Genomic DNA, 144,179 nt, shown 5'->3' on the forward strand with positions numbered 1-144,179 from the left:
GGGAAAACCTGTGGGATCCTCTCGGAAGGTGAATTTTACAGTTGCAGCCCTGGTTGCTGGTTGTCTTGTAATTGCTGGGCTGTTTCAGCCTTCTGGCGGTCCACTTCGGATTGAAGACAGCGCTGATGGCTTAGTTCAATTCTCACAGGTAGAAGAATAGTTTTTACAAAGGCACTCTCTTGTCTCTACTGTAGCTGGTTCCAACTTGTCTTAGCAGAGTTCAACTGTGTTGGCTGGAACTGATCTCTCTCTCTCTCAGCCTTGCTGGAATTCAACATAGCTTTAGATGGTTACCGTGTGGCTGAGGAGAGACCAGCCTAATCTCGATGTCTGAGGTTCTGTACTGGCAAGACCCCCTTTATTCCTCAGAACGATTAACTCTTAAGGTGAACTTACAAGTGTTAGTTCTGCCCATGTGACTTTAGGTTTCAGTTCTTGCTAGGCTGCACAATGGCCTTTTGATGGCCCTATTTTGAGGATATAAGGGCAGTTCACACTGCAATGTAGTGTTACGACCAGGTGAGAAAGAGGTCTAGGGTTCCCTTTCAACCTTCACCTGGTCTTACTGTAACAGGGTTTTATTTTTAAACACACTGTTTTTAGCTCCCCCTTGGTGAATCCTTGTTCACCACTTCCCAATTATAAGGTAAAGAAACGAGCACAAACGGGCTTTCTTAGGTTTAAGAAAGGTGAAATTTTATTAAACTTAAACTCTAATTCAGTTGATGCCTACAGATACACGACGCGCCCACGCTAGCATGCTTTATGCGATACGCATATGCAAATAGAGACAGAAAAGAGAAGATAGTGGAAAGGTTTGAGGCAATATCTGAAGTTTGTTATGGTTCTTCAAGCTCACTGTCGAGTCCCTTTGTAGGTTGATCTTGCTTTTCGTTGGGGCCCAGTATTCTACTTAAACCTTATTCACTGTAGGAGACTTTTGTCTCTTGGCGTTCATGTGTCTTCAGTAGATTTCAGTACCGTGAGAAAGAGATGGGAGCAGACAGGCAGACAGGAGGTCATCTTCAGTCCAGGAGCATTCTGCTTTCTGCCAGTTCAAACAGTCTCTCCAATTTAAAACTCACAGTTCAAACTCTGCCACAGCCAGTTAGCCACGTGACTAACTGGTCTGACCACGTTTGTTGTGGATTGAACTGGAGCAGGGAGTGGCTCCTTTGCCAACAAGCCTGTCTGTTAACATGCAAAAAATGTCTTTCTAGCCAGGGGCCTGGCAATCCCTCGTATCAGACCTTCTCTTCTTGCCAGCAACAATTTGAATTGTAATGTCCATGTGGCGAAATTAATATGCCTCATTCTCGGCAGGTGGGGGCCTGCATGACAATCGTGAAAGTTAGTTGGAGACAAAACTTTGTTTTAGTCTGTTTGAGTGTAGTTCATATCCATGTGTGATTATCTGTCTTATTTCCATGCAGACGGGGCTCATTGGTTTTCCGTCTTAGTAGACAATAGATGTGGATTACAGTGCAGAAGGTGGTATGAGTCATGTGACTTGTCCTCCATTTTGTTGACAATGTACCAATCTTTAAAAACTGTTCTAATTTTTATATCTTTTCAGTTAGTTTCTGTATTTTCATCACTATACTTCTCGTTAGCGTGACATCTGCTACAGGGTACCTTCTTTTCCATGCTGGTCCCTGCTTGCAGTCTGCTCTGCTGCCTTCTGCTGCTTCCTATCCTGAGGTTGCACCTGCAGGAGGACCTGAAATTGCCATTGCCTGGATCTGTGTGCCCGCAGCTCCCTCCATCTCAGGTTCTCCGCTATGCTGGAGAACCCGCTTCTTGAGTAGACGATGCCCATGGTACTTGGGCACTGCCAGTCTGAAGGGCCGCTCTGCCAATTCCTTCCTCAACACACACCACCCATCCCCCTCTCAATGGACCCATATGCCAGCAGCTAATGGCATGATGGAGGCTCAACCCCAAATCCTTAGCATGCCAACTCCCCCTCCTCGATGCAAATCGCTCTGGTCGCACTGCAACAGCCTTCCTGTACATATTAACAGACAGCCTTACCCCACAGCTGACGAAAGCAGTAATGACCTCAATTGCCACCCTGTTGCTGCCCTTAAATACCTGCCCCATGGCCACCATGCATTCTCTGTCTGTGGAGGTCCGTGCTAATGCCACCCCACACAACTATACTCTTCCAAGGCCATTCTCTACCGGGCCAGAAAATCCCAGTCAATTTTAGTGATTGTGTAGCAGTGCGATTGGGTAATATGCCTGCCATAGCTGAATGGCTGGAGGTATGTGGAGGCAGTGAGAGAAGGAGGGAAGGCTGATAGTATTGGTAGGTGTATGAGGGGAAGATGGAGTATCTCTGGATGTTAGTCATGAGTTCTGAGTGCTCGGGACTGGTACTGGGTGAGTGATGGGAATGTGGTACATTGAGCAGCATGAAAGGTTGGTACAGCAGTAGGTAGAAGATGTCATTTGAGGATGCATTCACTAACTGTGACCATTGTGTTGCCATTAAACTTCTTGTGTCATTGCTGCAGGTCCTTGGGCCCAGATGCTGGGAATTGTCTTCCCTGACCTCCTACTGCCAAATCCCTTTTCAGGGTGGTCTTGCAGAGCCTCCTGTCCCCCTGCAAAACCATGGCATCTCTCCTCCTATCCACCTCCACCACTAAGGTCTCAACAAGCACTGTATCCGTGACCCTGCAGCCCTCTCTCTGCCCTGCTGTTCTATTTTACTTGTTTCAAATTGCAGCAATAATATTCAGCAGCAGCCTGCTGTAATTCAGTGCAGCTTCACTTTAAAAACAGAAGGAAGGCTGTCCAAATGCTATCAGCACAATGCTGCTCGCTCCCTGCTGTGCGCAGAGGTAGCCAGTAGTGTGGGAGTCACTCGGCCTAATGCTACTATTAAGTAAATGAGATGGCAACACCAAATTTACATGCTGCCTATCTCAACTAGAACAGTCACAAGCAGGTTGCAATCGCATTCCCCGTGCCCGAAAAACAGGATAAACCAATTTTTAGCCCATTGTTTTACAGCAAGAGGAGTGCTATGCATAGAACACACAATACAGTAGATTTTCAACTTGCCACCTGAGTGTAAAACCAGTATTGTGGTTTGACACCCAGTATAGAAACTGAATGATTTTTATTTCCACTGATTTCGAGATGAATCTTATTAGTGCGCCGCACATCATGGTGGCGTGCTTTGAGGTTGGCGGCCTTCAGAAATGGAAGCGCCGCTGCTGAGCTCGTGATAATTCGAGTGGGGGCTCATTTAAATGGAGGGGGCGGAGCGGCCGCCTCCGATAGCATAGAGGGGCAGCTGCTCCGTCCCTGTCAATGGCATCTGGCGCCACCGCACAGGGTCTGGCACCATTTTTAAAGGGCGTCGAGCCCTTAGCAAAAATTTTAATTTTTAAAGAGATACCATTGTTCATTAAAAAAAAAATAAAAAGCTGGAGGCCCTTTCCCAACCCCCGCAATGGTTTTTTTTATTGGCCAATATGACAAACGTTAACTTTACTTCCCCCCCAAATTTCCCCCCCCAACCTCATCACATTTGCCCTTCAACCCCTTCCCACCATCCCCACAGCCAATAAAAAATGTTCCCGCTTCCCCCCCCACCCCCCGCGCTGATAATTTCGCTCTTCCCCCCCTCCCCACCAGTGTCTCGCCTTGGAACTCCGAACGGAGTTCTGGAGGCGCAATTGTTGCGGCAGGTGGCTGTAATATTGGCGTGGGAGGACCGCCTGGTCTAGGTGAGTTATTTACCATGCACTCATTATAATACCCAAATGAAGGCCCTGCCGCCGTCAGGCCTGGGGTGGGGGTGGGGGGGGGAGCCCGCATCGAGGCCTTGCCACCACTGGTAAAATGCGGCGCGGCCTTCCCAGCATCGGGGGTCGTGGCGGGCTGCTCTCACAAGTATTTTATGGGCCCACCCACCATGACCCCCAATGTCAAGGGGCTGGTAAAATTCAGCCCTTCATGTCTGAATGGCAAGTTGACATTCTACCTCAATGTATTGTTGTGAAGTCTACAGGTTAACTGAATGTCAACTTCCATTTTTATTACATGGAATTCTGAGTGTTTTAGCAGTGCTCAGGGATTAAATTCCATCCTTCTGCTCTCTGAAAAGCATAAATCAATGCCCTATTTTCTAGGATCAGGGTGATTTTTATGGTGGCCACTGGTTTGTCAGTGGTTTGCTACAGTGCGACATGGACAGTAGCTTCAAGATTAGCTCTTAAGTGCTGCTTTTTTTTTTGTTTAAAACATGCTGCAGCCTATAGAAGTGGTCACCTTGCAACAGATTTCATGGGCTACATGGTCCTTTAATTTTAAATATTACAGTTCCACCACCCCCCCAACCCCCAAATAGGAATGCTATATGACAAATGCACACCAATGTTCTTCCTGCACAGCATTGCCAAGGAACAAATAATAGGAAATAGGCGGTAGGGAATATGGGATTACTGCAGGGTTAGTATAAATGGGTGGTTGTTGGTCGGCACAGACTCGGTGGGCCGAAGGGCCTGTTTCAGTGCTGTATCTCTAAATAAATAAATGTATTCTTGTCATTTGTGGCCTGTTAGTATATGCATACCTGTATTTGGATAGATATATTACATGCATGACTTTCCCTCTAGCAGAAAATGGAGTAACAAGGGATCCAAAAGAACTGTTATGCAAGTTCCCAATACACTCTTTTAGAGTTACGCCAGGGAGCTGGTATAATGAGCAGGGAAATATAGGCTTTTACATAGGGAGCGATTTTCAAGTGACCTCATTCATTGGGCAAGGCAATGGGCAGAGTGAACACTGCCCGTTTTATGAATTTCATCAGAGTCCCAAACCCGTTTCATGGTCAGACCTCATTTGAATAATAATTATGAGGTGCCCATGCATTTGGAGTACTGACAGGCTGCTCATTGATCGGGGGGGGGGGGGGGGGGTGGGGTGAAATCCACAGACTCCTACTTGGTGCCAAGGGGAGGATCGGGGAATTGGTGGGTGGAGGGTTCACAGAGGTCTGGCAGCAGGTTGGAATATTTATGTGAAGTGCATTTATGCTCCAAAAATATTATTCAAAAAACTTAGCTGAGTGTTTTCAGAGTGGCCTTCAGTGGGCCCTTTCAGTCCCAATCAGAGGGGCTTGTGTAACATGCATGCCGCATGTTGTATTATGAATAACGCATGGATAGGACGGCTGGTGCTAATTTACCAGTCGACTACAAAATAATGATGGGTTGGATGGCAATAGGAACAGGATAGGAAATGCTGCCTTCTAATTTGGTCTTGCTACCATCCCACTCATACAAAAAGCAGTACTGAGACCAAAATCAGCCCCATTGATGCACTTTTATAAAAATGTATGATTTTACATCCATTATTTAATTGACCTGCGCAAGATACAATGTGCTTCAATCTAATCTCATTATATTTTCCTGCAGACTGTATGAAACAAAGACAATTAGGCTATAATTTGTCAATATTAGGATATAAAACATTTGATTTGCATTTTTTTTTAAACAGGCTGTGAATAAACTCAATAGAAATTTATATGCACACTATTAAGTTAAGTCAGATTTGATCAAGCATATTTCTACATTACAGATCAGTTTTAGTTCTATGTAGACTAATACTAATACTCCTAAACATTACTGGAATTACATCTCCTTTTGAGTAGCTAATAAGATGACGAGAACTTTAACAATGCCAGTATGACTGGGAATTTTAATCTGGCTACATAAAATTGTTTTAGCCCGACACTAGGATACAAGGTGGTTACTCATGAGGAATTAAAGATTTAGAACAATCACTTCATTTTACAGGAACCAAAACACAAAGAGCCATTTATAGTTTCAGTAAAGGCTACCATTGGTGCAGTAAGCAAAATGAGCCACCAACAGGCAAGCACTCAACTCCTTACATTGTGTATTAATTAAACTGTAAAATGGAACTTTTTCTTCATTGTGTAATCTGATGAATATAATTAGGCATGTGATTGATGATTGGATGACTATATTCCCAATAAGCAGAGAGCCATTCACTAGATGGTCTTTTATCTATCAGTTTCTGGTTGCAGCTGACAGGATACACAGCATTTAAATAGCTTTTTATAGTTTGCAGTCACTTTCTTTTTCTTAAGTTTGAATTTGACTAAAGCAGCCAGAAGAAGCAAGGTGACATTTGTTTTCCAAAGATTTAAAATCTACTTGGACAGCATTACTGAGTGGGGAGCAGAGAATGGCTGAAGAAAACCCGACTGTAGCTAATTCAGTTGAAGGTGATGGAACTATAACTAGTGCATATCAACCAGAAGTGGTTGACTTTATAGGAGGAGGAGATACTGTTCAATCAACAGAAGAAAAATTCCCAACTGGTGAGCTAAACAAATTTCTTTTACCTGAAACTATTACATCTACTGAGGGAGCTAAATCCACTACAGAGAAAACCAGTTTACCTGCAGAAGAGACCGTTAGAAGCACTGAGGAAGCTGGTTCACGTACGGAAGAGACTGTCCCATGTACTGAGGAAACAAGTTCACATAGGGAAGAGAAGATTTTAGCTGCAGAGACCATTCCATATATTCAGGAAACCAGCTCCCCTACAGAGAAAGTCACTGCATCTGCTCAGGAAACTAGTTCACCTGCACAGGAAACCATTCCCTGTCCTGAGGAAACCAGTTCACCTAGGGAAGAGAACATTCCAGCTGCAGAGACCATTCCATGTATTAAGGAAAACAGCCCCCCTACAGAGAATGCCACTGCATCTGCTCAGGAAACCGGTTCACCCGCACAGGGTGCCGTTCCATGTCTTGAGGAAACCTGTTCACCTACGGAAGAGAACATTCCAGCTGCAGAGACCATTCCATGTATTAACGAAACCAGCCCCCCTACAGAGAAAGTTACTGCAAATGCTCAGGAAACCAGTCCACTTGCACAGGAGACCATTCCATGTACTGACAAAACCAGTTCATCAACAGAACAGGTTATTTTAACTGCTCAGAAAACCAACTGCCCTACAGAAGAGATTATTCCATGTACTGAGGAAGCCTGTTTACCTCCAGAGGTGCCTACTCAATCTGCTCAGAAAACTTCTGCTGATAAGACTGTGCCATTTGGAATGCAAACCAGTTTGTCCAATGAACAGACTATCACACCTGCAGAGAAGATAAATGTATTAGCTGAGAAAATGAATCAAGCTACAGATGAAATGGACTCACCTACAGAAGAGGCCATTCTGTCCAGAGGAGGAACTGTTATCCCTAAAGTAATGACGATTCAGGATGTAAATCCAGAATTTGAAGTAGTAACTTCATATCCTTTAATAGAACAAGAAATAATGCTAGAAAACAATCCATTGGAAAACTCTGCTGATGGTGACAGAAATGAAGCAGGTAAAATAGATTATATATCTTCTTTTGGAACAATGTTTAATTGCTCATGTCTTTGTCTTACCACATATATCTTTTAATAGAAACAGTTGCATGTTAATCTGTATGAATAAGTAGTAGTGTGATGTCATCAGACAATATAATACTATTTCCTGTTTATGTCACAAAGATCAACCAAGTGCCTGCACAAAAATAACTAACCAATATTTAAAACAAATCCAAGGGTACAATAAAACAGAAACTGTTGTCCCAACTAGTTAATATAATTTATATAGCAATGAGTGATCTGCATGAAATTTGCAACAGAAAGCACCTTTTGACTTTGAACAAAAGTACAAAATTTAGTTGTGACAATTATGTGACAAATATGCTTTTTGAACAGTATGTATGCATTGCTGTATTTTATATGCAAAACAATGCCAGTTATTACACTACAGTGGAAATTTTAAAGAATGACTTACAAATTCCATACATTTTAAAAACTGTGTTTGTTTTGATCAACTGACCAACCTGTATATTTTTTATATGTTCAACTGAAACACAGAACAACCTGTGTACATTTTTTAAAAAAGAGACTTATGATACTCAATGTAATGAAAGTAACAATCATACCAGGAACATCCATATTTGTGTAACTCTGTCCAGTCAGTCTTCAGTTTCTCTCTCCAGTATTGTACCGTTTCAAGGATTGTCATTGCCCTTAACTTCCTACCTACATAAATGAAGTCCAGAGCGCATTAAGAAAACAGCTATTAAAATTTCTTTTGTTTTGTTCCTAGCAAATGGAACTATGAAGCAAATAGCTTCTCATTTTCAGTCTTAACTTTTTAAAGGATAGAAATATTGTGTTAGGTGATACAGTTCATTACTGAGAATGAGAAAAAGACTTGAGGAATGGAGGGTTCTTTCACAATGAACATACTGGGTAAAAGTTCATCATGGGTGTTAGCGCAGAATGAGCAGTATCACATCAGCTGCCTGTTATATAACCCTCCCAATATTCAATTCCATTGACTTCAAAGGAACTGAACAAGGGGTGGGGTATATAATAGACAGTCGATGCAATATGACCTGTTTTATGCTACTATCCAAGATAAATTATATCCCTACTCTGGTATGTTTCTGTAACGCAGATAACTGGCTTGCAACATATAAGAGTGATATCTGACAGTATTATGATTTACAACTATTCAACACTGATAAGAATCATTGGCAGAATCAAAATATCAGGCACAGGAATTGTCTTCTACTGAAACACATTATTTAAATTTTAGCCCCTGCAGTGAAGGAGGTGATCCCTTTACTAACAGAAGTCGTCTATAAGGAGAATGGAGAAGCAGATGGAAATGTAAAAGATCATGATGCTGATGATAATGGTGATGATACTGGTGCTGATGAGGAAATATATTCAGAGGAATTCCAACAGGGAAATGACTCATCGGAGTCTCCTTCAACTAGTTCCATTCTCAGTTCTCAACCAGAGTCACCAACTAATACTGATTCTGCTGAGGAGCGGCCAGGGGCTTCAAGGAGGCCTGACATCACCAAGCACAGCTATTCCAGGTACAATACTGTCTCTTATCGTAAAATCAGAAAAGGAAACACTAAGCAGCGTATTGATGAATTTGAGTCAATGCTACATATAAATTAAATACCGTAAACAAACTTGCAAAGATAACTAAATTTCTGTTTTTTGTCACTTCAATTAGTTAAGGTAATTAATTGTTTTCACTTCTGTAGCTAGAATACTAAATAATTCAATATACCATTTAAATGCAAAAACAATATTGCTCCTTGAATTCCAACTTGCAAAGTCCATGAAGTACATTCATTAGAGCAGTTATTTAATAAATGAGAAATGTAGCTTGCTTAGTAGCTTCATCAAACACTACTTTGGACACCAGATATTCAGGGTGCAATGTTTTGCTCAGTAACTGAACCTCGGCAGAAACCTGCTATTAGCGAAGGGTTATGCCACATGCTCCTTGCTTCAAATTTAACTTGTACTTTTGTAGGTTATCACCTTGTTATTGTATATTAAAAGTTTGTCTATCAAGCAGCTCAACAACAGCATGCTAAGATAAAAAAGCTTAATTATTCTCAGCTGAATAAATCAGAACTTCATTTATTTACTGCAATTTAAGTAGCGAATGGCACTTTAAGGGTCAATAAGATTTGCAAGATTACTACACTGAAATGCAGCACAATTGTTCCTTGTACAAGTGGATAATCTGAATTAAAGCTTATTCATTTCATGTGACCATAGTTAATTAGGTCAAATGGATATTTTAGGTATGATTCTTGCTGCTTTAAAGTATTTTTCAAACATCAAGTCGTCTTTTTACAATCATGTATAATTTTTCTGAGAACAGAATGTTGAATTGGCTATTAGAAATTGACAAGGATGTATGGTTACAAATGTGACTTGAAATATTTAGTATTATTCCCTGCAATATTTACAAGAACTTGTTCTTTTGTTTTATTTTTGTTTCTGCTTATTCTATGCTTAGAAATAATAAACACATACACCAAGGATATTGAACAATTTTCATTATTGTCTTTCACTTGTTTGTGATTTTCTTCATAACATTCTGCTCTCAATAGAACAGTTGATATTGTGTACAAAAACAAGAAATGCTGGAAATACTCAGCAGGTTTGACAGCATCTGTGGAGACAGAAACAGAGTTAATGTTTCAGATCAGTGACCCTTCATTAGAACATGCCTTTACAGCAGATCTATTATGGAGCAAACAATCTTCCTGTTGTATGGGCATTCAGTTACTGAACATCTTACTCTTTTCTATCAAAATTTGGTTCTAGCTAATGCCCATATTATATTGCAATTGTCAATTTAACATTAGTACCTGTTTCAGAATGGTGTGAGCCAGCAGTATGGAGTGATACTGCTGGCTCTGCACCACTTGCTGGTCAGGCAACTTTAGCTCTGTAAATGTGTGCTACATTCCTGCTCAGAATGCTGCTCACTAATGTTGAATGGCTGGTTAAATTTTAATATGAAACAAGAACTGATAGGATAATATTAAAAGTTTAAAGGCATTTAGACAATCCAACCAAACACCAATCTTTTTATTTATGAAAAGTTCACCCTGTACAGGCATAGCATTACTTGTTTATTATTTTCAAACTTTTCACCAGAACTCAAGGCATTACCACTTATACTGCAGTATCTGTGTCAATGCAACATGAAAACTGAGTCACACATGTTACGACCGACTACTCTAGTCAAAGCCCCCAATCAAAATATACAATTCTGATTATGGTGGGACCAACGCACTGTTAATTCAATCCCGTCGTTCCACAGATTGGCTAACATATATCATTTAAAACTTTCCAAATTAAAGAAAGACCCAGTCAAATTGTACCATCTATTAACCCCCGAATGAGGCTAACCAAACCAGATGTCTTTAAATCAATAAATTAATTCTTTAATTAGAAAAACTAAATTCATAAACACTATAAAGATATAAACAACAGTTAAAATAGAAAAGAGTCCTTGTGAATTTCTAGTCCAATGTTGATTGAAGTCCTCGCAGAATGTTGTTCAAAGTCTTCCACTGTAGAACAGTCCATAGTCTAACTTCAGCAGTAGTTGATGCTTTCCTTCTCCTGCGAATGTTGCTTGAAGTCCAGCGAATTTCAACAATTAATGACTTGCAAACACTTTCAACTGAATCAATCTGACTTTACAGTTTTTGAAGGATAAAAGATTGTCACAGTCCAACTTCCCATTCTTCAATTTAAATTACCGTAGATCTCTGTCTTGGCTTGATGTTTTAGAATTTTGAGAGATAATAATTAAACAGACTAAAATCCTCTTCCTTCAGTTTAAATGGTTGAGAGCTCTTTTTCAGATGTGCTCATCACAGCTGTGTCCTGTGTGTGTCTCTGTGTTTTGTTAACACAAACTGTCTTCCTAACAGCCAGTTCAAAACTGAACTGTAACAAATGTATTGCATCAGGCTCATTCCCAGTGGCTATATCTATGGTAATGAGAATGCACTCTTTGAATCACTGTCTCCAAATGGCTGTTTCTAAAGCAACAAAAATGCACCTTCCTATAACTCCTAAGGCTTGCCGGCTCTTAAAGCAATACTGATCCCTTGCAAGCCTTAAAGGCAAACCACATATTCCAAAAAGAAACTACAGGACCGTGACACATGGAAATCATGCGGTGTAACAAGGTCTCTTTGTCCCACTATGTTAAACTAATGAGTTAATACAATTTTAAACAATATACATTCAATGCTGTTAGTGGTAAATCATTAATTCTTTCATTTATTATACTTCCATTTCTACAATGTCTATGGGCCCTTATTATCATCTATTTATTAGACTACTTCTCAACAACATCAGTAAGTTCATGCTGCTTTCATTACACTGCTCCAGTATGAAAATGTCAATTAAAAAACTAAAAAGTATAAAACACAACAACCTTTACAGAGTAAAGGTAAATATCTGGAAATATTGAATAGTAATGAAAATTATTTCAAATATTCACACCACAACAAAATTACCTACCGTTATTAATCAGAATCACTACACAAAATACAGGATAACTCCAAAATGCTGTGCATCAATATATAGTTAAGCCCTTCATTTCTTTAATTTCCTTTGTTTGTAATAAGTACAATGTCACACATTTCAAACAACTAAATGAGTTAGTCACTGCATGAACAAATTAGTACATAGGTTCTGTGTAATTACATCATATAACACACTAACAATTTAAAAGCTCATTAAATAGTCATTTCTACAAGCTGTTTAAATGCCAGGTAACACTGTAACTCATGCAAATTCCTCTAATTCTCACATTATTCTCAATATGCTCAGCAGTTTGTTATTTCTCTGGTTACAGCACAGTGTGCACACTTTTTTGGGCAATTAAGTTGCTGCAAGATACATTTTTCTACTAGGAGCGAACGAGAATAATAACAAGCAGTTTCTGTGGAATTTTTGTCCTCATGTAAACTGATGTCATGTGTAGAGTGGGAATGCAATACTGTAATGATCTCGAATACCCAGTATAAAAAAAAGGAACAATGGATTGGAAGAACTGATCTGCCAATAACTTTTGTCCCTTTAAAACATATTCTAGCAGATCTATAATGGCTGTTTGCCTCTTTAAAGCTGGCACTCGGCAGTTGAAATGAAACTGTATTTTTATCACATCATCCCAATTAAGCCACTTTCAGTATTGAGTATTAAAGAATTAAAGCATTTCAAAAACAATTTGATGGAATATTATATGCTGTTGATGTGTATAGTGCTTGTTTTGGATTGTGGCTTTACTTCGATGAAACCAGCACTGTCAATTATAGAAGAAGAAGGAACTTGGATTAAATTGTACGAAAGCAAAATACTGCGGCTGCTGGAAATCTGTAATAAAAACAGAAACTGCTGGAAATACTCAGCGGGTCTGGCAACATCTGTGGAGAAAGAAACTGAGTTAACATTTCAGGCCTGTGACCTTTTATCAAAACTCTTAATAAAATTTATCAAACACTATTTCCCTTTTGTAAAGCCATGTTGACTTTGTCTGAGAATTCTCGTGATTTTCTAAGTGCATCATTAAGACTTCATTGATACTAGATTCCAGCATTTTCCAGACATCTGATGTCCGGCTAACTGGCCTTTAGTTCCCGGTTTTCTCTCTCCCTCTTCTTGAATAACGGTGTTACATGCGCTAATTTCTAATCCACTGAGACCATTCTAGAATCTAGGGAATTTCGGAAAATCACAAGAAGTGCACCCACCATCTCTGCAGCTACCTCTTTTAAAACCCAAAGATGAAGGCTGTCAGATCCTGGGGATTTGTCAGATTTTAGTCTCTTCTCTAATATTTTAGCTCTTCTGATATTAATTATCTTAAGTTCCTCACTCTTATTAGCCCCTTGGTTACCCTTTATTTCTGGTATGTAATTTGTGTCTTCTACTGTGAAGAGAGACACAAAATATTTGTTCAACATCTCTGCCATTTCCTCATTTCCCATGAGAATTTCTCCTGTCTTTGACTCTAAGGGACCAACATTTTGTTTGCTACTCTCCTTTTTATATACTAATAAAAGCTCTTACAATCTTTTTTTTAATTCTGTCATGGAATGTGGGCGTCATTGGTTAGAGGAACATTTATTGCCCATCCCTAATTGCCCTCGAGAAGGTGGTGTTGAGTTGCCTTCTTGGAACCGCTGCAGTCCATGTGGTGTAGGTACACCCACAGCGCTATTAGGAAGGGAATTCCAGGATTTTGACCCAGCAACCGTGAAGGAACAGCGATATAGTTCCCAGTCAGGCTGGTGTATGGCTTGGAGAGGAACTTGCAGGTGGTGGTGGTCCCATGCATCTGCTGCCCTTGTCCTTCAAGGTGGAAGAGTTCATGGGTTTGGAAGATGCTGTCGAAGGAGCCTTGATAAGTTTTTGCAGTGCATCTTGTAGATGGTACACACTGCTGCCACTGTCCAAAGGTGGTGGATGGGATGTCAATCAAGCGGGCTGCTTTGTCCTGGATGGTGTTGAGCTTCTTGAGTGTTGTTGGAACACAATAACACAAGAAATAGGAGCAGAAGTGGACCATATGGCCCATCGACCCTGCTCCCCCATTCAAAACGTACATGGCTGATCTTAGGATTCAACTCCACTTTCCCACCCGCTCACCATACCCCTCGATTCCCAGAAAGACCACTCATCCAGACAAGTGGAGAGAATTTCATCACACTCCTGATTTGTGCCTTGTAGATGGTGGACAGGCTTTGGGGAGTCAGGTGAATTACTCACTGCAGAGTTCCCAGTCTCTGCTCTTGTAGTGACAGTACTTATATGGCTACTCCAGTTCAGTTTCTGGTCAATGGTAACCCCCAGGATGTTGATAGTGAGGGATTCAGTGATGATAAGGCCATTGAATGTCAAGGGGAGATAGTTGGAGACGGTCATTGCCTGGCACGTGTGTGGCATAAATGTAACTTGCCACTTATCAGCCAAATCCTGAATGTTGTCCAGGTTTTGCTGCATATGTAGATGGACTACTTCAGTATCTGAGGATGCTGCATATTGTGCAATCAACTAACATCCCTACTTCTGACCTATGATGGAGGAAGGTCATTGGTTGGGCCTAGGACACTACCCTGAGGAACTCCTGCAGTGATGTCCTGGAGCTGAGATAATTGACCTCCAACAACCACAACCATCTTACTTTGTGCTAGGTATGACTCCAACCAATGGAGCGTTTTTCCCTGATTCCCATTGACTCCAGTTTTGCTAGGGCTCCTCGATGCCACACTCGATCAAATGCTGCTTTGATGTCAAGGGCAGACACTCTCACCTCACTTCTTGATCTCAGCTCTTTTGGCCATATTTGGACCAAGGCCATAATGAGGTCAGGAGCTGAGTGGGCCTGGCTGAACCCAAACTGAACATTAGTGGGCAGGTTATTGCTGAGTAAGTGCCGCTTAATAGCACTGTCAATGACACCTTCCATCACTTTGCTGGTGATCGAGAGTAGACTGATGGGGCGGTAATTGGCTGGGTTGAATTTGTCCTGCTTTTTGTGTACAGACATAACTGGGCAATTTTCCATATTGTCGGATATATGCCAGTGTAGTAGCAGTACTGAACAGCTTGGCTAGGGTCGTGGTCAGTTCTGAAGCATAAGTCTTCAGTACTATTGCCAGAATGTTGTCGGGGCCCATAGCCTTTGCTGTATCCAATGCCTTTAGCCGTTTCTTGATAACACGTGGAGTGAATCGAATTGGCTGAAGACTGACATCTGTGATGCTGGGAACCTCAGGAGGCTGCCGAGATGGATCATCCACTCTGCACTTCTGGCTGAAGATGATTGCAAATGCTTCAGCCTTGTCTTTTGCACTGATGTGCTGGGCTTCCCTATCATTGAGGATGGGGATATTTATGGAGCCTCCTCCTCCTGTTAGTTGTTTAATTGTCCACCACCATTCACAACTGGATGTAGCAGGGCTGCACAGCTTAGATCTGATCTGTTGGTTGTGGGATCGTTTATCCCTGCCTATTGTATACTGCTTCTGCTGTTGGCATGCATGTGTTGTAGCTTCACCAGGTTGACACCTCATTTTTAGACATGCCCTCCTGCACTCTTCATTGAACCAGGGTCAATCCTCTGGCTTGATGGTAATGGTAGAGTAGGGGATAGGCCAGGTCAAATTCCTGGCTAGTTTACTCTCATATTCTATTGGTCACCCTTCACTGATTTCTAAAACACTCCCAATCCTCAGGCTTACTATTATTCTTTGCAACATAATAAGCCTCTTCTTTTAATCTAATACTATCCTTAACTTCCCTTGTAAGCCAGGGATGGATCTGCCTTGCTGAGTTTGTGTTTTTAAATGGAATGTGTTTTTGTTGAACATTTTGAACTGTTTCTTTCAATGTTTCCCACTATTTATTTATCACCATACCTTTTACCCAATCAACCTTAGCCAGCTCTCCCCTCATACCTATGTAATTGGCTTTGTTTAAGATTCTTGTTTCGGACTGGAGTATGTCGCTTTCAAACTTAACATGGAATTTAACTGTATTAAGATCACTTTTTTCCAGCAGATCTTTTACTATGAGATTACTAATTAAACCTGCCTCATTGCACAATACTAGATCTAAAATAGCTTTATCCCTATTCACTATTTTGCAATCTACAGGGAAGATTAAGCCAAATTAATATGCATATATGTCATACAATTCCACTAACAAACATAAGAAAAAATCTTAATTTTATTTAGCAGTTCTCAAACATACTCCTAACTGTTATGTAAAAGTATTGACTGGCAGTCAGAGGTAAAAAAGGTCAAAATTAATGACTTTGCAATATTGGGTTAGAAAATGGCACTTGAACATTCCCTGTTAACTTGCATCAGCTTTTCAGATCAAATGACTAAAAAACAAGAAATACAATATGGCAGTGAGATAACTTACAGTGATTCAAAAACTAAGATAATAGAGCGTCAGCCTGTCGCCAGCACAAAATATTTCCTGACTGAAATGTTAGGGAAGTAATCACCATGACCAAGACATTGCAATAACTTGTCATTAAATTATTTACTAATTAAATAGTATTAAATAGCATTTTTATCTATTTTCTCCATAAGAAAGTAATATACTGGCTAGTTCTGATGAAACGTTAATTCTGTTTCTCTCACCACAGATGCTGCCAGACCTGCTATGTATTTCCAGCACTTTGCTTTTATTTCAGATTTCCAGCATCCACACTACTTTGCTTTTATTTTATTATACTGCCCCTTTTTAATGTCTGAAACATTTTTATATCCACTATAGTGTTGACATTGTGAAAAGAATGTTTGTTTAGGACCAAAACTGGAAAAGATGAGTCCCATTCCCATATCTACACATTTTGGCCTTCTTCCATTAACAAAATGGTGAAACAATACTCATACAGAATAAACACATGAATCATTGTGCTAGTCTGGGAGCTGTTTACAATTTACACAAACAGATTATCTAAAAAGTCTTTTATTTCACAGTGTTGCAAATATTTCTTACTGCTGGATATTGCATGGTTTGTAGACCCTGTGCAGCTGCATTTGCAAGTGAAATGGTGACCCCCTCTGGCACATAAGGCACATAACCACACATTGTGCTACAAATAAAAAGCAGCAAAATTCCTTAAGGTTATTTTTTAAAAATCTATGATCTGTACCTGAACTATCAATTGAAAATGTTTCTGATAAAGCTATCTGCTATTGGTCAAGAAGAAACACTATTTTAGAATTTCCTGAGCACTTGCAAAAGTGATCACTAGATACATATTGCTTTTACTGATGATATACTAAACTTTCTTATAAGTACTGTACTCTGTTATTGGCTTTCTGCAACCTAAGTAAATCGAGCCTATTCTTTCAGCTCTGCTGATCCTTATGTAGGCCTGTTCTTGCACAACAAATGCAGTGTCTCACAATTTATATTACTTTTATTTCACTTTCCATCTCTGTTATTAGTCAGCTGCAAACTGTTACTGGCTGTGATTAACTGAATTACAAGTTTGAATTACAAGTTGTACAAGGCGTATAGAACTGCAATTGATCAGCAAAACTTTCTGGTAAAAACCCACCATAAAAAAATACTGTCCAAAGCACTTGAACTCTAATTTTGAAAGAAAGCTTTTTGAAGATAAAGAAATCAATTTATCACAGAAAATTAAACACAAAATGTCCTTTTCTTAGTTTCGAATGAGTAGGAATATAGGAGCAGGAGTAGGCCATTCAGCCCATCGAGCCTGCTCCGCCATTCAATACGATCATGGCTGATCATCCACTTCACTGCCTTTTTCCCCACACTGTCCCCATATCCCTTTATGTCATTGGTATTTAGAAATTTGTCAATCTCTACTTTAAACATACACAAATGACTGAGCTTCAAAAGCCCTCTGGGATAGAGAATTCCAAAGATTCACACCCTCTGAGTAAAGAAATTTTTCCTCATCTCTGTCCTAAGTGGCTTCCCCCTTATTTTGAAATTGTGTCCCCTAGTTCTAGACTCTCTAACCCAGAAGAAACATCTTACCTGCATCTAACCTGTCTATCCCTTTAAGTATTTTATAGGTTTCAATTAGATCACATCTCACTCTTCGAAACTCTAGAGAATACAGGCTCGGTTTCCCTAACCTCTTATCAGAGGACAGTCCTGCCATCCCGGGAACAAGTCTGATGATCCTTTGTTGCACTCCCTCTATGGCAATAATATAAGGTAAGGGGACCAAAACTGCACACAGTACTGCATGTGCGATCTAACCAAGGTTCTATACAATTGAAGCAAGACTTCACAACTCCTGTACTCAAATCCTCTTGCGATAAAGTCTAACATACCATTAGCCTCCCTAATTGCTTTCTGCACCTGTATGCTAGCTTTCAGTGACTTATTGATGAGGATACCCAAGTCCCTTTGTACATCTAAACTTTCTAATCTCTTACCATTTAAGAAATACTCTGCACATCTAATCTTCCTACCAAAATGGATAATCTCACATTTTTCCACATTATACTCCATCTGCCACGTTCTTGCCCACTCACTAAGTCTGTCCAAATCCCCTTGAAGCCGCTTTTCATCTTCCTCATAACACCCATTCCCACCTAGTTTTGTGTCATCTGCACACTTGGAAATATTAAATTTGATCCCCACATCCAAATCATTGATATGTTTTGTGAACAGCTGGGGCCCAAGTACTGATCCTTGCGGTACCCCACTAGTCACAGCATGTCAACGCGAGAATGACCCGTTAATTTCTACTCTCTGTTTTCTGCCTGTTAATCAATCCTTAATCCATGCCAGTATATTACCTCCTATGCCATGTGCTTTAATTTTGCTAACCAACCTCCTGTGGGGGACTTTATCAAAAGCCTTCTGAAAATCTAAGTATACTACATCCACCGACTCCTCTTTATCAATTCTGTTAGTAGAAGTGTTATAATAAGTGAAATAAAAACAATAACGTGAAAGCCTAAAAGTAAAATTACTTTTTAATTAATTTCTCATCATCTTACCCAATCTTGTCATTTAGACTTGAACAGTTAAAGCTTCCTTTCCTTTTACAGATATGAAAGAATAGTTTTAAAAGCACTCAACATCAAAGTGAAAATGTCCACATTATATTAATTCACAGAGGATTTGCATTTGTTATTTCAATATTTGTTATTACAATAAATTACTCTCCACAGTTTTCCAAAAATAAAATAGGTAGAAAATTACACTATGTTAGCAGATGAAACAAAATAAGGTTTGACTTTTCTGTAAGAGAAGGAAAATATTTGTTCATGCTTGAGGCCAAGTATTGCTTAACTCCCTGTGTTCCAGTTCATTTAGGTTCCCACCTGGAAACATTTGTTTTTAAAACTTATTTGCATGTTATTTAGAATGGCTCATTGTTCTTTGTTTAATGTTCATTGATCTTGGCACCCAACCAGCCAAATATTGTTTCAAACAATCACAACCCTTTAAAAACGCTTGTGACACCAGAAGCTACCATCACCATTGTTACTTCCATCAATCCTCATAATAGTTGGTAAATTTCCATTTTTGATGAGTGTTGACTGGATCACAGGTGTTTATTGTCAAGATTTTTCCAAACAGATTGCCTTCTAAACACAAAGGAGACTGAGAAATCTCCCAAAGAATATGATCCATCTACAAAATGAAAACATGTAATATTTAGCATGCCTTTAACAACTTAAAAGAATCATTCTGTACCATATTATAATCATACAACTTTTGAACCTTTAAAAATCATAGGTATGTATTGCTTTCTTTTTACAATGTTTTACAACCCTCTTCTCCTCTTTCCTGAAGTTGGTATTTCTTCATTGTAGGGGAAGAAAGGAATAAAGCCAAGATAGCAAAGGAATAAAAGGTTATTTTGTATTGATATAAGCAATTCTTAAACTTTGAAAACTATTATGTAGGACAATTAAAGGAGTTGGAAGGTAGTGCTCCAATCTGTTTCAGACTTTTGCAAAGGATCATCCAGAATCCATGAAAAAGATGGAAAAAGGTGGCCTGTCTGTACCTACTAAGCTAGAAAAATGCAGCTCCGGAAAAACTGATATCTCATATCGCCATACAATGGTGAGGGGTTTCACTGAAAATCAGCAAGTAACAACTTAAGTTTTGGCTATAACCCACATTTAATCATTTTTATTGTAAGGACAAAATCCAAAAGTACATAAAAGCACTTTGCAGATGTGATGAATTTAGAAGTTACTGAAGGACACATGTTCTGAAGAATGAAATTAATGTTTAGGATCTGGGAATGTGTCCCCCCCCCCCCACTCCTCATCTCGCCTCCAACCGCCAACCCCCCCCCACCACTACCACCACACCCTATATCCCACTCCACCCCACACAGTGAATACTCTGGCAAAAATAATTTCTTCTGGTAGGGCTGCAGATACTTTGAGAATGAAGATTAAACTCGTTTTATGGATGTCAATACAGATTGCTGTGTTAAGCTAAAATACATGGGTTATAAGTAGAGGTGTCAATTTTGAAGTGACCCACTCCATTAGGTAGAAGGCAGGCAGAATGTGTCCATTTAGTTAAAAAAAAGACTTTCAAAATAATCTAAACAAAAATTACTGGGAATGTTTACAGTTGAAGGTGAAGGGGTATGTGTGTGGGGGGGGGCAGGGGGTGGAAATGTGGTGAAATAATTATAATCTGCATATCCCTGAAGTTCTCTTTGCTGTGACCAAAGAGCATCCATTTTCCATCGTGAATAGCTCACAAGATAAACATGATCATATTATTTCACTGCTGTCAGGGATGAGAGGGTGATATTCAAATTTTACATGGAGGACATGGAAAGACCCAGCTTCAAAGTTATGTCAGTACTTACCAATGTTGATTCAGCAATAAAGGACTGATGTAGCCATCTTAGATTATTGTTTCTTTTATCACAGGGTTTCATTCCCAACCCCTGTTTCATGTCCAATAAAGCTATGCACATGTCCATCTGTTTAATTAGCCTTAACCACGAATGGCTAAAATGTTGGTTCTGTGAAGAAAATAAGTATTTATTTTTTTCTGGCAAGTGGTACTTCAGCCAATCTTTCTGAATAATAAGAAGAATGATTCATCCTGGAGGCGACAAGACACTGTAAGTGGGGATGTTTTAATAAAGCGAAAAATTGGTTCAGCTTTGAATTATTTCTCATATGTCCTATTTAGGAATAATTTGCACCAAGGTTGCTACTTTGTGGCAGCAGGAGTTAAGTTGGATGCAATGAAATAGCACCACCAATAAATGGCAACTAGGTCAACACCCATCGCTAACCACAAAAAAGAGGCCTACTCTTTCTTTTCCCAAACAATAGAAAAATATCATGCAATTCCAACACCAAACATGATGCAAGGAGTGGCAGATTAATTTTAATGCAAGTCAAAATAAAGTAACCCCAATTGGAATAGGAAACAGCAACTTTGTAAATACTGAAGAGTTGTCTAATAGGAGAGCTAGAAAAAGTATTGTGTAGAATTATCAACAGTTCAAGGAAGGCACATAGTTAATGTGAAGTTATTTGGAACAAATTTAATCAAATACTGGAATATGGCTTTTAGAATGTTGATGAGCATAGATCATAAGAGCCCAATTATCAGTGGCCCCATTTCACTAGCATAAACGCAGTGGAGTGGGCACTACACAAAGCATAGAATGGTATCTCTGCTGCTAGGAGTTGAGGTGGGACAAGGTAAATAGGTCTGTGGAAGGCAGCTGGCCAGGTTTGCACAGTGTATCTGTGGAGATGGACAGATATTATGGAGGTACAGATGTGCAGAGTATTTCTTAAATGGTCAGAGGTTAGAAAGTATAGATGTACAAAGGGACCTAGGTGTCCTTGTCAATAAGTCACTGAAAACTAACATGAGGGTGCAGCAAGCAATTATGACTAATAGTATGTACGCCTTTATCACAACAGGATTTGAGTACAGGAGTCATGAAGTCTTGCTTCAATTGTAAAGAACCTTGGCTAGACCACACCTGGAGTACTCTGTGCAGTTTTGGTTCCCTTACCTTAGGAAGGGTATTATTGCCATAGAGAGAGTGCAACAAAGGTTCACCAGACTTGTTCCCGGGATGGCGGGACTGTCCTATGAAGAGATATTGGGGAAACTGGGCCTGTATTCTCTAGAGTTTTGAAGAATGAAGAATCATTGACACCTACCAAAAACTTAAGGGGATAGACAGGGTAGATGCAGCTAAGATGTTTGCCCTGGTTGGGGAGTCTAGAACCAGGGAACACAATTTCAAAATAAGGGGGAAGCCACTTAGGATAGAGATGAGGAGAAATTTCTTTACTCAGACGGTTGTGAATCTTTGGAATTCTCTCCCCCAGAGGGCTGTGGAAGCTCAGTCATTGAGTATGTTTAAAGCAGAGATTGACAGATTTCTAAATACCAATGACATAAAAGGATATGGGGTTAGTGTGGGGAAAAAGGCATTGAAGTGGATAATCAGCCATGATTGTATTGAATGGCAGAGCAGGCTCAATGAGCTGAATGGCCTACTCCTGGCTCCTTTGTTTCTAAAAAAGCTTTTGACATTAGGGAATAATCATTCACACTGTTCCCCCAGAGAGCTAAAAGGTATTGCAGAGATTATAAAGGGGCAGATGTATACAGATGGTTTGAGGAACTGACTTGATTGGCCAAATGGCCATTTCCCATTCCAAATTTTGTGTTCTTAAGGCTGTTCTTAACTTTTGGCAATGGTTGAAGTCAATGTAAAAGAAATTGGGTGCTGATCTGCGACCATCCGTTTTTGTCACTGCCAATGCCTGCTTGCATTCTATTATAATATGAAACAAAGAAGCACCATCGAAAAAGTTGCACTTTCAACAATACTGGTGCCTGCCCTCAGAACTGAATGCTCTCCGAGTATGAGTGGTTCTCATACTCGGAGTCCGCAGAGATCTTTCAGGGGGTCAACGACACAGGGTCAACGCACAGGTGGGCGACGTGGGCAACCGCCCAGGGTACCATGGGCAAGAATAAGCCAGTGAGCAGTGATCGGATGCATGCTCTGTTCCCACCAAGCTCCTGCTCTCTCTTGGCTTTTGCTTTCTCCTGACTCCTGCTCTCCCCTGCTCCCCCAGTGCTTTCTCTGGGCTCCTACTACCCCCATTTCTCCTGCTCTCTCTGGGTTCCTGCCTTCTCAGTGCTCTGCCCTCCACATGATAGTGCTCTCACCGTGGTGGGTTTCCCCACTGCTCCTGCTTTCCCCCTGTTCCTCTAGTACTTTCTCTGTGTACTGCTCTCTCCATGCTACTGCCAAGGATAGACAAAGACAGCAGTGGGAATCAGGTTCACTGTAAGTAAATACCTGTTCTCTTAAAAGGATTATTAGAGCATTCCTTACATGCAGCCTTTCATATTGTGGGTAAGATACAGTATTATAATTTAGATGGGGGTTCGTGATTACTAATCCATTTGAAAATGTATCCTTCAACCATAAAAGTTTGAGAATCATTGCCCTAATTGTTATCTGTGGAGGACATCACTGAAATGGGCTGTTCCTTTTGAACTCGTGTCTGAATTTTCACTTGCAGTTTAAATAAAATAGAATACTTATATCTGTATCACATATACTCATCAAAATTTTACAATTATATCCTAGTGTTTGACTAGTCCACTGTTACTTTGAGAAATATTAATAAACAATTCCATAAGTAATATATTATTCACTTGTATCCCTGCAGAACACCTATGGAAGATGAAAATGTGATGAGATTTCCCTCTTGTGTGCCCTCCCTATATTGCAGAATCTCCAACAAACCTTTATCTGGTTGAGAAAAGGATTTGCTTTTACTTTATCCACATTCAAGTTTCTGAAGCTTGGTAGGCATTTGTTAGTAAAACTAACACTGACAGCAAGCCGACTGGAAAATCCATTTTAGAATGACTGACCTGATTCAAAGTGCTATGTTTTGCTGTGTTGAATCGTCTTCAAACTAATTAAGTTACGGAATTCAAACTAAACAGGCCAAACAGCTGTTTGCTGTCTCACTGAGAATATTTTAACTGGTACCAGTCTCAACAAACTAAATCATGAACTACTTCAACCTTAATAACCTTAAGCGATCCCATAACCAATGGACCAGATCAAAGCTCTGCAGTCCTGCCACATCCAGCCGTGAATGGTGGTGGACAATTAAACAACTAGCTGGAGGAGGTGGCTCCACAAATATCCCCATCCTCAATGATGGGGGAGCCCAGCACATCAGTGCGAAAGATAAGGCTGAAGCATTTGCAACAATCTTCAGCCAGAAATGCCGAGTCGATGATCCATCTCGGCCTCCTCCTGAAGTCCCCAGCATCACTGATGCCAGACTTCAGCCAATTCGATTCACTCCGCGTGATATCAAGAAACGACTGAAGGCACTGGATACTGCAAAAGCTATGGCCCTGACAATATTCCGGCAATAGTACTGAAGACCTGTACTCCAGAACTTGCCGCGTCCCTAGCCAAGCTGTTCCAGTACAGCTTACAACATTGGCATCTACCCTGCAATGTGGAAAATTGCCCAGTGTGTCCTGTACACAAAACGCAGGACAAGTCCAACCCGGCCAATTGCCGTCCCATCAGTCTACTCTCAATCATCAGTAAAGTGATGGAAGGTGTCATCAACAGTGCCATCAAGCAGCACTTGCTTAGCAATAACCTGCTCAGTGACGCTCAGTTTGGGTTCTGCCAGGGCCACTCAGCTCCTGACCTCATTAGAGCCTTGGTTCAAACATGGACAAAAGAGCTGAACTCAAGAGGTGAGGTGAGAGTGACTGCCCTTGACATCAAGGCAGCATTTAACCGAGTATGGCATCAAGGAGCCCTAGCAAAACTGATGTCAATGGGAATCAGGGGGAAAACCCTCCGCTGGCTGGAGTCATACCTAGCGCAAAGGAAGATGGTTGTGGTTGTTGGAGGTCAATCATCTGAGCTCCAGGACATCACTGCAGGAGTTCGTCAGGGTAGCGTCCTGGGCCCAACCATCTTCAGCTGCTTCATCAATGACCTTCCTTCAATCATAAGGTCAGAAGTGGGGATGTTTGCTGATGATTGCACAATGTTCAGCACCATTCGTGACTCCTCTGATACTGAAGCAGTCCGTGTAGAAATGCAGCAAGACCTGGACAATATCCAGGCTGGGCTGATAAGTGGCAAGTAACATTCACGCCACACAAGTGCCAGGCAAAGACCATCTCCAACAAGAGAGAATCTAACCATCTCCCCTTGATATTCAACAGCATTACCATCGCTGAATCCCCCACTATCAATATCCTAGGGGCTACCATTGACCAGAAACTGAACTGGAATAGCCATATAAATACCATGGCTACAAGAGCACGTCAGAGGCTAGGAATCCTGAGGCGAGTAACTCACCTCCTGACTCCCCAAAGCCTGTCCACAAGGTACAAGTCAGGAGTGTGATGGAATACTCTCCACTTGCCTGGATGGATGCAACTCAAGAAGCTCGACACCATCCAGGACAAAGCAGCCCGCTTGACTGGCACCCCATCTACAAACATTCACTCCCTCCACCGCTGACGCACAGTGCCATCTAAAAGATACTCTGCATCAATGCACCAAAGCTCCTCAGACAGCATCTTCCAAACCCGCGACCTCTACCAACTAGAAGGACAAGGGCAGCAAATACATGGGAACACCACCACCTGCAAGTTCCCCTCCAAGTCACACACCATCCTGACTTGGAACGATATCGCCGTTCCTTCACTGTTGCTGGGTCAAATTCCTGGAACTCCATTCCTAACAGCACGGTGGGTATACGTACCCCAAATGGACTGCAGAGGTTCAAGAAGTCAGCTCACCACCACCTTCTCAAGGGCAGTTAGGGATGGGCAATAAATGCTGGCCTGGCCAGCGTCACCCACATCCCATGAATGAATAAAAAAATAAATAAACTAAAGGTTCCCATGGTGGACGGTATTACTTCTGGTTTCTCATCACCAATAAACAAGTACAGAATTTGCATGTGCAGCAGGAAAGGAAACAACTTAAGCAAACAGCTTTATGCTCTCCTGAGCCAGAATGGGACATAAAGGACAAGATGCAATAAATTCTTGTACTTTCCTGGTTGTTTAGTGGAGCATTACCTAACCAAAGAATAATTTTAATTTCACCCATCATAAACTTCACATAAAACATACATTGTCGGTGAAACTTAAGAAACTATCCATCTGGCAAACATTTCTGCAAATCTGGCCCCAATTCAAAACATGAAGGTAAAGGAGTTCATATAAAAGACTGTTCTAGCACAAAGCAGATACATAACTACTATTACTAGGGTTACCTTGTCATTTTCCACCATCATGTAACCATGTTGGCCAATAAAAAGAAAATTTAAATCTTGACTGTGCTAAATAAACTAACTATATCACTGCGTTCCATCGAAAGGTACAAAGGCAGTCTTTTTACAGTTGTGACAAGCATGGAAAATAATGAAACAGGATATAGATTACACAAACAAACTACACAATGGACTATCAAGGAAACATTTCATGTGCAACATGACTTCTTTTCCTTGCTCTGGATTTTGAAATACAAGCCTTAGATCAGAAGTTCAGCTTCAACATGCTTTGATCAAAACACAACGGTAGGCATTTTTATGAGTTAAAATTTAATAGTTCAGAACAAAGTCTAAAATATTGCTATGGTACCTAGTTCTAGATCAACTGATAAGTACTTAATTTTTTTTGAAAAAGCAAAATTGTTTTTTTTAAAAACTTATTTAAACTGCAGGGAGTTTTGACTACCTACCAGAAAAAGCCTTATGGACACTAATATTTTACTAAATTAATATATTACAAGGTTACATATTAAGCACAATATCCATATTTTAGGGCTGATTTTAACTTTTGGTAGTTGATCAGTTGTCTGTTATATACCTCACCCAATTCTCCTTTCTGTTAACTTATACACCGGGTATAAAAGGAGACTAATCTGCTTCTGCTTGATTTCTGCCACCGCCAAATGTCCTAATGTCATAGAGTCATACAGCACAGAAACAGGCCCTTCGGCCCATCGTGTCTGTGCTGGCCATCAAGCACCTAACTATTCTAGTCCCATTTTCCAGCACTTGGCCCGTAGCCTTGTATGCTATGGCATTTCAAGTGCTCATCTAAATACTTCTTAAATATTGTGAGGGTTCCTGCCTCTACCACATCTTCAGGCAGTGTATTCCAGATTCCGACCACCCTCTGGGTGAAAAAGATTTTCCTCAAATCCCCTCTAAACCTCCTGCCCCTTACCTTAAATCTATGCCCCCTAGTTATTGACTTCTCCGCTAAGGGAAAAAGTCTTTTCCTATCTATCCTATCAATGCCCCTCATAATTTTGTATACATCAATCATGTCCCCTCTCATCCTTCTCTGTTCTAAGGAAAACAACACTAGCCTTTTCAGTCTCTCTTGATAGCTGAAATGCTCCAGCCCAGGCAACATCCTGGTGAATCTCCTCGGCACCCTCTCCAGTGCAATCACATCCTTCCTATAGTGTGGTGACCAGAACTGTACACAGTACTCCAGCTGTGGCCTAACTAGTGTTTTATACAGCTCCATCATAAACTCCCTGCTCTTATATTCTGTGCCTCGGCTAATAAAGGCAAGTATCCCATATGCCTTCCTAACCACCTTATCTACCTGTGCTGCTGCCTTCAGTGCTCGATGGACAAGTACACCAAGGTCCCTCTGTACTTCCTAGGGTCCTACCATCCATTGTATATTCCCTTGCCTTGTTAGTCCTCCCAAAATGCATCACCTCACACTTTTCAGGATTAAATTCCATTTGCCACTGCTCCGCCCATCTTACCAGCCCATCTATATTGTCCTGTAATCTAAGGCTTTCCTCCTCACTATTTACGACACCACCAATTTTCGTGTCATCTGCGAGCTTATTTATCATACCTCCTATATTCATGTCTAAATCATTAATGTACACTACAAACAGCAAGGGTCCCAGCACCGATCCCACTGGTCGCAGGCTTCCACTCACAAATACAAACCGCGACCATTACCCTCTGTTTCCTGCCACTATGCCAATTTTGGATCCAATTTGCCAAATTGCCCTGGATCCCATGGGCTCTTACCTTCTTAAGCAATCTCCCATGTGGGACCTTATCAAAAGACTTACTGAAGTCCATGTAGACTACATCAACTGCTTTACCCTCATGTACACATCTAGTCACCTCCTCGAAAAATTCAATCAAGCTAGTTAGACACGATCTCCCCCTGACAAAGCCGTGCTGACTATCCCTGATTATTCCCTGCCTCTCCAAGTGGAGATTAATCCTGTGCCTCAGAATTTTTTCCAATAGTTTCCCAACCACTGATGTAAGTCTCACCGGCCTGTAATTACCTGGTCTATCCTTGCTACCCTTCTTGAATAATGGTACCACATTCGCTGTCCTCCAGTCCTGTGCACCTCTCTCGTGGCCAGAGAGGATCTGAAAATTTGTGTCAGTGCCCCTGCTATCACCTCCTTTGCCTCACACAACAACCTGCGCCTGGGGATTTATCCACTTTTAAGCTCGCTAAAGCATCTAATACTTCCTTCCTTTCAATGTTAATATGTTCAAGTATATCGCAATCCCCTTCCCTGATCTCTACACCTACATCGTCGTTCTCCACAGTGAAAACAGATGAAAAGTAATCATTTAAAACCTCACCTTTGTCCTCTGGCTCCACACACAGATTGCCACTTTGGTCCCTAATGGGCCCTACTCTTTCCCTGGTTATCCTCTTGCCCTTAATATACTTATAAAACGCCTTAGGATTTTCCTTTATATTGACCGTCAATGTTTTTCCATGTCCTCGCTTCGCTCTCCTAATTACTTTTTTAAGTACCCCCCTGCACTTTTCTATACTCCTCTAATGCCTCCGCTGTTTTCAGCGCTCCGAATCTGCCATAAGCCTCCTTTCTTTTGTGTTGCACACATTTTAAATCATTTTATAACCCTTAATGCTATAAATTTATAAAAACATCATTGGTGAAAGGTGAAGTTTTCAGTATCATAATTCGGATAATACAATAAGTGACAACCAATGGGATTTTGATGTAGAGGATAGATTGAGCAGGCAATGTGCAGAACAATCACGATACCTGTCAGTTGTCACCAGCGAGAGACTAAAACCATTTTGCTGATCAGGCATCATTTAAATTTAACAGGGTGAGCTGCCCGTGCTTTTCCAGCACTGATCAACAGTTTGCCAGCAGGAAGGGTAGGAAAATCGGCAGCCCATCTAAAGAATCGAACCAGAGAAAAGCTAGGCTGATTAGGGTGGGGGCAGTGGAAAGTGCGGCACTATTATGCTCACCCCAGGCCCAAAAAATGCATGCAATTTTCACATTTTAAGCAGTTTACAGTGACCTCTTTACGAGATGCTGGGTTGGCCATGTTCCAATGTGTTGTTGCAGTGGGAGGCTGCACAGCCGGGCACTGTAGGCTTATTCATCAAAATTGTATTGGGATTCTACATACATCATAGGACCCCAAATTGCATAAAGTAATGAGGCTCTTGTCTGTTTCCGGGAGCCTTGGTAGTTTATTTCAAGGCCTGGACCAAAATGGGAGTGGGTGCAAAAACAGCAATAGTTCTCCATTGCAATTTTGTTCTTGCTGAAAACTAGGGTGATAGAGAGACCAAAATTAGCATCAATATAACAGTCTTTGTCTTACCTTTTTATTCGTATCACAAAGTTCAAAGGAAAGCGTGCCATTTTCAACAGCAAGACATTTTCTTGTTCCAACATTAAAAAGCTAGAAATTGATAACAATCATTGATTAAGTCAGAAAAGGTTGCACATGTTTAATATTTTATACAGTTTAACAATATTTAAAAATCAACATCCACCTATCTATATATTTCAAACATATTAACTGCACTGTGAGCTATTCTGAAATTGTCAACCTAAGGCTAAGGAGTGACCTGTTATATTGCCAGAAGGTTCAAGTTTAAGGCCTTTGTACACAGTTGAGATCACGAATGAAACCCAGAGACTGGTAGTTTCTGTTGCAGCCAAAGGTAGTCTCTTTTTTTCTTAAACAATGGTTGAAAATGTGATAATAGCATGCAAATGGTGTAAATTCCTTTGTTAAATAGCAACCAGTGGAACTTTACACAAATGTAAATATGCTTCATACCAATATCACATAGTAGGATTTCATACGGATAGAGTTTCAAATGTTTGAAATATACAATAGAGAATAAGGATCAATACTAACAGAATTAAAAAGACAGATTCTGTATTTCCTGAGCAGAAACTCATGATGTGGTGAATAGAGTCATAGAGTTGTACAGCATAGAAACAGGCCCTTCGGCCCACTGCGTCCATGCAACCATAATGGCTATCTATACTAATCCCACCTGCCTGCATTAATTCCATATCCCTCTACGCCTTGTTCATTCAAGTACCTGTCCAGATGCCTCTTAAATGTTGCTACTGTTCCTGCCTCCACCACCTCCTCTGGCAGCTCATTCCAGATACCCACTATTCTTTGTGTGAAACATTTACCCCTTTGATCCCCTTTAAACCTCCTCCCTCTCACCTTAAATCTATGCCCTCTAGTTTTAATCACCCCTACATGGGAAACAGACTCCGGCTATCTACCCTATCTATGCCTCATAATGTATGTACCTCTAACATGTCCCCTTTCAGCCTCCTTCGCTCCAGGGAAAACAGACCCAGCCTATCCAATCTCTCGTTATAACTCAAGCCCTCCAAACCAGGCAACATTCTTGTGAATCTTTTCTGCACCTTCTCTAGCTGAATCACATCTTTCCCGTAGTGCGGCGACCAGAACTGCACACAGTACTCCAAATGCGGCCAAACCAACGTTATGTACAAGTGTAACATGACGTCCCAACTCTTGTACTCAATGCCTCAGCTGATGAAGGCAAGCATGCCATATGCCTTCTTCATCACCCTGTCTACCTGTGTTGCCACTTTCAGGGAACTATGTACTTGCACCCCAAGGTCTCTCTGCTCAACAACACTCCCCAGGGCCCTGCCATTCACTGTTTATGTCCTGCCCTAGTTTAACTTCCCAAAATGCATCACTTCGCACTTACCTGCATTAAATTCCATTTGCCAATCCCTTGCCCACTTTCCTAGTTTATCTATATACTGTTGTAACCTTAGACAACCTTCTTCACTGTCCACTATATCACCAATTTTGATGTCATCTGCAAACTTACTAATCATGCCCCCTACATTCACATCCAAGTCATTAATATATATGACAAACAACAGAGGGCCCAGCACCAATCCCTGCGGAACACCACTGGTCACCGGCCTCCAATCTGAAAAACAACCCTCCACTACCACCCTCTGCCTCCTATCACCAAGCCAATTTTGTATCCAATTGGCTAGCTCACCCTGGATCCCATGTGTTCGAACCTTCTGGACCAGCCTACCATGCGGGACCTTTGTCAAAGGTCTTGCTAAAGTCCATGTAGACAACGTCCACTGCCCTGCCCTCGTCAATCCTCTTGGTGACCTCCTCAAAAAACTCAATCGAATTCGTGAGACATGATTTCCCAAGTACAAAGCCATGCTGACTATCCCTAATCAGACTTTGCCTTTCCAAATGCATATAAATCCTGTCTCAGAATCCCTTCCAATAACTTTCCCACCACTGATGTAAGGTTCACCAGCCTGTAGTTCCCTGGCTTATCCATGCTGCCCTTCTTAAATAATGGCACAACATTAGCTATCCTCCAGTCTTCCGGTACCTCATCTGTGGCTAACTATGAAACAAAAATCTCTGCCAGGGTCCCAGCAATCTCCTCCCTTGCTCCCCATAGCATCCTCGGATACACCTGGTCAGGCCCTGGGGATTTATCCACCTTAATGCACTTCAAAACCTCCAACACCTCCTCCTTTGTAATGTTGATATGCTCCAGGATATCACTGTTCCCTCCCTTGAACTCACTAGCTCCCATGACCTTCTCCACGGTAAATACAGACGAGAAGTATTCATTTAAGACCTCGCCCATTTCCCGTGGCTCCACACATAGATAACCACACTGATCCTTAAGGGGACCTACTCTCTTCCTAGCTATCCTTTTACTCTTAATATACTTATAAAATCTTTTAGGATTCTCCATTATCTTATCTGCCAGGGAAATCTCATGGCCCCTTTTTGTCCTCCTAATTTCCTTCTTAAGTGTACTCCTAACATCCCTTATACTCCTCAAGGGACTCGCTTGATCCCAGCTGCCTATACCTGACATATGCCTCCTTCTTTGTCCTGACCAGACCCTCAATATCCCTCATCAACCAAGGTTCCCTAAACTTGCCAGCCTTGCCCTTCAATCTAACAGGAACATGCCGGCCCTGAACTCTTCCTATTTCACTTTTAAAAGCCTTCCACTTGCCAGAAGCCCCTTTACCTGTAAACAACCTCTCCCATTCAACTTTTGAGAGTTCCTGTCTGATGTCATCGAAATTAACCTTCCCCCAATTTAGGACTTCAACTTGAGGACCAGTCCTATCCTTTTCCATAACTATCTTGAAGCTAATAAGAGTTATGGTCACTGGTCCCAAAGTGCTCCCCCACTGACACATCAGCCACCTGCCCAGCCTCATTTCCTAAGAGGAGGTCGAGTGTAGCCCCTTCTCTAATAGGGCCATCCACATACTGCTTCAGAAAACTATCCTGGACACACTTAACAAATTCTTCCTCATCTGATCCCTTAGCACTAAGGCAGTCCCAGTCAATATTAGGGAAGTTAAAATCACCTACTATTACAACCCTATAATTCCTACACCTATCTGTGATTTCCCTACATATATGCTCCTCCAATTCCCTCTGACTATTGGGGGGTCTATAGTATAATCCCATCAAAGTGATCACCCCTTTCTTATTTCTAAGTTCTACCCATATGGCCTCGCTGGACGTTCTCCCCGGGATATTCTCTCTAAGTATTGCCTTGATGTCCTCCCTAATCAATAGTGCAACTCCCCCTCCTCTCTTACCTCCACCTCTGTCACGCCAGAAGCATCGGTACCCCGGAACATTGAGCTGCCAGTCCTGCCCATCCCTCAACCACGTTTCTGTAATAGCTATATCACAATCCATGCTCCGAGTTCATCTGCCTTACTGTAAGGCTTCTTGCATTAAAGCAAATGCAGTTTAGCCTACCAGACCTTCCACTCTCCCTGTCCTGCCCCTGCCCGGCCTGCCTACTGGACTTGCTTGCTTTAACCTCTACATTTGCCTCAACTATCACATCGGAGAGACTACTACTTTGGGACCCACCCCCCTGCCAGACTAGTTTAAACCCTCCTGAGTAGTACTAGCAAACCTCCCCGCAAGGATATTGGTCCCCTTCCAGTTCAGATGCAACCCGTCCCTCTTGTACAGGTCACCTCTGCACCAGAAGAGATCCCAATGATGTGCTTCAAAGCTACAGTAAATTTTATATCAAACTTTATGTTAAATGGTAGTGTGCACAACTAAGTACCTTTGAAACTATTTTCTTCTATTTGATGCAGCTTTTGCTTGTGACATTACAAGGCAATAGTGTATAGAATTGCCCATTGTTCTTTGTCTATGTCAATTAATGTATTTTCTATAGCAACTATGATAATTTTCACATTTTCTAAGATTACTTTTTTTTTAAAAAATTCACTTCAAAGTTGCCATTAAATCCCCAGGTTCCTCCAGATTTTTCCTGAAACAACATTGCTCCATCATAACAACTTACCAAGCCATCAGATCTCACTAAACGTGTCTGCAAATCAGGGTAGACGTTGTCTAAATACCACTTGAAGCTCTTACACTGGAGTTTTTTCCGGAGTTCCTTCTGCTTTCCTAAGTCTCCAATGTTAAATTCTATGTTATTCGTGTTTAGAAGGTGGTGGTAACCATGACCATAGAAAACATCAACATATTCATCCAGCCAAACCTCCGCCACACGGGCCAGATTCCGCTCCACTGTCTTAATTCTGTTCTTTGGAAATGTGTAAGGATTGCCATCACGGAAAATATGGCCCACTCTTGAACATGGGATAATCTCAATTTCTCCTCCACACATCCAAACCTGTTCCATAAACATGAAGAAAATATTTAAGGAGGTAAGAAATAGGAGCACGAGTAGACAATATCGCCCCTTGAGGTTACTCTTCCATTCAATACGATTGTGGCTGATCTTCTGCCTCAAGTTCACTTTCCCACCCTCTCCCCATATCCCTTGATTCCGAGACACCAAAAATCTCTTTCTCAGCCTTACATATACTCAACGATGGAGCATCCACAACCCTCTGGGGTAGACAATTCTAAAGATTCACAATCCTTTCAGTGAAGAAATTTCTCCTCATCTCAGTCCTAAAAGATCAACCCCTTATCCTGAAGCTGTGCCTCAGTGTTCTCGATTCCCCAGCCAGGGGAAATCACCTCTCAGTGTCTACCCTGTCAAGCCCCTTCAGAATCTTGAACATTTAAATGAGATCACCTCTCATTTTTCTAAATTCCAGACAGTATAGGCCCAATTTACTCAGCCTCTCATCACAGAACAAACCCTCTCATCCCAGGAACAAATCAACTGAACCTTTGCTAAACCTCCTCCAATGCAAGTATACCCTTCCTTAAATATGGAGACCAAAACTGCGCACAGTACGTCAGGTGTGGTCTCAACAAAACCCTGTGCAATTATAGCAAGGCTTCCTTATTCTTGTACTCCAATACCCTTGCAATAAAGGCCAACATACTATTTGCCATTCTAATTGCTTGTTGTATCTGCATGCTAATTTTCTGTGTTCCTTGTACGACTACACCCAAGTCCTTCTGAACATCAACATTTAGAAGTTTTATGCCTTTTAAGAAACATTCTGCTTTTTAATAATCTCACACTTCCCCACATTAAGATCCATCTACCACCTTGTTGCCCACTCACTTAACCTGTCTCAATCCCTTTGCAGCCTCTTTGTGTCTTCACAGCTTATATTCCCACCTAGCTTTGTATCGTCAGCAAACTTAGATACATTACTCAGTCTCTTCCTCTAAGTCATTTAGACTTAAATAGCTGAGACCCCACCACCGATCCTTGCTGCACTCCACTAGTTACAGCGTACTGACTTGAAAATGCCATTTATCCCTACTCTTTGCTTCCTGTCTGTTAATCAATCCTCTATCCATGCCAATATATGACCCCCAACTTCATGATCTCTTACCTTGCGTATTGAGCTTCTGTGTTGCACATTATGAATGCCTTTTGGAAATCCAAGTATACTACATCCCTTTTACCTACCCTACTAGTTACATCCTCAAAAACTCGAATAAATGGCAAACACTATTTTCTTTTCATAAAACCATATTGACTTTGTCTGATCATACTATGATTTTCTAAGTGCATTGATAAGACTTCCGTAATAAAATATTCCAGCATGTGCCGATGATTGATGTCAGACTAACTGGCCGTTTTCTCTCTCCCTCTTTTCTTGAATAGCGGTGTTACATTTGCTAACTTCCAATCGGGACCGTTCTAGAATCTAGGGAATTTTGGAAAATCATGGCCAGTGCATCCACTATATCTGCAGCTACCTCTTTTAGAACCCGAGGATGTGGTCATCAGGTCCTGGGGACTTGTCAGCTTTTAGTCCCTTAAGTTTCACCAATAATTTTTCTCTATTGAAGTTAATTACTTTTCATTCCTTACTCTTATTAGTCCCTTGGTTACCCTACCTCTGGCATGTAACTTGTGTCTTCGACTGTGATGACAGACACAAAATAGTTGATCAATATCTCTTGCCATTTTCTCATTCTATGATAATTTCTCCTGTCTCTGCCTCTAAGGGACCAACATTCAATTTAACTACTCTCCTCCTTTTATGTACTTGTATAAACTCTTACAATCTGTTTAAATATTCTTGGCTAGGTTACTCTAATTCTATTTTTTCCCCTTTTTCTCAATTTTTTGGTTGGCCTTTGCTGATTTCTAAAAGACTCCCAATCTTAAGGCTTACTACTATTCTTTGCAACATTACAAGCGTCTTCTTTGAATCTAATACTATTCATAACTTGCCTACTAAGCCACCGATGGATCTTTCTTGTCGAGTTTTTGTTTTTTTAAATAGAATGTATTTTTGTTGAACATTTTGAATTATTTCTTTACATGTTTCCCATGGTTTATTTACTGCTAAACCCTTTAGTCTATTTACCCAATCAACCTTAGCCAGCTCTCCCCTCGTGCCTATGTAATTGTTTAAGTTTAAGATTCTTGTTTGGGACCAGAGTATGTTGCTTTCAAATTGCATATGGAATTCAATTGTATTAAGATCACTTTTCCCCCAGAGGATTTTTACTATATTATAGGCGACTCTATCCACTGTAACTTTAGGCGATCCAAACTATGGCGATTCCTCAGAGGTAGATTGGGGTTCCTTAGAGGAGGAAGCCTCTATGTACCGCTTGGGTGGAGACCCGTGGTGTCCAGGACCTCCTCCCCCTGATCCTCCTGTTAATGCTGTGGTGGAAACGCATAGTTTGGATCAAGCGGGACAGCAGACAGGAACTAATTCCCAATCCTAGCCCCTTAGCCCCAATGATTTGCAAGCCTGTATCCACGAGTTAGGTACTATTAAAATAGGGGCTCAGTGCCCATTGAAAATTTCAGAACTTGAAGGTAGACCTTTCATCAGAACTGGCAAAGGTTAGAAAAGCATTAGGTTGTAAGCAAGTGAAGGTTGGGGGTGGGTGCGGTGGGGGGTGGGGAAAAGAACAAAAGGGAAGGTGTGTGATAGGGCAGAGGGCAGGAGAGATTAAATAACAAAGATGTCATGGGACAAAGGCAAAGAGTGTTAATGGTTGTGGTGAAAGACAAAGCATTAGTCCAGAGAGAGTGTTAATGGCAGAATAATGAGCAGCTCTGTCCAAAAGCACAACATGAAAAACAGGCACATGGTTAAAAAATAAAATAACATTTATAAATTTTTTTAAAAAAAAGACCAGTCATGCTCTGAAATTGTTGAACTCAATGTTGAGTCCGCAAGGCTGTAGAGTGCCTAATCGAAAGACAATAGCTTCTGACCTTCCCATCTCCGACGCTGAATGATCTGTACTGAAGACCTGTGCTTAAGAACTTGCCGTGCCCCTAGTCAAGCTATTCCAGTACAGCTACAACACTGGCATCTACCCAGCAACGTGGAAAATTGTCCAGGTATGTCCTGTACACAAAAAGCAGAAACAATCCAACCTAGCCAATTACCGCCCCATCAGTCTACTCTCGATCATCAGTAAAAGTGATGGAAGGTGTCGTCAACAGTGCCATCAAGCAACACTTGCTTAGCAATAATCTGCTCAGTGATGCTCAGTTTGGTTTCGACCAGGGTCACACAGTTGCTGACCTCATTACAGCCTTGGTTCAAACATGGACAAAAGAGCTGAACTCAAGAGGTGAGATGAGAGTGACTGCCACTGACATCAAGGCAGCATTGGACAGAGTATGGCATCAAGGAGCCCTAGCAAAACTGGAGTCAACAGGAATCAGGGGGAAAGCTCTCTGCTGGTTGGAGTCACACCTAGCGCAAATGAAGAAAGTTCTGGTTGTTGGAAGTCAATCATCTCAGCTCCAGGACATCACTGCAGGAGATCCTCAGGGTAGTGTCCTAGGTACAACCATCTTCAGCTACTTCATCAATGACCTTCCTTCAATCATAAGGTCAGAAATGAGGATGTTCGCAGATGATTGCGCAATGTTCACTCCTCAGATACTGAAGCAGTCCATGTAGAAATGCAGCAAGACCTGGACAATATCCAGACTTGGGCTGACAAGTGGCAAGTTACATTCGCGCCATACAAGTGCCAGGCAATGACCATCTCCAACAAGAGAGAATCTAACCATCTCCCCTTGCCATTCAATGCCATTACCATCGCTGAATCCCCCACTATCAACATCTTAGGGGCTACCATTGACCAGAAACTGAACTGGAGTAGCCATAAGATACCATGGCTACAAAAGCAAGTCAGAGGGTAGGAATCCTGCAGTGAGTAACTCACCTCCCGACTCCCCAAATAATGTCCACCATCTACAAGGCACAGGTCAGGAGTGTGACGGAACACTCTCCACTTGTCTGGATGGGTGCAGCTCCAACAACACTCAAGAAGCTTGACACCATCCAGAACAAAGCAGCCTGCTTGATTGGCACCCCATCCACAAACATTCACTCCCTCCTCCATCAATGCACAATGGCAACAGTGTGTACCATCTACAAGATGCACTGCAGCAAAGCACCAAGGCTGCTTAGACAGCACCTTCCAAAACCATGACCTCTACCACTTAGAAGGACAAGGACATCAGATGCATGGGAATATATTCGTATATAAAGATCAAAAGGGTAACCAGGGAAAGGGTTAGCCCACTCAAGGACAGAGAAGGGAATCTATGTGTGGAGCCAGAAGAAATGGGCGAGGTACTAAATGAGTACTTTGCATCATTATTCACCAAGGAGAAGGACTTGGTGGATGATGAGCCTAGAGAAGGGAGTGCAGATAATCTCAGTCATCTCATTATCAAAAAGGAGGTGGTGTTGGGTGTCTTGCAAAGCATTAAGGTAGATAAGTCCCCAGGGCCTGATGGGATCTACCCTAGAATACTGAGGGAGGCAAGGGAAGAAATTGCTGGGGCCTTGACAGAAATCTTTGCATCATCATCGGCTGCAGGTGAGGTCCCAGAGGACTGGAGAATAGCCAATGTTGTTCCTTTGTTTAAGAAGGGTGGCAAGGATAATCCAGGAAATTATAGGCCGGTGAGTCTTACGTCAATGGTAGGGAAATTATTAGAGAGGATTCTTCGGGACAGGATTTACTCCCATTTGGAAACAAACAAACTTATTAGCGAGAGACAGCATGGTTTTGTGAAGGGGAGGTCGTGTATTACTAATTTGATTGATTTTTTTGAGGAAGTGACGAAGATGATTGATGAGGGAAGGGCGGTGGATGTTGTCTATATGGACTTTAGTAAAGCCTTTGACAAGGTCCCTCATGGCAGACTGATACAAAAGGTGAAGTCACATGGGATCAGAGGGGAGCTGGCAAGATGGATACAGAACTGGCTCGGTCATAGAAGACAGAGGGTAGCAGTGGAAGGGTGCTTTTCTGAATGGAGGGATGTGACTAGTGGTGTTCCACAGGGATCAGTGCTGGGACCTTTGCTCTTTGTAGTATATATATATATATATATAAAAATGATTTGGAGGAAAATGTAGCTGGTCTGATTAGTAAGTTTGCGGACGACACAAAGGTTGGTGGAGTTGCGGACAGTGATGAGAATTGTCAGAGGATACAGCAGGATATATATATCAGTTGGAGACTTGGGCGGAGAAATGGCAGATGGAGTTTAATCTGGATAAATGTGAGGTAATGCATTTTGGAAGGTCTAATGCAGGTGGGAAGTATACAGTAAATGGCAGAACTCTTAGGAGTATTGACAGGCAGAGAGATCTGGGCGTACAGGTCCACAGGTCACTGAAAGTAGCAACGCAGGTGGATAAGGTATTCAAGAAGGCATACGGCATGCTTGCCTTCATCGGTCGGGGCGCAGAGTATAAAAATTGGCAAGTCATGCTGCAGCTGTACAGAACCTTAGTTAGGCCACACTGAGAATATTGCGTGCAATTCTGGTCGCACACTACCAGAAGAACGTGAAGGCTTTGGAGAGGGTACAGAAGAGGTTTAGCAGGATGTTGCCTGGTCTGGAAGGTATTAGCTATGAGGAGAGGTTGGATAAACTTGTATTGTTTTCACTGGAATGATGGAGGTGGAGGGGCGACATGATAGAGGTTTACAAAGTTATAAGCGACATGGACAGAGTGGATAGTTAGAAGCCTTTTCCCAGGGTGGAAGAGTCAGTTACTGGGGAACATAGGTTTAAGGTGAGAGGGGCAAAGTTTAGAGGGGATGTGCGAGGCAAGTTGTTTTTTACACAGAGGGTGGTGAGTGCCTGGAACTTGTTGCCGGGGGAGGTGGTGGAAGGAAGTACCATAGAGACGTTTAAGAGGCATCTTGACAAATACATGAATAGGATGGGAATAGAGGGATACGGCCCCGGAAGTGCAGAAGGTTTTAGTTTAGGCAGGCATCAAGATTGGAGGGCCGAATGGCCTGTTCCTGTGCTGTACTGTTCTTTGTTCTTATCACCACCTGTAAGTTCCCCTCCAAGCCACATATCATCCTGACTTGGAACTATATCGCTGTTCCTTCACTATTGCTGGGTCAAAATCCTGGAACTCCCTTCCTGTGTACCTACCCCACATGGACTGCAGCGATTCAAGAAGACAGCTCGCCACCACCTTCGCAAGGGCAATTCGTGACGGGCAATAAATGCTGCACTAGCCAGTGACGCCTACATCCCATGAACGAATAACAAACTTAACAAAGGACTCAGTTTCGTCCCCTTATGCCCCAACCTGAAAGAATCTCGCATTCGGCATGACGTTGAGCTCTTCCCCTGTCGTCTTTGTCTCCAGGCTCACTTCTTTGACTAGGAGTCCTCCCCGCAACCAGAGGACCCTTTCACCCACCTCCAATATTCTCCCTCCACTTGGACCCCTCCCTCTGGCCTGCTACCCACTCGTGATCTTTTTATTGAGAACTGTTGGCGTGACATCGGCTGTCTCAATTTCTCCGCACCCCTCGCTTACTCTAACCTGTCTCCCTCTGAACTTGCTGCACTCCGTTCTCTGAGGTCTAACCCCAGCATGGTGATCAAACTTGCTGACAAGGGTGGTGCTGCTGCTGTCTGGTGTACTGACCTCTACTTTGCAGAAGCTAAGCACCAACTCTTAGGCATTTTTTCCAGCCTCCCCCTGGACCATGACCCCACCACTGAACATCAAGCCACTGTCCCCCTGGACCATGATCCCACCACTGAACATCAAGCCACTGTCCACAGGACTGTCACTGACCTCATCTCCTCTGGAGATCTTTCATCTACATCTTCCAACCTCATTGTCCCGCAACCCCAGACAGCCCACTTCTACCTCCTTCCCAAAATCCACAAACAAGACTGTCCTGGTAGACCCATCGTTTCGACCTGTTCCTGCCCCACTGAACTTATTTCTTTTCTTCCTCTCTTCACTCTTATCTTTTCTCCCCTGGTCCAGTCTCTTCCCACCTACATCCGTGACTCTTCTGACGCCCTACGTTATTTCGACAACTTCCAGTTTCCTGGACCTAACCACCTCCTCTTCACTATGGATGTCCAATCTCTCTATACCTCCATCCCCCACCAGGACGGTCTGAGGGCTCTACACTTCTTCCTCGAACAGAGGCCCAACCAGTCCCCATCCACCACTACCCTCCTCCACTGTCTGAACTTGTTCTTACATTGAACAACTTCTTCTTCAACTCCACACACTTCCTTCAAATAAAATCTGTTGCTATGGGCACGCGCATGGGTCCCGGTTATGCCAGTCTTTGAGGTTTGTTGAACATTCCGTGTTCCAGTCCTACTCAGGCCCTCTCCCTCACCTCTTTTTCCAGTACATTGATGCCTTTCTGCTCTCACCCTGAACTGGAAAACTTCATCAACTTCGCTTCCAATTTCCACCCTACTCTCACCTTTACATGGTCCATCACTGACACTTCCCTTCCCTTCCTTGACTTCTCTGTCTCCATCTTTGGGATTGGGCTGCCCACTAATATTCATTATAAGCCCACCGACTCCCCCAGCTACCTTGACTACACTTCCTCACATCCTGTCTACTGTAAGGACTCCATCCCATTCTCCCAGTTTCTCCATCTCTGACGCACCTGTTCTGACAATGCAACCTTCCACAACAGCGCTTCTGACACGTCTTCCTTTTTCTTCAACCGAGGATTCCCCCCCACTGTGGTTGACAGGGCCCTCAACCGTGTCTGACCCATTTCCCGCATTTCTGCCCTCACCCCTTCCCCTCCCTCCCAGAACCACGACAGGGTTCCCCTTGTCATCACTTTCCACCCCACCAGCCTCCACATCCAAAGGATCATCCTCCGCTATTTCCACCACCTCCAGCGTGATGCCACCACCAAACACATCTTCCCTTCCCTTCCCCTCCCCCGTCAGCATTCTGCAGGAATCGTTCCCTCTGCGATACCCTGATCTACTTCCCCATCGTCCCCAACACTTCATCCCCTTCCCAAAGCAATCACAGGAAGTGTAATACCTGCCCTTTTACCTCCTCTCTCCTCACCATCCAAGGCTCCAAACACTCCTTCCAAGTTAAGCAGCAATTTACTTGTACTTCCTTCAATTTAGTATACTATATTTCTTGCTCCCAATGCGGTCTCCTCTACATTGGGGAGACCAAATGCAGACTGGTGACTGCCGAACACCTCCGCTCAGTCGGAAAGCATAATCCCGAGTTTCCGGTTGCTTGTCATTTCAACACGCCACCCTGCTCACATGCCCACATTTCTGCCCTTGGCCTGCTGCAGTGTTCCAGTGAACATCAACGTAAGCTCGAGGAACAGTACCTGATCTTTTGATTAGGCACTCTACAGCCTTGCGGACGCAACATCGAGGTCAACAATTTCAGAGCATAACTAACTTTTTTAAAAATGTTTTTGTTATTTTTTCAATTATTTTATTTTTTAACTATGTGCCTGATTTTCATGTTGTGCTTTTGGACAGAGCTGCTTATTATTCTGCTATTAACATTCTGGACTAATGCTTTGTCTTTCACCACAACCATTAACACTCTCTTTGCCTTTGTCCCATGACATCTTTATTATTTAATCTCTCCTGCCCTCTGCCCTATTGCACACCTTCCCTTTTGTTCTCTTCCCCCCCACCTTCACTTGCTTAAAACCTAATTCTTTCCTAACCTTTGTTAGTTCTGATGCAAGGCCACAGAACTGAAACGTTAACTCTGCTTCTCTCTCCAGATACTGCCTGACCTGCTGTTTATTTCCAGCACTTTCTGTTTTTATTTCAGATTTCCAGCATCTGCAGTATTTTGCTTTTATTAAAGAGTAACTCCTGTCTGTCTGTGCCACTGCAGGAGATCCTCAGGGTAGTGTCCGAGGCCCAACCATCTTCAGCTGCTTCATCAATGACCTTCCTTCAATCATAAGGTCAGAAGTGGGGATGTTCGCTGATGATTGCACAATGTTCAGCACCATTCGCGACTCCTCAAATACTGAAGCAGTCCAGGTAGAAATGCAGCAAGACCTGGACAATATCCAGGTTTGGGCTGATAAGTGGCAAGTAACATTTGCGCCACACAAGTGGCAGGCAATGACCATCTCCAACAAGAGACCATCTCCTCTTGACATTTGATGGCATTACCATTGCTGAATCCCCCACTATCAATATCCTAGGGGCTACCATTGACCAGAAACTGAAATGGAGTAGCCATATAAATATCGTGGCTACAAGAGCAGGTCAGAGGCTAGGAATCCTGCGGTGAGTAACTTACCTCCTGACTCCCCAAAGCCTGTCCACCATCTACAAGGCACAAGTCAGGAGTGTGCTGGAATACTCTCCACTTGCCTGGATGGGTGCAGCTCCAACAACACTCAAGAAGCTCAACACCATCCAGGACAAAGCAGCCCGCTTGTTTGGCACACCATCCACAAACATTCACTCCATCCACCACCGACGCACAGTGGCAGCAGTGTGTACCATCTACAAGATGCACTGCAGCAACGCAGACAGCATCTTCCAAACCCGCGACCTCTACCACCTCGAAGGATCAGAGCAGCAGATGCATGGGAACATCACCACCTGCAAGTTCCCATCCAAGTCACACACCATCCTGACTTGGATCTAGATCGCCGTTCCTTCACTGTCACTGGGTCAAAATCCTGGAACTCCCTGTTAAGAATCTCCCTGTGACTGGAAGCCCTAAGAATGTTGGAGATTTCCTTTTGTTGTTTGTGGAATTAACTTTTTCTTTAGTTTTCAATTACAGGCCTTTGAAATCTGGCAATAGAAGATTTGGCACTTTGAGTTAAAGATGAGAATTGTAAGCACGGTCTGAAGGGATGTGGAATTAATAAAGTAAACCTGTTAAGTTGTGAAAAGTAGAACTTCATTGTTGGCCGTTGTGACATTCTAGTTATTATGGTAAAACATGTGGGAATTTTAATCTGGATACAAATTCACACATGTAAGAGTGGGGCAGTTTTTAAGTTTTGATAGTGTAAATTGGAATTTGGGGTGTTTGAGGTGATTGTTAAATCACCTGGGTTGGAATCAGTCTTGGATCTGAAACTCTTTCCAAAAGCTAAAGAGTTTTGGGAATAATTGGGAGTTTAATTTAAAATGTTGTAACTTAGTTTGCTTCAGGGTGCTTTTGTTCATAAATAACCAGCTTGAACTGGTGTGTGCACATGGCTTGAAGGAATGTATCTGCTGTACCTTTTTTTTTTAATAAAAAGGGTGGTAATGCAATCTGAGAACTTTTGCCCTTCCCCTTTTCAAACTAGCAGAGACAATTAACCCTTTCAGCCAGCAGTTTAGCTCAGCACACAACTTTTAGCTCATTGAAGACTTATATACAGTATATTGGGCATTATGAAATTTTAAGTTTCTGAATTAATATGAGTGGGCATACTAACCACTGGGCTCCTAACCAGAGCCAAATGGACCCTTTGTTTTTTTTTAAAAACAGGTGATTATAGTATAGCAAGAACAGCAAGAAATCCAGCACTTTTGAAAATCATTCAGGACAGAGTGCTTGAGAACAAGAGAAGCACCTCTGTCTGATGTAAAAGCACCATTTAAAACCACCAAGCCTGGGAATAATTGTTTCCAAAATGGGAATTGATAAAACAAATTGATAGGAGTTGCCAGAGATAAACAAAATTTTAATTTTCAAAAAAATGGTAATGCCTGGGCAGCTACATGTATGCCTGCCGGTAAAATGTTGCTGAGCGAGGTGTTTGTTGTGTTGGTGGGGACTACTGCTACAGCAAGATAATGATTAAAGGTCTGTTTGATTTCTGTTTTAAAGATATTATAGATAATTGACTGTAAAGTTTCTCCAGGGCTCAAAAATAGAATTGTAATTAATGGGAATTGGAAATAAAATCTTACTGATGCAAGAGCTAATAAAGGAATTTTAGGAACAGACATTGGCAGAATCAAAGTTCAAACTGTTAAATTAATGTGCATAATTTCCAAGAAGTCCAGAACTTTCTAGCAAGAGTTAGGAGAGTGTTGTTAAGAATTGTAATTTGATAGCTTTCTTTTGGAGATTTGTGTCCTTGCCTATGGTTTTTTTTTTAAAAAAGAGAACTGAATTTGATATTCTGGCCACTACCCAAGGCATTGGAAACATGCAGAGGGGGATGAGCAAGGCTCTCGAGACAGACAGCACCCCTCCCTTCCAATCTTTTAATAAGATAACCAGAGAGTCAAAAATGTGTGACATGATATTGGGACACGGTGTAAGTGTGCAAATGTGATGTGTTACATGTGATGTAACTAACATGTAGAAATATGGCAATTTGGCACTGAAGAACAGATTTCAGACATGCTCAGCTACTTGACAACAGCATGACAGGAAATGGTTAATGTGGCCAGAAGAGTGAAACAATATTTTTAAATTATCAAGGCATTGACACATATTCCAGAAAGAAACTGGCATTAAAACAATTCAGATAGAATTAAACACACAACTGAGATGGAGCAAAATCAAGGTTCAGAGAGACAGTTGAAGGTCTAGGAATTATCCACAAGATGGATATAGTAAAGGGAGAGCTGGAGAATCTTTTAAGTCCATGCGTGATCTGTTACTTGAACCAAAGGTACTTACAGAAGGCTAATAACTTAGAATTAACAGTGCATCGGCAAAAGTATAAAGAATTGGTCTTGGGAATCTGGAATTGCAGCAACAGTTGTTAAGGAACAGATTATAATGAGGAATCACATTGATTAGTACCAAAATCCACCTAAGTGCATCTCCCTCGTCAATGGAACCACCTGGATTAACCCAGACATGACTGAGTATCTCCAGTCAGAGGATGCCTTTGTTTGTCCTTATAACATAGCAGAAAACTCTGCTCCAGCATGTGGATTCACCAGGAACAAAGATCCCCTCAACTGTACAAAGGAAATATTGAGCGGCGAGGAGTTCCCCGTTCACTCTGCCTTCCAAGGTGAGGGAAGATATTGTGATATTACTACCCACAGAGTATACATATGGCAATTTAGTTTGTGAATTAGATAAGGGAGAATTTTGCTTTAGGCCTTCTTTAATGGCTCGGATAGGAAACAAGGTTCTATTCAGTATATGGAATCATAAACAAATAAATATCATTGCTAAAGATGACCTCAAGGAGCAGTTACATCAATATGTTAGTAGATTTGATTATGCCATTCCCCCTTTACCCGAACGTCTGACTGAGCTATTGTAAAGAATCAATACATCCAACAAACACTTTTATATCCTGCAACAACAAAATGGAGAAATTAAGAATGAAATCCCTGATACAGGGGATGACGGCCACTGGTGGGACATAGGGTTAAACATCGAAATACCCCTTTGGATCATGATTATTTCCCATGTCTTAGTGACTGCTCAATTGGTGATAATTCTGATTTTAATATGCGCCTTAAGACAAATCAGGAGAATAATAAAGGAAATGACAATTAGACAGGAGACCATGAAAGATTATCAGGCCCTCCTTAGAAAGTAATGTATGAGAGATCAATGCCATCTGGCATTTCACTCTCAAGGTGGGGACTGTCGGAACTAAGGGGTTAATAAACTGCTATGTTAATCTGTTATTACTGCTATGCTTGAATGAAAATGTGCAAGTTCTGGTCTGCTGCAGTTTATATGAGGTGCTATGTTTTAAAGCGGAATGCTTTTAGGAAATGATAAAGGTTACGCTAGGGAATAGTTATACTTTATATGTGTAACAATGCATTATATTAGGATTAAGCTGTGTACCTTATGTCTGGAATCATGCTTGTCATATGAAATGTATATCCGTAAGCTATATTGGAAAGATGGTGAAAGACAAGTGTGTCTGCTTAGGACAAAGGCAGAAGTAGTTTTGAGATAAGGCAGGATGTCTGATGACTGCCACTCTCCATTTCAATTCAGAGAGACTCAGTGTAACAATAACTGATAAACTTGCAGGCCTCATGGGGATGGAAACATAAATAAAGATATTTGGAGACCATTCATAACTGGAATTTTGATGGGGATATTACTTAGGTCATCAAACCATTTGTAGAGACAATGTATGGAAGGCGAGGTCAAACCTGACCAATCAAAAGGGTTATGTTGGAATATAACCTAATATGGCATGAAGAAACCCTTGGAGAGGCATAAAAGAAAGGTGCTGAGAGACATCGGCGTGCACAGATTTGAAGAAGGAACCAGACTACGGTCAACAAAACACTTGGAGAGAAGACTGCATCACAGTGGCTTGGGAAGCAAGAACCGAGGACACTGCACTCTGCTGTATAACTACTGCCGTTGTTGAGTATTGCATTGTAACTCCTTGCTGTGCTTAACAAACTCCCTATCTTGATTAAGAATACCAAAGTATGTACCTTGTAGGTCCAAGATCAGTTAACACCTCCTCCAAACAAAAAAAAACTTACATGGGTGATCTCCAGAACTAATTTGCAGGGTGATAGTTTTGACAGAAACTACCTGAGCAGTTTGAAGTAATATCTCTTCCTATTCATGTATATATTGGGCTGGTTCCATTTTCATCTAGAAATCGCTAGACTCTGGGGAGGCCTACAGGGCAGAACACATTCTGTGCCCTCTCCAGTTGCTATCTTCTACCTACATAGAAAATTATAAAGGTGTTCCCATGCCAAACATGGCATCGGTCATCTGCTTTATACAGAAATACACTGTGTACTGGCTTATTTCATAGAAGTTCCCTACAATGGCCTGATAGGATCCTGTGGCATAGAAATTTTACACTTTTGTGACTTTGATATCTGTCGGAAAGGTCATCCTAGTCATTGAGGTTGTATGGCACAGCACATTTTCATTGTCTCTGGAGTAAAGCGAAGGCAGCAAAGACAGGAGAGGCATGGTCTGTAAACATGGGTATTGATGAGAGTGAACAGACTGTCTGAGATATTGTTGATATCCCTCTCACAAATTGGTCCTCTGTATCCAATTTATGCAGAATTATGCAAACCCCAAAGAAGTTGCATCCTCCCAACTTTATTAGCTACAACTTGCTTATCAAACAAAAAGTGCTTAACTTGGTCTTTCTCAGATCCAAACTTTACCACACTGAATGCCATCGACCACAGTTTTTTTCTACTTACTTAGTGTGTCTACATCCCTGTGTAACTTGCTCCTATCAACAAATTTCTGTACCTCTTAATAGTGGCATCTGCAAACTTTGATACACAACCCTCTAAAGTCATTATATGCTGAAATGTTGAGGCCCCAATACGGATCCCTGGAGAACACCATTTGTCGTATCCCGCCAATCAGAGAACGAACCCCACTATCCCTATTCTTGTGTCCTTTCTTCCAACAAATTACCAATCATGTCATAAGGTTACCTGCAATGCTATGTGGTCTTATTTTTGCCAATATGCTATAATTACACCATTCCATCAGTGCAGCAATTCAGTTTTGTGTTTTCCAGCTCCTCAGACTGCAGTATGGAGAAAATCTGATGATTCAACCAATTCTGCTTCTCTGCTTCCCAAATTTCTGTACATTTTGCTATTTCACTGCACAAAATAGTATAAATCAAATGATTATATAAAAATATATCTCATCCGAAAGACAGCACCTCCGATTACAGCATTTCCTCTGTATTACACAGGAGGAGGAGCCTAGGTTATGTGCTCAAGTCTCTGGACTGGGACTTGAACCCACAACCTTCTGACTCAGACAAGAGTGCTTCCACTGAAGCACAATGAACAAAAGTGAAAGTGTATATTTTCACTTTGAAGGTTCAGTGGACATGTATAAGGACAATTTAGGATAGATTATTGTGCTTATCTATTGCCCCAGCCTTTTTTTGGTGTTACTTTAAATAATAATAATAGTTGGCTAAGCAGAAAAAGTTGGATCTGTGTGGCATTCCACTGCACCGAGTTGTTTGAAAATATAGAATGAGTCTATGTAAACTTGAGTATGCAGATCACTGCAATTGGGATATTTGTCAGAACACAATCACATCTGTGTGCATAGACAGAATCCATAAAGGCACAGCTTCTGGATTGTGAGGTGAGATGCACTCATGGGAAAATTTGTAAAACCATTAAAAAGGTCTCTTAAAAAGCATAAAAGGTAACAATGTCTGATATGAACATCGTCAATGGATTTTTAACAATGTAAATATATAACAGCCATTGCATTTTCCTGATTTACTATGGCTGTAATATGCTTGAAAAGCACTATTAATCTGCTTAAAGCATAATCCTGAATTCACACGGGCTGCCTGTTATCAGCTATGCTTTTTCAGGCACTTCTTCATTAGTTAAACAGACTCGTTGGGCCTTTTAACTATTTTTATATAATGAAGATAACATTGCAATTATCTATTATTTTTGCACAGTACTAAATCAATTTAGTGTAAGGACAATAATCATTACCATCCTGCCCTTAAGCTATTATTTTGGAAATTGTTTAAAATATTGCAGCTGTGTAGGAGAAACCACTGAGGATGACCAATGATTTTCTCAATCTAAAAATACTTGTATTTATTCAAAATGTATCCAAAGCGTGGAAATTACTGTTTACTTCAGCTTCCTGTTGAGTAAATGGTTCAGTTCTCCTAAAACATTAGAAAAATTCTTTGAACTGTAAATGAAAGTTTTAATGTTCAATAATATATGCATATTTCTGACTCCTGATGAAAGGCCTGCAATGGTACCTTAAAGGATAGCTCCATGTTTTCTCCACCCCAGACTTCCAAGCCAGCATCGTAAGTACCCAGTTCATAAAAATACTTCTTGTCAATTGAAAATAATCCTCCTGCCATTATTGGACACCTACAAGAAAATTAGTTATATAGAGTTGAAGCAATGTTACATATTTCATCGGCTTTTTATTTTTGGATAATACAAAAATTAGAAAATGCAGCATTCACAAAGCTGCCATAACTTCACTTGGAGAATATATAAATGCAGCATGAAATCAGTACTAGAGAATGGTTCCAATATTACTCGCTCTCCAGACCTTTCCAGTCATTACAAACTTTTGGTTGAAATTTGACAGAAAAACACTGAACTGATAAGAAACTGATCAGTGGAGTAGAGAACAGATACAACAGGCTTGCTGGAAGAACAAAGCAAGAAACAAAAGAAGACTGTCATAGGAGGGATAAACACAAAGATGTTCTGCCAAGCTGTGAATTACATCGCAGCTAAGCAAAGCTGGACAATAACACATATTGGATAGTTAGGAAGTAGGATTTATAGGTTTGATCATGTTATAATGGTTGATAATCATGAAAGTATATTTTCATAATTTTTTTGCTCTGGCTTTAACAAATAGCTCAAATAAGGAGTTGAGACAGGATGATTTCATACATGCTTTATGGGGCATTGCAAAACTAGATTTAATAACAATTATTATCTTTAGTAAGCTAAGTTACCTTATTGGGTCCATTTCTTTCAGATTGTATTCTTTAATCATTTCATCAGGTATTGTCTTCCACTCAAAATTCATGGGCCAGGTAAATACTCCACGTAGAAAACCACTCACTCCTACATAACTACATTAGAAACAAAAATTTTGGACATTAGCAAGCATTTCTGATACACCGTCTGAAGAAGAAATTTTGAGAAACAAGAAGCACAGACTATTCCATTAAAAGTAAAATAAGGAAAATAAAAAAATAGCATAAGTGCAGAAAAACTGTTTTAGAAAAACAAAACATAGACTTTCATGCATATCAAATTCTGAATCTACTACAATGATTCTACGGAGAGCACAACAGCAGGAGCAGAACGTTACTTCCACGTGTGTGGCTCATAGCAAAAATTGTGGCCTAACATGCTTATAACAGGTGCTTGGAATCATTCTATTCTACTGAGAAGGTTAGCACTTTTATAATGATGTGGTATGTTAAAGCATTGTTCACGTGCAAAAAACTAATTCCATTGATTAATGGCTGAACTTAGTGGCCGTAAAATTCTACACAGTGAGTTGTACTGAATTTGTGACGAGTTGAATTTTATTTCTAGGCTGCAGGTCCCAACATCAGGACTGGAAGTGGGTATGGCATCCGTTGGGGCAATCAGCGGCCAGCCAAACGCAATTGAGCAGTGGCCAGCCAATTAAGGATTGGGAGCCGGGGGGCCGTCCACTGAGAGGACGGAGACGGCAGCGGAGGTGCCATAATTAACCAGCTGACAGCCCCTGCCCAACTGCTCGTTTCATCCACTGAGCCCCTGCCTAACTGCTCGTTTCATCCACTGAGCCCCTGCCCAACTGCTCGTTTCATCCACTGAGCCCCTGCCTAACTGCTCGTTTCATCCACTGAGCCCCTGCCTAACTGCTCGTTTCAACCAGTGAGCCCCTGCCCAACTGCTCGTTTCATCCACTGAGCCCCTGCCCAACAGCTCTTTTCATCCACGGAACCCCTGCCCGACTGCTCGTTTCAACCAGTGAGCCCCTGCATTCAGGAGCGCCAGGCATCGTTTTGCAATCCTGCAGGCAGCATGGCAGAAAGACCACCTCGGATGGCCCCGCTGTTCAATGATGCCTCCCTCCAGACTCTGCTCCGGACTGCAAGGGAAAGGCGGGAGGTCCTCTTCCCCAATATTGGGAGCAGACCAACCTGCCTGACCAAGCAAGCCTGGATGGTGACAGCAGAGGAGGTCAGCAGCTGCGGGGTCACCCCAAGGACCTGGATCCAGTGATGGAAAAGGGTCAATGACCTCATCCGATCTTCCAAGGTGAATGTTCCATTCAATTACACCCCTTTCCACCCAGCTTGTGTCAGAGTGAGAGAATTCGTTTGGTAGACAGGGAGGGACCACCCAGCCATGGCAATGGGGTTCTAGAGTTGCCAATGGGGTCTGAGGCATGGCCACACCTCAGTTAGAGGTGCCCGTCTTTCGATGCATTCCCCTGCATAGAACCTCAAGAATGGTCGATGCAAGAGACATTTTTCTTTTATTCTTTCGTGGGATGTGGGCGTTGCTGGCAAGCTACCCATCCCGAATTGTTCTTGAACTAAGTGGTTTGCTAGGCCATTTCAGAGAGGGCAGTTAAGAGTCAACCACATTGCTGTGGGTCTAGAGTCACATGTAGGCCAGATCAGGTAAGGATGGGAGATTTCCTTCCTAAAGGACATTAGTGAACCAGATGGGTTTTTACGACAATCAATGAAAGTTTCATGGCAGTACTGCTTTCGATTCCAGATTTTTATTAATTAACTGAAATTAATTAACCGAATTTAAATTTCACTAGCTGTCATGGTGGGATTTGAATCTGTGACCCAGGGCATTAGCCTGGGCCTTTGGTTTACTAGTCCTGTGACATTACCACTATGACACCATCTCCATCGTGTGAGTCCCCATCATGGCTCGATAGACTTTCATCATCAGAGGTCTGGGGCTTTTACCCGCTTGCAAACTAACCTTGTCCCTCACTGTACCTGCAGGAGAAGACAGCCCACAACAGGAAGGAGCGTGCCAAGACTGGCAGCGGAGATCCTTATGCACATCTCCTTACATCAATGGAGGAGGCCACAGAGTTGAAGGGCAACCAGGCGGTTGTGCCACAGCTGATGGGGAGATACGAGTGCCCACCTAAGAGCGTGAGTGAGCATCTCCTGGGGCATAAGGGTGTCTTTGATGCCAAAGAGGCATATAGCACATGTAATCCTCTTGGCAGCAATGGAGAGGTACATTTGGGGTGATATGATTGAGAGGATGGGCAGACACTAATCCTTTTATTTTTCAATCATTTCTCATGCAAATCAAGGTGACTGAGTGGAGGGAGGAGCTGAAGAGGCTGGGGGACAGTTGGCCACCCGAGAAGAAGGGGGCAGCCTCAGAGGGTCCACTGTCACATCATTCCCTCGCACCCTCCACCAGCACAGATACTCTCACTTTGGTGGGTAACTGCGCGCATTTAGATATGGGCACACAACCTGGTGAGCACAGACTTGCCAGGGCAGCTAAAGGAGGCTGTGACAGCCGAGGCCATTGGTAGTCTGAGATCAGGCCCATGCTGAGGCTCAGGCGGATGACGTGCCCCTGATGTCATCGGCAACACGGAAATGTTACAGCTGCAGCGAGAGGTCAGGCAGCATCAGGCAGAGATGCCAAAAGCTTTGAGTACCCAAGCACCGACGATGGAGGAGTCTCTGCTGATTGCATGTCTGGCTTCCTCAATTGAGAGGCTGGCAACTGTCATGGAGAGCCAGATCCAGCAGACCAATCAGTGGCTGCCAGAAATGCACACTGACCTGCACACCATCCAATTGTCCATGAGCTTGATGCAGCAGTGGCAGGGCAAGAGGGGAATGAGGCACCTGGCGTCTCCACCAGGTCCACATCCCTCTCAGGTCAGCAGGGAGGTACAAGAGCGTCTTATAAGGGGGGAGGAGCAGCTGCCTGCCACATCTGGGGGTTCCTCTCAGCATGTTCCTGGTGAGGACAGTGGCTCCAAAGCCCTTCTGCCAGTGAAGCCAGCGGCCCCATCAGCCCAGCCGACTGATGTTTCCCTCAGCATTCCTGGACCTGCTAGGCCTCATGCAGCCAGAGGAGAACCGTCAAGGTCATCCCAAGCCAGGGGGCAGCTAGGTCAGCAGCCCATCTCCGCCTCAGCTGACAGCGCTTGGGCTCTCAGGAACACCCACAAACGAGTTCAGAAAAGCAGAGATACACTTAAGAGGATCACGGATAATAATGTAGAAAAGGGACCTGCTGCAACGGTCGACACATGTAATTAAACTATGTTGTTCACTCACCATGTCTCCTCTCGGTTGTGGATTCCTTTTGGGAGTTACTAGCAAATCTTCCTCCTGAGGTGTTGATAACGAGGGAGTTAGACCTGCGCACACAAAGCTTCGGCGTTGTCACTTTGCAACCTGCACCTCGGTGCTGCAGTATAGAGGATGGAGGTGACAACAGGGCTGTTTAATGATAAGGCTGTTACAGTTCCAGAAGGTGGTAAATTTCAAAAGAAACGTGAATGTATGAAGGCGTATCTCATGATGCCTTTCATGCTGTGTTTGGGGTCCATCATCTGGCACTGCTTGGGCAGTATCTTCAGCATCATGGGAGGCATCTCGCTCAACGATATCCTCACTGCTAACTCTTCGCCTCTCTGTAGTGCCAGGTTGTGTACTGCACAGCAGACCACCACAATTTGCGAGACCCTCGCCGGGCATACCAAAAAGGATCCACCGGATCGATCTAGGCACCTAAATCTCAGTTTGAGCAGACCAATGGCCACTAGTTTTGACCCATGGCAAGTGTTATACCTCTCCTCTGCATCCGTGCGTGTGTTTCTCACAGGATTCAGTAGCCATGTCCTCAGTGGGTAGCCCTGGTCTCCAAGGATCCATCCCTGAATGCGCATGGGGACTGCCTTAGTATGTATGCGTCATGGCTGCTTCCCGAGAATTGTGCACACGTCTATAAGATCCGCTTGCAGTGGCCGCAGATCATTTGTACACTGAAGGAGCAGAAGCCCTTCCAAGTTGGTGAAGGCAGCAGGCTAGTCCGTGGGAGCTTGGATGGCCACATGCATGCAATCAATCACCCCTTGCACCTGGGGGAATCCGATAGACCTCTCAGCTTGACTGTTTGCAATGGCGCAGAAGCGCACATAGTCGCCAGTCTTCCTGCACATGGCATTGGTGACCTCCTTGATGCAGCGATGCGCTGCAGACTGGAAGATTCCGCACATACCTCCAGTGGACCCCTGGAATGATACAATGCCGTAGAAGTTTAATGCCAGCGTGACTTTCAGCACTACAGGTATTGGGTGCCCACCAAGTCCCATGAGCCTCAGCTCATCCTACATCATGGCCCATAGATGACTGACAGCCTCCCTGGAGAGGGTGAGTCTTCGGAGACAATGCAGCTCAGACATCTGCAGGTAGTTAAGATGCGGTCGGTAAACCCTCTCTGGAGGGTAGCTTCTTCTGCGCACCAGAGATTGTTGCTGTGCCCCTCTACAACCTTCTCCAGCCTCCTGTGCTCAGAGCTAGCCCTTATGTAGCCCCCCAGTTAGTGCTCCCTCCCTCTCTGCTCTCCTCCTCCACAGGGCCCTCGAAGCCAGGGTGAATGAGGCCGATGACAGGTTGCCTTTCTCTAAGCACACGGCCTCTGGGACAAACAGACCTTCCACCACCGCCCACCCACTACTAGTGCCTTTCAATGAGGTGGCACTGCCCTGATGCCACGCTGGTGTGGGTGCCCTGCAGTGCTGGCACTTTGGCTCCAACTTCTGACAGTCTTTCACAATGCTTCCCCTCCTCCACAATTCCTGCCAAGCAATGCTGCCTCTTGATGGCTTCCCAGTGAAGTCAACACTGAGCTGACGTCTCCTTGCACCTAGCGAGAACCTGAAGCACTGTGATTCCCATGCGCCAGCAGGAAAATTCAAAACAATGAATAAAATTGCTGTCAATTGGGTTCTTAAATACCTTAATTGGCTTCCCGCCTCGTGAATGTGCGAAGACCGCCCTCCATGTTGGCCACCAACTGGAAAATCCGTAAAAGGCTTCATGACATCGGACTTCCTGTCCAACATCTTCCATCTCTATTTTGTAGCCCATCCTGCCTTCGTTGCTGCCTCAAAACGACCCCATAAAATCCAGCCCAATGCATCTGGAGTTGCTAATCCTGTGGCCAGTCCAGATTCCTCCCTATAGGTGTGCATTCCAAAGCAACATGTATGTGGTATCTAGCAAAAGTTCCAGTTCAGAACACATCCTATGACATTTTATGCACTTCTCTATACCAGAAAATTTCTTCATTTGATCCCAGTTCCTTCAGACCTAACACACTTTTTTATTCTCTTGGCAACTCCTATCCAAGCTGCCGAAGCATTTGTTTGAAGTAAGGTGACACTTCTACCCTTGTTGCATCTCCAGTAGGCCCTCCAAGATAACGCCAGCAAAAATGGGAGTTTTCCCCATATTCCTCCTTGCTGCTAAAGGCCTGTTCAGGTCTGCAAATGAGACCCAACCCGAGCCCGACAGAACCCCATCCGAGCCCGAGCCCGACCCGGCTCGAGTCCTTCCAATTTTTCCTGCACCCGACCCGACCATCATTTAACCGACCTTAGGTTTTTCACTTTGTTCCTTACCTGCACAAGCTTAAAATAACTGTAGCAAAACCACCTTTAAAGTCCAAAAAGTAAATTAACATTAAAGTCACTTACCTGAGGTGGTGATAGAGCGTGTCCAATCTGGTCCGACCCGACCCGAGCCCGAATGCCGAACCCAGAAATCCGACCCGACTCAACCTATGTCATCGGGTCCCGTCGGGTTCGGGTCAGGTAGCAGGCCTTTACTTGCTGGCAACATTGTTACCAAAACAGTGCTTGTTCTTGCAGCAAAAATGCAACATTTTAATGCCAAGCAGCCTCTTTTTATGAGCCACCATCTCACTCGATCTGCCAAATTTCACTGCCACTCCCCACTTATCATCCACAAAGATCCTATTAAAATTAGAAAAAGGAGCTAGTCTTGCAAGATTTGATGAAGCAAATTGTCCTCACCATTATGCAGGATTTACCATGCCAGGACAGATGCAGTCCTAATTTCTTGATAATGCATTATCAGTGCTCTTAAGTCAAATGTGTTTGTTCAGAGTCCCTTCCACTTCCCTGTGGAAAAAGCTTTCTTTTAATCTTACAGTATTGACATTTTGGAAGTTTTTGAAGAGTTCATAAAGAAAGAGGTTCAAGGGTCCACCCTGCATTGTAATTTGTAGTGAAGAAAAAGAAACTAGGGGAAATCTTTGCATTCCGGAGTAGTGAGTGGTTTTGGCAGATGAGAGCAAGGTCCAATGGAGCTTGATGTGGTCCAGCCAGATCTAGCGATGGACTGCTAAATCCGTTGTGTGCTAAATATATTTAAGTCTGTGCCCTTTAAGAAGTGGGATTCCCTTTTAAGTAGCAGCTGCAGCTTTTAGAACGCTGCAGGTGTGTTTTATTGTGTGCCCCTACTGGCAAGCACCAGCACGCCCAATCTAGGTGGCGAGCTTGAAATTCATGATTAATGAGGCTGACCTCGTAAAATCTGGAGAGATCAGTTCAGAATGACTTTGTTGAATGCAAAGCTCACTGTATTTCGATTCCTTAGCAAAAGGTTGGAAAATCAGCCCCCCTGTTGATCTGGTCACAAAGCCTGGAATGCAACTTTTAAATAACAGGAGATTTGTCTCCCCTTGCCTGTGCTGAATTTGAATTCCTCTCAGGGACTGATTTAACAGTCCCATTTTCCTGCCTCCTCCTCATATTCTTTTCTAAGGAATTATCAAATACCTTTTTCAATCTGCATACCTTACAACATCAATGTAACTTGTTAAGTCTTCCTGCAAATCATTTATGACTACTGCAAAAGCGAGTTTCTTTATTCACTGCCAATGACTAAAGCTTGTTTATTTATTACCACCTCTGCTCCTGTTGCCCACCACATCTCCAAGATTAGGGCTGTTATAGAAAATTAAATCACTGGTGGGTACATTTCTTCCGATTCATTCTGATGCTCTGCCTCACCACCATCACAGCTCTCGACCCATCCACTGTCTCTAAGTTGTCAGACTGCTTGTCTGACAACAGTACTGGATGAGTAGAGATTTCCTCCAACTAAATATTGAGAGGATCGAAGCCATTGTCTTCGATCCCCACCACAAACTCCATTCCCTAGCCAATGACTCCAACCCATTCCCGGGTCACTGTCTGAGCGTGAGCCAGGCCATTCGCAAGCTTGCCGCTCTTTTGACTCCGAGATGAGCTTCCAATCGCATTTCTAATCCATCACCAAGACCACCTACTTTCACCTCCATAACATTGCCTGACTTCACTGCTGCGTTAGCTCATCTGCTGCTAAGACCCTCATCTGTTCCTTTCTTACCTCTAGCTTGATTATTCCAATGCTGTCCTGATCAATCTCTCATCTTCCATCCATTATAAAACTGAACTCATCCAAAACTCTGCTGTCCGTTTCTTAACTCACACCAAACCCGCAACCTCTACCAACTAGAAGGACAAGGGCAGCAAATACATGGGAACACGACCACCTGCAAGTTCCCCTCCAAGTCACACACCATCCTGACTTGGAACTATATTGCCGTTCCTTCTCTGTCGCTGGGTCAAAATTCTGGAACTCCCTTCTTAACAGCACTGTGGGTATACCTACCCCAAATGGACTGCAGCGGTTCAAGAAGGCAGCTCACCACCACCTTCTCAAGGGCAATTAAGGATGGGCAATAAATGCTGGCCTGGCCAGCGTCGCCCACATCCCATGAATGAATTAAAAAAAAATCCTGTTCACCCATCACCCCTGTGCACACTGACCTACACTGGCTCTAGGTCCAGTAACACCGTGATTTTAAATTTGCATCCTTGTTTACAAATTTCTCCATGGCCCTGCCCTTCCTTATCTTTGTAATCTCCTCCAGCCTTACAATCCTCCAAGGTAAGAACGTAAGAAGCAGGAGCAGGAATAGGCCTATTAGTCCTTCGACCATCCTCTGCCATTCAATGCAACCACGGCTGATCTACTACCTCAGCTCCACCTTTCCGTACTATCGCTTTCCCAACGCCTTCCAAATTAGTCTGGGAGAAGGCTGAGGATGGCCTTCCCGCTCCAGACCAATTGAGGTCCTTAAGTGGCCAATTAATGGCCACTTACGGGCATCTTCCCGTCTCCACCTCAATTTATTAGAAGGTGGAGGGGCCCGCCAGATAAAACCTGGTGGCCTCGAGCAGGATTGGAGGGGGTCCCTCCTTTGGATACATTACATCAGCTTCCTCATCTAAGTACAGATTGTAAATATCTGAGATCCAAGCACTGATCCTTGCAGTAACCCACTGCCAAACCGAAAATGACTTGTTCATTCCTACTCTCCTGTTATCTGTCCGTTAAGCAATCCTCAATCCATGCTAATATATTACCTCCAATACCATGATCCTTAATTTTGTGCAATAACTGCTTCTGTGGCACCTTATCGAATGATTTAAAAAAATCTAAATATACTTAGGGCGGCACAGTGGCGCAGTGGTTAGCACCGCAGCCTCACAGCTCCAGCGACCCGGGTTCAATCCTGGGTACTGCCTGTGTGGAGTTTGCAAGTTCTCCTTGTGTCTGCGTGGGTTTCATCCAGGTGCTCCGGTTTCCTCCCACATGCCAAAGACTTGCTGGTTGATAGGTTAAATTGGCCATTATAAATTGCCCCTAGTGTAGTTAAGTGGTAGGGAAATATAGGGACAGGTGGGGACGTGGTAAGAATATGGAAGTAGTGTAGGATTAGTATAAATGGGTGGTTGATGGTCGGCACAGACTCGGTGGGCCGAAGGGCCTGTTTCAGTGCTGTATCGCTAAACTAAACTAAACTAATACACTATATCCACTGGTTCCCCCTTATCTACCCCGCTAGTTACAACCTTAAAAAAACTCAACACATTTGTCAAATATGATTTCCATTTTATAAATCCATGTTGACTCTGTCTAATCATATTATGATTCTCTAAGTGCTCTGTTACCACACCCCTAATAGATTCTAGCATTTTCCCTACTATTAAAGTCAGCCTATGGTTCCCTGTTTTCTCTCTTCCTCCTTTCTTGAATAGTGGTGTTATGTTTGCTACTTTCCAATCCATGGGGACTGTTCTGGAATCTAGGGAATTTTTTGCGATCAAAAACCAATCTCGGTAGCTACCTCTGCGCTCCTCCAAATCCGGTCATTTGCACATCTCCAATTTTAATCGCTGTACTATTGACAGTAATGTCTTCAGCTATCTGGGCCCTAAGTTCTGGAATTCCCTCACTCACCTTCTCCACTTCTCTCTCCTCCTTGCATATGCTCCTTAAAACCTCTTCCCATGTCGTATCTCCTTCTGTGGCTCAATGTCAAATTTTGTTTGATAATTCACCGGTGAAGCACCTTGGGATGCTTTACTACATTAAAGGCAATATATAAACGCACGTTTTTGTTGAAGCTATTGTTTCTTATGTTATAATGTACACTAGTATTTGTTTGCTTTGAAAACAAATACTAATAAAATGTATATGGCCCTGAGCCTGAACCAAAAAGCTCCAACAAAATGAAGAGTGTCATTAAATGTGTGAACATACACCCATTTCTACCAGTTTGATAATATTTTAAATGCCATCTAGCATCCAGTCACGACTAGACCATTCCCACTAGGATCAAATTAAGGTTGAATAAAAGTTAGGGATAAGGCTCTGTCACACAAGTACTTTTTACAGAAATTGAACGCAGGAGGTTTACTTGCGGACATTCCAATCAGTAGACATAACTTCGGATGCCCCATTTATGCATCTATCGAGGGTCTCAGCAGATATTCTGCCAAAGTAGCAGTGGTCAACTGGGGGAACATTTGAGGAAATTCCTAGTGGAATACTCTACTGTTAATTCTGTTAATGTTAGGCCTCCAAACCAAGCCAAAGTGACTGTGTGATGATCCAGACTTTTGCTAAACAGGATTATATAATTGTACCTCATATCCTCATCACTTATAACTTCAATCACAGGACAAGCTACTTTTGTTCGCTTTAAATGGATCCTTTCCAAGAGTGGCTCCAGCCAGCCAACATTGCATTCAACATGGGAATCCAAAAATGTCAGCACATCACCTAGAAATGAAAAGGGAAGCGTTAGCTCCACACTTGATTAAATCACTGCAGCCCTCACAATGTTTCCAAGTCTTGCTAATAGTCAAATGATTCCGGAACAATCAGCTCAAAAGCATTTTGTTTTAAACATACTCAGTGCATCGGTCAGTGAGTATGAGCAATCTGAAACTGGTGCTGTAAAAAGCATCAACCTTCAAACAGACTACAGCTAGGAAATTCTTCATAGTTGCCCTTGCTCTGCATTACTTCACCACAAGTGTAGCAGAAACCTTATCTTACGGACGTAAATGAGGTTTGTACCACATTCCTGGTGAAATAACAGCAGCGGAGTAGGCATAGCTCCGAGGTATTTCCTGGCCTGTATCATTTCACATAAAGAAACAGAAACTGCTGAAAATACATAGAAGATCTATCAACAGCTCAAAAAACAACTGATGGTGTAATATTCAAAAAGCTTTACCCACAATGTTACTACATCTATTGACTTTACAGAAACCATCAGACATGCTGTATATTTCTAGCATTTTCTGTTTCTATCAGTGCATATTTTGTTACAATATTAGAAAAAAAAATTATATTTTTGACCATTTCTTCCTTTTATATTCTCCCATTTCACAGGTATTTGCCTGGCTGATAAGAGTAAGCAGGTAACCTACTCCTAAAATTGCCTGCACCAGTCTCAGTGGTTCCACCTCATGATCAGATTTAGTTACCAAGTTTGGAGTGAATAAAGTAAGTTGTAAAGTTAGAGGTATTTTGCATTTTTATTCAACTTATGCCGGGGCACAAAGAAGAAACTTTGTATAACTTTCTTCAGGAGATTAATGAATTGGATAGAATTCACAAAAGGATAAATAGTATTTTTCCAATGAAGGAAAATTGGATTGATGGCCAAATAGCCTTGTACTAGTAGAACAGAATTCACCTCTTTATTTTCAAGATACAAAGGACAAATCATAAAAATGAAACAAATGAGAGACAAGTTATCACACCATACCTGTAGCAATAGCTGCACCTACAAGTCTGGCTCGGATTAAACCATGACGCTCCTGTAGGTGAATAACTTGAACTTTTGGGAAGTGCGACATATAGTTGTCTAAATTCTCTTTCAGGTATTCTACATAACAATAAGGAGAAAAGTAGAATTTGTTGGTTAAATTGATTTCTTCCAAGAAATAATTTGGTAATCTTTTCATACTTGGAAACTTCAGAGTGAAACTCTGGATTTAAAACAATCCAATTTGATATACTTTCTTTCATACTTCAGAAGCAGGCAAAACTTAGTTACAGCTGCACACTCTCAAGATATAAACCAGTAAATTAAGGAAGAAGAGAAATTAAACTGCTACACCTCCTACTCATCAGCTGTCAATGCAAGTGATTCAAGCCTTTCTCTTCTATTATTAATAACAGCAATATTCCAAGTAACTATCATTGCATTCTCCGGAATAAATTTTATAATTTCACTATTTCTAATTAGCTCAAATTATTGTTAAATTTTACAATTATATTTGTATACAGTTTGACCAGCTCATTGAGGTCCTTGCATCCAGTTTTGCTTTATTAGGCAATACATTTATATCCCCTTCACGAAACACGTTTGTGCTGCATCCTCCTCCATGATGCTACCCAAAATAGGCTGAGATAGTGGTGGAGAATAGGGCAAAACTGGCAGTGATGCCTAATGCTGCATCTCCAGCCCCAACTGAGATTTTCCTTTCCCAGCCATTGGCTTCCCCACTTGTCCCACCGCATGCAAATTATGGTGAGGTGAAGGAACTCCAGTTCCTGCTAGATCTTCCTGATGTCCACCCCAGTTACTGTTGCTTTCAGGGGCTGCCATGTATAAACCTTGAGCAATGGTGGTAACTCCCTTTATATCCGGCAATGGAAGTAGCTGCCTCGGCTCACTCTGATCTAGATCCCACTTCCCTTCCTGGTCTCTGCTGAGGCCTACAAGAACTTTATTATTTGATCTCACCCCTCCCCCCCCCCCCCCCCTTAAATGGCAAGCAGCCTCTGTTACAGCACCAAAAGACTAAGTTTTGTAGTTAGGTGCTGGTGAGTTCCCTCTTGGTGGCAGGATTCCTGCTGAGTCCGATGTGCACATCAGATGGCCCCGACCGACAAAATGCCTTGGAGTTGGAGCAGAGTTGGAGGTGTGGATAGAAATCCTGTTTTGCCAGAACTCTGCCCTGAGGAGAACAATCTAGCCCCTTATCACCGATAGTAAACACTTTGAGCTAAATTTTCATCACGTAGGTGGGAAACAGGAAGCAGGTCTGTTTTTGGGTCAGAAACCTGTCTCTGGATTAAAGTTCAGATTTTCACGGGGATGAGCCCTTGATTGATATGGCGACGGGTTCCTTGTCCACTTAAGAGCCAGTGGGAGCGGAAATGGAGGTGGGTCAGGTAAAGGGTGGAACCCATTTAGACACCCCATGGCAACCATCACTAAGGCTGCTGATTATCCGGAGGAAGAGATCTATGGTTTGTGCCAAAGCCTTCAACTGCACCAGAGGGAAGCAAGATATCACAGGGAAGCCAGAGGCCTGGCACCTAGGGCAGGGAAAACCAATTCGTTGATGCTGACATGGATCTAATGCTGGAGATTGTGAGGGAAAGGAGGGATGTCCTCTTCCCGGAGGGTGGCAGAAGGCTATCTCATCGTGCAGCAGGAGCACCTCTCTGTTTGGCATTATCTCCCTCTGACTCCTCTCTTACCTCCTGCTCCTCTCCCAGGGCCTCACCGTCCTTAAAGACCACACCTCTCTGGAGGGCTACATTACTGGAGAGTGCAGCAGAGCACCACACTGAGCGAGACCCTTGCAGGAGGGTACTGGAGGGCACCACCTGACCGGTTCAGGCACCAGAATTGCATATTCAGAAGTCCAATGATCTGCTGAATGGTTATCCTGCTGAGCAGACGACGTTGCTCATATTGCCTCTGTCTGGAACTCCCGTAGAAGGGTCAGTAGCCATCTTTTCAAGGTGAATTCAGCCACACACTTTGGGGCTGGAGTGAAGATCTGAGGCAGCCTGGACTAGCAGAGGATGAAGCCAGGAAAGTGAGCACACACAGGAAAGAAATTCTTGTTGTGGTCCCGGACCAGTTGCACTTTGAGGCAGTGGATGTTATTGGATCTCACTGGCTGGTCACCGGGTGCCTTGAAGGCCACATGGGTACAATCGATGATGCCCTGCACCTGGGGGAATCCAGCGATGGAGGTGATACCCAATGTCCACCGTCCCAGCGAGGTCATATGTCATTAAATGAATGTGCTGCCCAGCTCTGGCAAAAAGGGGATCAGTGACCAGTGAGATGCAATGGCATTACAGCCATTTTTGAGATGCCACTAAGGTCCGCAGCCGATTCCTGGAAGGAGCCAGAAGTAAAGAAGTTCAAGGCCACGGTGACTTTGACGGCTACTGGCAGGGCATGGCAACTGGTGCTGCGAGGTTCGAGTTTTTTGGCGATGAGGATACAGGATTCTGTGACAATCTGCCTGGAGAGTCACAATCTCCTGCGGCACTGGTTCTCGCTCATCTCTAGGTAGCTCCATCTGCAGCAGTTGATCCTGTGTGGAGGGTTTAGCTTCTGCTGCTTTCCTGCCCATCTCTTCTCTCCTGTGCCCTCCTGATGCTTGGAGATCTGCCCTTCCTGTGAAGGGTGTTGCCCCTCAACGTCACTGGGCCCAAAATACGACAGTCGTGTTCCCATTGCCAACTGTAGCCTTCCTCTTGGGCAGGTGGTTGACCACTTACCATTCGCAGCCTTGCCCTCTGCTCTTCTGCCCCCATGATGTCAGGAGGGTGCTGACCCCATTCAAACCCCAGGCACTTGAGTGCCCACTTTCACTGCCACCAGTGAAGTGCCAAGGACACCCCCTTACCAACTGCTCAGTCCACCTTTGCCTCGTCGACCCTCTTATGGGGCCGGGGCAATGCCCTGGGCAGCCACAACTGGATCGCCACTCTTCACCCGTCTGCCTTCTGCTGGTCAGTTTCTGAAGGCACGGATAAGCTGTCCGTCTCTTAAAAAATTTGAACTTCAGCCCCAGACAAGCTCTAAATGAGTTTTTTAACAAGTTTAGTTGGATTCAAATGGGAGGATAGCAGGATTCCTGTCCCGCCCTCCCCCCACCCTGGTGAGTACGGCCAACGCGGGATCGTGTCTTGAAATGGACATGGCGCCCAGCACTGTTATTTTCGTGCTCCCTGCCTCCGTTCTCAACTTCCGGGGGCCCCAGAAATTCCAAAATATCAATCGAGGTTGCAACTTGATTGGAATCACCTGACGAGGAGTGGAATTTGTTCAACTGGGATTCCACCTTATTTAGAAAGAGCAGAAAAATTCCGATGGGAAGGAGGGTGACTCTTCAAAGAAGCATTTCTGAGTGAGTTCCTGGGGTACCCTAGGAATTCTGCATCAGTGGAACTTTTGCTGACAGCTAGCAAGAGTTCCTCGGAGCCCTAGGAAAAATTCTCAACCTTACACAGGCAACTGATCGATTAGCTTTATAATGAAGGCAGATGGCTGCCTTAGGAGCAGAAGATGTTTTTAAATTTTCTTCTCTTCAGCCTGAGAAAGGCCTTAGAATCTTCTTGGGCAGAGTGGCCAGTGATTGAGATAGGTACACTGATGCCCCCTAACAGGCACGAGGCACCCAAAACCACGATGTAAATGACCATGTTTCTGCAATTTGAATGGGGTCTGATTATTTAATATCAAGACATAAGCCTACTTCACTGCACTTCTACCAGTGGAGTTGAGCCATTGGATTTTTGGATCCATTATCTGCTATGGAAAGTATTTTACATAAAATAGATGAAAAGAACAGGAAGCTGAAGGTTGAAGCGTCTGCTTGAGCCTCACCAATATCAGCTAACTCAGCAAGAAAAGAGCTCTGATATAGGGCACAGTTAACATACAGCCCGAAAAGCAATGCTCATGCAGTCAATGGCGGTGGGGAGGGGAGGCAGTGGCGTAGTGGTATTATCACTGGACTAGTAACCCAAAGACCCAGGGTATTGATCTGCAGACATTGGTTCGAATCCCACCACAGCAGAATGTGGAATTTGAATTTAATTAATAAATCTGGAATTAAAAAGCTAGTCTAATGATGGCTACGAAACCATTGTCGATTGTTGTAAAAACCCATCTGGTTCACTAATGTCCTTTAGGGAAGGAAATCTGCTGTCCTTACCTGGTCTGGCCTACATGTCACTCCAGACCCACAGCAATGTGGTTAACTCTTACATGCCCTCTAAAATGGCCTAGCAAGCCACTCAGTTGTACCTAATTGCTACGAAGTTAATGAAAAGGAATGAAACCGGGCAGACCACCCGGCATCGACCTAGGCACCGGAAACGACAATGGCAAACACAGCCCTGTCGACCCTGCAAAGTCCTCCTTACTAACATCTAGGAGCTTGTGCCAAAGTTGGGACAGCTGTCCCACAGACTAGTCAAGCAATCAAGCAACAGCCTGACATAGTCATACTCACGGAATCATACTTAACGACAATGTCCCAGACACTGCAATCACTATCCCTGGGTATGTCCTGTCCCACTGGCAGGACAGACCCAGTAGAGGTGGCAGGACAGTGGTCTACAGTAGGGAGGGAGTTGCCCTGGGAGTCCTCAACATTGACTCCGGACCCCATGAAGTCTCATGGCATCAGGTCAAACATGGGCAAGGTAACCTCCTACTGATTACCACCTACCGCTCTCCCTCAGCTGATGATTCAGGACTCCTCCATGTTGAACACCACTTGGAGGAAGCACTGAGGGTGGCAAGGGCACAAAATGTACTGGGTGGGGGGAGGGACTTCAATGTCCATCACCAAGAGTGGCTCGGTTGCACCAATACTGACCGAGCTGGCCGAGTACTAAAGGACATAGCTGCTAGACTGGGTCTGCGGCAGGTGGTGGGGGAACCAACACGAGGGAAAAACAAACTTGACCTTGTCCTCACCAATCTGTCTGCCGCTTTTGTCCATGACTGTACTGGTAGGAGTGACCACCGCACAGTCCTTGTGGAGACGAAGTCCCGGCTTCACATTGAGGATATCGTCCGTTGTGTTGTGTGGCACTATCACCGTGCTAAATGGGATAGATTTCGAACAGATCTAGCAATGCAAAACTGGGCATCCATGAGGCGCTGTGAGCCATCAGCAGCAGCAGAATTGTACTCAACCACAATCTGTAACCTCATGGCCTGGCATATCCCCCACTCTACCACTACCATCAAGCCAGGAGACCAACCCTGGTTCAATGAAGAGTGCAGGAGGGCATGCCAGGAGCAGCACCAGGCATACCTCAAAATGAGGTGTCAACCTGGTGAAGCTACAACCCAGGACTACTTGCATGCCAAACTGCATAAGCAGCATGCAATAGACAGAGCTAAGCGATCCCATAACCAACGGATCAGATCGAAAATAAAAGCAAAATACTGCGGATGCTGGAAATCTGAAATAAAAACAAGAAATGCTGGAACCACTCAGCAGGTCTGGCAGCATCTGTGGAAAGAGAAGCAGAGTTAACGTTCCGGGTCAGTGACCCTTCTTTGGAACTGACCCGAAACGTTAACTCTGCTTCTCTTTCCACAGATGCTGCCAGACCTGCTGAGTGGTTCCAGCATTTCTTGTTTTTATATTGGATCAGATCTAAGCTCTGCTGTCCTGCCACATCCAGCCGTGAATGGTGGTGGACAATTAAACAACTAACTGGAGGAGGTGGCTCCATAAATATCCCCATCCTCAATGATGGGGGAAGCCCAGCACATCAGTGCAAAAGATAAGGCAGAAGCATTTGCAACAATTTTCAGCCAGAAGTGCCGAATTGATGATCCATCACGGCCTCCTCCTGTAGTCCCCAGCATCACAGATGTCAGACTTCAGCCAATTCGATTCACTCCGCGTGATATCAAGAAACGACTGAAGGCACTGGATACTGCAAAAGCTATGGGCCCTGACAATATTCCAGCAATAGTACTGAAGACCTGTGCTCCAGAACTTGCCGCACCCCTAGCCAAGCTGTTCCAGTACAGCTACAACACTAGCATCTATCATGTAATGTGGAAAATTGCCCAGGTATGTCCTGTACACAAAAAGCAGGACAAGTCCAACCCGGCCAATTACCGCCCCATCAGTCTACTCTCAATCATCAGTAAAGTGATGGAAGGCGTCATCAACAGTGCCATCAAGCAGTACTTGCTTAGCAATCACCTGCTCAGTGATGCTCAGTTTGGGTTCCGCCAGGGCCACTCAGCTCCTGACCTCATTACAGCCTTGGTTCAAACATGGACAAAAGAGCTGAACTCAAGAGGTGAGGTGAGAGTGACTGCCCTTGACATCAAGGCAGCATTTGACCGAGTATGGCATTAAGGAGCCCTAGCAAAACTGGAGTCAATGGGAATCAGGGGGAAAACTCTCTGCTGGTTGGAGTCATACCTAGTGCAAAGGAAGATGGTCGTGGTTGTTGGAGGTCGAACATCAGAGCTCCAGGACATCACTGCAGGAGTTCCTCAGGGTAGTGTCCTAGGCCCAACCATCTTCAGCTGCTTCATCAATGACCTTCCTTCTATCAGAAGTGGGGATGTTCGCTGACGATTGCACAATGTTCAGCACCATTCGCGACTCCTCAAATACTGAAGCAGTCCATGTAGAAATGTAGCAAGACCTGGACAATATCCAGGCTTGGGCTGATAAGTGGCAAGTAACATTCATGCCACACAAGTGCCAGGCAATGACCATCTCCAACAAGAGATAATCTAACCATCTCCCCTTGACATTCAATGCCATTACCATCACTAAATCCCCACTATCAACATCTTAGGGGCTACCAATGACCAGAAACTGAACTGGAGTAGCCATATAAATACCATGGCTACAAGAGCAGGTCAGAGGCTAGGAATCCTACGGCGAGTAACTCACCTCCTGACTCCCCAAAGCCTGTCCACCATCTACAAGGCACAAGTCAGGAGTGTGATGGAATACTCTTCACTTGCCTGCATGGGTGCAGCTCCAACAACACTCAAGAAGCTCGACACCATCCAGAACAAGGCAGCCCGCTTGATTGGCACACCATGCACAAACATTCACTCCCTTCACCACTGACGCACAGTGGCAGCAGTGTGTACCATCTACAAGATGCACTGCAGCAATGCACCAAGGCTCCTTAGACTGCACCTTCCAAACCCGTGACCTCTACCACTCGAAGGACATGAGCAGCAGATGCATCGGAACACCACCACCTGCAAGTTCCCGTCCAAGTCACACACTATCCTGACTTGGAACTATATCGCCATTCCTTCACTGTCGCTGGGTCAAAATCCTGGAACTCTCTTCCTAACAGCACGGTGGGTGTACCTACCTCACATGGACTGCAGCAGTTGAAGAAGGCAGCTCACCACCACCTTCTCAAGGGCAATTTGGGATGGGCAATAAATGCTATCAGAGCCAGTGACGCCCACATCCCATGAAAGAATTAAAAAAAAGGCACTCTGCCTTTGCAGGGGAAGCCTGCAATCCTAGAGAAGCCAAGTTCTCGCTCCGCCTGTCCATCTCCAACAAAACAGAATTGAAATGTAGCTAGCTCTCTATGAATAGAGAACCACAGTGACCTCCGTTAAACAACATACTTTGCAAATAACTCCAACTCCAGCCTGTAAGAAGCCAGACACATAAAAGGTCATTGCCACGATCACCTTCACAGCCAATGCAGACCTTGCCCTCCTCGGAGGTTGAAGCAGTAGCTGGTGGCAGATTTCAATGAGGACATCTGTACCGAAGCGCAGACATTGCACACAGTGTTTCTTGCTGAGATTCAGGTAGGAGGAATACTCCCTGAGCACCTTAGGCAGATATGGCCTCCTATTGAGAGCCCTTCTCCTTCTTCCAGCTATCTGTCCTGCTCTGAGTGGCCTCTGTTCATTCTTCAAGACCTGCTGCATTTCAAGGGGAATGGCTACTAAAGCACTGATGTCTGGGGAGCAACGGATTTGTGCAAAAGCCTTGAAGTCAGCAAATACTCCTTCAGCACCTGCTACTACACCACTCCCTGTAGACATTTGCAACTTTGAACAGCTATAGAAAGCTCCAAACATTTGTAGAATCATAGCAACAGCCAGAAGGCATCAACCAGCAACCAGTCGATGCTCACTTTAAACAGCACTGGTGGGAGTCCTTCCTGCTGCTTAAATGTGTATTCAGCTGTGTGAGGTCAAGAGGGCATTAGCTGGCGTGTTGAGTGCATGCTGATTGATGTCATGATTGGCCTGCTCTGAATACTTCTGATGGCTGTTCACTGCGCACGTGCAACAACACCATCACGAATAAGGCGTCCAACATGATTCGTCCCAAACGTGACGTTTAAGAGACATCTTGACAAATATATGAATAGGAAGGGAATAGAGGGATATGGGCCCCGGAAGTGCAGAAGGTGTTAGTTTCGGCAGGCATCAAGATCGGCGCAGGCTTGGAGGGCCGAATGGCCTGTTCCTGTGCTGCTCTTTGTTCTTTGTATGTGCATGCGCTGCAGATGCCACTTAGGAGGTTCAAGGGCACGCATAGTGCCCAAATAAGGGCACAAAAGATCCCACTTTGGGTGCAAATTGTGTTCAAAGTTGTGTCATTTTGCTGCATTGCATTGTTTGCTCAAGCTTCCACACAAACTCATATGCATAATGGCTGAACACAAAATCTTAAATGCTGTCCAGTTGCAGCAGTACATTGTGGACCATAATTTTAAAAAAAAGTTTGCATATATTTAAAGGTGCGTTTTCATTAGTACAACTCAAAATCAGTTTATCACAAAAATAAGCAATTTTTAATGAGTGTTTAGTCCACCTGATATTTAATAACTGAAAATCACTTTACAAAATTATACAGAACCATTTACTAATTTCATTGGTGTACAGTACGCAGTTTCTCAGCAAGTTAAAAAAGTTAAGCAAATTCATGTTCTTGCACCTAATAAACAGCTTCATTTTAAGACACTCTTTGAAGACCCGTAAAGAGGCACAAATTGTTGAAACTCACCATGGAAATTAATTGCATCTGGGGGTGAGTTTTGTGGGTGAGGCCAGCTTCCAGCACAATGTTTTTTAAACATTGCAAAAATACGCTTTGCGCTGGGTGTAATTTGCTCTTGAAATACCTTGATCTTTTATGCTGTCTTGGCCAATTTTAGGTGAATTGTTCTACTCCAAACAGTTTATATATTATAAAATTAAGAGTTAAAAAGTGGTGTGTGGTAGAAAGGATGATATCCATGTTATTCAATGCTACTTTGACCACTGATTTGCTCCCATGCACCATTAGGTCTCTTCAGTTGACCTATCAATTCAGCAAATTAACTCAACCTAATGTAGATGCTTAGCTCCTCAGTTTCATGTCATCCGTCATCTGTGGCAAAAATAGAAATGTTCTGTTAAAATTGTGGATCTGTGTATGACTTTTAATATGGTAACGCAGATACAGGACAGAATTTTGTCAGCCCAGCGCGGGTCCTGACAGAGGCACAGGAAGGAGATGCCATCGCCAGACATGACGCATTGGGCCAGCTGACGGCAATCACACGGTGGCTGGCCAATTTGAATTCACGAGGCGCGGGGCCTGTCCTATTGGACAATGGGGGTGGGCAACGAGACGCTGATGGCCATATGGCAGGATTGCAGGTGCTGACGCCATATTGAAAGCACCCAGCCCTGCTTGTACTGCTGCTTCACGTAGTGAGCTGGCTACTATTTTGCCTTTCTACTGTAGTGCTAGTGTGCTGCTGACCCCCCCCCATGACTCAACTCCCTCTGGAGACTGTGCTCCTCCTATCCAGACCAAAGTCACATAATGCTAAGAGCTGACTGGGAGCCAACAGGGACCACATCCGAGTAAAGACACCAGGTGGTCACACAGTTTAGCAATGCCTCCATGCGGATTCCCCTCCAGGCTGTAAGGGAAAGGCAGGAGGTCCTCTTTCTAAGGGACGGCAGGAAGAAACCCTCCCACCAGACCAAGCAGGACTTGGATGAAGGGACAGAGTGTATTGCAGCCAAACTTGTTGATGATATAAAGATAGGTGGGAAAGCAAGTTGTGAGGAGGACACAAAGAGTTTGCAAAGAGATATAGATCGGTAGAGTGAGTGGGCAAAGATTTGGCAGATCGAGTATAATGTGGGAAAAGTGAGGTTATTCATGTTGGTAGGAGAAATAGAAAAGCAAATTGTTATTAAAATGCAGAGTGAGTACAGAATGCTGCGGTACAAAGGCACCTGGGTGACCATGTACATGTATCACAAAAGGTTAGCATGCAAGTACAGCAAGTAATTAGAATGACAAATGGAATCTTGGCCTTTACTGTAAGGGGGATTGGGTATAAAAGTAGGGAAGTTTGCTACAACTGTACAGGGCGTTTTGAGATGACACCTAGAATACTATGTACAGTTTTGGTCTCTATTTAAGGAGGTTTATTCTTGCATTGGAGGCAGTTCAGTTCAGAGAAGGTTCACTGGGTTGATTCCTGAGATGAAGGGGTAGTCTTATGAGGAAAGGTTGAGCAGGTTGGGCCAAAACGCATTGGAGGGGGCTTGACTGTTTAGATGAGAGGATGTTTCCCCGAGTGAGGCAAGCCAGAACTACAAGGTGCAGTTTCAGAATAAGGGGTCTCCCTCTCCTCTCAGAGAGTCACTAATCTTTGGAATTCTCTACCCAGAGAATAGTGGAGGCTGGGTCATGGAATATGTTCAAGGCTGAGGTAGACAGATTTTTGATCGACAAGGGAGTCAAGGGTTATGGGGAGAAGGCAAGAAAGTGAAGTTGAGGCCACGATAAGAAAAGTCAAGATCTTACTGAATGGTGGAGCAGGCTCGAGGGGCTGAATGGCTTACTCCTATTTCTTATGTTTATGGTCTTATGTTCTTATGACTTGCCAAAGGCAATGTGCAACCTTGAGTACATGATGGAGGAGTCCCTCCATGCCATGAGTCCTTCTATGTCTCAGGTTTGCGAGCGCATGGCTTCCACCATAGAAAGGTTGGCAACCGTCTGGAGAGCCAGATCCTGAAAATGTGTGCAAACCTGCATACCCTCACTTTGTCCATGAGTTGAATGCAGCAGTGGCAAGGCGAGAGGGGGGTCAAAGTTCCTTAAGTCTTAACCTGGTCCTCATCCTTCTCTGGCTGACAGCGAGGTTCAAGTGAACCTTACAAGGGAGGAGGGGAGGCTGCCCTCCATATCTGGTGGCTCCCCTCAAGGCACTCCGAGTGTGGACAGCGGCTCCTCAGTCCCTCTGCGAGTGACCCTAGCTGCAGTCGCTTTGATGATTAAGGAGGCTCCTGCACCTGTGCAGGAACCCCTCAACCAGCCGGGGCCTTCAGGCCTCAGGCATCCAGAGAATGGCCGCCAAGGGCATCCAAAGCCATGGGGTAGCGTGTCCAGCAGCCAGCCTCCACCTCAGCTGCCAGTGCAGGGGGAGCACGTCGTAGAAGCACGTGAAGAGCACCTAGACGTACTTGGGGTTTCACAGGTGTATAGAACTTGGTGTTGTTATTGTGTGTTGCAAAAGTTTAAATAAATGGAGGTTAATTTCAATGTTGAAAATCTCTCATGTTTTCCTTGCTGCCTTGTCAGATACCACCTTCACCCTTGCTCTCTCAATGGGCTGCCAGTGTAAGACCTGGCCATATTTGGTTCACCTTCTCAGCTCTGTGAATGCGCATTGTAAGCCTGGGCTCTAGGCGTTGAAGTGCGAGTGGAAGGAGGCGACTGGTGGAATACTTTAAGATGAGTCTTTATTGAGTTCACTTGGAATGAGCATCATGGTGGCAGGAACCGTCTATGTGCAAGATTGTCCCAAGCCTCCTGTGCACATTCCTCAATGCCCCTTCACCTCTAGTCCAAGGGTTTCATCATCGAGTGCTGCCTGCTCAGCAGCCTTCTCCACATCATCCTCGTTGGAAGAGGAGTGGCGATCAAGTATGCCCTCTTGATGCAAGGCCTCCCACTCTGCAGTGCAAGATTGTGTACAGCACAGCAGACCACCACAATACACAAGACGCTTGCTGAGGCGATGGCCTGCTCAATGGTCGCTTAGATGGGCCCATGGCAGATGTTGTATCTCTCCTCTGCTGCGGTGCAAGGGTTCCTCACAGGTATGAGTATCCATGCCTTCAGCGGGTAGCCCTTGTCCTCCCAAATCCATCCCTGAAGCTAAGCGGGAGGCCGGAAAAGCAGTGGCACCTGGGACTGCCGAAATATGTAGGCGTCGTGCCTGCTTCCCAGGAAATGGGCACACACCTGCAGTACACGCTTTTGGTGGTCGCAGACCAGTCGGATGTTGATGAAATAAAAGCCCTTTCTGCTGATGACACTTGCTGGCTGCTCCGCGGGAGCGTCAATGAGCTCATGCATGCAGTTGACGACAACTTGCACCTGGGGGAATCCAGCGATGGCAACAAAACTGATGGCGCTCTCTACCTGACTGTCAGGGTTGGTTCAATAGTGCACATAGTCACCAGCCCTCTTGAACAAGGCATTGGTCACCTCCTTGATGTGGCGGTGGGCTGCTGCCTGGGAGACCCCACACATGTTCCCAGTGGATCGCTAGAATGAGCCAGATATGTAAAAGTTGAGTACCATGGGCATTGGGTGTCCACCGAAGCCCATGGGTCGCAGCTTATCCTGCAGCATGGCGCTTAAGTCAGTGACGGCTTCCCTGGAGAGCCGAAGTGTTCGCTGACACTGCTGCTCAGACATTTACATAGAAACATAGAAAAATAGGAGCCGGAATAGGCCATTCGGCCCTTCGGGCCTGCTCTGCCATTCAAAAAAAAAAACCATGGCTGATCATCTAATTCAGTACCCTTATCCCGCTTTCTCCCCATATCCCTTGATCCCTTTGGCATTAAGAAATATATCTATCTCCTTCTTGAATATGTTTAATGATTTGGCCTCCAATGTCTTCTGCAGTAGGGAATTCCACAGGCTCACCACCCTCTGAGTGAAAAAATTTCTCCTCATCTCGGATCTAAATGGCATACCCCATATACTGAGACTGTGACCCCTGGTTCCGGACTCCCCAGCTATCGGGAACATCCTCCCTGCATCTAGCCTGTCTAGTCCTGTTAGAATTTTATAGGTTTCTATGAGATCCCCTCTCATTCTTCTAAACTCTAGTGAATATAGGCCTAGTCTACCCAATCTTTCCTCATACGTCAATTCTGCCATCCCAGGAATTAGCCTAGTAAATCTTTTTTGCACTCCCTCTAAGGCAAGAACATCCTTCCTAAGATAAGGAGACCAAAACTGCACACAATGCTCCAGATATGGTCTCACCAATGCCCTGCATAACTGCAGTAAGATATCCTTGCTCCTGTACTCAAATCCTCTTGCAATGAAGGCCAACATACCATTCGGCATCCTAATTGCTTGTTGCACCTGAATGCTTGCTTTCAGCAACTGGTGTACAAGGACACCCAGGTCTCATTGCACCTCCCCCTTTCCCAATCTATCACTTAGATAACCTTTCGGTTTTTACAACCAAAGTGGATAACATCACATTTATCCACGTTATACTGAGCCATGCATTTGCCCACTCACCCAACTTGTCCAAATCACATTGGAGCCTCTTTGCATCTTCCTCACAGCTCACATTTCCCCCCAGCTTTGTGCTGTCTGCAAACTTGGAAATGTTACATTTAGATCCCTCACCCAAGTCATGAATATATATTGTGAATAGCTGGGGCCTAAGCACTGATCCCTGCGGTACCCCACTAGTCACTGCCTGCTACCCGGAAAAAGATCCGTTTATTCCTACTCTGTTTCCTGTCTGTCAACCAATTCTCAATCCATGCCAGTATATTACCCCCAATCCCATGTGCTTTAATTTTGCACATAGAACATAACAGCGCAGTACAGGCCCTTCAGCCCTCGATGTTGCGCCGACCTGTGAAACCATCTGACCTACACTATTCCATTTTCATCCATATGTCTATCCAATGACCACTTAAATGCCCTTAAAGTTGGCGAGTCTACTACTGTTGCAGGCAGGGCGTTCCACGCCCCTACTACTCTCTGTGTAAAGAAACTACCTCTGACATCTGTCCTATATCTATCACCCCTCAACTTAAAGCTATGTCCCCTCGTGTTTGCCATCACCATCCGAGGAAAAAGGCTCTCACTATCCACCCTGTCCAACCCTCTGATTATCTTATATGTCTCTATTAAGTCACCTCTTCTCCTCCTTCTCTCTAACGAAAACAACCTCAAGTCCCTCAGCCTTTCCTCGTAAGACCTTCCCTCCATACCAGGCAACATCCTAGTAAATCTCCTCTGCACCTTTTCCAAAGCTTCCACATCCTTCCTGTAATGCGGTGACCAGAACTGCACGCAATACTCCAGGTGCGGCCGCACAAGAGTTCTGTACAGCTGCAGCATGACCTCGTGGCTCCTAAACTCGACCCCCCTACTAATAAAAGCTAACACACCATATGCCTTCTTAACAGCTCTATTAACCTGGGTGGCACACTAACCTCTTATGTGGGACCTTATCAAAAGCCTTGTGAAAATCCAAATACACCACATCCATTGGTTCTCCCTCTACTCTACTAGTTACATCCTCAAAAAATTCCAGTAGATTTGTTAAGCATGACTTCCCTTTGGTAAACCCATGCTCGCTTTGCCCAATCCCATTTATGCTTTCTAGGTGTTCTGCTATCACATCCCTTATAATAGACTAGCATTTTCCCCACTACTGATGTAAAGCTAACTGGTCTGTAGTTCCCTGTTTTTTCTCTCCCCTCTTTTTAAAATAGTGGGGTTACATTTGCACTCTCCAATCTGTAGGAACTGCTCCGGAGTCTATAGAATTTTGGAAGATGAGCTCCAATGCATCCACTATTTCCAGGGTCACTTGCTTTAGTACTCTGGAATGTAGATTATCAGGCCCTGGGGATTTGTCAGCCTTTAACCCCATTAATTTCCCTCACACTATTTTTTTTTTTAACGAATACTGATTTCCTTCAGTTCTTCCCTCTCATTAGACCTTTGGTTTGCTAACATTTCTGTTAGGTTATTTGTGTCCTCCTTTGCGAAGACAGAACCAAAGTATGTGCTCAATTGTTCTGCCTTTTCTTTGTTCCCCATTATAATTTCCCCCATTTCTGACATTTGTCTTCACTCATCTTTTTCTCTTCACATATTTATTGAAGCTTTTACAGTCAGTTCTAATGCTCCCCACAAGTTTACTCTCATACTCTATTTTCCCCTGCTTAATGAACCTCTTTGTCTTCCTTTGCTGAATTCTAAACTGCTCCCAATCCTCAGACTTGTTGCTTTCTCTAGCAATTTTATATGCCTTCTCTTTGGATCTAATAATATAGGGGAGGCGGTGGCGTCGTGGTATTGTCACTGGACTAGTAACCCAGAGACCCAGGGTATTGCTCTGGGGACATGGGTTCAAATCCCACCACAGCAGAAGGTGGAATTTGAATTCAATTAATAAATCTGGAATTAAAAAGCTAGTCTAATGATGGCCATGAAACCATTGTCGATTGTTGTAAAAACCCATCTGGTTCACTAATGTCCTTTAGGGAAGGAAATCTGCTGTCCTCACCTGGTCTGGCCTACATGTGACTCCAGACCCACAGCAATGTGGTTGACTCTTACATGCCCTCTGAAATGGCCTAGCAAGCCACTCAGTTGTATCTAACTGCTACGAAGTCAATAAAAACAGCACTGTGGGTGTACCTACCCCGCATGGACTGCAGCGGTTCAAGAAGGCAGCTCACCACCACCTTCTCAAGGGCAATTAGGAATGGGCAATAAATGCTGGCCTGGCCAGCGATGCCCACATCCCATGAATGAATAATAAAAAAAATTCCCTAATTTCTTTTGTAAGCCATGGTTGAGCCACCTTTCTGGTTTTACTTTTGCACCAGACAGGAATGAATAATTGTTGTAATTCATGCACAAATTCTTTAAACATTATCCATTTCTTATCCACGGTGAACCCTTTTAGTAAAGTTCCCCAATCTATCATAGCAACCCGTGCCGTATACCTTCATAGTTTCCTTTATTTAGATTCAGGACCCTAGTTTCGGATTCAACTATTTCACTCTCCATCTTAATGAAGAATTCTATCATGTTATGGTCGCACCTCTCCAAGGCACCCCGCACAACAAGATTGTTAATTAATCCTTTCTCATTGTACAGTATCCAGTCTAGGATAGCCTGTTCTCTAGTTGGTTCCTCAACATATTGGTCGAAAAAAAATCACGTACACACTCCAGGAAATCCTCCTCCACAGTATTATTGCTAATTTGGTTTGACCAATCTATATGTAGATTAAGGTCACCCATAATTACAGTTGTACCCTTACTGCATACATCTCTAATTTCCTGTTTAATGGCCATGCCTTACATCTCCACTACTGTTTGAGGGCCTATTGACAACCCCCACCAATGTTTTCTGCCCCTTAGTGTTTCTTAGCTCCACCCATACAGATTTCACATCATGATTTTCCGAGCCAATATCCTTCCTCACTATTGAATTGATTTCCTCCTTTAATAACGCTACCCCTCCTCCTTTCCCTTTTTGCCTGTCCTTGCTAAATATTGAATACCCCCTGGATGTTCAGTTCCCATCCTTAGTCACCTTGCAGCCATGTCTCCACAATCGCTACTATATCATAACCTGTTAATTCATCTACCTTATTGCGAATGCTCCGCGCATTAAGACTCATCTTTTTAACATTGTTAGTCATCTTAGCTTTATTTTGCACTACGGCCCCATTTGTTTCTCGCCCATGTTTTCTCTGCCTTCCACTTTTACATCTTACCTTTCTGACTTTCATTTCTATTCTTGTTTCCCTCTCTTCTGTCTCCCTGCTCAGATTCCCATCCCCCTGCCATTCGAGTTTAAACCCTCCCCGACAGCACCAGCAACCCCCCCCCCCCCCCCCCACTGAGGAAATTGGTCCCAGTCCAGCCCAGATACAACCCATCCAGCTTGTACTGGTCCCATTTTCCCCAGAACCGGTCCCAATGTCCCAAGAATCTGAATCCCTTCCCCCTGCACTATTTCTCCAGCCAAGTATTCGTCTGATATATCTTGCTATTTCTGCTCTCGTTAGCACGTTGCACTGGTAGTAATCCTGCGATTACTACCTTTGAGGTCCTACTTTTTAATTTTCGTCCTAACTCCCCAGGACCTCATCCTTTTTTTTAAACCTCTGCCATTGATACCGATATGTACACGACAACCGGCTGCTCGCCCTCCCCCTTCAGAATGCCCTGCAGCCGCTCAGAGACCCTAGCGCCAGGTAGGCAACATACCATCCTGGAGTCTCTTTTGCGGACGCAGAAACGTCTGTCTGTTCCCCTTATGATTGAATCCCCTATCACTATAGCCCTGCCACTCTTCTTCCTTCCCTCCTGTGCAGCAGAGCCACCCATGGTGCCATGAACTTGGCTCTTGCTGCTTTCCCCTGAGCCGTCTCCCCCAACGATATCCAAGCGGTATATCCGTTAGAGAGGGGGCTGGCCACAGAGGATTCCTACACTACCTGCCTTCCTCTACTCTGCCTGGTGGTCACCGATTCTCTTTCTGCCTTTGCTGCGTTTGCCTGCAGTGAGACACCTCACTAAACATGCTATCCACGATGATCTCAGCATCGCGAATGCTCCACAGTGAATGCACCCTCAGCTCCAGCTCTGTAATGCAGGTAGCCAATAGCTGCAGATGGATACACTTCCTTTTGACAGGCTGAATGGCCTCCTTCTGTGCTGTAACCATTCTATGACTGCACTCTCCTAAGTTCTTCCTTCTGAATGACAACAATCTGCCCTGAACAAAGTTAGATTTCAACTACTCCTCATATGCAGAAAGGTGTCCTCTTACATGGAAGAATAGTGGGTGCAGAGTAGCAGGGTAGCCTCAGCTTTATCCCCCTAACCTCTCACCTCAATGAATTCCAAACTTGACATGAAGGTGAGCTTTTTTTAAAAAAACTTCCTTCTTTGTACAAGATGCATATCTCAATTTTGAATCCTTCTCCTGTCTCCTACCTTCCTGATCCCTTTGGACCCTAGAAATGCCCACAGTTTTGGACATCTAAGCTTCCCTAGTTCCTTTATTCAGTCCAATCTACCTCCTTCTGAACCTGTTGTGTTCCATTAGCTTAAATACAACACCTGACATTATCAACAAGCCTGTTAACAGTCAATAATATTGTTCTGTACCCTCTAGGATCTTTACCTGGCTGCGACCAAACAGCAGCCTGTTAAATCCTCTTCCTATCTCCCTTGGGACAATGAACACACTGCCAAACACCAAACCATTTTTTCCTGACCACCACTAATGTTGCCTCTTCTGAAGAATCTCTTCTAACTGCTTCAAATCTCACTGTTACCCAACCCAGAATTACCCATTTCTACCTCCTCCTCAAAATTCAAAAAATGACCCATTCTATCAGCTGGTTATTATGCTTCCAGATGTATTTCCTACTGTTTTGACACCATTTTCTCTCCCCACCTTCAGTCTCTACCCACTTGCTGCCATGACTCCTGTGACATTCGCCACTAGTTTGTTGTCTGGCTCAAAAAGTGTTCTTTTCACCATGGATACCCAGCTCTTCGTTGCCACCACCCTTTGCTAGAATACGTGGGCACTCTATTTTTTCTTCCAACAGCACTGCATTAGTCAATCACACTCTATTTCATATCTTGACTTGTTTTTATCCTCAACAACCTTTCAATGAATTCCACACAATTTCTCCAAATTAAAGCTATCACTATTGAAACTCAGATGTGTTTGTCTTTTTGTAGTACTGTACATGTAGAATGCTTCTTTTCCCAATTCTACTTGGGTCCACTCCCTGCACTGTTGCAGCATTAAATTGATGTATGCGATGGCGGTGCTTCCTGTGCTCACTCTGATCTAGAAAAGTTAATTGGTAACAACTCTCACTCTTACCTATAATTGGACATAGATTTTCCAAAATTACCAATTACAAGGCCAGCTGCCCACAATTATTTGGATTGTTTCATCCCACCCTCCTCCCTGCAGTGATTTTCTGCCAGTTGTATCAGCTGTGCTTCTTTCACTTTTCTCGGCAAGACAGCTGATATGTCATACTTCGAGCGCTGACAAAACTTTTCTCCTCTTCATGAACAAGGTCATGTCTGATCACTTCTGATTTAGTTTCCCACTGTGGCAAAAATTATGCATTTTTCTCTAATTTTAGTTAGCAACAGTCCATTTAAATCCAATCACTGTAAGTGGTTTAAAGAAAAAAGAGATCCAATCGCTATATAAAACTTATTTTGATAAATAGGTCGTGAAAGTGGCTCAAACTGATTTTTGAACTGTAGACTTGAAGGGATGAACCAAGCTAAATTTGAACAAACATAGGCAGTGTAATTGTTCATTTAAGTGCAGGACAGCCAATTATTTGAATCTAATTGTTCGTTATAAGCAAAATCAAAACAAATCATAGTCACAAATGAAATGGTATCTGCGTGACTTGATATATTTACTGAATTATCAGTGGGTAGTAAAACCAATTGGTAACTTCACAGAAAATAGATTAAAGCAACTAACTTCCAGTCAACAAAAATTGTAAGAAAATAAAAGTCTACAGGCTGGATTTATTTCTGTTTCTTCCTCCCACCTTCCAAACACCATCACAACTAGCAACTAATTTTCCCGAGTCATGGTTAATTATCTATTCACAATGAATGCCTGGTAGAATTCCCGCCTCCACAAAGGAATCTGGTCAGTGCCAAATGCCAGTGGTGCTGCAATAGGGACACTGCTACCCGACCCAAACCTGACAGGACCCGCGACATGTGTCAGGTTGGGTTGCACTTCCGGGTCCGGCATTCGGGCTTGGGTCGTGCCGGAGTCAGACACGGTCCATCATATGTAAGTGGCACCACTGTTAATTCAATTTTTGGACTAGAAAAGTGGTTTTGTTAGTTATTTTAAGCTTGTGCAGATCAGCAACAAAGTGAAAAATGGAAGGTAAGTTAACTGATGGTCAGGTCGGGCGTGGGAAAAAGTGAAAGGACTTGGGCCAGGTCGTGTTGTTTTTTTTTTGCAGACCCGAGCAGGCCTTTAACGCTGCTGCAGAACTACAAGAGTTGGCAAAGGGCAATACAGAATTGAAGATGGTGGGAAATGCTACCTTTGTAGGACTTAGTGGGCTCTGAGACTACACAGTTAAGTCAGTAGGAGCCAAACAGAAGGGAGAAGAGGCCTAATGAGACCTTCCACCAGGTGATCCACTGGATCAGTGCTATCAGGAGAGGGAGGGATGGGGAATGGTAGGCCAATCTCTATCCCCCTAAGTGTATCTGTATGCCCTAATCAGGGAGAAACAGCCAGTTACTGTCGTTGGGGGAGGAAAATTTAGATTGGAGCTGAAGACCACACCGCCTTGTTTCTACTCCTGTGGGGGAGCAGGGGGCAGAAAAATCAGCCTTATGTTTATAAATGTTGGGGGCTAAATTGGGCTCTGTGGGATCTATATTTTGGGTGCTATAAGACCTCCTAAAGGTCGAAAATGGTGAAAGCGATGTCCAAGCACACTTCCAATGTGAAGAGCACCGGGCGCCATATTTGTAAAGGGGTTTGCATCCATGCACTAAATGGCCACTGAGCCCATGCAGACCAGGCAGCTCATAATGTCATTGTGCAAAGCTGATTTGACGCCATCGCTGCCATTTTCAACCTCATGCTCCAGCCTATGCCGTCTCTTAACCTCACATAGTTAAACAGCATGTAGGACCCCAAACCAGCACTAATTAAAGGGATCAACTGCTGACAGGTTAGTTGCTGGATTATTTCTTCTAGTCGTTGGTGAAATTCTACATGTTTTGGGAGTTTTTCCTTGGCTAAAGTTTCAACAGTTTCCAGGGAGTGGTCTAGCCGGTGCTGAAGTACTTGTTTGGTGACTTAGAGGCTTTTGCTGAAACTAGTTGCTTCAAAAGGTGGCCTAGTAGGACTCTCTCTCTTGAAATTGAGCATGACAGAGAATGAATAGAGGTCACACAGAACAGGCCAAGCTGCTAGAAGAGGGATGAGAAGGGCTCTCAGCAGGAGAAGATATCTGCAGAGGCTGTTTAGGGAGCAATTCTCTTACCTAAACTTCAGAGATGACCAATGCTTAAGACATCATTGTTTCATTAGAGATCATGACTGAAATCTGCCAAATGCTGCAGCCACAATTCCAATCTCAGAGCAGAATAAGGATCGCATTGCCTGTGACTGAGAAGGTGACTGTGCTCTGAACTTTTATGCATCTGACTCCTTCCACGCTGCTCCTGGAGATATAAGCAACATCATGCGATTTGCAGTGCACTGCTGCATAAGGGCGATCAATGAGGCTCTCTGTACAAAGAGAGACAACCTCATCTCATCCCCTCTAGCCAGAGACAAACAGACTGAGCAAGCACAAGGATTGCTCGAATTGCAGACTTTTCCATGGTGCAGGGTGCCAGTGACTGCACACACATTGCTTTGTGTGTGCCTTTTATCAACTTTTCCAGTTTCCTGAACTGAAAGAGATTCCACTTCCTCAGCTGGTGTGTGATCACAGGCAGCACACATGCAGATCAGTGCCCATATCTTGACAACAATCATGATTTTGCAGTAGGGTCTTAAAAGAAGTGGCTGCAGAGATAGTAGATGCATTAGTTGTGATCTTCCAAAATTTCCTAGATTCTGGAAAGGTCCCAGCAGATTGGAAAATAGCAAATGTAAGACCTCTATTCAAGAAAGGAGGGAGACAGAAAGCAGGAAACTATAGGCCAGTTAGCCTAACATCTGTCATAAGGAAAATGCTAGAATCCATTATTAAGGTTATAGCAGGATATTTAGAAAATCATAATGCAATCAGCCAGAGTCAAAATAGCTCTGTGAAAGGGAAATCATGTTTGACTAATTTATTAAGAGTACTTTGAAGAAGTAACAAACTTGAATAAAGGGGAACCTGTCAGTGTGGTGTATTTGGATTTCCAAAAGGCTTTCGATAAGGTGCCACATCAAAGGTTACTGCACAAAATAAGAGTTCATGGTGTAGGAGGTAACATATTAGCATGATAGAGGATTGGTTAGCTAACAGGAAGCAGAGAGTAGGGATAAATGGGTAATTTTCGGGTTGGCAGGCTATGATATGCTAGAGATCAGTACTGGGGCCTCAGCTAGTTACAATTTACTTCAATGACCTGGATGAAGGGACCAAATATATGGTACTAAACTTGCAGATGACACAGATAGGTAGGAACGTAAGTTATCAAGAGGACATAAAGAGTCTACAAAGGGATAGCGATAGATTATGTGAGTGGGCAAAAATTTGGCAGATGGAGTATAATGTGGGACTTGTCCACTTTGGCAGGAAGAATAGAAAAGCAGTATAATAGTTAAATGGAGAGAGACTGCAGAACTCCAGTACCGAGGGATCTGGGTGTCCTGGTACACGAATCACAGAAAGATAATATGCAGGCACAGCAAGTGATTAGGTTAGGAAGGTAAATGGAATGTTGTCGTTTATTGCAAGGGGAATGGAATATAAAAGTAGGGAAGTTTTGCTACAGCTGTACAGGGCCTTAGTGAGACCACATCTAGAGTACTGTGTACAGTTTTGGTCTCCTTACTTAAGAAAGGATAAAGTTGCATTAGTAGTTCAGAAAAGGTTCACTCAACAGTTTCCTGGGATGAAAGCGTTATCTTATGAGGAACAGCTGAACAGGTTGGGCCTATACTCTTTGGAGTTTAGAAGAATGAGAGCTGATTTTATTGAAACATATAAGATCCTGGGGGGACTTGACAGGGTGGATGCTGGAAGGATGTTTCCCCTTGTGGGAGAGTCCAGAACCAAAGGACACAGTTTAAAAATAATGGGTCTCCCATTTAAAACAGAGATGAGGAGAAATTTTTTTCTTTCAGAGGGTAGATAGTCTGTGGAATTCGCTTCCTCAGATAGAAGTTGAGGCCGGGTCATTGAATATATTCAAGGCTGAATTAAATAGATTCTTGATAGACAAAACAGTCAAGAGTTATGGGAGGAACACAGGAAAGTGGAGTTGAGGCCACATTCAGATCAGCCATGATACTCCATACTTGTGTTGGCACTTCAGAAATTCAAATATACTGTCAAGAAATCAGATTGCTCGAGTGCTGTGAGGCCCGAGATGCCCCTTTGAATACTGGCATCCATGATGACATCAGTTTGAGCTTGAGCTTGACACTACATCATGGTTGGTTCCACAGGTATGCTGACAGAGGTGACCACCTTTTCCATGCTGGAAAGGATGGACTCCAAACTCTGTGCCAAGCTAAAGCTGGACTCCTCCACGATCCTTGACATTGAGCACAGGCCTTCTGGCAGGGTTTCCAGTGCACTAAGTAATTGGGCATATGCACCCATTAGCTTTCTTTTGTAGTTGGTCAATTGAAGTCCTCATCTGAGTCCTCTGCAGCAGAACAAGTGTGGGGCTTCGCTCTTCAGCAAGTTGGCACCTGCATTATCCTTGGTACCAGCCTTGCTTCCTGTGTACTTGTGCCCGGTGTCCCACCATGTGCAGATCCCACCTCTGTCCTATCCGAAAATACATGCAGTATCAGCACTTGAGTTGTGGCTGTAACTGTGAGGTCAAGTGATGATGTGTCTTCATTTTCACTTACTTTTTCCTCTTTCTGTACTGCCTGGGCAAGTTGCAGTTCTTAGGTATCTGAATGGGAAAAGGACAAATGTTGGGTTGTGGTGAGGGAAGAGGAGAAAGTAAGAAGTGCATGCACACACCATCTGCAGCTTGTCAGTCAGAAGAGATTGGGGGCATCAAGGAGAAGTGGGATGAAAAGGTGAGACAGTGATGAAAAGAGGGGGATTAGGTATGCAGATACTCTCAAATCCATTGCTTCAATGCTGCAGTGGCCATGACCTCAGTGATGCCCCTTATCATAATGGCCAGCACTGTTTCTTCCATGGGGGTTAAAATATACAGCCATGCTTCTCCTGCTGCTGTTAATTCTTGCTGCCTCATGTTATGTGGCAGCTTCTCCTGCAAGAAACAGGGAAGTCTGGTAGTAAGTGCATTATGTTTGGGTGCTGTGGCTGTCATGATTGAATAGCTGACAGTATGCAAGCTGTGAGATGTAGATGTAAGGGATGTAATAGTGTTGTGTGTGAGGGTGAGGTTAGGTACGAGTCCTGATTGGTGGAGAGTGTTGGTAAGTGAGTGATAAAGGTGTGGTGAATTGAGCAGTGGAAGAAGCTAGTGGTGCAGTTGGTAGGATTTGAATATGTACTCACTAACCTTGACAATTTATGAGAGATCATTAAATTTCTTACTGCACTGCATCCATGTTCTTGCAGCTGTACTTCTGGCATTGACCTCTGCTGCTTTCTCTTTCCACATCCCTTTGACCATATGTCTGAATGGCCTTCTGCCCCCACTCTTACCCACCCGACCACCCCTCGGATACAGGATATCTCTCCTCCAGTCCTCTTCCACCATAACCTACAGTGCAGCACCCAAAAACCTTGGTGCATGTTCTTTCCCATAGTCAGCCATTGTTGATTTTTCCACAGCAGTTTTCAGACGACTCTCAGCTCTTCCAGCTGCCACAATGCTTTAAGAGCTGCTGGCTGCCTTTAAGTAGTGCTAGGCACTTGCAATATTAGACCCCTCGCTAATGGGGGCAACCAATGAACAGCACCGGGAGCACTGGCTGCATGCAGTAATCATGAATATAGTAGGGTGCATGAATTTGACACGCTGCCTGCATTGCTATCAACAAGCATAGGTTAATCACAAACCGTAATCTATAAAATAAATAGATTATTAGATTGGGACTCATTATTCTATCTATTTGAGCAATTACATTTAAGAAACCCTACTGTAAATATGTAACTATTGTAAGATACCCTATTCATGTATGCATATATACATGGGGTTAGGATTTGGTTAGGATTAGGCATCGCCAAATACCTTGAATGATACAACGACACAGCCTGTGACTACAGCATATCAGTGGCCTACAGTTTGGTTTGGAAGGTATGTCATTACTATTCCACTGAAGTGACATGGCAGCAACACAAGTAGAGGTGTGTTACCTGCATATCTTGATAGTGTGACCATCTATTTTGGTGATACATTTTGGTATAAAGAATGAGAATAAAAACTAAATGGTACAATTTTAAAGAGGGTGCAGGAACAGAGACACCTGAGTGTGTGTGTGGCAGGACAAGTGGAAAAGGTTTTTAATAAAAGCATATGGGATCCATTGGCTTTATTAATAGAGACATAGAGTACAAAAGCAAGGAAGTTATATGAAACCTTTATTTAAAAAACTGGTTAGGCCTCAGTTGAAGTATTGTATTCAATTTTGAAGCCAAACGTTTAGGAAAAAAATGTCAAGACCTTGGAGAGCAGAGAAGGTTAAGAGGAAATTTGATAGGGGTGTTCAAAATTATGTAGGGTTTTGATAGAGTAAATAAGGAGAAAATATTTCCAGTGGCAGAAGAGTCAGTAACCATAGGACACAGATTTAAGGTGACTGTCCAAAGAACCAAACGTGACACGAGGAAACAGTTGTTGTGATCTGCTTGAAAGTGTGTTGGAAGCAGATTGAATAGTAACTTTCAAAAGGGAATTGGATAAGTTCTTGAAGGGAAAACATTTACAGGCCAATGGGAAAGCGTGGAGGAATGAGACTAAGTGGATAGTTCTACCAAAAAGCTGGCACCAGACATGAGGGGCTGAATGGCTATATCATACTATGATTCTATTTTAAGCTCTTTAACCAATACTTGCAGTGCTCTGGAATGGAAAATAGTTGAAAGTATTAAATTACAAACTTGAATAACGTTATGAAAACAATGTTAGCTTTACTGACAGTATCTTGAATATTTAGAAAGCACTGTGATATTTGCATTTGTCAGTCACTTACCCAGAAAAGAGCGATTACCGGTAAAACATGAACAATTGCCTCATTTTGGGAACAGACACTGCAACCCACCAACTTACAAGCACTGAACTGGTATTTTATTCTGTTCATTGCATTTTCAAATTGCCAACTTACTTTTTGTCTTGCAGTAGAGAGTAGATAAAAAGATTTCTGAGAAGAGGTCATAGATGTCTCTGATGACAGCTCCAAGTGATAAAGGGTAGACAGCCTACACAACTAAAGCAAAGAGCCCGAGTCTACAGGGAAGCACACATCTTCAAATAAAGTTCAACATTCAGTCGAACTTTATTTTATTCTTTCCCTCCTCCAGTATCTTGATGTATCCATTCACTAACTCTCTAAGCAGCTTGTATCTCCTAAGAGTAAAGTGAAAACTTTTATTTCCCTGAAGATGACTTTCTTTTCAAAAGCTGTACTTTCTGCTGGCCCCATAAGAATAAGAAATAAATGGCTTACTTAAGTGGATATACTACTTCTACCAAAAAAAATCATGTCTGGCCTTGAAAGATTTCGAAGTAGTTTTTCCAATACAAAATCAATCAGGAAAATATTGTTAGTCAATCTATGATCCTAGTCAATAAGTAGATTCAACTGGATCTGGTGCATTACATCATGAGCCACATTTGAGAAGTCAGTACATACACATGTAGTTTAAGACATTCTAAATGAAAGCATTTGTTACAGTTTGGTTGTCCACTGAGTAAATGCATTGCATGGTGTATTAATGGGGCAAAGAGTCCAAGAGGTTTAACCAAGGAGCTCATCTCAGCTGGTGAGACAATACCATTCAGCATCCCTGGGCTGGGGAGAGTAATAATTGGCTGGGCCTATTATTTGCAATCGCTTTACAGTGATTTCTGCTGGATGTGAGTAACTGCAGCAAGACTTAATAGTTTAATAAATCAATAAATAGGTTTACATATGAATGACTGGTTGGACTGAATTTTCTGTGCCCACCGTCGATGTTGGCGGCGGGGGAGAAAACGGCCGCCCGCTGCAGAGCCGCTGCAATCTTCTGTGCAGCGGCTCAATTAAATAGCCAGGGCGAGCACACCCTCACGCCGATCACATGAAGAGGGCTGGCTTCCCATCCTCAGCAATGGCGTCAGCTGCCTGTGCACAGGCGCTGACGTCATTTTTAAACGGCTGTCAGCCCTACTGGGAAGTTTAAATATTTAAAAGGTACAGTAAATTTTTTTAAATGAAGACATTTCTTCTACCCCTCTCCCACACCAATAGCAATAAAATTATTTGCCCTTTCCTTCTTCCAAAACACTTACCTTGTCCATCTGACCTTCCCCTGCAAACTGCACAAACATTAACCTCCAACCCTTCCCACCATCTCCTACACCCATGACGTTACTTTGACCCCATTTTCCACCCACCCCCCCCCCACCAACTGATAAAATTACCTCCTCCCCCCTCACCACCAGCATGGTGCCTCGTTTCCCAGGATGAGGATCCGAAGGCAAAGGGTGTGCCGGCCACCAGGCTGAAGATCACGGCAGGAGATTAGGCGGTGGGAGTATTATTAATTAATTTCAATTTATTTAAATATTCAAATAGGGGTCCTGTTGCCTCATGGCAGGGGGCTGCCACAAGCCCTCGCTGCCATCGGTAATATCGGGCTGGGTCCTCCTGGAGTCTGGGTACATGGTGGCCCTCTCCCAGAGGCATCTTCAGGCCCCCGCCTGCCACGGACCCCAATGCCTGGTGGAGAACAAAATCCAGCCCGTCATGTCTGGTACTTGAAAAAACACTTTTTTCACATTTTGCTCGAGCAGATACCAAAAAAGACAATTGATCATTTACTGGCCATCAAATCACAACTAGAACCCGCAAAACATAATAAATATGAATCTTCAAGCATTACTTTCTCTCGTTAGTCCTCTACTCATTAGCTTAAAAGTTAATTTCTATTTAATTTTGTTTGCCAGCTATGTCATAATTTATGGTCTAAACACTGCCTTAAATAAATATCTGTCAGATATGAAGAATTTTTCCTGGAGCAAAATCTGTAATTTAAAATCAATGTCACCACCACACAGGCATAGCCTGATTTCAAAATTAGTATTAACTTTTTACTTTTCTTTATATACAAGTTGATGTTGTGACTTCTGTCAGATGAATCCTAACCATGAAATTTTAATTACTGTAAGAGGGGACAGAATCTACTTAGCTGCAAAACTCTCACATGTTATAGATTATTTTCTACCTGACATCAAACAATATTTGTTTATGATACCCATAATAATATTGACAATGAAGTTGCAAAGTTAACGCTCATGAATCCGATTTTGGGAGCATGCCTAAGAAGACAATTAAAACTCAAACATGTATAACTGAAGACATTTGTTGTGAATTTCCTTGGGAATTTTCCCAAGTGGCTGTCATAATTTCAGTGGAGAATGGCAGAAACCCCAGGTAAGACACATAAATGAGGTTTCTGCCAAAGTTATGGTGGCTGATCAGGAGAACCGCCCAAGGAAATTCTTGGCATTAAAAATTTGGAAAAATGGAATTTGGTGAGTTTACTTGAATTATAAGTAGCACAACTTGTATACAACATGGTGCTTGTTCTGTTATTACATAGGAAATAGAAACAGTCCAGATTGTCTTAGCTGCAGTGGCAAAATAAAATTATTACATTTCAGAGACTGACAGAACACAATGATAATCATAAATAAATATTTCTTTCAGGTTTCAGAACAACAGATTCTTTTCATTTCACTACCATCTGAATGTAATGATATAGAGAAGTCTAAGAAGTATATGGTTCACTGACACTGATCGAACTAGTTCTTTCTTACCTTTGGTGCTGAAGTCATCCACAAGAATAACCTCTTTAATGAGATGAGCAGGTGATCTGTTGAAGATGCTGTGAACTGACCTCAGAAGTGTAGACCACACTTCATCCACGAAGCACATGATGATGCTGGTTGTTGGTAGGTTGTTGTGAACTACCTGATCAGAACACCTGGAACAAACACATCCCCAGGGGTATAAAGTTTAAACAGCCAAGAGTCATGGCATGTGCAGTGTTGTTTAGATGTAAATATATACTACCCATTCTTGATTCCTGTCTACATCCATCAACTTCCTTCAAATGAAAAGAGAGAACTGAATCTGTTTTATACAATAGGCAGCTACTCTGCAACATAAATCAGGATCTATGTAATCTCCTGAACTAGTATCAATCACCTGAAGGGTTTGGAGAGCAATTTTCCAGTTTTTGTTTTGGTCTCTCCCAGGAGATTATACTACTCCAGACATGTACAAAGAAGAAAATTACAGCACAGGAACAGGCCCTTCGGCCCTCCAAGCCTGCGCCGATCCAGATCCTCTATCTAAACCTGTCACCTATTTTCTAATGATCTGTATCTCTTTGCTTCCTGCCCATTCATGTATCTGTCTAGATACATGTTAAAAGACGCTATCGTGCCCGCGTCTACCACCTCCGCTGGCAACGCGTTCCAGGCACCCACCACCCTCTGCGTAAAGAACTTTCCACGCATATCCCCCCTAAACTTTTCCCCTCTCACTTTGAACTCGTGACCCCTCGTAATTGAATCCCCCACTCTGGGAAAAAGCTTCTTGCTATCCACCCTGTCTATACCTCTCATGATTTTGTACACCTCAATCAGGTCCCCCCTCAACCTCCGTCTTTCTAATGAAAATAATCCTAATCTACTCAACCTCTCTTCATAGCTAGCACCCTCCATACCGGGCAACATCCTGGTGAACCTCCTCTGCACCCTCTCCAAAGCATCTACATCCTTTTGGTAATGTGGCGACCAGAACTGCACGCAGTATTCCAAATGTGGCCGAACCAAAGTCTTATACAACTGTAACATGACCTGCCAACTCTTGTACTCAATACCCCGTCCGATGAAGGAAAGCATGCCGTATGCCTTCTTGACCACTCTATTGACCTGCGTTGCCACCTTCAGGGAACAATGGACCTGAACACCCAAATCTCTCTGTACATCAATTTTCCCCAGGACTTTTCCATTTATTGTATAGTTCACTCTTGGAGGGAGTGTCTGTATAGTGATGCATAGGACATTATAATTATACAGGAGGAGCTAGGTGGACCAGTGAGTCTTTTGCTGTGTGCCATTTATGTAGGTTTGTAAACTCAACATATACAATCTTGATTCCCATTACAATGTAATAGCTGAATCTTCATTTCCTCCATGCCCATCAATGAAACAATGAAAACCTTTTAGTTTTAGTTTAGTTTAGAGATACAACACTGAAACAGGCCCTTCGGCCCACCACGTCTGTGCCGTCCATCAACCACCCATTTATACTAATCCTACACTAATTCCATATTCCTACCACATTCCCACCTGTCCCTATATTCCCCTACCACCTACCTACACTAGGGGCAATCTATAATGGCCAACTACCTATCAACCTGCAAGTCTTTGGCATGTGGGAGGAAACCAGAGCACCCGGAGGAAACCCACGCAGACACAGGGAGAACTTGCAAACTCCACACAGGCAGTACCCAGAATTGAACCCGGGTCGCTGGAGCTGTGAGGCTGCGGTGCTAACCACTGCGCCACTGTGCCACCCTAATTTTTTCAAGATGTAGTTTTTCTTATCTGTTGCAAGTTTAACCATCAGTTACAATTAATTCCATCTTTTACTCCCTTTCATCCATTTCCATTCGGTGCCGCATAGTTAGCTCAGGTGTCAAATAACCAAATTAGGTCTCCACCACTGTTAAAACTTCTTCCAAGAAACCTTCGCTTTTACATCAAGCAGATTTTTCCTCGCCACAACATTTAACTCTACATAAAGTCCATCTGTCCAAGACTAAGACCACTCCTATCTGAAGATGTTTTAAAACCTCTCTTGTACTCCTAAACAGAATAAAAGTAAAAGTTCATCACCTCCCAGCTCAACCACAACTTATTTCTTCTTTACATCCTTTCCTTCCTGTCCCTCTCGATTTTAGCAATACGAATAAAGATTATTACTGAATTCAAAGGTATTCTGTAACTCGTTCTTTCCCAGGACTTCAAAATAAGCTATGGAATAACCCTAGCATCCATTATACAGTAATAACATACTTCAAAGGGAATACTTACTAATAACTCAGAGCAACAATTAATTGCTGTGGGGAATTTACCTAGAGCCTTATGTTTTTTAGTTAGTTATCCTACTGTTGCTAATCGTCTTAAATTGAAGACATTTAGGAGTTCTCTATATAACTGAGAGCATATTTTCCCTATTACCAGAATGCAGATTCCCTTTTACAAACAAAATCTCTTCTGTTCAACCACTGGTAACAATCTATACATATGAAGTTTCTAAATTCAAAAGCTTTGTGTGTTAATAGTCACTTTTCTTCTGTATTTTAAACAGGAGCCAGTGACACATGACTAGTGGACAACAGGCTATGAACAAACAGTAATTAGCTGTCCAAAGCAGTAAGTGACCACTCCAGTCAAAATCATAACTTCCTTTTTCATGGTTGAAAAAGGAGCCCAGACAGTTATTTTACCCCTGGACTCAGATTTGAATACAAATCAAAAACAAATTGCATTTATATAGCACTTTATAATAGCACTATGTCACAGTACTGCATTTAAGAAGAAAGGTTTCTGCCAGCTATTGAGAATCTATATGAAATGAGCTTGGACAATTTTAATCCAGTTCCTATTTTAAATACCTGTAATTCTGCACTGCTTTGAATTGGTAACCTCAGAGATGCCAGAAGGGTTTTTTTTAAAGCTAGTGTACAAACAATTAGAGCATGAACACTTCACAAGATTATATTCAATTCCTTTGCCACATTAATGAAAGGGTTAATATGTTTTGTTTTAGTTTACGCTTCCATGTAAATAAAAGAAAAATAAATTGCATAGAAAATCATTTTACTCAGTATAATTTCAAGGTCAATGAAACTGGTTTGCAATATGAAAAAATTCTCAGGAGCATTGTGGCATGATGGTTGAGACATGTTGCTGGAGCAAAGTATTGGGGGCTTTCTCTTTACTCATAACCTATGCTGCAACAAACTGTAGAATACTTGATATTGCCACTAGCTACTGTATCCATGTCATTTCCTAAAATTGGCAGCCCTCCCTTGATGAGTACATAAATTCACATAGGAGAAATTAGGTTTTGCAGGAGTGTATTTAGAAGTAATTTAGTCAAGTGGTTCCCTTTAAGTACTAAATATACTGCATGCACCAACATTCATGGCAAACGGGACCAGCAAGTCCTGGAGATTATTAATTCATCTGCAACGAAACATGTTCCCACAAACAGAGAGAAATGTACCAGGTGGCACACCCTTAACATAATGAAGTAGTATTTTACCCACTTGGAAAACACTTCTTTCCAGGTGTATAACAAGCTCCAAGTCAATCTCCTGTCCAATTTTGAACATCATGTGATAGAAAAGCAATAAGCAGTCTCAATGTATTGTCAATTTTCATTAATGCTAAACAATTTTCTGCAACGTAAACGGGAACTAAAATATGTTTGAAGATATAAACAGTAGTTTCACCCACCTACAGGTCAGATATTGTTGACTAATGCTGCTTAGACTTCTTACACATAATCAGTACAATGTGCTCTGGAACTAAACACCAATTGCACTCTTGCTCGTATTTTTAGCTGGACATGTTACTATGAGGTGACGATTTAGCGGACTTACTCTTTTAGAAGAAAACTAGTGTTCCCAGATCATGATTAAGCTTCTCCTTAACAATGCTTAGCTTTTCCTTTCTACTTTTTCTGTAAGTCTTTTCTCATGTCTGTACTGTATAAAAATACAAAAGGATGAAAATAATTACCCAAAAACCCAACGCACATAAGAAATAAAACACAAGTATTCTAGGGTATAACAAACTACCCTACTGCTCTTTAGAGACATTTAAACTAAAAAGAGTTTTTCCACTGATCATTAATAAATTAAGAGCAAATAAAAACTGAATATGCTAGAAATAGTCAATAGGTCAGACAGCATCCATGGAGAGAGAAACAGTTAACATTTCAGGCCGATCGCCTTATGTCAGAACTAAAAAAAGTTAGAGATGCAACAGGTTTTAAGCAAGTACAGAGACAGTGAAAGTGGCCGGGGTTGCGAGGGGGGGGTGGGGGGTGGTGGAAGTGGGGGGGAGAATCGTCTGTGGTAAGGTGGAAAGCAGGAGGCATTAAATGACAAAAGGGATGATGGTGTAAGGAAAAAGATGGCAATGGGAAAGATAAAGAAACAAAAGATGGGTCTTGAGGAGATGTAAATGGAAATTGTAGAATGATTAACAGCTGCCATCTGCAGGAAAGAAATGGGAGCAGTGGTTATGATTTGAAATGGTTGAACTCAATGTTAAGTTCGGAACTCTGTGAAGTGCCAAATCGAATGATGAGGTGCAGTTCCTCGAGCTTAAACTGAGATTCTTTAGAACAGCGTAGGAGGCCAAGGACAGCTAGGTCAGAGCGGGGCGAAGAATTAAAATGTCAGGCAACTGGAAGCTCAGGGTCACACTTGTGGGCTGAACAAGAGGTGTTTTGCAAAATGGTCACCCAATCTGCACTTGGTCTTTCCAATGTAGAGGAAATTGCACCATGAGCAGTGAATACAGTGTACTAAATTGAAATAAGTACAACTAAGTTGCTGTATCACCTGGAAGGAGTGTTTGGACCTGTGGGAAGGGAGGAGGTAAAAGGGCAGGTGTTACATCTCTGGCACTTGCAGGGGAAGATGCCATGGATGATTGAGGAGTGGATCAGATTGCTGCAGAAGGAATGATCCCTTCAGAATGCTGAAAGGGGAGGGGATGATGTATTTGGTGGTGGCAGGAAATGATCCACAAAGTGGAATCCGGCAGGGGGTGGAATGAGAGGACAAGGGGAGCCCGATCATGGGTCTGGGAGGGAGGAGAAGGGGTCAGAGCAGAAGTGCAGAAAATGGGACAGACACGGTCAAAGGCCCTGTCAATCAGAGTGGAGGGGAATCCTTGGTTGAGCAAAAAGGAAGACCTATCAGGAGCATTGGTATAGAAGGTGGCATTGTCAGATATGAAACAACAGAGACAGAGAGACTGAGGCAATAGAATAGAGTCCTTACAGGAAGCAGGGTGGGAGGAAGTTTATTCAAGGTAGCTGTAGGCTTATGGTCGATATTGGGCAATAGCCTATCCCCAGAAATAGAGATACAGAAGTCGGGGAAGAGAAGAGTTGGAGAAGGACCATGTAAAGATGAGGGAAAAGTGGAAATTAGAAGCAAAGTTGAATGAAATTTTCTAGATTGAGACAAGAGCAGAAAACGGCATTACTGCAGTCATCAATGCACTAGGAAAAGAGGTGAGAGAGGGAACTGAGTAGGTCTGGAACAAAGAATGTTATATTCTCCATTTTCCATGAAAAGACAGGCATGGCTAGGATCCATACAGGTTCCCACAGCAACACCTTTGACTTGGAGTGAATGAGTTGTAGGAGAAGTTGTTTAATGTGAGAGCAAGTTCAGTCAGGCAGAGGGTCTAAGTGATCCTGATGGGGTATGGAGCTGTAGAGGGATTGGCTGCCACAGTGGAAAGGAGATGATTAGGGCCAGGAAACTGTTAAAGTGGCAGAATCCATCGGAAGCACCCCATATGTAGATGGGAAGAGAAATCGAGATTGGATCTAAATCAACAGCTTCATTGTCAGCTATGATGATTGAACCAGAAGCATTAATATCTACATTATGCACGAATATCTGTAATTTCAGCTCCATGGGGCATTTTTTACAATGCAAGTAGGACAATACACAATCTCCTGATCACCTCATTTCTTGGAATATAAGCTAGCAATATAGCAAGAGCACAATACAGCAGAGTCAGATGACAATAAAAGTGACTGCTGTGAGTCTTTACAAAGACTGAGTAAAGCCAGTGAATAGTTCACAGCGTACAGCATACATCTTTGGACTGCTTGGGGTAGATTGTGGGTATGCGAAGGCAGGAGCAGCTGGTTTGCATTTGAAAAGCCAACATGAAAATATACTTCCTTGTTGGGAACAGGCAAGACTGATGAGCAGAGAAATGCAGAAAGTATGTTGAAAATACATACACAGCCAGACGAGGGAGGTAGGATATACTGGAGGGAAAAGACGGAATTTCTGAGGAGTAAGATAGAGAAACTCTCTCTTGATGCAGAGGAAGCTTAACCCAGGGTAGGGAACAAGCCTTCAAGCAGGAGCCTAAGCTGGGGAATAGTAATACAGTAGTAACTTTTATTAATGTAATTCATTCCATATTGTTGATATTTTTAAATTAGGGTTAAATTAAGTAGATCGCCCAGATTACGACTGACACTCAAAGGCCGAGGTTAGTATTAAATTTTCTTACATTCTGCATATTAAGATATAGCAGTAAATCACTGAAAACATTGTCTATATTTTGCTTCTGCAGGGCATTGTCCTTCATACTAATACACATAACTGTTTCTCAAGAACTGATATTTTTATTCAGATCTGAAAGACTGAAACATTAAAAAAAGACTAATTTCTTGAATTGAAAATATCATGAAAAGAAAAAGCCATTTAGTGTGATGATTGGGTAGAAATTTGGCTGCTGTCGCTGTCTGACATAAATCATGATTAAAAACAAAAAGACAGAAAATTATGGAAATACACAACAGGTCAGTCAGTACCTGTGAATATGCAAGTCTCTTTCTCAGAATCTAAACCTCAAATTTGAATTGGCCATACACTGAGGGGTTAAGAAATGCACACATCTTCCTTATCAAAAACGCACTGAATAAGGGCAGTAAAGGGAAAAGAACTGGGGCTTCAGTGCTCTCTCAATTCTGTCAGTAACAATGAGAAATAGGTGGGGGCCAAAGATAGATTCTTGGAGGACACCGGAGGCAACAGCGCAGGAGCAGGAAGTTACAAGTGCTTCTCTGGCTACAATTAGATAGATAAGAATGGAATCAGGTGAGAGCAGTGCCACCCAGCTGGATGACAGTGGAGAGGCATTGGAGGAGAATGGTATGGTAAACCATGCCAAAGGCTGCAGACAACTTGGGAAGGACGAGAGGGATAGTTTTCCTTTGTCACAGACATAGGATGTAATTTGTGACTAAGAGCTGTTTCGGTTCTGTAGCAGGGGTGGATACCTGGCGGGATTCAAACATGGAGTTCTGGGGAAAATGGGAACAGATTTGGAAGGCGACAACACGTTCAAGGACTTTGGAGAGGAAAGGGAGGTTGGAGATGGGGCAGTAATTTGCAAGGGTGGTGGGGTCAAGGGTTAGTTTTTTAAGGAGATGGGTAATGATGGCAGATTTAAAGGAGAGAGGGTCCAGATCTGAAGAGGGAGCACCATTTACAATATCGGCTAACATGGGACCAGGAGGGGAAGTTGGAGTGATCAGCAGTTTAGTGGGAATAGGATCAAGGGAACAGGAGGTGGGTCTCATGAACAAGATGAGTACAGAGAGGGCATGAGGGAAGACAGGAGAGAAAGTAGAGAAAGATGAAAGTTCAGGGCTAGGGCAGTGGGGAGCTTTAAAGGAAGTTTGGCCAGGTGGGCTATTGGAAGGGAGAGTCACGGCAGTGGCAGCTGAATGGATGGTCTCGATCTTGGTGACAAAGATGTCCATGTGTTCCTCACACTTATTGTTGAAGGTGAGGGTGCAGAAGACAGGGGAGAGGAGTTTAAGAATACAGTTTGCAGTAGAGAAAAGAAGCTGGGGATTATCCTTGCATTCCAAGATTATCCTGGAATAGCAACAAAAATATATAAATCCCAGTTTTGAAATTTTCAATTGACCTAGCCTCAACAGCTTTTTCACATTTCCACAACCTTTTGCAAAACATTTATAGCACAACAGGCCATTCAATCCACTAGGTCCATTGTCCAAACAAGCTTCCCTTCTTCATTTAACACATCAACATATCTTATTCCTTTATCCCTTATGTGTTTATCAAGCTTTTCTTTAAATGCATCTATGATATTCGCCTCAAATACTCCTTTTAGTTGTGCATTCCACATTCTGACCACTCTCTTGGTAAAGAAACTTCTCATGAATTGCCTATTGGATTGATTAATGACCAACTTATATAAATAGCCCCTAGGTCTGGTCTTCAGCACAGGTAAAACAACTTCTCTGTCTATCCTATCAAATCCTTTCACAATCTTAAAGACTTCTATCAGGTCACCCCTCTGTGTTATCTTTACTAGAGAAAAGAGCCTCAGCCTGTTCAATCTTTCTTGATACTAGAATTGAGGTAATAGCTATCATTCTACTAAATCTTATTTGCACCTTCTCCAGTGCCTCTGTATCCTATTTATAACACGGAGACCAGAAACGTTCACAGTACTCCAAGTGTGGTCTAACCAAGGTTATATACAAGTTTAACATAACTTATCTGTTTTTCAATTCTATCCCTCTAGAAATGAACCCCAGTGCTTTGATGGCTTTTTCTTTTTAAAAAAACAGCCTTATTAAGCTATGTCACTACTATTAATGATTTGTGTATCGTTACCTCCAAGATCCCTTGTTTTGTTACCTCTTTCAGACACTTATTTTCCGATGAGTATGTGGACTCCTTATTCTTACTATCAAAATTGACTACCTCACAGTTAGCTATTATGAAGTTCATTTACCAATTACATGCCCATTCTACAAGTTAGGTGCAGTTCTCCTCTGTACAAACTACACCTTCAACTTGGTGCCATCCACAAACTACCTCTGATTCTCAAGTTAAAATTGTTTACATAAATGGTGAACAACTGATCCCAGCACCAATCCTTGTGGAACACCTCTTCCCTCCTTTTGCCAGTCTGATTAACTATATTTAACCCTGACTCTCTGTTTTCTATTTTGTAGCCAACTTACTATCCATTCTGCTACTGATTCCACATGTTCTCACTTTGGGGTAGATGGTGGCATAGCGGTAACGCCACTAAACTAGTAATCAAGAGGCTGAGCCTAATGCCCTGGGACAGGGGTTCAAATCCCACCACAGCAGAAGGTGGAATTTAAACTCAGTTAATAAAAAAATCTGGAATTAAAAGCTAGTGTCAGTAATGAGCCATGAAACTATTGTCGATTGTAAAAACCCATCTGGTTCACTAACATCCTTTAGGGAAGGAAATCTGCTGTCCTTACCTGGACAGGCCTACATGTGACTCCAGACCCACAACATCGTGGTTGACTCTTAACTGCCCTCTGAAATGGCCTAGCAAGTCACTCAGTTGCATCAAACTGCTACAAAGTCAATCAGGAATGAAACCGGGCAGACCACCCGGCATCCGACCTAGGCACCGGAAACGACAAAGGCAAACCAAGCCCCGTCGACCCTGCAAAGTCCTCCATACTAACATCTGGTGGCTTGGGCCAAAGTTGGCAGAGCTGTCCCACAGACTAGTCAAGCAGCAGCCTGACATGGTCATACTCACCGAATCATACCTTACAATGTCCCAGACACTGCCATCACCATCCTCACCGGCAGGACAGACCCAGCAGAGGTGGCGGCACAGTGGTAGACAGTTGGGAGGGTGTTGCTTTAGGAGTCCTCAACATCAACTCCGGACCCCATAAACTCTCATGGCATCAGGTCAAACATGGGCAAGGAAACCTGATTACTACCTACTGCACCACCCCCCCACCCCCTCAGCTGATGAATCAGTACTCCTCCATGTTGAACACCACTTGGAGGAAGCACATGGGGTTGCAAGTCGCAAAATGTACTTTGGGTGGGGGACCTCAATGTCCATCGCCAAGAGTGGCTCGGTAGCACCATTACTGACCTTGCTGGTCGAGTCCTAAAGGGCATTGCTGCAACACTGGGTATGCGGCAGGTGGTGAGGGAACCAACAAGAGGGAAAAACATACTTGACTTCGTCCTCACCAATCTGCCTGTCGCAGATGCATCTGTCCATGTCATTTTGGTCGAAGTGACCACTGCACAGTCCTTGTGGAGACTAAGTCCCGTCTTCACACTGAGGATACCCTCCATCTTGTTGTGTGGCACTATCAAAGTGGCAACGCAGGTGGATAAGGTAGTCAAGAAAGCATACAGCATGCTTGCCTTCATCGGTTGGGGCACAGAGTATAAAAAATTGGCAAGTCATGTTGCAGCTGTACAGAACCTTAGTTAGGCCACACTTAGAATATTGCGTGCAATGCTGGTCGCCACACTACCAGAAGGACGTGGAGGCCCCGAAGAGGGTACAGAGGAGGTTTACCAGGATGTTGCCTGGTCTGGAAGGCATTAGCTATGAGGAGAGGTTGGAAAAACTCGGATTGTTTTCACTGGAACGACAGAGGTGGAGGGGCGACATGATAGAGGTTTACAAAGTTATGAGCGGCATGGACAGAGTGGATAGTCAGAAGCTTTTTCCCAGGGTGAAAGAGTCAGTTACTAGGGCACATAGGTTTAAGGTGCGAGGGGCAAAGTTTAGAGGGGATGTGCGAGGCAAGTTTTTTTTACACAGAGGGTGGTGAGTGCCTGGAACTTGCTGCCAGGGGAGGTGGTGGAAGCAGATACAATAGCAACATTTAAGAGACATCTTGACAAATACATGAATAGGAAGGGAATAGAGGGATATGGACCCCGGAAGTGCAGAAGGTGTTAGTTTAGGCAGGCATCAAGATCGGCGCAGGCTTGGAGGGCCGAATGGCCTGTTCCTGTGCTGTACTGTTCTTTGTTCTCAATGATGGGGGAGCCCAGCATATCAGTGCAAAAGATAAGTCTGAAGCATTTGCAACAATCTTCAGTCAGACGTGCCGAGTAGATGACCTATCTCGGCCTCCTCCTGAAGTCCCCAGCATCACAAATGCCAGTCTTCAGCCAATTCGACTCACTCCACGTGATATCAAGAAACGGCTGAAGGCAGTGGATACCGTAAATGCTTTGGGCCCTAACAACATTCCGGCAACAGTACTGAAGGCTTGTTCTCCAGAACTTGCCGCACACCTAGCCAAGCTATTCCAGTACAGATATGACACTGGCACCTTCTCGGCAATGTGGAAAATTGCCCAGGTATGTCCTGTACACAAAAAACAGGATAAATCCAACCCAGCCAATTACCGCCCCATCAGTTTACTCTTGATCATCACTAAAGTAATGGAAGGTGTCGTCGACAGTGCTATCAAGCAGCACTTGCTTAGCAATAACCTGCTCAGTGACGCTCAGTTGGGGTTCCACCATGGCCACTCAGCTCCTGACCTCATTATGGCCTTTGTTCAAACATGGACAAAAGAGTTGAACTCCAGAGGTCAGTTGAGAGTGACCGCTCGACATCAAGACAGCATTTGACTGAGTACGGCATCAAGGAGCCCTAGAAAAACTGGAGTCATTCGGAATCAGGGTGAAAACTCTCCACTGGTTGGAGTCATACCCAGCACAAAGGAAGATGGTTGTGGTTGTTGGAGGTCAATCATCTCAGCTCCGGGACATCACTGCAGAGTTCCTCAGGGTAGTGTCCTCGGCCCAACCATCTTCAGCTGCTTCCTCAATGACCTTCCTTCTATCATAAGGTCTGAAGTGGGGATGTTCGCTGATGACCGCGTCACGTTCAGCACCATTGGCGACTCCTCAGATACCGAAGCAGTCACTGTCCATATGCAACAAGACATGGACAACATCCAGCCTTGGGCTGCTAAATGGCAAGTAACATTCACGCCACACAAGTGTCAGGCAATGACTATCTCAAGTAAGAGAGAATCTTACCATCTCCCCTTGACATTCAATAGCTTTTCGATCGCTGACTCCCCCACTATCAACATCCTGTGGGTTACTATTGACCAGAAACTGAACTGGACTAGCCATATAAATACCATGGTTTCAAGAGCAGGTCAGAGGCTAGGAATCCTGCGGTGAGTAACTCACCTCCTGACTCCTCAAAGCCTGTCTTCCATCTACAAGGCACAAGTCAGGAGTGTGATGGAATACTCTCCACTTGCCTGGATGGGTGCAGCTCCAACAACACTCAAGAAGCTCGACACCATCCAGGACAAAGCAGCCTGCTTGATTGGCATCCCATCTACAAACATTCACTTCCTCCACCACTGAAGCACAGTGGCAGCAGTGTGTACCATATACAAGATGCACTGCAGCAACGCACCAAGGCTCCAAAGACAGCACCTTCCAAACACACAACCTCTCCCACCTAGAAGGACAAGGGCAGCAGACGCATGGGAACACCACCACCTGCAAGTTCCCCTCCAAGCCACACACCATCCTGACTTGGAACTATATTGCTGTTCCTTCACTGTCGCTGGGTCAAAATCCTGAAACTCCCTTCCTAGCAGCAATGTGGGTGTACCCACCCCCATGGACTGTGACGGTTCAAGAAGGCAGCTCAACACCACCTTCTCAAGGGCACTTAGGGATGGGCAATAAATGCTGTCCTAGCCAGCAACGTTTGCATCCCATGAATGAATTTTTTTTAAATGGCTTAGGAAGTCATTCAGTTGTCAAGGGCAATTAGGGATGGGCAACAAATGCTGGCCTTGTCAGTGATGCGCACATCCAATGAAAGAATAAAAAGTCATAAGTCTATTATGCCTTTTGGAAAACCAAATATATTATGTCTGCTACATTACCCTTATCTACTCTTTCTGTTCCGTGAATAAATACTTCCTATCATCAACCCTGAATGGCCTAACTTTAATTTTAATTTTGTACCCCCTTGTTCTGCACTTCCCACCAGAGTAAACAGTTTCTGTCTATCTAAATCATTTAAAATATCTCAATTAGGCCACCCCTTAATCTTCCATATTCACGGGAATACAAGCCTAAGTAACCTGTCCCCATATCCTTTTAGCTCTGGTATAATTCTGTTAAATCTGTGCTCCACTCCCTCCAAGGCCAATATATATTTTCTAAGGGACTGTGCAACAAGGGCAGTTCTTCCAGTCACACTGGGTAACAACGAAACAGAATTTGCTGTCAAAATAATGGCGAGGCTAATGGTGTTCACTGTTATTTATGCAAATGGCATACTTCAAGCAAGGGGCTGAGGAGTGGTTAAATTCAAATATCCAAAAGTTGTATCACAGTTGTATCATTCCACTGTTAGCTTCGCTAAAACACTGCCTCACTGTCTAATTCACCATTGAAACACATCGACTGCCGTGAAATTGCTTTATTTGTGCAGTAGAAACAAACTAACTGGCCACAGAAAGTTAAGTCTTGTCCATTACAGTCTAACTATCATTTTAATAACATGATCCATGTTAATTACTGCCAAACAACCTCTCTGGTATTGAAATGAACTAGTACAAGCGTGGAGTCTCGTGGTTTCAGATTTAAATTGTTGGCGATACTAAAAATGTAAAATTTTATGTCTTCTCTTTTTTCTTTTCTGTCTCTTCTCTCTCTCAATCTAATCTTTCTTTCCTTTTCTTTATTTCTTTTCTGTACCTGATTTGACATTGAATTCACCCATTCCAATTTACACTTCCTTCTCAGGCCTTGCAGTTAATTTCACAATCCTTCAATCTGACTGATAAGCAGTTGCTTATCCTGTTCACTCAGGTCCCAGATGTTCTGTTTTACTCTGTGCTGTTATCAGCTTGCACTTTAGCAACTTGCCATGCAAAAAATTTATAACCATTGCAATGCAATGGCACGTCTAACAAATGGCAGATGGTATTCAATGACATGCTACAGCAAATTATGGACCATTACATTGTATACCATCCAGTGGAGTCATATGGTATACTAGTAGACTTTGGCAGAAGCAATACCCAGCCTCACCATGAAGCCCACCCCTACATTAGATTAGATGTGTTGGATGGACTGACCTCTTTTTACTGTCCTACCGTCATATTTACCATGTGATAAATGTAGTTATTCTAGGCACAGTAGATATCACTATGTTTTTGCAATTTACATCATCAGGATAAAAAAATGTATGTTCTTTTTGGAGAAAAATCTGTGCTCACGTGAAAATTGTGCTAAATTGAATACTGCACCCATTTTGTTAATACTCTCCTAGTCCGGTTCAATTCTCAGCAAGTCAGGCCCATACAAGCAAAGGCATTGTCTGCACTGAATTGAAATGGATTGTTACCAGTATGGCTGTTAAACTTTGTTCCAATTCAATGATTTATATTCCAGTCATAAAACTGCTGTAACTGCATTAGTCCCACCTATCGAATACAAAATATATTTGATGCATACCCATGTTGATGTTTAGATATAAATTAATGGTATACTGTGGATATAATCTGTGGAGATGTTAGTTTTGAGTTGCAGATCCATTAAAATAAAAATAGTCATGGTCCAGGCAATATCCAAATGTGGGGGAGATTCCTTTTCACTTTTAAGCAGGATATTGTGACCTACTGCTGACTTTACTATTTGTTGGTTTGCTTATGATTTATGTATCTAATTTACTTCCACAATATTTTACAAATGTAGCAAGAAATATGTTAGAAAATTATATTATGGAGAATGTAAACCAAACTGCAGTATTTGAAATGGTAATCAAAAACAATGTAAATTTTAATTATTGCTTTCAATAGTAAAGTAATTACTCTATATTACAGCAGACTGAATTACTATTAGAAAATACTTCTACTGTATGAATTCCCCCTCACCATCTCAAACTGAGTTTGCATGCAGAAATGTTCTAACAAAAATTGCAATGGGGACAATACAAATCTGAGGAAAAAAAGCCTGGATTTGCAATAGGTTAATGTAAATCTAGGGTTATTTAGCATTTAGATAATGATAGTTACAGCAACTGGATTCTAGAAATAAAGGAATAAGTAACAAACTAATGTGTGTGATATAGACTATGAGCGACATACTTATCATAATATATTATATAAATTACCATAGAAACAACTGAGATTATAGAAAATTATCCACTAATAGACAGTGCTTTTCTACTAATGGCAATCTCACCCTTCAGGTCTGGTATCCGGGATAGCCCTGTCCAGTGGGATCATGTTACTGAGATATACGTTGAAATGTCCCTCATTCCACTTTTCCTTTGCTAATTTTTCATGTTCCTTTGGCACAACTGCTCGCTGCCCAAATTGACCGATGGCTTTCGCATCTCGAGGAGATATAGTTATGTCAATCGACAAAACTTTGTGCACCCCTACAATAGTATCTAAATTAATAACTGGATGATTTAAAATATTGCCACCTCTCTGTACTTCATTTGTTTCATTGATTTTAGGAGTTATGTCTTTCGAAAAATCTTTTTCCTCAATGGCGTGTGTCTGGTTTTTAGCTTTTAAATTGTTTATTGCTGTTTTGTTCGTTTCAAGGTTAATCTGTGCATTTGTAGCATTGGCTAAAACTAACGTTTTAAGTTCAGATTGCTTTAACACAGCCTTTATGTCAGTAATATTGACAGGTTCATTTTTTGTTCCATTCCAAACTTTAGCACCAATAGACGTTTTGCTATGGGATTGTTTTACTGTGTTATTGACCACTGCAGCCTCAATATTTGGATCGATTGCTTTGACAGACGTATTAACCTTGGTCCATTCTTCCAGCGCTGCTTTTTCAGAGTTCGCTGCCGCTTTATCTGGTGAGGGGGCTGGGAAAAGCTGTGCATCCTTCAGCCGGGTGGCAGGGGCGGCCTCTCCCGTGCGGTTGCCATCGGGCTTTTCCTCCGCTGCTTTCATGCTTTGCTGCCAGCTTTCCTTGGCCAACCTGTCCCGCTCGGGCTGTAGCTGCGACTCTTGTCCAGCAGGAGCCACTGGCTCGGCCGTGACATTTGCCCCTGTGAGGGGCTGAAGGGGCTTGCGGGAACTGGGCCTCTGAACCTCCGGCACCTTCCCCAGCATTAGGGCGGGGTGAGAAGCGGTGACTACCTGCCTGGCACGGAGCCGCCCTGCGGGTGTCCAGGAGCCCCCGCCGGCACCATGGTCTCGCGGCTCGGGGGCTGTTAGCTGGTCTTTCAGCCGCTTGTTCCAGAATGTTCCAGGGGGCGGGGGAAAGCTCCGGCCGTTGGACGGGGAGCGCGTGTTTGCTCCAACGCGATGTTTCGCCGACTTTCCCTCAATTTGCCACCTGTTCGCCGCCAACCTGCCAGCAGCGGCGGCGGGGTCTCCGGCCAGGGCGGAGCGGTTTCCATGGAGAGGCCGTCGCCCCGCGTCCCCCGCCCCGAACCCGGCCAACCTGCCGGGGTCACCGGCCCTTTTCCTGAACATTTTGTGCAACTCCTGGTCTTGCAGCACCTTCGTCCTCACCCGCTCCAGACGCAGGAACTCCTCTTTGGAAACTTTACTGTTGATCTCGGTGAAGGAAAACCGCAGCGCTGCCATGTCAAAGATCAGCCAAATAATCGAGGCGGCAAAAATAATCGCCAGGATTCTGCCGCTGCCTCGAAACAATTTTCTCATTTTATTAATCATTTATTGCTTTGACGTTAAAGGGGCTGACTCCCTGTTCTGGTCCTTCCACACATTCAGTGTTAGGAAAGTTGTGCAGATGCTTCCCTCCCTCCTCACACTCAGCGCTCGTCTGCCTGCCTGCGTGGCATTTCTACAACTGGCTTTCCCAGGAGCCAGCGATCCAGATGTGCAGCGCAGTGATAATTTGCAAAATGTGCAATAACACCTTCAAATCGAATAAATATTTGCCATAGGCCGCTGCTTTTACCACTTCAATCTTAAAGCGGATGTTCCTACAATACACTGTTCCTCCCTTTAAGGCGCGCCACGGAAAGGTCCACGTGTCAAAGATAACATTAAATCCTTGTTGGGAACACAGACGATCTTCAATGAAACTCAGCTGTAGAATCGATCCAAACTTGGTGCTTAATTGGAGTGATCTTATTCGTTCCCTCTGATACCAGTTACTCAGTTTAAACCTGGATGTGAAAAGGATGTTTCCCCTTGTGGGAGAATCTGGGACTAGGGGTCACTTTAAAAATAAGGGGTCGCGCATTTAAGACAGATGAGAATTTTTTTCTCTCAGAGGGTCGTGAGTCTTGGGAATTCTCTTCCTCAAAAGGCGGTGGAAGCAGAGTCTTTGAATATTTTTAAGGCAGAGGTAGATAGATTCTTGATAAGCATAAGCATGGGGGAGGGGGGTTGGGGAAGGTTATCGAGGGTAGGTGGAAATGTGCAGTAATCGGTTCAACCATGAACTTATTGAATAGCAGAGCAGGCTCAAGGGGCCGAGTGGCCTACTCCTGCTCCTAATTGGTATGTTCGTAACCTTAGTTGCATTTGTATGACTGAACAAAACTTTGAACCGCCAACCTAACACAGAGAAATATGAACTACTTTAATAAAACATGTTTTCTTTAATTTGAGCTCACATTTTGTGTAACTACTGTCTTCTCAAAGTTTCATCAAACTCTTAGTGGATTATGAAGCAGAACATCCGTTTATGCGTTTTTTGAAAGATGTGTGATACTAGTCTGGGAAGGAAAACAACCATTTTGAGCGTCCTGTGTCAGTATTAAGTCATGCCAAATTAAGCTATGGCAGAACAATTACGTGCATTGTAAAAATCTTCTTTTTCGGCCTCATCCTCAAACTTAGAAGAGCATCTGACTGCACGTACCATTGTGGCACATTTCCATTTCTCCTTTAGCCATCATGTAGCCTCTGAGTGGCATTGTCAAATTAGGGATAGTTTTCTACCGGGTACACATGTACAACAGGAGTTGGAGGGAGACTGTTCAAATTCATTTCAACAGGTACAGACAGAAGAAATTTTCATGCTATCATTCTGTGTTGGATTTAAATCTGTGTCCCAATGATGAAAGGCCATTATGTAATTGCCAGTAGAATCAGTTGGTGAGGCAGATGTTTTTTAAGGTGTTAGCCTTGGTTCAGTTGGTATCATTCTCACCTCTGTCAGGAGGTGATGGGTCCAAGAACTACTTGAGAGATTTAACTACATAGTCCAGGTTGACACTTCATTTCAGTACTGAGGGAGGACTGCACTGTCAGAGCTGTCATCTTTCTGATGAGATGATAAACTGAGAACCCATCTGCCCTCTTAGGCGAACTTAGAAGATCCCATGACACCATTTGAAAGAAGAACAGGGGAGTTTCCCTGGTGCCCTGGCCAATATTTATTTCTCAACCAACATTATTTCAAAGGAGATATTTTTTGGCTATTTATTTCATTGTCATTCTTGGGACCTTGCTGCGTTTTATTTTTATTTGGAGATGCAGCACTGAAACAGGCCCTTCAGCCCACCAGGTCTGTGCCGACCAACAACCACCCATTAATACTAATCCTACATTAATCCCATATTCCCCATCACATCCCCTCCATTCTCCTACCTACACTAGGGGCAATTTACAATGGCCAATTTACCTATCAAGCTGCAAGTCTTTGGCTGTGGGAGGAAACCGGAGCACCCGGCAGAAACGCAGTCACAGGGAGAACTTGCAAACTCCACACAGGCAGTACCCAGAACTGAACCCGGGGTCGCTGGAGCTGTGAGGCTGCGGTGCTAACTACTGCGCCACTGTGCCACCCTTAATATATTAAAACCATGTCTACACTCCAAAAAGTACTCAATTGGATGTAAAGCACTTTGGGACTTCCTGAGGTTGTGACAGGTTTTATATAAATGCAAGCTCTTTTTATTTAATCCACTGGCTTATGTTATTTTTTTAAAAAATTGTTGTAAGGGATTTGGTGATGCTTTTGATGTGATTTATGTCATTGTGTTAATGTATACGGAAATCAGAACCTGTTTGGCAAACATTTTTTCATGAGGGTATTGCCCATTAACATGTACATTGAAAAGAAAGGAGTGATAGGAAAGGAATAGCGAAATGCTGAAAGCCCACCGCAGTTCACCACATCCATTAAAGCAGTAAATATGTAACAAAATGCCTAAAGATTAAAAATGCAATCTAATGAAAAGCTCCAGAGGTGTCTAGAAGTTCTGCCACCACATTTTTTCACCCTGCTGTGAAGCACCAATGCACCGTCCACTTTTCCTGCTCTGTTCACAGGCTTCTTCAATGTGTCTTCCCACCACTCAAACCATGGTAACTAAACCACCCTCCCCTCCAGTGTTCTAATTCCAGTCAGTGTATGCCACAGTTTGCAATTAACGCACCAGGTAAACAGTACTGTAAGTTTATGTTAAGCTATATTTTCACATTTGGCTGGGGCTCCTGAACACAGATCATGTAGGTCAATGCATAAATGCAGCCTTCTTCCCCCTCTCTTCATCCAATACCTTAATACTTACTTCTATCTTGTTCTTTGCTTCACTTATTTTTGATCTTTCTGTATTTTTATAAGCCCATTTTGTTCTCTTTCCCATTTCCCAGTAATCCTATTTCACCAGCCTTAGAGCACTCAGCTCATTCTCCTTGGTCACTTCCCATTTCCACCATGCATCTGTTCCAAGCTCTGTTCATTTTTAGGCTTTTTCACAGCCATGTCTAGAGAACTGCATCAAAATTTTTAAAACACAAATAGTAAAATTGAAATAAAATGACCCCATAGAACTTCAGATGTGGATCCAAAAAGGACTTAAAGACAGGTCTGTAGCGCAAGCAGAAAAGACTTAGGAGAGTGACAGTATAAATGGGCCTAGGAACACTTACACCTAATAGGACCTGGGACTACCCGGAGCAGATCAGCATGCTAGAGACCACCAACAGCCAATTTGGCAGCATTCGAAATAGGCAGCACTTAGCAGTAACAAGCAAAAAAAATGTGACCAATGACATTTGAGAGGTTCCCACTCCTCCCCCACATTTACCTCCCTAACATCGCCTGTCTCAGATCCTGTTTCAGCACATTTGCTGAAACTCTTACTCATGCCCTTGTTACCTCTAGACTTCATTCCAATGCTCTCCTGGCCAACCTCCCATCTTCCATCCTCCATAAACCTGAGCGTATCGAAAACTTTGCTGCCTGTATCCTAACGCACTATGTCCCATTGACTCACCCCATGCTTGCTGACCTATATTGGCTCCTGATCCAGCAACATCTCCATTTTGCAATTTTTGTCCTTGATCTCAAATCCCTCCATTCCTTCATTCCTCCCTATCTCTGTAATCTCTTCCAGCCCTACAATGTTCTGAAATCTGTGGGTTCCTCCAATTCTGGCCTCTTGAGTTTTTCCAATTTTAATTGATCCACCATTGGTGGCCATGCCTTTAACTGCCTAGACCCTAAGCTCTGGTCCCTAAACATTGTTGCCTCTCTTCCTCTCTTTTAAGAAGCTCTTGAAAACCTACCTTTTTGATCAACCTTTTGGCCATCTGTCCTAATATCTCTTGATGTAAAATTTTGTTAGATAATACTCCTGTGATGCACCTTGAAACATTTTACTATGTTAAAAGTGCTATATAAATGCAATTTGTTGTTCACTTTGACCACTCAGACCACTAAAAAAAGATTCCACTGAAAGCAGGATAAATCCAATCTGGTCAATTACCACTCCACCAGTCTACTCTGGATCATCAGCAAAGTGATGGAAGATGTCAGCGACATTGCTATCAAGCAGCACTTACATAGCAATAACCTGCTCACTGAAGCTCAGTTTGGCTTCCACCAGGGCCAATCAGCTCCAGACCTGGGTCCAAACATGGACAAAGAGCTGAATTCAAGAGGTGAGGTGAGAGTGATTGCCCTTGACATCAAGGCAGCATTTGACCAAATGTGGCAACAAAGGAGCCCTAACAAAACTGAAATCAACGGGAATTGGGGGGAATCTCTCCACTAGTTAGAGTCATACCTAGCTAAACAGAAGATGGTTGCGGTTGTTGGAGGCCAATCATCTAAGCCCCATGACATCTCTGCAAGAGTTCCTCAGGATAGTGCCTTAGGCCCAACCATCTTCAACTGTTTCATCAATGACCTTCCTTCCATCATAAGGTCAGAAGTGGGGATGCTTGCTGATGATTGCACTGTTCAATACCATTCACAACTCTTCAGATACTGAAGCAGTCCGTGTTCAAATGCAGCAAGACCTGGACAACATTCAAGATTGGGCTGATAAGTGGCAAGTAACATTCGCGCTACTCAACTACCAGACAATGACCATCTCCAACAACAGAGAATCTAACCATCTCCCCTTGATGTTCAATGGCATTGCTGAATCCCCCACCATCATCATCCTGAGGGTTACCATTGACCAGAAACTTAACTGGACCAGCAATATAAATACCATGGCTACAAGAGCAGGTCAGAGGCTGAGAATTCTGCTGTGAGTAACTCACCAAATCCTGTCCACCATCTACAAGGTATAAGTCAGGAATGTGGTGGAATACTTTCCACTTGCCTGGATGAGTGCAGCTCCAACCCAATTCAGAAAACTCAACACCATCCAGGACAAAGCCCCCTGCTTAAACAGCACTCCATTCACCACCTTAAACATTCACTTCCTACACCACTGGCACACAGTGGCAGCAGTGTGTACCATATACACGATGCACTGCAGCAACTCGCCAAGGGTCCTCTGACAGCACCTGCCAAACTCCCACCTCTACTACCTTGAAGAACAAGGGCAGCAGATGCATGGGAACACCACCACCTGCAAATTCCTCTCCAAACCACATATCATCCTGACTTGGACCTATATCACCGTTCCTTCATTGTCGCTAGGTCAAAATTCTGGAACTCCCTTCATAACAACACTGTGGGTATACCTACACCACATGGACTGCAGCGGTTTAAGAAGGCAGCTCACCTTCTCAAGGGGAATTAGGGATGGGCAATAAATGCTGGCTTTGCCAGCATTTCTCAAATCCCATGAAAGAATAAAAAAAGGACAGAACAACTGATAGTCATTGCCATGAAGACCCAAGAATGAGGCATTTTAATTTCATCATATGAAAATTAATCTTAAACTGTTGCTGGAAGGAAGAGATGACTTGTTCAAAGAGATTAGCAGTGGCTGGAAAACATTTGCATACTAAGAGACAGTGCCTGGAGACAATAGAATGGCCCCCTGATCCAATTAACCCAAATGGATTTTGATAACCAGACATTGAATGTGTAAGAAAGTCAGCATTTCAGGGTGTCTGTTAAGATGGAGAATCCACAAATGCAGGCGTTTGTTAAAACAGCTAGTCACATGACTAACCTGCTGGCCCAAGTTTTTACTTGAACTGCTCACAGCACAGTTCGGGTCAGATTGCAACTGAACTTGGAAGAAAAGAACTTTTCTCCTGGCTAGCTTGCTCAGTCTCCCATGAATCTCCGGATCCACTGAAGTCACTTAAACCTCAAGAGAGAAAAGACTCCTACATCGAAACAAGTTTTAAAGCATGCACTGAGCCCCAACAAAATGGCAAGACTTACCGGCAATCAAAGATTCTACATTGAGCTCAAAGGACCGTAAATAAATCCAAGCTATTGCCTCAAACGTTTCCCCTTTATTCTTTCTATTTTCTGTCTCTATCTGCGTGTGTTTTCTCGCGTATGCATGCTAGTGTGGTCGCGTCGCGTATTCATAGTCATTAACCAAATTAGAGTTTAAGATTAATAAACTTCCACCTCTCTGTTATTTGAGAGGTATTTTTATACAATTTATCCAAGCTGTTATTTAAGTCTGTCTAAATTTTGTTTGATAATGCTCTTGTCTGTCAATTTTGTTTGACAGTGCTCCTATAAGACAACTTAACAACTGCAACAACTACTGTGGAATCTCCCTGCTCAGCATAGTGGGGAAAGTCTTCGCTCGAGTCACTTTAAACAGGCTCCAGAAGCTGGCTGAGCGCGTCTACCCTGAGGCACAGTGTGGCTTTCGAGAAGAGAGATCCACCATTGACATGCTGTTCTCCCTTCACCAGCTACAGGAGAAATGCCGTGAACAATAGATGCCCCTCCACGTTGCTTTCATTGATCTCACCAAAGCCTTTGACCTCGTCAGCAGACGTGGTCTCTTCAGACTACTGGAAAAGATGTGATGTCCACCAAAGTTACTAAGTATCATCACCTCATTCCATGACAATATGAAAGGCACAATTCAACATAGCGGCGCCTCATCAGACCCCTTTCCTATCCTGAGTGGTGTGAAACAGGGCTGTGTTCTCGCACCCACACTATTTGGGATCTTCTTCTCCCTGCTGCTCTTACATGCGTTCAAGTCTTCAGAAGAAGGAATTTTCCTCCACACAAGATCTGGTGGCAGGTTGTTCAACCTTGCCCGTCGAAGAGCAAAGACCAAAGTACGGAAAGTCCTCATCAGGGAACTCCTCTTTGCTGATGATGCTGCATTAACATCTCACACTGAAGAGTGTCTGCAGAGACTCATCGACAGGATTGCGGCTGCCTGCAACGAATTTGGCCTAACCATCAGCCTCAAGAAAACGAACATCATGGGAGAGGACGTCAGAAATGCTCCATCTATCAATATTGGCGACCACGCTCTGGAAGTGGTTCAAGAGTTCACCCACCTAGGCTCAACTATCACCAGTAACCCGTCTCTCGATGCAGAAATCAACAAGCGCATGGGAAAGGCTTCCACTGCTACATCCAGACTGGCCAAGAGAGCGTGGGAAAATGGCACACTGACACGGAACACAAAATTACGAGTGTATCAAGCCTGTGTCCTCAATATCTTGCTCTACGGCAGCGAGGCCTGGGCAACGTATGTCAGCCAAGAGCGACGTCTCAATTCATTCCATCTTCGCTGCCTCCGGAGAATCCTTGGCATCAGGTGGCAGGACCGTATCTCCAACACAGAAGTCCTCGAGGCGGCCAACATCCCCAGCGTATACACCCTACTGAGCCAGCGGCGCTTGAGATGGCTTGGCCATGTGAGCCGCATGGAAAATGGCAGGATCCCCAAGGACACATTGTACAGCGAGCTCGTCACTGGTATCAGACCCACCGGCCGTCCATGTCTCCGCTTTAAAGACGTCTACAAACGCGATATGAAGTCCTGTGATATTGATCACAAGTCGTGGGAGTCAGTTGCCAGCGATCGCCAGAGCTGGCAGGCAGCCATAAAGGCGGGGCTAAAGTGAGGCAAGTCAAAGTGACTTAGCAGTTGGCAGGAAAAAAGACTGATGCGCAAGGGGAGAGCCAACTGTGTAACAGCCCCGACAACCAATTTTTCTGCAGCACCTGTGGAAGAGTCTGTCACTCTAGAATTGGCCTTTATAGCCACTCCAGGCGCTGCTTCACAAACCACTGACCACCTCCAGGTGCTTACCCATTGTCTTTCGAGACAAGGAGGCCAAAGAAGAAGAGAAGAAAAAAGACAACTTGAGATGTTTTACAGCATTAAAGTTACTATATAATTAGAATTAGAATTAGAACATTACAGCGCAGTACAGGCCCTTCGGCCCTCGATGTTGCGCCGACCATCTGACCTACACTGTTCCATTTTCATCCATATGTCTATCCAATGACCACTTAAATGCCCTTAAAGTTGGCGAGTCTACTACTGTTGCAGGCAGGGCGTTCCACGCCCCTACTACTCTCTGCGTAAAGAAACTACCTCTGACATCTGTCCTATATCTTTCACCCCTCAACTTAAAGCTATGTCCCCTCGTGTTTGCCATCATCATCCGAGGAAAAAGACTCTCACTATCCACCCTATCTAACCCTCTGATTATCTTGTATGTCTCTATTAAGTCACCTCTCCTCCTCCTTCTCTCTAACGAAAACAACCCCAAGTCCCTCAGCCTTTCCTCGTAAGACCTTCCTTCCATACCAGGCAACATCCTAGTAAATCTCCTCTGCACCCTTTCCAAAGCTTCCACATCCTTCCTATAATGTGGTGACCAGAACTGCACGCAATACTCAAGGTGCGGCCTCACCAGAGTTTTGTACAGCTGCATCATGACCTCGTGGCTCCGAAACTCGATCCCCCTACTAATAAAAGCTAACACACCATATGCCTTCTTAACAGCCCTATTAACCTGGGTAGCAACTTTCAGGGATTTATGTACCTGGACACCAAGATCTCTCTGCTCATCTACACTACCAAGAATCTTCCCATTAGCCCAGTACTCTGCATTGCTGTTACTCCTTCCAAAGTGAATCACCTCACACTTCTCCGCATTAAACTCCATTTGCCATCTCTCAGCCCAGCTCTGCAGCCTATCTATGTCCCTCTGTACCCCACAACACCCTTCGACACTATCCACAACTCCACCGACCTTCGTGTCATCCGCAAATTTACTAACCCACCCTTCTACACCCTCATCCAGGTCCATGCAAGTTATTGTTATACTAGGATGATTGTGTTTTGTAATTTCATATTTTTCTCTCCTCCTGGTCCTCCTGGCTCCAAATCAAACTTTAAAAAGAATTACTCAGTTTTTTGTTGGTGGCTGTTACTTTCGGCAGTAATCACTGAGGATTTCTGGGGCTCATCCAATTTAGCAAAGGGGTCCTAGAAGAGGTCTTATTTACACATGTAAGAGGCCTAAGCCCGATTTAGGTGACCACTGTAAATGCCTGAAACATCTGGATATCGTCCTTGGGACATGAAGAATCAGTCACAGAAATTGATACTTTTGCTCCTGTTTCTACCCACAAGAACCAATTTCTCCCCCTATAACCTAGCGAATGAGCTTTAAAAATACATCTGAGATGGCACTTTGGTATTATCACTCGTAAATATGTGATTAAAGCAAGTGCACAAAATTTTAAGAAATTCAAGAGCACTCTGGGCTGAATTTTTCAAGCCCATTGGAGGTGGGCTGGGAGGCAGGAGGGGTCGGAATATCAGTTGGAGGTCAACGAGATGGAAGCCCAGCATCTTCATGCCAGATCCAGATATTGAGAAGAGCGGCTGGCATGGTGGGAGGACCTCACGCTTCCACAAGGTGGGTAGCTAATTAAGCTTGTTGAAAAGGCAACTAACTCGAAATTTTCCCGGCTGTTATATTTACGCAGTTTGCTGCATATATTATATCTGATTTATCTCAGAGCAATGCAGATATCACACTTGAATTAAATCACCAACTTGTTTATTTACAGTACTTCAAAATATCTTCGCACTTACAAGATCTCAGTACAATGCCATCTCAGAACAGTCACTGTTTTAGTTTCAGTTTCAACTAGGCTTAAACAATCAAAAACAGTGAACACTGACCAATGGACAGACTAATGCAATCAAACCCAGATCAATCAAACACTACACCGGCCTGCACATATACTCTTAAACAATGTTTAAGAGAGCCAGCCAGTACGTGAACACTGCAAACAGAAGCCATCCTGAGCAATTGTGAGCTTTAGCAGGGAGGGCAGAACAGTGCGGACATTAGCATAGACGGTGGGGAGAAGGGAAAAGGTGCCAGAGCTGTGGGAGCATACCTTCAGAGTGGCATATTGATTCTGGTACTTGTGTGGGTGGAGGAAGGGGTGGAAGGTGACCCTGGACACTGAGTGCATCTACAGGCCATGGACCTCATTCACTCAGATATCAGCTCCTCCAGTGAGGAGGAGCAACAGAGAGGGAGAGAGCTACAGCAATAGGCAGAGGGGCATTAGCAACCAGAGGGACAGCAGGAATGCCAGCCTAGGGAGGGGGGGATTGGAGGAGAAGGGCTCCGCGGGGCAGGTAACAAACCAGCTGCACAGATTAGTTACTCACCAGAGAGGGCCTACTGCCAAAGGCTCAGGTATCTTCAGACATCAGAGCTGCAGTAATGCCAAAGACTGCGTCTATCCAGGGAGGCCGTCACAGAGCTGTGTGCCATGCTGGAGGACAAACTGAACCCCATGGGAAGCGATGGTCACCCAATGACACTGACACCTTGTCAGTGTCTGACAAGGTCACTGTGGCGCTGGACCTCTATGCCTCAGGATCATTCCAGGAATCCACTGGAGATATGTGTGAGATCATCAAGATGGTCACCAATGCCATGTTTAAGAGGCCAGTACGTGCTCTTTCGCACCAATTCCAGCAATCAGGCAGAGAGGACTATAGGATTCGGGGCCATTGCAGGATTCCCCCAAGTGCAGGATGTCATCGACTGCACGCATGTGGCCATAAAGGCTCCCACCGTAGTGGACTCTTACAAATATGATCTGCTCAATATGAATTGATTAGAACATGGAGGATTGAGTAGCTGAGTCACTGTACATGTTGAAGTGTCTTAAAGTAATTAGTTGTTCACTCTCTAAACTGCCTGTCATGTGGAATTTGTGTATCCAGAAGGTGGTACGATGCCATGTCTGGCCAAAACCTCTCAGTCAGAGGAAACCTTTTGTGTGGATATTTGTTCTCAGTATCTGGAGGCAGGAGATGTATTTTACCACCAAGCTTTCCACCAGAATCCCAGACACGTATGATTATCAGTAATGGTTAAAATGATGACCAGTAATTGTTAAAGCATTTGCCCTGATTACAGACATCCTGGATGCATGCTGTCACACGTACAAGAAGTGTGGCGATGAAAAATTACAAACATACGAACTAGGAGCAGGAGTAGGCCATTTGGCCCCTCAAGCCTGCTCTGCCATTCTATAATATCATGGCTGATCTGTTTGTGGACTCAACTCCACTTTCCTGCCTATCCCCAATATCTTTTGACTCCCTTGTTTGTCAAGAATCTGTCTACCTCTACCTAAAAAACATTCAATGCCTCCACAGCTCTCCAGGAAAGAGAGTTCCACAGATTCACGATCCTCTGAGAGAAAACGTTCCTCTTCAGCTCTGTCTTAAATGGGAGACCCCTTATTTTTAAATTGTTCCCCCTAGTTTTAGCCTCTCCCACATCCTTTCAACATCCACCTGTCAAGTCCCCTCAGGATCTTATATGTTTCAATCAGATCACCTCTCATCATTCTAAACTCCAATATAGGCCCAATCTGTCCAACCTTTCCTCATAAGATAACTTTCTCATCTTAGGAATCAGTCGAGTGAACCTTCTCTGAACTGCTTCCAATGCAATTATACCCTTTCTTAAGTAAGGAGACCAAAACTGTACACAATACTCTAGATGTGATCTCACCAATGCTCTGTACAACTGTAACAAAACATCTTGACTTTTATATTCTGTTCCCCTTGCAATAAACAACAACATTGCATTTGCCTTCTTAATCACTTGCTGTACCTGCATACTAATTTTTTGTGTTTCATGTACTAGGACACCCAGATCCCTCTGCATCTCAGAGTTCTGCAATCTCTCTCCATTTAAATAATATATTGCTTTTCTATTTTTCCAGCCAAAGTGGACAAGTTCACACTTTCCCACATTATATTTCATCTGCCACATTTTTGCCCACTCACGTAACCTATCTATATCCCTTTGCAGACCCCTTATGTCCTCTTAACAACTTACTCTCCTACCTAGCTTTGTGTTATCAGCAAATTTAGCAACCATACATACTGTCCCTTTATCCAAGTCATTGATATAGATTTTAAATAGTTGAGGCCCCTGCATTGATCCCTGTGGCACTCCATTAGTTACAGCTTGCCAACCTGAAAACAATCCATTTGTGCCTACTTTGTTTCCTGTTAGCTAACTAATCCTCTAGCATGCTAATATGTTACCATGGGCTCTTATTTTGTTTTGTAACCTTTGATGTGGTATCTTGTCAAATGCCTTCTGGAAATCCAAATACACAGGATCCACAGGTTCCCCATTATCCACGTTGCTTGTTATTTCCTCTATAAATAAGTCAAACATGATTTCCCTTTCACAAAACCATGTTGACTCTGCCTGATTGCATTGAGATTTTCTAAATGACCTGCTATAACCTCCTTAATAATAGATTCCAGCACTGTCCCTATGACAGATGTTAAGCTAACTGGTCTGTAGTTTCTTGCTTTCTGTCTTCCTCCTTTCTTGAATAGTGAAATTACATTCGCTATTTCTAATCTGATGGGACCCTTCCAGAATCTGGTGAATTTTGGAAAATTAAAACCAATGCATCCACTATCTCAGCATACACTTCTTTTAAGATCCTAGGATGAAGTCCATCAGGACCTGGGGACTTGTCAGCTTTCAGTTCTAATCCTGCCATCCCAGGGACTCATCTGGTGAACCTCCGTTCCATTCCCTCTATGGCAGGTATATCCTTCCTTAGATAAGGAGACCAAAACTGTACATAATACTCCAGGTGTGGTCTCACCAAAGTTTTATTCAATTGAAGCAATACATCTTTACTCCTGTACTCAAATCCCCTTGCAATGAAGGCCAATATACCATTTTCTTTCTTAATTCCTTGCTGCGCCTGCATACTAGCTTTTAGTGACTCATGAACAAAGACACCCAGGTCTCTTTGGACATCAACACTTCCCAATGTCTCACCATTTAAAAATCTGCATTGCTGATTTTTCTACCTAAGTGGATCACTTCACAATTATTCACGTTGTATTCCATCTGCCTTGTTCTTGCCCATTCACTTAGCCTGTCCAAATGCCCTTGAAACCTCCTTGCATCTTCCTTGTAACTTTTCCTAGTTATGTATCATCTGCAAATTTGGAAATATTACATTTGGTCCCCATATCCAAATCATTGATACAGATTGTAAACAACCGTGGCCCAAGCACTAGTAACAGCCTGCTATCCTGAGAATATCCCATTCATTCGTACTCTCTGTTTTCTGTCTGTTAACCAAATCTTAATTCATTGCAGTATATTACCTCCAATCCCATGTGCTCTAATTTTGTTTACTAACCTCATGTGTAGGACCTGATCAAAAGCCTTCTGAAAATCCAAATACACCACATCGACTGGTTCTCCTTTATTTATGCTACATGTAACATCCTCAAAAAACTCCAACAGCTTTGTCAAACATGATTTCCTTTTCACAAATCCATGTTGACTTTTCCCAATCATATCATTATTTTCCAAGTGTCCAGTTATCTCATCCTTTGTGATAGATTCTGACATTTTCCCTATTACTGACGTCAAACTAACAGGTCTGTAGTTCTCCGATTTCTCTCTCACTCCCTTCTTAAACAGTGGGGTTACATTTGCTACTTTCCAGTCTGCGGGAACCCTTCCAGAATCTATAGAATTTGATTAAGATAACCACCAATGCATCCATTATCTCTATAGCCACCTTCTTCAAAACTCTGGGTTGTAGTTCATTTGGTCCAGGGGATTTATCAACTTTCAATCCAATTAATTTTTTGAGTACTACCTCTTTATTAATACTAATTACTTTCAGTTCCTCATTTTTGCAAGTCCCTTGGTTCCCTAGTATTTCTGGGAGATTTTCTGTGTCTTCCTCCATGAAGACAAACACAAAGTAATTGTTTAGTCTCTCCACCATTTCCTCATTCTCCACCACAATCTCTCCAATCTCCACCTGCAATGGGCCCACATTTGTCCTTGCTAATCCTTACCTTTTCACATACCAAAAGAAGCTTTTACAGTCCGCCTTTATGTTTCTAGCTAGCTTACATTCACAATCTCTTTTCCCTTTCTTTATCAGCTTCTTGGTCCTCCTTTGTTGGTCGCTAAATTGCTCCCAATCCTTGAGCTTATGACTTTTTCTGGTGACCTTATAAGCCACTTCCTTTGACCTAATGCAATCCTTAACTTCTTTTGTTAGCCATGGTTGATTCACCTTTCCTGTTGGGGTTTTGTGTCTTAGAGGAATGTATATTTGTTGTAAGTGGTGTAATACTTCTTTAAATACAAGCTATTGCCTGTCTACTGTCAAATATTTTACAATCCACCATAGCCAATATGCCCCTCATACTTCCATAGTTTCCTTTATTCAGATTTAAGACCCTAGTTTCAGAATAAACAATATCTCTTTCAGACTTAATGTAGAATTCTATCATATTGTGGTCACTATTTCCTAATGGCTGCTTTACAGCAAGGTTATTAATTAGCCCTTTCTCATTGCATAATACTAAATCTAAAATAGCCCGATCCCTAATTGGTTCTTCAACATACTGCTCCAAAAACCCATTTCGTACATGTGGGGCGGCACAGTGGCGCAGTGGTTAGCGCTGCAGCCTCATAGATCCAGCGACCCGGGTTCAATTCTGGGTACTGCCTGTGCAGTGTTTGCAAGTTCTCCCTGTGACTGCGTGGGTTTTCACTGGGTGCTCCGGTTTCCTCCCACAGCCAAAGACTTGTAGGTAAATTGGCCATTATAAAATTGCCCCTAGTATAGGTAGGTGGTGGGGATGTGGGATTAAGGTAGGATTAGTATAAATGGGTGGTTGATGGTCGGCACAGACTCAGTGGGCCGAAGGGCCTGTTTCAGTGCTGTATCTCTAAATAAATAAATTAAAAATACACACTCCAGGAATTCGTCCTCCACAGCATTAGTGCTAATTAGGTTTACCCAATTTATATGTAAATTGAAGACGTCCATTATTACTGTATTGTCCATGCTACATGCAGCTCTAATTTCCTGATTTATACCGTGCCCAACATTGCCACTACAGTTTGGTTACCTATAAACAACTTCCATCAATGTTTGCTGCCCTTGCTGTTTCTTAGCTCCACCCAAACTGATTCTACATCTTGCTCCTGTGATCTAAGATCTTCTCTCACTAATGTACTGATCTCGTCCCTTATTAACAGCACTACCCCACCTCCTTTCCGCATCTGCCTATCCCTCCTAAATGACAAATATCCCTGAATATTCAGTTCTCGGTCCTGGTCACCATGTAACCACATCTCCGTAATGGCAATTAAATCATACCCATTTATCTCTATTTGTGCCTTCAAATCATCTCCCCCCTCTCCCCGCACTCTCTCTCTGTGTATCTCTATTTCTCTTCACCCCAGCCCCCTCACCCTTTACCCACTTTATGATTAGGAAACACAGATTGAATGTTTTTGACAAAAGATGCAGGGGGAATATGAGCAAGGACTCTTTTACACAGCTGGTGGGAATGACCTGGAACTCGCTGCCCACAAGGTTGGTAGAAACAGAAATGATGAATGACTTCAAGAAGAGGTTGGATGGCCACCTGAGAGAAATAGACTTGCAGGGCTATGGGGATCGAGCTGGGGAGTGGGACTGAATGCATAGCTCCATGGAGAGCCGTCATGGACACTATGGCTCAAATGGCCTCCTTCTGTGCTGTAAATAAATGACTATGATTCTCTGGCTCTCTATTCCCCCCTCTCTCTCCCTCCTCTGTCTCTCTCTCTCTCTCCCCCCATCTCTCTCTCCTCCCCTCTGTCTCTGTCTTTCCCCCCGTCTCTGTCTCTGTCTCTCTCCCCCTCTCTCTCTTTCAGTCTCTCCGCCCCTCTCTCTGTCACCCTCTCCCCCTCCCGCCTCTGTCTCCCTCACTCTCCCCCCATCTCTCTCTCCTCCCCTCTGTTTCTCTCTCTCCCCGTCTCTGTCTCTCCCCATCGCTCTGTCAGTTTATCCGCCACTGTCTCTGTCACCCCCTCCCACCTCTCTCTCTCTCCCCTCTCCCCGTCTGTCTTCCCCTCTCTCCCCCTCTCTCTCTCTTCTCCCCTCTCTCTCTTCCCCCTTTCTCTATATATTCCCCCCTCTCTATTTTTCCCCTCCCTCCCTCTCCCTGCCCCCTCTCTCCCTTCTCTCTTTCTTCCCCCTCTCTCTCTCTTCCCCCTCACTTTCTTTCCCGATCTCTCTCTTTCTCTCCCCCTCTCTTTCTCCCCCCTCTCTCCCACCTCTCTCTCTCTCCCTCCCTCTCTCTTTCGTCTCTCACTCTCTCCCCTCTCTCTGCCCCTCACTCCCCCATCTCTCTATCACTCTCTTCCCTCTCTCTCTCCTTTCTCTTCCCTCCCTCTTTCTCTCTGTTCTCCCTCTCTCTCTGTCTTTCTCCCCCTCTCTCTGTCTCTCTCCCCCCTCTCCCTCTGTCTCTCTTTCCCCCCTCTCTCTCTGGGTCTCCCTCTCCCCCTCTCTCTCTGTCTCTCTCTCCCCCTCTCTATGTCTCTCTTTCCTCCCTCTCTCTGTCTCTCTCTTCCCTCTCTCTCTCCTTTTTCTTCCCTCTCTCTCCCCGCCTCTCTCTGAATCTTTCCCCTTTATCTCTGCCCCTCTCTCTCCCCCCCCTCTCTGTCTCTCTCCCCACCCTCTGTCTGTCTCTCTCTCTCTCCCCCTCCCACCCCGTACCCTGTGTCTCCCTCACTCTGTGCTCCCTGCTCCGTGGTCCCCACTCCCCGCTCCCTGCTCCGTGTTCCCCATTCCCTGCTCTGTGTTCCCCACTCCATGTTCCCTGCTCTCTCCTCAGTGTTCCCCACTCCCTGCTCTGTGTTCCCACCACTGCTTTGTGTTCCCTGTGGCAGCCATTCCTACAACCGGATACTTACCATGCCTGTTTTAATTAAGTTGGGGTGAGTAGAGGCAGGAAGCTGCCCAGTGTGTAGGATACTGGACATTTACTAAGCTGCGCGAAAGCAACAGGGGCAGTGGATCCCAGGGTGCCTGCGCCAGACTCCACCAATCCGTGCTAATGCCGGCCAGGTAGCCCCTGTCAATCACAGGGATTGACCAATCACAGACAGGAGTCCCCTGCCCATCAGACACAGGTCCCACCTATCCCCTCCGCCTGATGTACAGGGGAGCCATCAATCAGAGCCAAGCCACAAGCAAATTGACAGGCTGAATGCAATCCTTTGGTGGCTGGGTTCTGGCCCATGGGCTGTATGTTGGACAACTCTGGTCTAGTAATTCTTGCAAGCTACAGATACAGATGAAGTAGAACAGAGCTCGAGAGAAAAGCAGGATAGAGAAGGAAAACCAGATCAGTCTCCAACCTTTAAAATAAAAAAAACCCATGTGATAAACCAGTAGGGGTACACCCAACATGTTTCCAGTGTGGCAAATCTGGGCATGTCCAGGCAAATTGTTGGTATGCCAAAAAACCAACAGGAGGCGCTGCAGTCAAACCAGTGTCTGTGGCTTTGTAAGTGGTAAGCATGTTGTCTAACATCACTCAAGAACAAAGCACACCAGAACTTTCTACACAAAGGGAAAATGACTCCTCTTGTGTCCCAGGCACCAGGCAAAGAGATAACCATCCTCAGGGATACCAGTTGTTTTCAAACCCTACTGGCAGCCAAATTTACAGAAATGCCACCTGGAAGCAGAACAAATACCACGTTATTGGTAAAAGGGCTTATTGGCAAATGCTTAAAGGTTCCCTTAGTTAAAGTTTACCTGCAGAGTAAGGTGGTCACCAATGTAGCGACAGTTGGGATCACTCCGAGCATACCCATGCAGGGAGTAGACTTATTGTTGGGCAATGACTTGGCAGGAAGCACAATATTGTATCCAGAGGGTCCAGAACAGTCCATGGAGACTGGAGAAATTGAGGGCAACAAACAAAACTCTGTACTTCTTCAGAGGGCTGAGAAGGTCCCAAAAATCCCACAGGGGGAAATAGAGACAGTGAAATTTAAAGAGGCCTAGATAGAGCCAGAAAAATTTAAAGGAGCTAAGATAAAAGTGGCAAAGGTTAAAGGAAAAGAACCAGAAATATTGTTAGCTGAAACCTTTTCTAAAGATTTAAATAGGGATGAGGAAAGTTCGCAAACAGCAAGGCCCAGAGTGAGGGAGATGCCCACCTAATTGAAGTGCCAAAGGGGAGTGCAGTGGAAGCTGGACAACCACCTGCAAGCAGTAGTGTCCCAGAGGACATGGGGCAGATAAGGGAAAAACCTATCTCTGAAGTAAAAGGAAAAGGGAAGGTAAAATGCCCAAAAGTGAACCACACTTACGAAAATCACAAGGAAAATGACATGTGAGATCAGTGTGGATCTTCCCACTGAAGAATCAAATGATCTGGTTCCAAATCCAAAACTAATCAAGCCCTACAATTTAGATTCAGAACACAACAAGAACAAGGGCAGAAGGAAATCCCAGATACCTCACAGGGGCTAAAAAACAATTTATCACCCACTATCACCCTAGAAATAAGGACTATCAATGCTCCAAAACCTGAATTGTTAAAGCCATGTATTGTGGAAGCAATAGTTAAGGGGTTGAAGCATTTACAGTCAGGGAAAGTTGTAAACAACCCAGAACCACGCAGTAATGGAAATTTGCATACTACAACCTTCACCAACAACCACATGCTTATTGAGATTAACATTCCCAAAGTAATACAAACTGATGCGAGAGAAACTCCAACCCCATTTGAGAACACATAACCAAAAGAAATGCAATTTTCTAATGGTACCTCATCCAAAGGAAGGATGATGAAAAAACTTAAACTTGAACATGGAATGGCTGTTACAAGCAATGCCAGCCATAGCAATTGTAAGATATGAAAGTGCTGTAGTGTGACCCTATATCTTTTTAATTCTAAACCCCAAAAAAACAAATATAAAAATGAAATGAAATCCAAGGAATTTCATTTTCCCTTTTTTCCCTTTTAGGGGAGATGTCACATATACAAGAAGTGAAAAGGTGAAAAAATATGGACAAAAACTGAAGAGTTATAAAAACTGACTATCTTTTAAAAAATGGACCTTTCTTTGAAAAAGTGAACAACATGCTCCAAAATGACAACTGAAAGAAAAGGACTTGGCTTTTGCATATTCAAACTGTCTGACAGGAACAAAGGAAAATCTTCAAAGCTAAGATGTATCAATTGCACCCATCCTACACCCATCCTAAAATATTTCAGAATTGAATGGGTTCTTCTGAAACAAAGAAGTTGTGAAGTGGAAACATCATAACCAGATTATTCTCATCCTGAACCCATCAAGAGACACTTTCGAATTGAACAGGTTCTTCCAAAACAAAGATGGTATGAAGTAGCCATGACCTAGGCTATTGCGCGATCACCATGGGGGAGAGATCAAAGCATCTCCTACCAGGAGGTGAGATGTAATACATCTTTACCTTAAAAGGCAGCCTAGAGACAGAGAAAAAGAGACACCCAGAAAGTAGCATTCAAGAAGCTTGTTTCCAGCAAACCAGAAGGGATACGCCCTACTGTAGAATTGTACATCCACAGTTACACAGCAGCGAATTAGAAGAGATCCACTGTCATCAACTGAACTTTCAACCAAGAGTGAAATCTACAAACACCTCAGACGTGTAACCAATGAGAACTTGACTTCTGAGAGAATTCAACAGGTTTATCGTGACTGCATCCCCCCCACCCCCCACCCCCCCACCACCACTTATAATCACTTACCCCTTCCTCTTTATCTGTCTCCTCTTGCTTGTGTGTGTGTGTGTGTGTGTGTGTGTGCGCGTGAGCAAATGAGTGAGTGGATTCTGTTTTAAACCTGCAAGAAAACCTGTCACTGTCTGTTTATTGAAAAATAAAATACCTAGGGATTAAACCCTAATAACCAAACAGACTTGCTGCAGTTAGGTTGAAATTGAACAGTGGGAACCACCCAAAACTCACCATGTGGCCTTACAATGCATATCAGGACATTTACAGGCTGGGCCCCATTATGAATTCTTGTAACAGCCAGTGCGGAGTCTTGGCCTCTTGTGTAAGTGTTAGCCTGGAAGGGTCCCTTGGCATGAGGGGTGATATCATATCTGACCATTCATGGAGTGCTGATCATGCAGGAAACCAATCATTGATCACCACAAGGTCTGAGCACGATGAAAAGCTGTGCATAGAAATGGACTGTTGGCCAACGCATGAAGTAACAATTCCCCCCGAACATCTGATCAGCATACAGAGCGGGAGTCGGAACAAAGACTAAAGGGCTCGAGCTGGACTGAATAAGAGAAAAGCTTGTGGAATCATACCAGGCAACTAGATGAGAAAACCTTTTAATCTCTGTGGTTTATCAGTAAATAGAGTTGGGTGGGAGAGTAACACCATTTTTCTGTGGTTGAGTTACATTAAGGGCACGGGCTGGACAAAGAAGTCAGTTTTGTGGGGTAGTAATGAAGTAAAGACGCTGACTGAGTGAGACAGATCAGTCTGTATCATTGTTAATTTCGTGCAGTGATATTCACCTGTTCATCGGCTTCAGTGTGCTATCCTTATCCTTGTGATTTTGAAGCAGAATTAAATGACGTTAGTTCACAAACTTTGTAATACTATACCTTTTGTCAGGATCGTCATTTATTCTATTTGAGTCCGAATCCAAGTAACAGTTAAATGTGTACACCACTGACAAGCCAATGGCCTTCATCAACACTTGCTCAATGTACAGCTTGTCTGTGACCACCACAAGCACTTCCTGCAGGCGTGTGCATGGTTCCTGGGAAGCGGCCATGACGCCTACATACGAAGGCATTCCCAGGTGCTAGACCTTTTCAGGACCCCTGTGTGCCTTCAAGGATGGATACTGGGTGGCAAGGTCTACTTACTGAAGAAGTGGCTACTGATGCCTATGAGAAACCCTAGCACTGATGCAGAGGAGAGATAAAACATCTGCCACGGCACAACTTAAGCGACCATTAAACTGGCCATAGGGCTTCTGAAGATGTGGTTCAGATGCCTAGATAGAATTGGTGGAATGCTACAGTATCCCCCAACAAGGGTCTCCCGTATCATTGTGGTGTGTTGTGCCTTACACAATCTGGCGCTCCAGAGGGGAGAGCAATTGAACACTGAGGATATTGTTGAGCACAATGCTTCCTCTGATGATGAGGAGATGGAGGACGATGATCATCAGGTGCAGGATGCTGTGGAGCCCCAGGGACCACAGGCAAGGTATCATGCTATATGTACAAGGGATTCTTGGGATGCGCTTGTATAGGAATGGGTCAGATGCTCCTTATTGACAGATCCATGCAATCCAATAAAGCTTCAGCACTCTGCAGACCTGGTGCTGCCTCATTCATTAACCTTAACATTTAACTGATCCCAGTTAGATTGGACGCTGTGGCATGAGGAATGCCTGAACCTCACACAGTGTGCTCCCATCCATTAACCCTTTGACGGCACCAGGGTGCTCCTGAAGTCCAAGCGACCTCCAGGAGATGCAAGAAGAACTCAGGACTTGCCACATCAGAAATTTAATGGCGTTACAAATATTTTCAAGGCTTCATGAATCCAGAAAGAAGTAACCTGTGAACCTGAGTGCAGCTAGGTGCTCTTCTTAAGTCGCTTCCGTGTGCTCCTATGCAGTATTCCCCCTGCGCTGTCAGCTGAGGTGGAGGCAGGCTGCCGACCTTGCTGCCCTGTGGTTTGGGATGACCTTGACCATCATCCTGTGGCTTCCTGAAGCCTGGAGGACCCCGGCACATTGAAGGTCTCCTGCACAAGTGCAGAAGTCTCCTCTGTAATTATGGCTGAGTCAGGTGCTGGTGTCACTGAAAAGGGAATGAGGAGCCACTGTCTACACGAGGAGCCCCCTGAGAGAAGCCCCCAGATGTTTCAGGCAGCTGCCTCTCCTCCCTTTCAAGAGATATCTGTACCACTCTGCTCACCTGAGGAGTCCAAGGACCTGGCGGTGATTCCAGGCACCTTTGCCCCCTCTTGCCAAAACATTGTTGCACGAGGCTCATGGAGGTGCCAATGGTACGCAGGTCCGTGTGCATCTCCGGTATCCACTAAATAGTATGCTGGCGCCGGGCCGAAAATTTTTAGAGACATTTTTTAGACCCCTGGAGTGATCCTCCAGTTTTTTGGGGTGAAAGTTTAAGAAGGGGGGATCCCCGTCCCTTTAAAGTTTTAATAGGAACAGGGATCCCGCCCCCAAGAGCTGCCAGACGATCACAGGGCTGGCAGCTCAGCAGTATTGGCAGCGCCACTGGGAGCAGTGGCCAGGCCCAGCACTGGAACCCTGGAGATGGTAGGTGAGACAGGGTCGCCAGGACCAGTTGGGAAGCCCCGGTGAGGGTGGGGGGGGGGTGGTGTGGGTGGGCATTTGGTCCAGGGGAAGGGGGGGTCCCAGGGATGAATTGGTTCCCAATGGGGGTCCTATCTGGGCCACAAATTGCCCACAAAGTCGGGACCACCCCCCCCAAACCCATGGGGAAGGTTGCCTCATTTTTCAAGGCACCCCCCTGCACGGCGGAGGCCCCCCTGCTGCTGGTAAGATCCCAGTGGTAGCGGGAAAAAGCCCTTATTTGGCCTATAGATAGGAAGGCTGTCATCCGTCTATCCAGCCCCGAGAGAATCGGAACCGGCAATCCAGGCGTCGGGTTCTGTGATGGCTGCTACCGTTCCGAATCTCCAGCCACCCCCTCCACGAAACCTGCCGTTGGGGGAACGAGCTCCAGCCCCTAGTGTGGCGCTTCATCTGATCAGTGCTGGACACACAAGCACTATGTCCATCCATTATGCTACTCACTCTCTCGTCTCTTGACTCCAATCTCCCCATCTGCAATAGAACAGCCTCCAGGCTGTCCTCCAAGCTCTCGCATCTCCTCACTAGAGGTCGGGATTAATGGGTACAGGACACCACCCCTTCTCCCTTTCCTGGGCTTTGTGGTTTGTCTTTACTGCAAGCACACAGATGACCATTGTTAGTCACCCAACAAAGACAGCCATATCGCCCATGATGCTGGCCGCCTGACTGTTCATGATGGTCCCACGGGTATGACTTCTGCATGTGGCCATTCAGAAGCAGCAGTACAGGAGTCACATGAGACGGAGCAGTACTATTAACTGAAATGCTGCCATGCCTGCCACAGCCAATGCTGCTGACTGGCCCCATTGCCAGGAACTGGGTTGGCATCCCTTCTCCAACTCGCTAATGCACAAGCCATGCCCCATGTAAGCCCCTAAGGCGAGCACATTGTAGTGCACCTTCATTGGCAGATCTCATGAGGTCAATCATCCTCTTGTGGCTCAGCAACTGGGTTCTAGGGAAGACCCCCTGGCTGCTGATCTCCTCTGCAATCTCCATCCAGTCTTCCTTGGGCTGGTGGGCTGGTCTCCTCCTCCTGTCCTGGGGAAGAGGACCTTCCACCTAGCCCAAGCAGCCTGGGGTACCTGCAAGGAGGCACCACTAAACTGTGGGGCCACCCAGGATCTTGCTTCTGCCATTGCTGCGTCAGCCTGCTTTCTGCTGCTGTCCCTCTCAGTCTTCTTTTCCACTGCAACAATTCAAAAGAGAGCTGGTAGCCCTTTAAAGATGGTTCCAGCATTCCCAGTGGCGTGACCTCATGCCCTCACTAGTGCTTACTGGTCCCTCCTCCGCCTGCTGGCAGTTAATTGACCAGCTGCCACATAATCCTGCTTCGCAGCCCATACCTCCCCACCACCCCCCGCACCACCCCCACCCCCCCCACCCCCCCAGCAAATGGAAGCACTGTCAGCTTCTGGTGCCAGCGACGGGACTGCGGGCGGCACCAAAAAATTCAGCCCTCTGTCTCTTAAAGAAAAAACTTATGGAGCATTATGCATGAAAGATTAATATTTCTCTCTCTGCAGATGCTGTCTGATTTGTTGAGTGTTTCCAGCATTTTCTATTTTTATTTCAGATTTCAAGTATCTGCAGTATTTTGCTTTTGTAATTGAATGGTGTTAAGTTACAAGTGTTCTCTCACTGTGTCTGAAAAGACAGATCATTCCCATTCCCATGTAGCCATTTAAATCAAATTATACTCATTGAATAGGCTGAAGAGCAAGGCTTAAGTAAGGCTTGCTGAGTTCAACAATTAATTTTCACTTACAAACCTGTGACCTGAGGACATGCTGGTTTTTCATGTGGGGCAAGCTAAGAATAGTTGATTTCTTCAGAGTTTTATAATTAATTGCTCTGAATAATCCAAGAGATAGATGATCCCATTAATACAGCTCTAACGAACACGATAGTAACTATTAATAATTGCTGATGGCATGCAGGATTTTCTTACAAGTTACTACTGAAAGCCTTTGAGGAACAGTATGCTTTAGAAGAGACAGATAGAATATTGTGGCCAAGGTCACCAAAGAACTAGGTTGTACTTTACAACTTCATTGTTTCTAGATCATGACCAGACTTGTCCTGGCCACCCTATATTTATTATCCTTATATTTTATTGATATTTTCTATACAGACAGGAATACATCAAGAAAAGTAAGGAAGTCAAGTTACTGAAGTATTGTGATCCAAGACCTGTGTATACACAAGAATACTACATGAAAAATGTCTAGAGAAAAGTATGCAACATATAGAATTTTCAACTTTTTCCTCTAGCCTTTAATCTTCACAATTTTTTTCCTGGCTCTTGACTTAGATTCTTTGCGCTGAAATGTCCCGGCGCCATGGAGACTGGGTTGGAGGCGGAGTGGTGGGTGGAGGGCAAGAAAATAGGGGAAGCCATATTGGAATGGCTCCCTGACGCAGACCTGCCTCCAGGGAACTTTCCCATGAGGCGGGCTGCCAATTAATTCAATTAAGGCCCCACCTAGAGGCCATTTTGCACCAACATCAATACTTTTCCTGTATGTGCAGCTATCCTGCTGTGTACAGAGGCTGCCAGCTCATTTAAGGTGTCCTCCTGGCAGTAGACTAGGGGACCATCGACACCAGAGGCTCCAGGCTTTTTTAACTTCTTTCATGGGCATCGCTGGCAAGGCCAGCATTTGTTACTCACCCGTAATTGCACTTGACATCTAAGTGGCTTGCTAGGCCATTTCTTAGGGCAGTAAAGAGTCAATCACATTGTTGTGGGTCTGGAGTCTTTTGCGGGCGAGACCAGGTAAGGACATCAGATTTTCTTCCCTAGAAGACAGTAGTGAAGCAGGTGGTTTTTTCTCAACAATTGATAATAGTTTCATGGCACCATTACTTAGACTAGCTTTCAATTGCAGATTTTTATTAATTAATTGAATTTATTAATTAATTGAATTTAAATGCCACCAGCTACTGTGGTGGGAATTTGAATCCATGTTCAGGGGATTAGCCTGGGCCTCTGGTTTACTAGTTCAGTGACATTACCATTATGCCACCATCTCCAATGACAGGGCCGGGGAGATGAAATGCTGCAGCCTCATCCATGGAGAGTCCAGTGGAGGGGAATCCCCTTCACCCCAATGGCCCTGCCGGCTTCAGGCCTCTTTGATTTATCACTCCACACCTCTGCAGGCAGCCGAGGGTCTCTCTATGTTGAGGCACCCTGGCGATTGCCTGCCTACATCAGCAGGTCCCACCTGTCTCAGTCTAACATCACTGTAGGACCTCTGATTGGGCCTGCAGCATCAGAAGCCCACCCTTCACCATCCTTAATAGAATGGCAAGTGTGGAGGTGACCACACTATGACTGAGGTTGGAGGAATGCACTGTCTTTATCCAGTTCCACTACTCCATTGGTCACAACATATATTTAAATGTTTTACTCAGTTACCGATACGGCCAATTATATACTTTATCTAAGGTAGTTTCAGAATAAAAATTAAAACACGTTTACACACTCATTCTCATTCACCCTTTACCTGTAGCTAATACAATTCTGCCCTATACCATCCTTATACTCGGATAACTCAAAGCAAAGTTAAATTCTCTTCAAAACATCAGAAAATTACATTGTTTGTCCCTGAAATGTGGATAATCTTTAAGTGATCGGGCTGCAATAGTAAACTCCATCAAAATAGTCTGGCTTCCTGGTTTTGAATTTTTCCACAAAGGCTAGGGGGTTCTGATCAATATACACCAGTGTCTTCCTGTAGCCGTAGTGGACATATACTTCAAAATGTTTAAGAGCTAATAGTAAGCCCAGGCTTTGTTTTTCCATTGTAGAGATCTCTTTTGGTGTCGAATTAGCTTTTTGGAAAAGCATCCCACTGGCCTTTCTATGCCTGATTCATCTTCGTGTAACAGGACTGCACCTACCCCCAAATCACTAGCATCAATTGCTACCTTGAAGGGCTTAGTGAAATTTGGTGCAGCCAACACTGGTTCATTGATCAAAATGGTTTTCAGCCTTTCAAAAGATGCTTGGCACTCCCCTGATCACACAACTTTTTTTTTGTAGCAAATCCATCAGTGGAGCAGCTATAGTGCTAAAATTTGGTACAAACTTATGATAGAAACCACACATCACCAAAACCCTCATGATTTCTCATTTAGTCTTAGGGGAAGGGAACTCCATCAATGCTTGTACTTTTGCTGTTCTTGGCAACACTTGTCCTTGCTCTACTATATGCCCTAGGCAGATTACCTGTGCTTTTGCTAATTCACTTTTGGCAAGGTTTATCACCAAATCAGCCAACTGTAATTTTCTAAACAGAGCTTTTAGTTGTTCCAAGTGGTTCTTCCAAGTGTCACTGTATGCCAGCACATCATCAAGGTAAACCACACAGTTAAGAACACTGGTTGCCACTTGATTTATTAGTCTCTGGTAAGTTGCTGGGTAATTTTCTTTAACCCGAATGGCATCACTCGGCATTGGAAAAGACCGTCTGGTGTGACAAAGACCGATATTTCTTTAGCTTGGAGTGCTAAAGGATCCTGCCAGTATTCCTTTAACAAATCTCTTTTGGTAAGAAACGTGGCACTGCCAACACTGTCAATACAGTCTTCCAAGCAAGGAATTGGGTAGGAGTCTGCCTTTGTTACTGCATTAACCTTTCTGTCTTCTATGCAAAATCTAGATGAACCAGGCTTAGGCACTAACATGACTGGGGACCTCCAGCTGCTTTGACTGGGTTCAGTTAGGTGTTTTTTTGTAATGGCGAGGACGAGCCCCGATACCCAAAAATGTCTCTAGAATCAGATGTCTTGTTCAAATGAACGATCTTTATTACGAGCATGTAGGAAGAAGTCCTACTCCCATGAATGATCGTAGGGATCCTACTAGTACAATGTTTGAGCAGTCAATTTATACAGTTACAAGAGGTTAACTTGACAAGTTGTTTCTTTAGTTACATCACCTTCCCACCCTACTCTCTTCCCTGATCTCATCTACTTGTTGATTAGATTATTCGTGCGATTCTCTGTGTCTTCTCCCTAACCTTGTCTACCTCTTGTTTAGATTATTCATGTGATTTTCTGTGTCTCACAGACAAACTTTTCTCAAGTTTCAGGGGCCTAAGGTTTATGCCCACCAAGTATCCCATGATACCCATATACCAGTCTCCCCTTACATTTCCAACATGTATTGGATTTCTGCTTTCACCTGGGCCTGTTTCTATGGACCTAAGCAATAAGGCTGCTATTTTATACAGGAGGATTCTCCTACATTCACATCATGTATAGCTAAGGTTGTACATCCTGGTTTGCCCCTACAGACTCCTTTAAATGCTGTGAGTAGCCTTGCTAGGTCTCCTCATTGTTCTGCATCTAAATATGAAAGCATGGTGTTTAATCTCCCTAATAATTCAGTATTAGCTAACCAGATAGTAGAAGGTTCAATTTGGGAAATGGCTAGGCCTCCTTCTGACTCATCCTCACTATCCCTTTCATCCTTCATTGTCCTTACTACCTGACATGCCTGTATTTGCTTATCCTCCTCCCAGCGGTGATATTGTTTCAACATATTGATGTGACACAGTTGATCCTTTTTCTGGCAATCTGGGATGTCAATCAAATAATTGACTTCACCAATCCTTTTGACTACTCTATATGGACCACTGAACTGTGCTTTCAGCGGTTCACCCTGTAAAGACAGCTATACTAACACCTCATCCCCTGGTTGAAATGTTCAGTTCTTGGCATGCTTGTCTGCCCATTTCTTCATGGTAGTTTGTGAAGCTTTACGGTGTTCCTGAGCTACTTTGCTGGGTGTTGTGTGCTGCTCCCGGAACACGGATATATAATCTAACACAGAAGGTTCATCCCTCTGTTCTAAAAACTTTACTTTGATTAGTTTTAGAGGACCTCTTACCTTATGTTCTTAAAATAATTGAAAAGGACTAAAACTAGTAGACTCATTAGGTGAATCCTGGGTGGAAAACAAAAGAAATTCTAGCTCTTTGTCTCAATCACGGGGATATTCTTTCCAGTATGCCCTGATCATCGCTTTGAGAGTTTGGTTGTACCATTCTAAAGCCCATTGGGTTTGTGGGTGATACGCTGAGGACTATAACTGTGCTGCACCCAGACAACTCATAACTTGCTGAAAAATTTTAGACATAAAATTAGAACCTGATCTGACTGGATCTCAATTGGTAATCCATATCGAGTGAAGAACTGGGTTAAATTCTATACCATTACCTTAGCAGAAATTGTTCTCAAGGGAGTGGCCTCTGGGAACCAAGTAGCCATATCCAAAATAGTGAGTATATATTGATGTCCCGCTTTTGTTTTCGGTAAAGGTCCCACACAGTCTACCAACACCTATTGAATGGTTCCCCAAAAACTCATATGGGAATTAGAGGTGCTGGTTGCAATTTGCGGCTTTTGCACAATCTGGCACGTATGACATGTTTTACAAAACTGCACCATGTCCTTGTGAAGACCAGGCCAGTGAAAATGTCAACTGATACATGCTTGGGTCTTCTGGATCCCTACATGTTCCGCTATAGGAATTTCATGGGCTATCCTTAATATTTCCTGGCAATACTTGGGCAGTACCACTATCTGGTAAACAACCATCCATGCTTCATCCGCAGGTCTGTGAGGAGGTCTTCACTTTCTCATCAGAGTTCCACTTTTAATATAGTAGCGGAACTCCATCTGCTTCAGCTTCAGCTTCAGCTTGAGCCAATTGTGTCACTTCCCTTAACTCTGGATTGGCTTGCTGAGCCTTGATCAGAGAAGACTTACTGAATATTTCCTTTGGATTATCAAAATCCCCCCAAAAAGTTTCAGATAGCCAAATATCTATCTGGTGCCAATTTGACCTCCGACAATGGAACTTGTTTAGCCATTGCTCGGGTCACAACACATGAAAGAAAAATTCATGGAACCTTTTTCTGTAACTGCTCTGTCTCCTTGACTTCATTTGATCTTTCTGTGACTACTGGAGAAGCTACTACCTTCGTTCTGGCCAATTCATTTCCCAGGAGTAGGTCAACTCCGTCTACAGGCAAACTATGGACAACTCCTATGGTTACCATTACAGACATTAGGTCACAAGCCAGGTGCACCTGATACAAAGGTACGGGTATATACTCCCCACCGATACCATTCACTGAAACATTTGCATTCAATGCGCTCTCTGGTGGAAAAGTTATACCTTTCCCCAACAAAAGAGCTTGGATGGCTCCTGTATCCCTAAGTATAACTATAGGTTTACCTGCCTCACTTGAGGGATAGGGAGTTACTTTTCTTTTTGACAAGAATTCTCTGTTGCTCTTAGGTATCTTGTTCATGTTCCCCGCACTCAGCAGTTTTTTACTTGGCCTTACAGCTGCAGTTGGAGTTACAGCTTGATCTGTTGTACTCTCAGTCAGAGCCCCTTCCTTTCTCTGCATTGGGCTTGTGTAACCCAATAAGTCCCATGGGTTTACCCCGTAACTTCCAGCAATCCGCACCAAGGTGTCCCACCTTGTGCCAATGGAAACACTGAGGCCTCTGGACCTCACTTCCACCCTCAGCACTTTCCTTTCTGGCCCGATGAAGAGATCCCATTATGTTCCCAGCTGTCCCTTCTGGTCCCTGGCTACTTGCCTTCCTTTCACCCAATCACCGTCTATCCTTCCCGGGTTTGTGGGGGGTGACGAAAAAAGTGTTTGGGCTTGTGGACAAGCTCATAAACATCAGCCATCTCAGCTGCCTGTCTGGCTGTTGAAACCTTCTGTTTCTCTACATGGGTCCTTACTAATGAAGGGAGTGAATTTTTAAATTCCTCCAGGAGAACTGTTTCCCTAAGGGTCTCATACGTGGCCTCTACCTTTAGTGCCCACATCCAATGATCAAAGTTAATTTGCTTTAGCCTCTCATAATTCTATATAAGTCTGACCAGGCTGTTTCCGGAGGTTCCAAAATTTCTGCCTGTAAGCTTCAGGGACCAACTCATAAGCAGTGAGAATTGCCTTTTTTGCCATCTCATAATCTGCAGAAGCCTCCATAGAGAGCAAAGCATAAACTTTGTGAGCTCTGCCTATCAACCTGCTGTGCATTAGCAGTGTTCAGTTTTCATTCGGCCTCATCTCTTCAGCTAGATTTTCAAAAGAAGTGAAAAATGCCTCTACGTCCCTTTCCTCAAACTTCGGGTGGGCTTGTACCAATTTGAACAGCTCCCCACTGGGTCCTGGGTTGGAGTCAGATTCTTCCTCACCAGAAATTTCCCTGGAGTCAAGGCCACCCTTTTGTTTTACTTCCAGCCTTTTAAGCTGGTATTCCCTTTCTCTCTTCTCTTGCCCTTTCTCTTGCCCTTTCTCTCTCCTGCCTCTTTTCTTTATCCTTCTCTCTTTCCCTTTGACATTCTAGTTCCAGCTGCTGAAATGCTTTTTCTTTTTCCTTTACTTCTCTTTCTTTTGCCATTTCTTTTTCCTTTTCCTTTCTCTGAATTTCTAGCTCTAACTTAGTCCTGTCCAACTCATTCTGTACTAGTGTTACCTTGTCTTCTTCTGATTCTACTCATCCCTCTGTCTCTTTCACTTCAATCTTCAGCTGTCTGGCCACTTGCCTCTGAATTCCAGGTCTCCTAGCTTTTGATCTAATATCTACCTTCAAGTGCTCTGCCACGCTTAACAGCTCATCAGCGGACAATGCATTTAATGAATCATAATTTATTCCAGACTGCTGCACAAACACACTTGCATCAAAAGTAGCCATTCAGTAGTGTAAGCTTTACTCTAATACACAAGAAACCTGGCATTTTCCTTATCCCCTTTTCAATTATTTTTATCCCACTTATAATTGCACTTCATCGGCTTTGGGTTTTCCCGGACCAAGCCCCCAAGTACATGTTATGACCGAGGTTGAAGGAATGCACTGTCTTTCTCTAGTTCCACTACTCCACTGCTCACAACATATAGTTAAATGTTTTACCCAGTTACTGATACAGTCAATTATCTACTTTATCTATATTAGTTTTAGAATAAAAATCTGCCAACCAGGTTTCTTTAATAAAGAACAAAATTATTACTTTATTATAAACCAAGACGTATTGAATAAAGATGCAAAGCTTATTAACACACAGGTTGAAATATGAAGGTAAAAATATATTCCCTTCTAAATAACCTAACACAAACACACACAGCGGTTCAAAACAAAATATAAAAGCTTTCTCTGCAGAGATCATCTTTACAAATACAAAAATACTTTGCCCAAATACTTTTTAAGTCTTGTAGCAAAAAAGGATAATATATGAAATGTTCCAGGTGACTTGTGGTCTGGCATCTGGGTACACATAGACCGTCACTGGGATCTTTCTGGAGCAGTTCTGCTCGGGAGACATCGAAGAGTAGTCTTGCAGGCTTTTGGGGAGAATTACTGCATCAGTGGGTTCAGCTATCACACTGGATTCTCAGAAGTTTTTTCAAAGAGGTGGAACAGGATGAGTTGAGTGACTTCTCTCTTAGCAGGATACACACCAACTGCCCATTAAATGAAATCAAAAACTCCTGAGCCATAAACACAGACATGTGACATCTCTGCAAATAACTCCAATACCGAGCAAGGCTCCTGCTGTTTACTTAGCTTAAGATATGTGACTTCCAGTGAGTGTTTGTTTTAAATGAAGTCCCAAGTATCCTTCCAGTGACCCTTTTAAAAAAAAAACAAGTCCAGCATCTCCTCAGGTATTTTCCACAGTCTTTTAAACACAAATTCTCAAAAAATATTAATAATGGAAGCATGTTCATGACACCAATAAGAGGCCGCCTCCTGGAAGGTTGCGCTAGATGGCATGCTAGGGATATGAGCAGGCTTGGGATGTCAGGGTCCCAATGGAAAATCCAGCCCTTTATCCCTATGCTGGAATCGCTTATCAATTGTTGGTGACTTTTACTTTGACTACTTCTATTAGCTTTAAATTTTGCTGTTATTGTGACCTTTATTCCGAGTACCTTGGTATCAAATTAATATTGCTGTATTAGAAAGGCTTCAAAAAAGGTTAACAGAAGATCTGATACAGTTGATCAAAATTATTGAAGGCTTTGGCAAAGTAAATTTAGAAAAACTATTTCCACTGGTTGGTGAGGCGGTAACAGGAGATCATTGGAGGGATTTTCCTCCATGATCCCACCAGAAATTCTGCTGCTTTCTTATTAGCAATCTCATCGATGTCTTTTGGAAGTCCATATCGGCAATTGTCCTAGACATGCTCCTATCTACCATACTAAGGATCCCCTTAAAAATTCACCTAGATTAGTCAGACATAACAAACTCTTCACAAATCCTTGCTAACTCTCTTTGATTCTCATTCTCATTCAGTCGCTCAGTCACTCTGGCTGGAATCTTCTGATGATAGGATATTTTCAGGAGTCGGACCATTTTTGGGTCCTACCCTGCAGGGGTCAGAGGTGCAGCAGCAGGGAGAATCTTCTGGGAGACAGCCAATTACATTGCCGCCTCTGCGTTCACAATTAAGTATGGCAGGCGAGACTGGGAGGTGGGACAATGAATTTAGGCAGCGTATTTAAAGTGTGCCTGGAGAGAATTTACACCTGCTGACTGAGTGGAGTGCCCATGAAGAGCAGAATGGAGGACAGGCAAGGAAGGGATGCATCACGATTCACTGACACCTCTCTTGAGGTAATGGTGGAGCTGGTGCAGGCCCGCAGTCATCTACTTTTTCCTGAGAGCGGGAGGAGGGTGAGCCAGCCGCTGTCATGAAGCAGGCTTGGCTTAAGGTGGTACGGAGGTATCCAGCCGCACTGTCATCAGAAGGACATGCATACAGTGTCACAAGCGCTACATTGATCTTCTGAGGTCTGGCAAGGTGAGTAGCATCAAATCCACATGTGACAGAAGTGAGGGTTTGTTGAGTGCTCCAGGCCTCTGCAATGCAAATGTCCAGTATTACAAGTGTCAGCAACAATGAGCTTTGTGCGGCCTGGGCCATGCAGTGTATAAAGGAGGTGGTAGTAGCACAGCCACACATGGAAGACGTGAGGATGGCAGCATGACATCAGTAGCGTGCGATGTGTTCTTTGGCAGGATGCCATCTAAGTTACCAATGCTAATCCTATCTCTCCTGAAGCTCCTCTCATACACCTTTCAGAAAAGACAGTGCACAACACCTGGGAGAGGGGCGCAGCAGGGGTGAAGTGGCCTATATAGCTGTTGTGATGCCAATGGAGGAGGAGGCCCTGGTGATATTAAGATACTCAACAGGGCAAGCTGCGGCAGAGGGTGAGATGGGGGTTCACCTGAGAGAAAGTAAATATCTTATGCATGGAAAATGGCACACATCTGGACCCAGTACTGCATATTTGATCTTATGAGCAGATTTTGGAAATTGTGACTGATAAGGAACCATGAAGTGGAAGGGATGCAGAAATGTGTGTTTTCTTTACACCACAGGATGTAAATGCTGGAGGAACAGCAGGAGGGGGCAGTCGATGCAGCGAATAGCTCCGCGGGTGATTGACATTCGAAGGACGCAGCGTCACATGACTCAAGTGCACCATACACCAGCACAGATACAGGCACCTCAGTGGAAAGTTTGTCACAGTGTGAGGAGCACAGCACATGTGAGCAGGTGAAGGAGACAGTGGAGGGTGATAGCAGTCCTTTTCAAAGGGCAGAGGGTACTACCAGTCATGCTCAGGTCACCAGAGATGCTGAGTCTTGGGGGTCAATCACAAAAAGGGTGCTTGTGGAGCAGCAACAGATAATGTGTGGACATCCAACAGAGTTCGCTAAGGCTGTGTGCGTTTTTGGGCAGAAGATGGAGGAGTCCATCTATGCCATTATTCTCACCGTATCACAGTTGAATGAGTGCATTTCAGCTGCATTAAAAGAGTGGCCACTCTCATGGAGACTCATATATGATAGGCCAATGATAGGATGCAGGGGCAGCAAGAAGGCCTTCAAAATGTGGCTGCAACTTACAGAAGCCTTGAGAATACCATTGGATCTGCCATAAGCCTCCTTTTTTCCCCCATATCCAATCCTCTATATCCCTTGACATCCAGGGTTCCCTGGACTTATTGGTCCTACCCTTTACTTTTACGGGAATATGTTGTCCCTGAACTCTCACTATTTCCTTTCTGAATGACTCCCACTGGTCTGATGTAGACTTTCCTATAAGTCGCTGCTCCGAGTCCACTTTGGCCAGATCCTGTTTTATCATATTGAAATCGGCCTTCCCCCAATTCAGTACCTTTATTTCCAGTCCATCTTTGTCCTTTTCCAAAACTACCTTAAATCTTACAGAGCTATTGTCACTATCCCTAAAATGCTTCCCCACTAACACTTCCACCACTTGTCTGGCTTCATTCCCTAAGATTAGGTCCAGCACCGCCCCTTCTCTAGTAAGACGCTTTAAGTGCCGGCTCAAAAAGCTCTCCTGGATGCACTTTAAGAATTCTGCCCCCTTTAAGCCTTTTACACTAAGACTATCCCAGTTAATATTGGGGAAGTTGAAATCCCCTACTATTATTACCCTTTATTTTTACACCTCTCTGAGATTTGCCTACATATCTGCACCTCTATCTCTCCCTGACTGTTTGGAGGCCTGTAGTACACTCCCAGCAAAGTGATTGCCCCATTTTCATTTTTAAGTTCTACCCATATGGCCTCATTTGAGGAACTTTCTAAGATATCATCCCTCCTTACTGCAGTAATTGACTCCTTGATCAACAGTGCAATGCCGCCTCCTCTTTTACACCCTGCTCTGTCACGCCTGAAGATTCTATACCCTGGACTATTAAGCTGCCAGTCCTGCCCTTCCCTCAACCATGTCTCTGTGATAGCAATAATATCATATTCCCATGTGTTAATCAATGCCCTCAATTCATCTGCCTTACTTGTAAGACTCCTTGCGTTAAAATAGATGCAATCAAGCCTTGCACTATTCGCTTGTGCCTTAACAGGTCAATATTTGATCTGCCTTCCAGACTGACTTAATTTCTCTTCTATATTTGACTGTGCATCATCCCCTACTGTACCTCCACTCTGTATCCCCCTGCTAAATTAGTTTAACCCCCCCCCCCGCCCGCAAGAGCACTAGCAAACCTCCCTGCAAGGATGTTGGTCTCGTTCCGGTTCAGGTGCAATCTGGCTGACTTGTACAGGTCCCACCTTTGACAGAAACAGACCCAGTGATCCAGGAAACTAAAGCCCTCCCTCCTGCATCATCTCCTCAGCCACGCATTCATCTGCTCTATCCTCCTATTCCTATACTCACGAGCACGTGGCATCGGGAGTAATCCAGAGATTACAACCTTTGAGGTCCTGCTTTTTAATCTTCTACCTAGCTCCCTAAATTCTTGTTGCAGGACCTCATCCCTCTTTCTACCCATGTCATTGGTACCAATGTGAACCACGACCTCTGACTGTTCACCCTCCTCTTTCAGAATGTCCTGCAGCTGCTCCATGACATCTTGACTCGAGCACCAACGAGGCAACATAGCATCCTTGAGTCACATTGGTGGCCACAGAAAGTCCTATCTGTACCCCTGACGATAGAACCCCCTATCACTATAGCTCTCCCGCTCTTTTTCCTTCCCTCCTGTGCAGCTGAGCCACTCGTGGTGCCACAGACTTGGTTCTTGCTGCATTCCCCTGAGAAGCTATCTCCCCCTACAGTTTCCAAAGCATAAGATTCGTTAGAGAGGGAGATGGACCCAGGGGACTCCTGCACTACCTGCCTTGTTCTTCTACTCTGCCTGGTGTTCACCCATCCCCTTTCTGCCTGAGCAGTCTTTACCTGCGGTGTGACCACCTCCCTGTACGTGCTATCCACGAGATCTGAGCCTCGCAGACACTCCATAATGTCCCCAGTCAATGCTCCAGATCTGAAACGCAGATTTCGAGTAGCTGCAGCTGGAGACACTTCCTGCACACGTGTTCGCCCTGGACACTGAAGTGTCCCTGACTTCCCACATTGCACATTGATCAAGCTTACCATTGAGTATATGGACCCCATGATTATGTGCACATGTCACAACTGTGCAGTGGTCACCCCTGGTTTCCTTACTGCTTATGCTGGCTCAATCCACACCAATTTTAAATCACAGACTCTTTCACAGATGCACCATCAGAATGCATTCCAAGTTCCAGGACTACATGCTGAGGGACGTACTAAAGCTTGGGGCAGCAGCCACAAAGCCTAGTGGGGAAAGGCCACAATCTAAGGCTCTTCTGCCAAAGTACACCAAGGGGCTGGAAACCATGCAAAACTCCTCAGGCTGTATGCAACAGAGAATGTTTGACGTGAAATGTATATTGTGAATATAACCTGTAATTTTAAGGAACCTCAGAGTGTTACATACAATATTGAACAAAATTGAACTGTATTGCACTTTATATAATGTAAAATTTGAACTGCTATGTAATTTACTTCTGCAAAATTTTATGAATAAAGCATTTTTTTGAGAAAAAATATCAGAATGCCCTCTACTCCATTTCAGTTGTCTGATAATGTAAGGGCTCATCCCTGCTGCCTCCCCTTTTTGTACTCATGACTGCATTCGGCTTTAATTGCACAATGGCCTCCTGCTGCGCAGCCACCTTAGCTGAGTTGCTGAGGTGTCGACACAGCATGGGGCTCATGTGACGTTGACAGGATTTGGTTTCTATCTCTGGCTGTTGCCTAATTTTTTTTTATTCGTTCAGGGGATGCGGGTGTCGCTGGCCATGCCAGCATCTTTGCCCATCCCTAATTGCCCTTGCCCCTGCCTTCTTAAACCGCTGCGGTCCTTGGAGTGTAGGTATACTCACAGTGCTGTTAGGAAGGGAGTTCCAGGATTTTGACCCAGCGGCAATGAAGGAACGGCGATATAGTTCCAAGTCAGGATGGTGTGTGGCTTGGAGGGGTACTTGCAGGTGGTGGTGTTCCCATGCATCTGCTGCTCTTGTCCTTCTAGGTGGTAGAGGTCGGAGCTTAGGAAGGTGCTGTCAAAGGAGCC

The 144,179-nt window shown here is 43.7% G+C and overlaps 1 protein-coding gene across 1 annotated transcript; it reads right to left on the reverse strand.

Moving 5' to 3' along the window:
• Positions 1 to 18,914: 18,914 nt before the first annotated feature.
• On the reverse strand, positions 18,915 to 107,318 carry LOC137371715 (polypeptide N-acetylgalactosaminyltransferase 5). Its single transcript, XM_068034538.1, has 10 exons — positions 105,512 to 107,318; positions 90,450 to 90,616; positions 61,668 to 61,787; positions 60,535 to 60,670; positions 50,471 to 50,590; positions 49,748 to 49,865; positions 33,654 to 33,989; positions 29,621 to 29,701; positions 20,770 to 20,928; positions 18,915 to 19,562 (listed from the first exon to the last, which is right to left on the reverse strand). Exons 1-10 carry the CDS (start codon positions 106,975 to 106,977, stop codon positions 19,422 to 19,424), a joined length of 2,844 nt encoding a protein of 947 aa, XP_067890639.1. The 5' UTR covers positions 106,978 to 107,318; the 3' UTR covers positions 18,915 to 19,421.
• Between the last annotated feature and the right edge of the window lie 36,861 nt (positions 107,319 to 144,179).

The sequence above is a fragment of the Heterodontus francisci genome, chromosome 7, assembly GCF_036365525.1.
Source record: "Heterodontus francisci isolate sHetFra1 chromosome 7, sHetFra1.hap1, whole genome shotgun sequence".
Taxonomy (NCBI): Eukaryota; Metazoa; Chordata; class Chondrichthyes; order Heterodontiformes; family Heterodontidae; genus Heterodontus; species Heterodontus francisci.

What these genes read in the sequence shown, in the direction of transcription:
- LOC137371715 (XM_068034538.1), bottom strand. Translation starts at nt 106,977, where the DNA reads ATGATTAATAAAATGAGAAAATTGTTTCGAGGCAGCGGCAGAATCCTG. An exon ending in ATAAGTGATGAGGATATGAG is followed by an intron (nt 50,591 to 60,534) that starts GTACAATTATAT and finishes TTTCTAATGTAG; the next exon opens with TTATGTAGGAGTGAGTGGTT. An exon ending in TAGTGAGATCTGATGGCTTG is followed by an intron (nt 29,702 to 33,653) that starts GTAAGTTGTTAT and finishes ATCAATTTCTAG; the next exon opens with CTTTTTAATGTTGGAACAAG.